Source organism: Lynx rufus, unplaced genomic scaffold (assembly GCF_022079265.1).
Source record: "Lynx rufus isolate CCGP_SWC_20201006 ecotype Redwood Valley unplaced genomic scaffold, mLynRuf1.p SCAF_31, whole genome shotgun sequence".
Taxonomy (NCBI): Eukaryota; Metazoa; Chordata; class Mammalia; order Carnivora; family Felidae; genus Lynx; species Lynx rufus.
Genome location: NW_025814847.1, coordinates 2645732 through 2784657, shown reverse-complemented (window position 1 = coordinate 2784657; position 138926 = coordinate 2645732). Strand labels below are relative to the sequence as shown.

The 138926-nt window shown below is 59.6% G+C and overlaps 1 protein-coding gene across 1 annotated transcript; it reads left to right on the top strand.

Moving 5' to 3' along the window:
• The first annotated feature begins 68640 nt into the window (after positions 1-68640).
• KIRREL1 (kirre like nephrin family adhesion molecule 1) lies at positions 68641-115170 on the top strand. Its single transcript, XM_047092631.1, has 19 exons — positions 68641-68821; positions 71481-71615; positions 72284-72394; positions 72497-72628; positions 73213-73319; positions 100573-100789; positions 102111-102260; positions 106478-106635; positions 108413-108563; positions 109525-109630; positions 109761-109909; positions 110086-110213; positions 110821-110947; positions 111035-111135; positions 112252-112450; positions 113563-113670; positions 113805-113944; positions 114507-114584; positions 114694-115170. Exons 1-19 carry the CDS (start codon positions 68641-68643, stop codon positions 115168-115170), a joined length of 2955 nt encoding a protein of 984 aa, XP_046948587.1.
• Positions 115171-138926: the final 23756 nt, after the last annotated feature.

Genomic DNA, 138926 nt, shown 5'->3' with positions numbered 1-138926 from the left:
TGTCTGAAACTTGTGAAACTCCTGCCGGGTCTCCCCAACCGGCTCATTGCACGCCAGGCCCCGCTCGGAGCGGCGGGCTGGGCCGCGGGCAGCTACCGGGCCGCCGCGCCTCCCGGAAACCGTTGCGGCAGAGAAGACAGGTGTCGCGAGATGAAAATGTAAAGCAAACGGTGTTCCCCGGGTCCGGGGCCAGAGGAGGAACGAGAGCCGTCTGCCCACAAGCTGCGGCTAGAGGAAAGGTGTGACAGCGGAAGCTTTCTCGGTCCGCTTTCCAGCCTCGGGGACGTGGCCCCGGCCTAGGGGACGGCAGACACGTCAGGGGCGACTGGGCCCTGACTGCCGCCCGAGGGGAAGCAGGCAGCTCCGGAGGCCCGAGAACGGGCCAGGAGAGAGTGAGGCCGTGCAGGTGCGGGCCTGCCGACGGGGCTTGCCGTTCGACTGCACCGAAGCGCCTGTTCCCATCGAAGTAACGTTTGCCGCGTCTCGTGTCGAGTGGGTCGGAGGCTGACCTTCTGTTACTCGGCGTCCCCCTTGCCGCGACCCTTCGAGGTGGGTTGTGAGCCGAACCTCCCGGGCGGACGGAACGGGGCTCGAGGAAGGAACAGGCTGACTGATGGGGCTGGGCCAGCACAGTGAGGCCTTCTGAACCCTGCGGCCAGGACTCCACACTTCCAGGCCACAGTGCACCTCACGAGACGCCAGCCAGGTGGTGGTGCTCCCCATCCTTTTGCTGGCTCCGGTGCCAGATCGCAGTCATGTCCCCCTTCGTCTGGTGGACGTCTGGTGTGCCGTGCCGCCTGCGTCCCGAGTGAGAGCAGCTGGCGTGCACTGAGCACCTACTACGTGCCACACACCTGCGGGCACCTGCGCGCTCGGCTTCGTCCCAGCCTCACGACAAGCCTGTGACGAAGACGTGACCCCGCCCCCCCTTATGGCGGAGGAAGCGGGTTTGGGGAGCGCGGTCGGCCCTGCCCAAGGTCACGCGTCTTACAGAGTGTGGAGGTCACGCCCAGGAGGTGCAGTTCAGGAGCCGGAATGCTGAGCTCCGGCGGGTGGGGGGAGGGGGTTCCCACACACAGGAAGCTGTTGCAGGTTTCCATGATGTGACCTCTGTCCTTCCTTCTACCTGAAATACCATCCCCGGGGGACAGGGGGGTTGCTGGGGGGCTCAGTCGGTTAAGCGTCTGATTCTTGGTTTCAGCTCAGGTCATAACCTCGCGGTTTGTAAGATGGAGCCCCGCATCGGGCTCTCTGTCTCTCCCTCTCTCTGCCCCTCCCCTGCTCTCTCTCTCCTTCTCTCTCTCTCTCTCAAAATAAATAAACTAAAATATATATATATATATATATATATATATATATATATATATATATATATACCATTCCCTCCTTTCTTTCCCCAGATAAAAGCCATTTATCTTTCAAGACCTGGTTTAGGACTCTAACCCGAGTCAGGTTAGAGCGTTTCTGTTTCCCTCCAGCGTGTATCCACGGGACCCACGAATGTCTCTATGTCACGACCTCTGCTTGGGTGTCTGTCTCCCCTCCTGGACTTACAGCAGCTTGGGGACAGACGGGGCCGCATCCGTCCTTTTCGTCCAACTCGAAAGAGAGAAGCTGGGCGCTTCCCGTCCGGCTGCCCCTCACTTCTCCTCTCCCCACAGCACGGCTTCTGGACCCGCTGCTTTTAAGGGCGGTCCCCATGCGGGTTCTCGGGCGCTCAGCCTGCTCCGGGGGTGTCCCCGTCACTCCACCAAGAAGGCTCCCATCGAGGTCACCGTCACCCCTGCGCAGAGCCTCAGATCACCTTTCCTCCCTGGACCCTCTCCCTCAGCCCCCAGGACACCGTACCCCCCCCCCCCCCCGGGCTTCTCTCAACTGTCCTTCAGAGCCTCCTCTGCTGGCTCCTTGCCCTCCAAACCGTGCAGTGTCCCCAGCTCCGGTCCTTGGATCTCCTCTCTTTTCTGACCCACGCTCACACACGTCTTAGGTGACCTCATCTAGTCTCCTGGCTTTAAATACCATCTATATGCTAATGACTCCCGAAGTTACGCCTCCTGCTCGGAATACTCTCTCCTGAATTCCAGATTCCATCATCCGAGTCCTCACACTTGGCGTGTCCGAGCCCAAGCTCGTGACCTTCCCCGGTGCCCCCACCCCGGCCCGCCCAGGCCAGCTCCCTCTGCCTCCCTTCCTGCCTCGCGGTCAACGACAGCCCCTCAACCCTCGGTGGGGCCTGACCCTCGGGGTCACCCTGCTGTCTCTGTCGCCCCTCGCACCTAACCCAACAACGAATCGCGGCCGTCCCACCTTCAAAACGAGACCAGAGTCCGTCCCTCCCCGCACACCCCCTGCTCTGCCTGCTTCCCACAGCAGCCAAATGTTCCTGTGCAAACCTGTCAGGCCGTATCATTATCATTCCTCAGCTCAGAACCCTCCACTGGCGACACATCGTGTTGATATTAAAAGCCCTGAGCCTTTGCGATGATCCCTCAGGCCCCAGGGGCCTGACCTCTGCGCCCTACACTCTCCTCCTTGCTGTTCCTCAAACACATTGGACATGTTCCCCCCTTGTAGCCTCTGCACCTGCTGGACCCAAGCAGTCCCTGGATCTCTGTATGTCCAGCTCCCTCCCCTCCTTCCGGCCTTTATTAAATGTCACCTCCTGGGCGGATCTTTCCCTCCTGGCAAACCCACCCCCTCCCTAGCATTTCCCCTCCCCTTTCTGCTTCATCTGTCTCTGTAGGACTTATCATCACCTAATGTGCTATGTATTGTATTTATGCATAACGTTGCCTGTTTTCCTCCCATAAAGGTAGGGTCGTTCTGTCTGCGTCTATCCCTGCTGTTTCTCTAACGCCCGCTGCCATCGTCAGCACATAGTAGGCACTCCATAAGTACTGGCTGCATGAAGGAATGAGTCTCCGGAACCCAGCACCTAGCCGCTCAGTAGTGCGCATTCGCTGAACCCAGCAAATCCTTCCAAGTCGCCACTCCATTCACATGTAAATACAGAAACGTAGCCCCGAGCCAAAGAGAAATTACTTTTGTGTTCTCCCCGCGTGTGGATTGCAACGCCTGGGTCCCATCCGTCACAGAGAACAGCCGGTCCACTGGAATGTGGTTCACCCACAAACAGAAGAAGCGACTTGAAGCCCAGCTACTTGATGAGCAAAGTTCTGGAAAATGCTCTCTTCAGAAGGAGACAGGCAGTTTCTCGCTCACCTGGGAGGAAATTTCTGGTTTATTGTGTTTCTCTCCAAAGTTACGGCTTTCCAATCCTGCCAGCAGCCACCAGGGGAGAACTGCCTTTCAGAGCAGGGTTTCCAATTCTGAAAAAAAATTAATTTTAAATAGAGACACATTACACCTCCCCGCAGAGCACTTTGCGGGAGAGTGCTGCTTAGGCTGAGCTTGGCCGCCAAGTCTGCCCGGGCTGGGGCCCTGCCGGTGGGTCGGTGGCTCCCTGGCCCAGCAGCCGGTCCCCCGAAAGGCCCTGCCTGGCCCCCCTCCCTTCCGGGGTGTCTGCACACAGCCCGGACTTCCCTCGCTCCCCGACAGCCAGGTGCACGGCACAGAGAAGCATCAAATGCCTGGTTTTCACCTTGCACCTTACTGGGTACTGGGAGACGGCCTGTGGACAGAATGAATGTGATGTCACTTCATTCCCTGGACTTGGAGAAGCCAGAGTACAGACTCCCTCAAGGACCACATCTTCGGGACCTTGCATCCCCTGAGGGCAGACACTGAGCCTGGGCTGTGCCCAGGCCAGCACATTATGCGCGCACACACACACACACACACTCAACAGATTGGATACTAAGGAAACGCATTAGTCGCCCGCGAGCCGGGAGGCGCTTTGCTGTGGCTGTGATAACACACCGTCCGGCTTAGGGCCATCGCCGCCTCTTCTGTGCTCCGGGTGACTTCACTTGCTTTCCTCATCTGTAAAACAGGGATGATGACCCCTCTCCTGCCCGCTTCCCAGGCTAGCGTTTGTAAGGACACAGGTGGCATCGTTTAAATGCCCGTTGCCTCTGGTACAGCTGCTGCTGATGGACGCAATCGCTGTTCCGGAAAGGGACAGGCCAGCCTGAGCACTCCCGGAAGGCTTCTTGGAGGAGGTGGACCTTACCTGGAGCCTGGGATATTGTGATCATCTCCTAACTTTGCCCATCTGCAGTCTGACCTTTGCCCACTGTCTGTACCGCAAGTCTGCTGGTTCACGTCTTTGTCGTGACACGGGTCGCTCCCCCGAGTCTCGTGGCGTCTGTGGTCTGGGACACCCTGCCCCACGTCAGCTCCTGCCGAGGCCTTGCTCGAACCCTGCATGCTGGCCGGGCCGACGCCCTCCAGGCTCCCCGCGCTCCCACGTCCTGGCATACACCTGCTGTTCTGTCCCATGAGGCACCGGCAGCCGCTCCATTCACGCATCTCACGTCTAGTCCATCTACAAGGCAGAACTCAAAAACCACCTCCTCCAGGAAGCCTTCCGTCACGCCCAGGCTGACTTTCTTGCTCCTCCTCCGTTATCCCCCTGGGCCCTGCCATGTGCCTCGGCCTCTGGCTCAGCACTCGCCCTGCCCTGTGCCTCCCAATCCCTTCCTCCAGCCTGCAAGCTTCCTGAGGCCCTAGAAAGCGCCTTCTCTCTGTGCCGCCCCGGTGCACATGCACGCAGAAGTCTCTCAAAAAGATACTTGCTAAATGACAATGCACGCAAAGGAAGAGAGCAGACTCAGAGGGAAGAGCTGAAAACCACCTTCCAGGCAGAAATACAGGCACAGGAACCGGGGTGGGGGTGGGGGAGGGGGGCACCGAGCACACCAGCGCCCAGAGCCCCTGCCAGGAGCCGAGCTGAGGTGGGATGGGGGGGCCTGGCGGGGCCTGGCGGGGAGGCTGCGCTCCGGATCTGATCCCACGGGTGTGGATGTGACCGGGGCTGGCCAGGGAGCGGAGCTGGGAGACACTTAGTCCGGGGACAGGGGGGATGGGCCCCGGGGGCCTGGCCTGTGTGCAGAAAGGGGGTCCGGAGGAGAAGCCCGGCGAGTGCTGGGTAAGAGTCAGTTGGGCAGTAATGAGGGCGGGTCAGACACGAACTTGGCGAGCGGGTTTTCTGGATGTAATGAAGGGCCTCGAGCCGTTGGTTTTGAGTTAGTCAAAAGGGAGACTGTCCTGGTGGGATGTTCACTCAGATGAAGCCCCAGAAGGGGGAGCTGGGCCTTTGAGGAAGGAGCAACCAAAGGCAACAGAAAATCTGCTGCCCTCCAAGCCAGCGCCCCTGCTGTGAGCCGCCTGGAGGGCTGGCTTCCAGAGCCAGGGGCCTCAGTCTACCCCACAGAGGGCAGATCCAAGAAGGCCCTCCCCCCAGTGAGCCCAGGCTCCAGACCCGCTGGTCCCTGCCCACCTGCCCCCAGGACCAAAGCCTTCCCGTCTGCCCAGGCTTCTGACCTACAGAGCTGTGAGCAGGTCAGCGTGTGTCACGTACAACTGCTCAGTCCGGGGCACTTTGTCACCCAGCAGTAGATGACTAACACAGAGTGGGAACCAATGGCTCACGAGGGCTACTTCTAAGCACAGCCCCTTTGTCCGGGGGTCCCCGACGTGAGAGGTCTTGAACGGGCAAGGCCGCATCAAACCCCGTGTCTAGTGCGGGTTCTGTGGGTCCTTCTGCATAGACGCCTCCACGGAGCACAGCCACCCCCGGCCCCCGGCAGTTCCAAACCCTCCTGCCTTACCTTGCCCAGGTGTGGGGACACAGCCCAAGGGTCCCTCTCGGAGGGGTTAATAAACGGTGTCACAGCCATGACGGGGTGGCAAGCAGGTGGCCCCTGAGGGCTAAGGTGGAAGAAAGCACGTGAAAACAGTGAATACGCCTGCTGTATAGGAGCGGAGGTGTGTAAACCGGGGTGTTCGTGTGGCCTCGCAGAAGCTGGGGAGAAGCAGCGAGCGCTAATTCATCGGTTCCCTCCGGGGGCGGGGGAGGGGCAGGGTGCACGAAGGTGGTAACAGTGAGGGCCCTCAGTAGGGTCCTGGATACCGTCTTCTGACGGTGTGCCTCCGACAGTCACAGAGAAAGGGGCCTGAGGCCAGGTGGGGTGATTGGACCAAGAGGGTGACATTCGCTGCGAAACCGCGGCCTGCGTGTGACGGGTCCTTCCAAGAGGTCCTGAGTATGTGGGGGGCACGTGAGGGAGGTGTTAGCATGTGTCGTGCAGCTGAGTTTGGGGGGCGTCACAGTGCCTGGTCAAGGGCAACCCTGTTACCTGCGGGATCCAGGGGGCGCGCTGGGCTCCCGGGGAAGGTGCTGTGGGCTGGACTACGACCCCCAAAGGCGCATGTTGGAGCCCTAACCCCAGCACCTCAGAATGTGACTGTAATGGAAATAGGGTCTTTAAGGACGTAATTAGGTTAAAATGAGATTAGGGTGGGGCCTCATCCAATGGGGCTGGTGTTGTTGGTGTTGTTAATGTTTGTTTATTTTTGAGAGACAGAGACAGAGACAGAGAGACAGAGGGCAAGCACGGGAGGGGCAGAGAGAGAGAGGGAGACACAGAACCCAAAGCAGGCTCCAGGCTCCGAGCTGTCAGAACAGAGCCCGACGACGTGGGGCTTGAACTCACGAACCACGAGATCATGACCTGAGCCGAAGTCGGACGCTTAACCGCCGAGGCAGGGGCCCCAGGACTGGTGTTTTTATAAGAGCAGGTTAGGACACACAGGCCCAGGGGGAGACCCCGGGAAGGGAGGGGAGGGGATGGTCACTTGCAAGCCGAGGAGCTGGCCTGGGTAGAAGGCCTTGTGGCTGACACATCGCTGCGGGACTTGTAGCCTCCGGGCCTGCTGGAAAGGCCAGGGCCACCCCGTCCGGGGACCGTTTCCGGCGGCCCTGGCCCACTAACAGGCGAATGGAGCACAGGAGGCCAGCTCTGGGGGGTCCTGGGAGAACTGGAAGACGGAGGGTGCCGGTGGGGAGGGGAGGACGCCTGGGCAGAAGGCAGCAGGTCTCCCCTTTCTCTCTCAAACTCCCGAGTCCCCAGAGCCGTTGGGAGCCCTTTGCTCAATGTCCCTCTGTTCTGCTTGGGGACAGGACTGGGCAGAGCTGTCTCCGCCCCTCCCCACCATCTGATGGCCCATTGTGCCCGAGGGGCTGGTGGGGCACCCTGAGGGGATCCCTCCCCTCCACCCAGGGAGGGGGCACAGCCTGGGAAGGAGGTGCAGACTGGGGAAGGGGTGCCAACCCCGGGGCGGAGGGGGGGAAGCAGAGGGGGGCAGCAGCCTGGGGAGGGGGTGCAGACTGGGGAAGGGGAGCAAACCTAGGGTGCTGGGGGGTGGGGGGCACAGCCTGGGGAGGAGGCCGGCCGTCTCTGACCCCCACCACCCAGCCCCACGGCAGCTGGGCCCGCACCCTCCCAGGCCCCAGGCCTTTGTGGCTCTGGTTTATTTGCCAGTTAATGAACCCGGGGGAGGCGGGGCCACCGCGGCTGCCCAGGGCGAGGCTACAATGCCCAGGGCACCTCCTGCAGGCTGCAGCCTGTGCCCCAGGCTGCCCCAGGTCACACCTGCCCAACCCACCTTCGCAGGTGGGCCTCCCTCGCCTTCCCGCTGCACCCCCCCCAGGACCATGAAGGGGCCTGGTCGTGGCTGGTGCTGGATGGGAGGGCGGGAGGTACCTAATGCCTCTCCCCTCCCCCGCCAGCTGTGTGTCCCCCAGCCAGTCATTCAAACTCTCTGAGCACAAGAGGAGCTTGGGAATCTAGGGTCCCCGCTCTTCCCCCAGAGCAGGAAGGTGAGGAGGGCGACAGGACTTAGATCAGGACAGACAGACAGGACACAAGCCTCTGTGTTTTGTCCGGGCTTGGCAGCCTCCCACCTGTGCAACAGCGGCCAGGTTACCTAGCGTCCCGGGGCTCTCTGTTCCTTCATCTGTAAAAGGGAGGAAACCACAAGTCACTGGGCGGGGAAAGGAGATGAATCACGGAGTTTGGAACACTGCAGACACAGAGGCAACTCCAGCACCGTCCTCGTTCCTCAACAACGTCTTAATACAACACGAATGCTGCACCCAGGGTGAATCCAGTTTTGTGGGGCCCGAAGCCTGTCCTGTTTGGGGGGGTGGGGAGAAGACCCCCTTAAAGGAAAGGAAATACAAACTTACAAATGCAGAACTAGATAAAGAAGTGAAATTGCATTTTAAAAACGAGAAAAAGAGGGACGCCTGGGTGGCTCGGTCGGTTAAGCGGCCGACTTCGGCTCAGGTCACGATCTCGCGGTCCATGAGTTCGAGCCCCGCGTCGGGCTCTGGGCTGATGGCTCAGAGCCTGGAGCCCATTTCAGATTCTGTGCCTCCCTCTCTCTCTGCCCCTCCCTGACTCATGCTCTGTCTCTCTCTGTCTCAAAAAGAAAAAAAACAAAAACAAAAACAAAAAAAATAAATAGAAATAAAAACGAGAAAAAGAATTATACCAAGTTACAAGTTTTTAAAAGTTGGCAAATGAAGAAAAATCCTTGAAAACCCAGAGAAATAACATTATCATTTTTATTACCTGCACAACACACCGTGTCCTATTTTTTCTACTTTTTTAGCTGCATACCCTGATTTAGGAATGTTTCGTTTTTAAGTTTATTTATTTATTTTGAGGCAGAGAGTGAGAGTGGGGAAAGGGCAGAGAGAGAGGGAGAGAGAATCCCAAGCGGGCTGCACATTGTCAGCACAGAGCCCGACGAGGGGCTCCAACTCGCAAATCGTGAGATCATGACCTGAGCTGAAATCAACCGTTGGATGCTTAACCAACGGAGCCACCCTGGTGCCCCGGTTTTGGAAAGTTTTTTATCGAAAGAGCAAGATAATCCCATTTTCCTCTGGTTTGGTTGATCAAAATTTATCTTCTTATTATTGACAGTGTCTAAAAGTGTCTTTCAACTTTAAAATTGCTGTATAGGGGCGCCTGGGTGGCGCAGTCGGTTAAGCGTCCGACTTCAGCCAGGTCACGATCTCACGGTCCGTGGGTTCGAGCCCCGCGTCGGGCTCTGGGCTGATGGCTCAAAGCCTGGAGCCTGCTTCGGATTCTGTGTCTCCCTCTCTCTCTGCCCCTCCCTCGTTCATGCTCTGTCTCGCTCTGTCCCAAAAATAAAAATAAAAAACGTTGAAAAAAAAAATTAAAATTGCTGTATAGATAATACCATATACAATCTTAGGATTATTGTCAAATTTGGGGGGGAAATAGACACTTTTTTCATCATTGAGTTGTGAGATTTCAGGACCGTTCAAGTTCTCTGATGTTATCATGGGTCTTGTTGTGAAGGACACGGGCCACTGTTAACCAGATTGCCCCTTGTCGTCATGGCCTTTTTGCAAATCTCATGCTGTCTCTGTCAAATCACCACGAAACGTACAACTTTTTCCAACGTAATCATGTAAGTTATCCCTCCTTGTTAACTGGATTATTAGAAATCTATCTCTTCCTCTTAATGTAGTATCTCTTTGGAAATACTCTGAGTGTTGCCTTATAATTCACTTTTTAACATCCAAATAATGTCTGCCTAACAATTTCATGCAAGAATACACAGGAGGGGCACCTGGGTGGCTTAGTCGGGTGAGCGTCCGACTCCTGATTTCGGCTCAACTTGTGATCCCAGGGTTGTGAGATCGAGCCCCATGCTGGGCTCCGAGCTGAGCCTGGAGCCTGCTTGAGATTCTTTTCCTCTCTCCGCCCCTCTCCCCAGCTTGTGCTCTCTCACTCTCTCTCTAGAACAAAATAAAACAAAACAAAACACAAAACCAAAAACCCCCAAAAGACAAATACGCAGGAAACATCTTTGTGTGGCGTGTAATTTCTACACTGCGTCATCAGGCGGATCCCTAGCAGAAGAGCTTGTGCTTTGACGAAGCATCAGTGAGGACCAAACCCACCACTTTGTAGCGTTACACGTCTGGCGATTAGAAGAATTTCCCATGGACTAGCTTTTGCCTGTATGTGTTTCAAATACTGCTTCCGGATCCGGGTGGCCTTTGCCACCCTGAGCCTCTGGGTCCGCACCTGCCTGTCCCGGTCTTGCCCGAGTCAGCCTGGCGGCCCCTGGCACAATCTTAAAGGCCGTTCCTGCGCCCGGAGACTTGGCATGATCGTATGTTGCAAGTTCTGTGAGCCACACCACACAAGCCTTTCATCCAACCTATATATATGGACTCTCAACTCCATTTCCACTTGGGCAGAGCCCCTCAGAACGCCCGGGGTTCCTCTACCACCTGCCATGAAGGAAGGTGGGGTGGAGGGGAAGTCAGAATGAAAAGAAACAAGAGACTTCATCACTTGTGGTTGTAATAGCTCACTCTCGCATCGTTTCTGCAGGGCCACGTGGTACATCAGCAGGTGCCACCTGGAGCCTTAGAAGGGCCCCAAACAGGGAACATCATTAATTTCATGGTAAGTCTACTTCTGGCTGTGGACTCTTGGGTTAGGTGTCATTTCAGAAGGTTCTAGAAGGTTCTAGAAGGTCTTTCTATCATACCCCCCCCCCACCGGCTGCCTATCAAGTATAAAGGTGTTTATAATTACACGGTCAGAAATGTGTGCTTTTGGTTAAAGCACGGCCCCAGCACTTGCTCTCTTTGAAAATACACCTGGGGCTGGGGTGGGAGTGGCAGGGGGTAGGATATATAGTCCTTCACGCTTTAGTATAAACTCATTCCCCAGAGGAAGTTTAGAGCAGCAGGAGAGCTCTCGGGATTGTGATATGAAGATTCGAGAGAGAGAGACCGTATCACCGAAGGCTAACTTCCTTCCTTCCTTCAGTCCACGCTGTGCGTGAGGGATGAGTGTACTAGCTTCTGCAGCCAGTTTGGGGGTCACAAGTGACCCGTGGGAGAAGGTGGAAAGGGGGAGATTCCCTACAGCACCGGAGCATCATTTTTACTCAATTTTCAACCCAGAGCAATGATAGGAGAGTTAACAATTATTAGTAATATTAACAGCAATTTTTCAACACCATCACTCTGCTTGGTAGGTATTTTGGATTTTACCCAGCGTTTCAAGCCCCATGCCGGTGACCGAGCTGAGGATGAGCCGGGGAAGACGCAAGATTTTTCTGCTCTGCCTTGGCTCGAGTCTCCCACCGTGACCTGCCCCCCTACTTCCCTCGGGGGGCACGTCTGTTTGCAGGAGACCATGACTCGGGCCCGAGCCCAGCTGAACTGTACCACCACCAGCTACCCCACCCACCTGGGGTAATTTCTACCTCTCACTTGCCCGGAGGTGAGCCTTTGGCGGCTTGTTGGGGACAAGGAGAGTCTCCGTTCACCTTCGCTCCTCTTTCCACTTTGGCTGTAAACAGACGTGGTGGCAAAGTCCCAGAAGAGAATGCAGAGCAGAGGAGGGGAGAAGGGAGCCAGCGCTGTGAGGGCGGGTGGCTGCAGGGTGACTGTCCCTCTCGGTGTCTCCGCGGCCTCTCGTGCAGGTGAGGGCTCAGCCTCCAGAACACAGGCAGGGCCCCGGGCTGCTGCTTTGACAGCAGTGATTCCCGATGACCCAGCACCTGAGCGAGCCACACTGGCTACCTTTGAGGAGGCAGGCCGTCAGCGGGCTGTGTGCACTCTTTCGGGAGAGGCTCCGAGTCCTGGGATAGTAGACAGAAGCCAGGCTGCAGAGCACGCAGCCCAAGGTCTCCGGGAACAGAGCAAACACGGTAGAGTTTTGACATCTTGGTTGAGAATCTTATGGTCGCCTTTACTAGCTGTATGCCTTTGGACATGCTACTGAACCTCTCTGTGCCTCAATTTCCCTACACAGAAGCGAGGGGTGGCGATGCCCTCCTTGTCGTCCCGAGGACCGAACATAATGCCGGTACAGCTTCCAGCTCAGTGTCCAGACACCTTGTAGACGCTCGAGGGGGACCGGGCTCACGGAGGGGACAGACGTGTGGTTGAAAAAGCCTTCTCCAGGGGCGCCTGGCTGGCTCAGTTGCTGAAGTGTCTGACTTCGGCACAGGTCACGATCTCCCCGTTGGTGGGTTCGAGCCCCTGGAGCCTGCTTCAGGTTCTGTGTGTGTGTGTCTCTCTCTGTCAAGAGTAAGTAAACATTAAAAAATATTAAGAAAACAAAAGCAAAAACAAACGAAAGATGAAGAAAAAGCATTCTCTGAGCTTCTCCCCGTGGGAGGTTCTGAGCAGACCCTGAGGGAGAATCTCAGGCTAGTTTGTGGCAGAGCTGAGCCGCGTCTTGTGTGTGCCTGCCTGCGACGGTGAGCGGAGAGCCGGGAGCCGGTGGCGTTGGAAAGAGGACAGCCAGGGACGCGTCATCCCCGGGGCAGGTCAGTGAAACTGCTCCTCTGAGCTGGGCTTCGGAGGAGGAGTTCTGCTTGGAGATTTATGGCAGAAAAGGACACCCCGTGGAGGGGACCAAGGAGCCCGGGCACCGGGGCAGAAACCTGGGGCGCTCTTTGGGGAAGGTCCCAAGACTGGAGATTAGGGACCACGTGGCATATGAATAAGGCTGGAAGTCTGCCCGTGGAGCTCGAAGGTAGGTCGGGACAGGGTGGAGGGGCGCGGGGGTGGGGGGGGGCGGGTTTGCGTATCTTCAGCGCCCGCCTAAGTGCTCAGCGTTCACAAACCTCACAAGCGGGGACCCTCTGCAGTTTTCAAATGCTCGTGTGCACAGAGACCGCTCCATTCTTCAGGGCTGGCGAGCGCCCAGAGCCGCGGCCTGGCCCAGCCTCGCCAGACGCCGAGGACCGTGGTGGCCGCGAGTGGGGGAATGAGGGAGGGCAGGCGGGCAGGAGAGGCACGAGTGAGTTACACCATTATAAATACACTTTAGGGCCCTGTGACTTGGCCGTAAATCTCCGCGCTGTGCTCAGGTGATGTCACCCGATGCTCGACTGTATTTATAGCTTCGTTCGCTGTTCCCCGGGTTGTTGTTGTTGTTTTTTTTTTGCACCTTCGAGGTAGCATGTGTCTCCCCCGCCCCACACTCACCCTGAATGAGAGGAGGTGAACTTTCAGGCCACTCCCAGTGCCTCGGAAGCATGATTTCTCAGAGCCCCTTAAATGCCTCGCTGGCGGGGAAGTTCCTCCTGTGGTCTGATTGCCGGCCCCGCGGCTCTGTAGTCCGCACAATGCAGCCTTTGCACAGTTCAGCAAAGGGACATCTCTCTCTTTGTCTCAGCCCAGGGAGCCCACTCCACGGGAGGCGCTAGGGTCACCGCCATGGATGATACCGGGGCGGCTCTGCCTGCACAGGCCTCCCGAATCAGCAGGGGACAGACACTGAATACCTAATTTCACGTGTGATTGATGCTGCGGTGGAAATCGAGGGTGCTTGAGGGCAAGAACAAGGTGACCCGGCCTGTTGGAGGAATCAGAGGCGTCCCTGGAGAAGTGACATTTAGTGGGAGGGCTGAGGGAGGAGGGGGTGGGGTGGGGGCAGGCCCGGTGGGAAACAGCCCCGTGGGCGGGGGGGCGCAGGGAGGAAGCCCTGGGACCCCTTCCAGGTGCCTTCCAGGTGCCGGAGGGCCCGAGAGGTGCAGAGAGCTGGAAGGTAAGGGGCAGGAGGCCCGGGGGGAAGAGTCTGTGTCCGATCCCACGGGCAGGGGGAGCCACCAGGGAGGCTTGAGTAGAGGAGCGAAGCAGTCAGACTTGAGCTTGAGAAAGAGCACGGACGGGGGCTGTGGAGGACGGCTCCGCTCGAGGAGCCCGGGGCAGACCCCAGGGGCTACTGTGGCGGGGGGGAGACCCTGCACACAGAAGGAAGCGAACCCTGCCCTCCAGGAGCTGGAGACTGAGGCGGGGATACGGACCCGGGGAGGAGCCCTCGAGGGCAGACCAGCGGGGCCGGGGTTTGCACAGGATGGCCGCTGGTGTCTTCCCGGTGATGCTGAGGTGTGACCGACCCACAAGAGGCTGTGCGCATTTAGTGCCTGCCGCCTGGTGAGTTTGGAGACGAGCGTGCATCCACGAAAGCGTCTCCACAGTCGATGCCAGAAACTTACGCATCACCTCCAGGAGTTTCCTCCCGCCCCCTTCGTTTATCATTGTTTCATTTTGTGATAAGGACCCTTGAGCTAAGATGTGCTCTGAGCAAACGCTTACGAAGAGGACACGACACGACACCGTACTGTTAAGTCTGGGCGGGATGCGACACCTGTCCCCGGTCCTCCGGGGCCTCTAGGACTTACCGCTCTTGTGTAAAGGAAACTTCGTACTTTTGACTACTGCGTTCCCTCCCCCTCCCTGGTCCCCCGGCAGCCACCGTCCTCCTGGTGACATCCTTGGAAGGAGGACCCTGAAGGAGGAGCCAGGTTTCTGCTGTTGGTTCTTTTTCATGGGGGGCGGGGGGGGGGCAACATTTTCCTCTGGATTTGTGTTCTCCTAGGGCTCTTCTCAAAGCCTAGACTTGGGCTCTAGATGGAGAGGACTTAGGGATGGGGCTGGACGAAGGTGGGGGTCGGGAGGGAGGGCTGCAGGAGGAGGCAAGCCTGCCGTGGCCCAAAGGGTGGGCACGATCCCAGGGCCCCGCTGTTGGCTGCGTCTTGGAGACTGGAAGAGAGGCACTGGAGGGACATCAAATCGACATCCTCCATCTGTCCATTTAGGAAATGCCACCAAAGCCAGCAGCCAGACCCTGCCTGGGAGGCGCAGCGGGGCCTGGTCCCTGGCCCCGGGCGAAGCTGGGAAGCCACTGGGAACACGCTCAAACAGACCGCACCGCCCGCCCCGAGGGAACCCCTCCAGGGAACGGCCCCCGACTCCTTCTGAAAGGCCAAAGCGCCACAGTGTCACGGGTGTGTCAGCTGGGGCAGGAAACTGAGGCCTGGAGACGAGAAGGGTCTTGGGCCACACCTCTGACTTTGCCTGGGGATTCCCAGCTCTCAACTCCAGGAAACTTGCGGTGCCTCCAAGGCATGTTCCGTCGCTCCCGGTCCGCGCTGGTGAAAACCGGGGGCATTTTTCTCTCTCGGCACCTCCCGCCCGCGCTGTGATGACCTGTCCCTCCTTCCCCCTGAGAGTGGCTCCCGGAGAACAAGGGCGTGAGCCTTCCTCATTTCCGTGACCCAGCATTTAGCCTCCTGCTGGGCACAGAGTCTGCTCGGAACACGTGTTTGTGAGGTCAACAGACGGATGTGTGAATGAGCTCGTCTTGACCCAAACCCTTCGCAAGCGTGTCCAGGGCGTGTGGGGCTGCGGTGGCATGGTTAAGGGTCGTGCTTTAAGTGGACGGCCCCTCTTCCAATAAGGGTACAGTGAGCCTTACCTTTCGATTTCCATTCCTACGGACTCTAAACCAACCACGATGTCCGGTGACCTTATTGCAACTTCGGGCCATGATGCCGGCTGCTGGCATGATCTCCTCTCTAGTTCGGGTGCGGACATAAGCCACCGTCCTCTGTCCCCGTCTTGTGTAAATGGATGTGATGATGTGGGGTTTAAGTCTTTGAAGGAGCCTCGGAGAATGCGAACGGTCCCGGGTCTGTGGGCTTGGGACCAGCATCCCCACCAAGCTAAAACCAAGGGCCCAGGGGAGATGCGGGATCCCCCCCTTCCTCCTCGGGACCACCCACCTTCTGCTCCCTTCATTCCCATTTTGAGATACCGACGGGAGACCAGAGCTGTCTGGACGCTAGGGGTTCCGCTGATGAAGCATCTGGAAAGGTTCTGGGGTGCAGAGGTGGGAGTTAGCAAGACACATGGGGGCGAACCCTGGCCTGGGCTCTGGACCCAGCCCCGCTGGAACCTGCTTGGTGACCTTGACTCAGCATCTCACCAGTCTCCAGCGAGGACCGGACTCCCTGTTGTCTGGGGCCCTCCCGGTTCCGAGGCTGGGTGTTTGCGTCACTGGCTCACGTTACTGTTTCCATTTTTTCCTAATTAGTCTCTTCCCTGCTCTCCCTTCCTCGGCGCCCACACCCCCTCACCCCGCTCAGTGCCCCCGCCCCTGAACCTGAACCTCCTTCTCCTTTCCCCAAGCTGGTCTCAGCTGGGCTGCTCATTTGAAGCGGGGGGGGGGGGGGGGGGGGGTCTTTCGATCCCTGGGGAGTTCAGGCCATGAAATCCTCATTACATCTAACATGAGATGACCGGTCCATTTAGCACAAACTGTCCCCCCACGTTGGAGCTGCAACCTGAGGGACCGGGAAGGGAAGGGCCGAACGGCTGGGAAGGGATGGGGCGCGGGGGCTCGCCCTCGAGGCTGGCGGGCGGGAAACAGCCCCTGGGGGCCTGTCTCTGCCAAGGTCACCCTCTCTGAGCCCCGCCTGGGGGCAGCTCCCAGCCACTCAGACCTGTCCCTCGATACCGTGGACGTTGCTTCTCAGCAGGCAGTCCCTTCTGGGGTCTGGCCTTTCGTCCTGCTTCAAGGGGAGCCCTGCTCCCTCAGGCGCCCGCTGACACCCTAGCCCCACCCGCCAGCCTGACCTCCTTGTCCATCTCCCCCAAGGGTCCCCTGAGGTGGCCCTTCTTCCTGCCCTCACGGTGCAGATCGGAGTCTCTCCCCACGGCCGGCGAGGCTGTCCTCGGGCTCTGCTGTTATTCTTGTACGTCTCAAAGCTCATCCTACGGAGAAAGAGAACAGGAGAAAGTGGGCCTTTGTGTCGGCCGGAACGCCGAACCCCAGGCCTGACACCTGGAAGGGTTTATGCAGCCCACTGGGGCCGGAGGGCAGGAAAGCAGGGAAGGGACCCGGAGAAGCCTCTGTGCTGGGAGCAGTTTTGGAGGAGGAGGGGGGCTGCGCTCGCGGCTCTGGGCTCCAATCTCTGCCAGGGGTGCGGACGTGACGGCCCCTGGCTTTGGGGCCTCAGGTTATCTTCCAGGCTGAAAATCAGGATCTCGGCCCCTCTCTTCTGCGTCTCTGGCAGAAGCAGCAGGAACACCACCCTTCGCCCCTTCTAGGGGGAAAGAGGACAATTTATAGAATTGTTCTGCTGTTCTCAGCCCTCATTGAGACAAAGCATTCATTTCTGTCTCTCAGGGTGGCGTCTCCTGTGGATGGTCATAAATTGCCTTCCTGCTCACTCTTTCTGACCCCCTGAACTTTTTGCTTTTGTGCTCAAAAAATTATTAATATTTCTCTTCACTCCATATATAACCTTGGGCCGCTTCTCTCCTTTTTCTGGGTGAAGGCGCGTCCTCGGGGGTTATTCCCTCCGCCTCCAGGCGGGCACACTTCTGTCCGGGCAGGGCCCTGTGTCTGAGGACAGACACCAATCCAGCAGAAGGAAGGTTCGAAAGTCCCCGCTCTGGGAGCTCCCACAGAGAAAATAGTCACAGCCAGCGTCTCCTTCGCGCCGTGTGCCTAGCGCTAAGAGCTGCACAAATACTGACTCACTTAATCCCTCCAACCCCCTCCGCGGTAAGCGCTCTTATCCCCGTTTTCAGACGAAGAAGCCAAGGACGTGGAGGTTAGGTAAGTAAACTGCTGAGATCACACAGAAAGCGAGGGACAGATCTGGATGAGGACCCCCCCGGGCTGGTTTCCCGGTCCATGCGCTGCCCGTCTGTTGGGGAGAGGGGCTCCCCAGTTCCTTCCTTGCCCTCGGGAAATTGCAGGCTGAGGGGACACGCACAGCCCTTGCCCCCAAGGGGCCCCTGATGCGGGGGGGCGATATGCGGTCCTGGGGAGGTATGTCTAGTCTGATGGAAAAGACACAGGCTTTGCCTTTGGGAACATCCACCTGTTACCGGGGGCTCAGCCCCAGGATGCCCCCAGTTTGATGCGAGTTATGTGATTAGACTCTAGGAGACTCAGTTAATTTAATTAAAATTGTGAACACAGGTGCCAGAGAGAAGAGACTGGAACAAAGGTAGGGGGCCGAAGGGGAGGACGGTGATGGAGGACCGTCAATCAGCGGCGATGCTGGAGGGTAGGGCAGGTGCCCTCGCGGAACGCCGGCTTGCAGAGGGCATTGCTTCTCAACCCTGGCTGCCCGTTGGACTCACCTGGGGAGATGTTTAAAAATACCAGTGCTTTGGGCTTCACCCTAGAACCATCAATCTTTGGAAGTGACGCCAAGGCACTGCTGTGTTTAAAAAGCTTCTCAGGAGATTCTGTCACCGCTCGCGCTGAGGGCCACTGGTGGGAGCTGGGGACTTCAGCACTGGAATCTGGGATGCCGAATGGCTTACGTGGAGGGGATTCTGGAGGAACGTGTTTGCTACAAACTGAGCCGGTCAGGATTTGAGATTGAAGAGACAGGTGGAAGGAGGGTTAAGGGGCTGGGCAAGACAGGTGACGTTACTGCTTTGGCTGGGCGAATTTGGTTCTGCTGCTGCTGGGGTTTCGAGGCGACAAAGAGATAAGTTTTGAAAACTCGGGCCCTCTTCACGCTGAGACTCACCGTCAGACCCGAATAGAAGCCGGGAGAAGGTGGGCAAGAAGCTGAGAATATTCTCTTCCCTCACTTCTGGGCTTTTTCTTCTCAACATTGCCCTAAATAACTATCACCGGGGGCCTCCCTTTCCTGCACCTTTATGCAGACTGAAAAGGAGAAAAGGCAGCCTCACTGATACGCCCAGAATACCTCTACCTCAGGGCCTTTGCATCAGCTGTTACCACCTACCTGCTATTTTTTCCCCCTCAGATGCCTGAATACCCGAATCCCTCAACTTCCTACAGCACAGCAGCTTTTCCTTATTACTGTTGGTCTCCCACAGCATTTACTACAACCTGCTATATTTTGTATTTTTCTACCGCCTCTTCCTCCCCTCCAGAATGGAACGTGATGAGGGAGGGACTGTGTGTGTGTGTGTGTGTGTGTGTGTGTGTATATATATGTCATGGTTGTGTCTCCAAGGCCTGCAATTCCGACTGCAACACAAGCAGGCACAAAAGAAATATCTGTGGAATGCATGATTAATGAGCGAGTAAGTGAAAAGCCCTCATGTGTCTGCACATTGGTGTGTGGCCGTTTGAATGTATTTATGATTATACGCCTATTTCTTTGGGCTGGGTATGGCTTTTATTAACACTGTGGGTTTGCCTGTGCATATGTGCTTTTGCGCACACGAAGGATTCGCTGGGTCTGTGCACAATACGCTTCTGAATATGAGCTCGCGTGTCTCTCTGCCTGAGTATCTGTGCCCTCCAGTTGTGTGCGGATGTGTCTGGACCGTTCAGCCCGGGGTCAGGTTCTTGGAAGAAACCGCCTCGCGCCGGCAGAGGGCACCGGAGAGCCACGCGCCTGCGTTCAGGGGGCCGAAACAGGGAATTCTTGGCGGGTAGTTTTAGGGACCCAGGAGACCGAGAATCTGGTGGAAAGAAGTGGAAAGCTCTCTAGAGCAACAGAGTACTCTAAAGTTGTGCAATTCCTGTGCAACTTCTGTGGCTTCCCCTCAGCTCCTCTCTCAGGACCCAGACGTCCAGGCACCCCCAACGACACTGTGAGCAGAAGCCTCTGTGGTTGGGGTTGGGAAGGGAGCTGGTCGCCAAGCTGGGCTCAAAGGAAAGAGGAGGCGCCTACAGGAGGCCCCCCCCCACCCCCGTTCCTCTCACCAGGAGCTCCCTCCCCTCCCAGTTCCCGCATCTCTCAAGCCCAAGGATCTCCCAGCTCCTCCGTGCTTAGAGATCCTCGCGTGGCTGCCCTCCCCGTGGCCCTTCCCAGCCGTGGAGTTGGCTACTTCTCCCGCTGGACGGTACCACCCAGGATGAACAAAGGCAGGAGGCCCCTGCGCCCCTGCCCGGCTGGCTGCGGGCTGCGACACCGAGGCTGGCCCCACTGTGTGCCGGGGGAGGCCGGGGCAGCGCTCCAGGTGGCCCCGGGAAGCGGCTCGCGGTGCCCGGCCCCGGGTTTTGTAGGTGGGGAGAGGAGCGCTTCGCTCCCCACCCCGGGATTCATTAGCCATTTGAGAATTCCCAATTTGGAGAATCTAGGGCTTAGATTCCGGGTGTGGGATCAACAAGAGAAAAAAAAAAAACCAAAAACCAAAAAAAACCCCAAGGATTTTGTGCTTTTTGACTCCGTGACCCACCACCTGCCCATCGCGTCCCCCCGCCCCCCCCCCCCCCCGAGACACACACATGCACGCACACGGCCTCCCCATCAAAGCCATCCCCCGGCCCACGAGCAGGTCCTCGCCCGGCCGCCCCCTCGGCAGCGGGGAGCCCCTGCCAGTGAGTGTGACGGGCGGGGCGCGGTGGCCGGTCCCGTGTCCCCCCCCCACCCCCACCCCGGGTCCCGCGCCGCGGGCATCTCCGTCCCGGGGAGGGGTGTGCGTGCGCGCCGGGGGCCGGAGGGCTGGGGGAGGGCTGGGGGAGGAGACGTCAGGAGGGGCGGGGAGGGAGGGAGGGGAGGGGAGGGCCCGGAGGAGCGGAGAGCGGAAGAGCCCCGGAGAGCGCGAGCTGGGCGAGCGGCGGCACCGGGCGCGGGAGGGCCGGGGCGAGGGCGGGACCGCGCGGGCCGGAGGGGCCGGGAGGGAGGGGGCCGCGGGCCGGGGAAGTGAGTTGGTGCGCGCGGGGGTGCGCGCGTGCGAGTGTGTGTGCGCGTGTGCACGCGCGTGTGCAGGGCCGGGGGCGGGCTCCGGCCCCGCCGCCTCCTCCCGCCCGCGCCCCGCGCTCCGCCGCCAACTCGGGGCCCCGGCGCGGCGGGCGGCGGGCAGCATGCTCAGCCTCCTCGTCTGGATCCTCACTCTCTCGGACACTTTCTCCCAAGGTAAGCCCCTCCGCCCGCGCTCGGCGACCCGCCGGCCAGGCAGCCCGCCCCCCCGGGGCGCGGGCCCGAGTTTCCCGCGGAGGCGCCCAAGTTGTCCCCGGCCGCGGGCGCGGGGGTCGGGCCGTCGCGGGACCCGAACGCGCACGGCGCCCTCCGGAGCCTCCGGCAGCCTCCGCGCCTCTGCCGGCCGAGGCCCGGAGTCCGCACGCCCGGTTCCTGCGGGGGGATGGGGGGAGGAGGAGGAGGGTGGGATTTCAGATTTGGGGTGGGAGGTGCGTGGAAAGCTGGGGACCCGGCTCCCGAAGATGCGGCGAAGGGAATCCCGACTCCAGATCAGCCCCTGAGTGTGTGTGTGGCGGGGGGGGGGGGGGGGGGGCTCCAGACTGCCTGGGCCGCCCCTTCTGGAGGAGGGGAGGGCTGCCGGAAAGGGGGGGCTCTGCTGGGACCCCTGCCCGCGGAGGCGCCGGCAGGGGAGCGACTTCCAAAGGCAGCTTGGAAATGCCGCGGGGGGGGGGGGTGCACTGGGGGGGTTCACATCCCACTTGGGGTCGGGAAAGTGTTGATGTTGGGGGGGGGGCTTCTTTGGAACTGGCAGGGGAGAGGCTGGGGGAGATGAGAATGGTCGTGTATCCTGAGGCTGGGGGTTGGGGGGACGGCAGGGCCCAGGCTTCAGCCAGCTCCGGGGTCTGTGGGTGTGCACCCTCGCCTCCTGGGTCTCACTCTAAGAGTCAATCCTGCCCGAGCTAGCCGCCCCCTGCCAAAAATAGAGCTGACACCCAGGCACCAAAAACCAGTCATAGACCCGGAGACAGACTGCTCACCTACTGAGACAGATACACCCACAAGCATCTCCCAAGCCGAGACAGACAGACACACAAAGACACTGACACCCTGGGGAACACACATTCCTCCCCCGTGTCGGCTTGCACATTCATGCACCCAAACACATCAAAACTCACCCAGACACGCCGCGTGTGTGCAGGCGGGCATTCACAAGGACATGCCACACACACGCTGAAGCCCTTCTACAGATACCGGCCCTCCAGCAAACAAAGAAACTTGAACAGACGTTCATATAGGCAGACACCTATGGGGATGTACAGACGACATCATGGAGGAGGTGGTCTCTTTTCCGGTGGAGGGGAAGTCAGCTTGGGCAGAATCCCCTCAGGCTTTGCCCTGTTCTCAGTTCCCTTCCGGGGCTGGTGTGTGTGTGTGTGTGTGTGTGTGTGTGTGTGTGTGTGTGTGTGTGTTTAGGGGTGGGATGTGGTGCTGGACCCCTCCTCTCCTTACCAGGCCCCTCCCCAGCTCCCAAGGCAAAGCCTGGCCGACTTAGTGGAGGGCTGGTTTTGATTCATCTTTCCAGTAAGGGCCCCCAAGCCCCCCAACACCAGCCCGAGACCCAGGGAGGGTGTGCATCCTGGGTGTGCGTGGGGTGGGAGGCGGTGCTGGGGAAGGAGGCCTGGCCCTGAGGCTGGCAGGCCCAGCAGCCACTTGGCAGAAAGTTGGGAAGATGACTTAAGTTCTGACTTTGTTGGGCTGGCTGCTAGGGGGGTGGGGGGGGGGCGGAGGGCGGCTGGGTCAGTATCAGCGCGTGTTGGGGGCAAGCGGGCATCTGTCCCCGGTCCCGCAGCCCTGTGGCATGTCAGCAATACGGAACAAAATGAGCTTCAAGGAACAAAAGGTGCGGTTAGCAAACAGGAGAGCCTTGTGGATTGAATCGGGGACTAAACGGTCAGAGACTGAGGGGTGTGCTGTGGGCCTTTCTCCCTCTGGGGAGGGGGAGGGTCGGGCAAGCTGAGCTCCCACCTCCCCGCCTCCGAGCCTCCGACTGGGCTGAAAGCGACTGGGCTGAAAGCGAGACCCGACGGAGTGTGCAAAGTATTTGTGTGGGGGAGGGGTGCCAAAGAAAAGGAAGGGGGAAAATGGACGGAGGGGAGAGGAAGTCACCGCTGGCGGTTCCTGGGGGGAGGGACTGGGGGGCTGGCAGGGAGGGAAGGAGCGAGGACCTGGGGACACGGAGATACTCACAGGGTGGGTGACCTCTCCTTGGCCTCCATCCTTAGAAAGACAGAGGTCCAGGTCAGGGACTAGGGGAGGCGGAGACGGAATGGGGGAGAGGGGTGCAGGGTGGGGGGGAGGCGGGTGGGGAAAAGGGGAGAAGGGAGCAGAAGGCAGTCATATTGAGGGGGGGCAGGGGGGTAGGGAGAGACTCAGCCCAGGCAGAGAAATAAAAATCGTATTTTAAAGAATTTCAATGGGCTTCATCAATCTTCATTTTTCACTAAATAATTTTCTGTATCTTATCTAAATGAAAACCATTATCCTTCCCCCCGTTTCCATCATGTGCCGGCTTCTCAGACTGATTGCGCCGAAAATTGAAATATTTATTCATTTTCTGGGAGATTTTCTCGCTCCCCAGTCTCGGGGAGGAGAAATTGAAAAAGAAAGATTATAGCTAATCAGAGCAATGTGGGCTGACAGGCTGGCTCGGGGCGGGAGCTGCCTCCAGGGGATGGAGGGGGAGGTAGGAGGAAAGTCAGTCCCTCCAGCCCCCAGAGGTCCCCAGGGCCCCCCAGCCACCTTGGCAGGGGGGTGAGGGGCAAAGGGAAGAGTGCCTCAGTACTGCTCCATCCTGGCGAGAACAGGAGTCTGGAAGGACCAGTAGTGGGGAATCCGCTGTCGAGGGGACAGCTGCACGCAGGCTCCAGGATGCCCGCTTCTGCCCGCCCAGCCCAGAGCAGGCCCTGAGGGTGGGGAGACAGGCAGAAATCAGGACGCCAGGCCCCCCTGTGACCTTGATTGGATTCCACCTTCCACTCACTTGGAGCTGAAGGGAGGCTGTGAACCCACTGCTCTGGGCTTGGCATCACCCTGGATTCCAGAGAACCTCGGATCAGAGGAGGAGGCCTGTAGGCCCTCGCTCCCACCTCCTGCTGGTCACCAGGCCACCGACCGGTTGTCCTGCCCGTTGGTTCTCCGGCCGGGTGGGGGCGAGGAAGCCGGCGCCGTCTGCCACACTCCTGTCACCCCTTGTCTTGAGAGCCCAGGGCTCTGATGCGAGCTCCTCTGGCCTGCGTACCCTCGGGGACCAGGTCTTCGTCTCTCCTCCATCTCTCCGTCTCTGACACAGCGCTCCGCCCTCGGTAAGCGCCGTTGAATGTCTGATCAATTGATTGGTCTGATGCACGTGTCAGGGTCCGAAGGACGCAGTAGGAAACGGTGATTACGTCGCGGGCTCGGCCCCTTGGTGGACGCGTCACGTCAGCTTGAACCAGGTATGCGCCTTCTCTGGGCCTCACTCTGCCCGTCGGCACGGCGAGGCCAGAAACCGCGCCTCGCAGGGTCAGGATGGCAGTTAAACGTGCCGTGCGTGCGCGTCAGGGCACGGGCCGGCGTCTGGCCCAGAGGTGCTCGGGAGTGCAGCCGGGCCGGCGTCTGGCCCAGAGGTGCTCGGGAGTGCAGCCGTCAGGGGGACGTCAGTGCCCGGCAGGTGGGCTGTGTGTGCCTTCCTCGGGCTCCTCTTTATGCTTCTCTGTGCTCCCTCCGGCTGCTCGGGCTCCTGTCCTGACCTTCGGCGCCCCCTCGAGGACCTCTCCCGGAGAGGACTGGGCTGTGGCCGACCCAGGAGGGGGACCCGCAGCCTCAGCTGGCCAGAGACCTCGGAAAGCTGTGGGGCTGGGAAGAAAGCAGAGTGCAGCAGGAGCCCGGCCTTCGAGGGAGAAGGATGCAGGGCTCTTGAGGGCAGTGGGGAGTGGACGCTCGGCTGAGGCGGCCGCATTTCTGAGGCTGGAAATACCAGCGATCATTTACGGAGCCCTTGTGCTAACTACCTGCTATGCATTATCTAATTTAATCTGTGCAGCAACCCCTGAGGTCAGCTCTGTAATTATCCCCCCTTCATGGATGAGAAATTGAGGTTTAACAGGTTAAGTGTCTTATTGGTAGTTGCGGGAACCAACTGACCTCAGAGCCTGCACCCTCCGCCCTGCCCCTGCCCCAGTCCAGGGACCCCACGTGGCCGCAGGGACAGAGGCTGGACCGGCACAGGTCTTTCCTGGTTCTGAGTGGAATGGGAACTCGGGAGGAAAGAGAATGAGCATCCCATGAAGGTAAACTCATTCACATTTTAAGAACAATCCTTCATTCGGAAATTCTGTCTTTCCACAATTTTTGCTATTGAGTGGTTTTTCTTGGATGGTACGATGGTGTTTATAAGCGGCCCTTTTAAAAAGGATTTTACTTGGCAGATAAAGAGGGTTGCAGACCTGTGTTTGTTTCTAATATTGAGCACAGCCTTGCAGGTGGGTCTGTGAACTACACTGGGGGGCTCCGTGCAAGGCTGACTCCTGAGAGGTCCAGGGTCATACAGAGGCAAGGGCCGAGCACTGAGTGAGGGCACAGGGTGGGATCCCAGGTAGGCCACTTCCAAGCCAGGCCCTTCCCGGCAGGCACGGAGGCTGGGGTCTGGGGTGGCCTGTTCCCGTCTGCTTCGAGATGCCTGGCCAAGCATGGGTGAAAAGTGCTTGTGGGAGTGGACCCCACACCACAGCATCAAAATTACCTTTTATTGAATTCCTACTGTGTGTTTTGCACATTATCCCTTCTGCCTTTTAACGGCCTTGTGAAGTTAATGTCCGCCCCCCCCCCCCATTTTAGAGATAAAGCAACCGAAGCTGAGTTTAATTAACTTGTTCAAGGCCCTACCTTAGGTGTTAGATCCCAGATTAAAACTCTCTTTGTGTCCCTCTGCCAGGCACCTGCACGCACACACGAGTGCAGGGGGGTCCCTTGGAGCTGGGGCAGCCCAGAGGGACAGGCGGCCTCCTCTCCTCCTGCCCACAGTGGCGGATGGGCTTCTCCTGGTGGCTGGCCTCTGTCCATCTCCCCGCCCCGCTTTGATGGCTCTCCTGTCTTATTCCATGGGGGTCACAGCTGTGCGCACCCTCTATCAGAAGGAGGTTTTCCATCTGTCCTACCTGGAGAGTCTTTAACTGTGGGTTTGTGTCGTGCCTTCCAATTTCAACGTTTTCACATGTGCTATCTCATTTATTTTTTTTTTTTTCAACGTTTATTTATTTTTTTTTTGGGACAGAGAGAGACAGAGCATGAACGGGGGAGGGGCAGAGAGAGAGGGAGACACAGAATCGGAAACAGGCTCCAGGCTCTGAGCCATCAGCCCAGAGCCCGACGCGGGGCTCGAACTCACGGACCGCAAGATCGTGACCTGGCTGAAGTCGGACGCTTAACTGACTGCGCCACCCAGGCGCCCCTGTGCTATCTCATTTAATAGAGATATATGACCAGCCTGTGATGCGGGCAGGGTAGTTATTGTTCCTCCATTTGATAGATGAGAAAACAGACTGAAAACTTAAATGACTTGCTATGAGCAGAGGTTGGGCCGGACGGAAGGATGGGGCAAGTTCTGTCATCTCTCTAATTTCTAGGGGCTCCTTCCAGCTGAGGGTAGGGAGATCCCTCTCCGTTACCCCCTGAGCAGAGAAAGCCTGGCCCTTTCCCGATCTCCCTGCTCCTGCTTGGTTTCTCCCCCAACCTCCAGGCTGTTTTCTTAGGGGCTCTGGAAACGGCTGGGGGTGTGGGGCTGGGTGGTCAGCAGTGGAGGAGAAGGACGCAGCCATGTCGTTGATCCTGAAATGTGAGAGGCCAAGGAAAAGGCAGTCTCGGGGCTCGGGGCTCACCCCAAGTGAGGGAGAAGGCCATTCACCTCTGTGACAGACCCACGTTGTGTTTTGTACAGTGTTAGCACCTAACCTGACACCGACAGTCTGTTAAAGGTGGGAGCTTCGTATCCTCGTGTTATAGACGCACGAAGAAGTTAAGCAGGTTGTCGGAGACGACAGAGCCCGGGCCTCAGCAGGGAAGTTGGGGTGGGGTCGGGAATATTCTCGGAAGAATGGTCCCTGAAGGTCAGCGCTTTGCAAGTCTGGGGACGCAGGCCCGCCTCCACCGTGTGTGCCGGTCCGCACGTGCGCGCACGCACCCCGCCCCCACGTACACGTGTCACGGACCCGTTTCTCGCCCCCAGACGCGTGTGGACACGGTGTGTCCATCCAGCAGAGCGCTGATGTGCGGCGTGGCCACGTTTCTGGGTACCACGCGCGTCCTTGAAGGCACTGCAGCTCGTCCGGCGTGCTCTGTGCTCTGGGTCCCCCGTGATAGACGCCCACGCTCCAAGCAAGGTTAGGCGTGTCAGGACCCCGCGGTTCCGGTTCTGTGGCTCCAGCCCCTCTATCCCGCAGCCCCCAGCTCTGACACCTGCCTGTGCCACCTCTGAGCGCCCAGGGCGAAGGCTGCTCTAGCTCCGGGGCATCGCGATGTCAAGGTTTGCTTCTTCTCCCTCTCGCTCGCCCCCCCCCCCCGCACCCCATGGGCTCCCCAAGCTCCCACTTTCTCCCTCCCTCCACATTTAATTTCTCCACCAACTTTTATTAACCTCTGTAGTCTCCGGGGACTGCCGCCTCATTCCTCTCTGCCCTCCTTGAGCCCATTTAACAAAATTGGGATCATATTGAAATAAATGGGCCTTGCAGCCAGCCGCCCTCCTCGGGATGAAGGGTCTTCAATCCAGGGGTGGAAATCTCTAGCCCTCTCTAGCAAATTCTGTTCGTGCTCAGGCTTCATTCCTGTTGGGGGGAGGTTGGAGGCTGGCTCTGGGACAGTGTGTGTGTGGGTTGGGGTGGGGGGGGAGGTTAGGGTATCTCCCAGAAGGCAGCTGGGCCTGGTTTTGAGACAGAGAAGGGACAGCAGGGTGGGGCTGTCCCAGGAGGCTGTCCCACCCCACGCCAGGTGAGGGATGCAGATTCTTCTGGACTGGGCGTCTGATGCTCTTGTTCCGTGCCCTTTATCTCCTGCAGCAGTGTGGCAGCGCACCCTCGCTGGAAGGCGTGCGTCGGCCCTCCGTCCCTTCACGCAGCAGAAAGGTGTTCTGTGCCCACTGTGGGCCAGACACCGGTGTCACAAACCAGTAAAGCCCTATCCCTGTCCTTAAGGTCTCACATCAGGATTTAAGTGCAGATGGCATAACTTCAGTAGGCCTCAGTTTCCTTTTCCATCAAATGGGGAGGATTAATTTTTTTTTTTTAAATCAACGAATGCTTATTACTATATCCAAAACATACTGGGAGGCATTATGGAAAATTTTTAAAAAGTGACATCATGGGGTGCCCGGGTGGCTCCGTCAAAGTTAAGCGTCTGACTCTTGATTTCAGCTCAGGGCATGATCTCATGGGTCATGAGTTTGAGCCCCCCATCAGGGGAGATCCTGCTTCGGATCCTCTGTCTCCCTCTCTGGCCCTCCCCTGCTCGTGCTCTCTGTCTCTCGCTCAAAAATAAATAAAAGCATGTAAAAAAAAAGTGACACCATGTGGTCTCTCCCCTCCAGGAGGCTAAGATGTGCACACAGCCGGATTCCAGGTGCCGGGAGAGCAGGGTCAGGTCAGAGCTGGAGCGTTCGGGGCAGGGGAGCCGCGTGGGCAGACGAGGCCAGGAAGGGATCCAGGGAGGAGGTGGGTCTGAGGATCGACAGGATGCGGATGTGGCAGGAAGAGGGAGAGCATTACCAGGCCCGCCGAGCTTTGGAGCCAAGGTGTGGCTGCAGAATGCGCGAGGTCTGTTGAGGCTGGTTGCAGCTGGGTGTCTGGGTTGGGGAGAAACAGGCGGGGTGATCCAGAACAGACCAGGACCGGACCCGGAACGTCTTGAAAAGCCTGGCCGGAGACTGTCCTGTAAGAAGCGTGGGGCCAGGGGCTTCTGTCGTCAAGTATGATCCCTACCTCACTCCTCACCAAATCGTCCCCTTCTCTTAGACTCCTCGTCTGCTGGGGCGGCCCCTTCAGTTCAATGAAGAGGTGAAGTAGACAGGTAGTCAGGGTTTGACCAGGCAGAAGGGAGCAGAAGACCCGGGGGAAGTCCCTCTTCTGGCCTGGGAAGTCTCAGATGTGTGAGCTGAGCTGGGGAGCCTCCCAGATGATGAGCAGAGCCCTCAGGTTTAAGACGGAGATGCGTGGGTGCAGAGTTCAGTGGAGGTAACCCAGACCAGCGCCTTGCGGTGTCAGGGGGCCCCCTGTGCCTGTCGGTGGGCCTGTCTCGAGTCTGGGGGACCCTTCTGCTTGCAGCAGAGGGCCAGGTCCAGGCTGTTTCCTCTGGCGGCCTCAGATGTGTGTGTGTGTGTGTGTGTGTGTGTGTGTGTGTGTGTTTGGGAGCTGAGCCTAGAGATTGTCAAACCTCTGGGAGCCCCTGAGCTCCTTTTATCAAATGGAAACCTTTGAAGAAGGTTCCCACCAGCGGGGAGGGAGCCTGTGTGCAGCTAAGCAAAGTGTTGTCTTCATGGCTGGGCCGGGCCTGGCTCTCGACGAGGCACCAGGGTAGAAAGGTAAGTGGAGTGTGGTCCCTGTCCTTGGGGCTCTCCGGTCCCAGGATAAACACAGTGACAATACTATATGACCAAGGTTGTGAGGCAGGAATGTGAAAAATGCTGAGGTCTGAGCGCGGGCTGGCGGCCGGGAGCCTGGCCGGGGGAGGGGACAGCCCGCCTCCACAGATGTGAGGCTCAGGGGCTGCGGCCCCGGAGCTTCGGAGCTTCTGGAATGCAGCGCCCTGGACAATCCCCGATTGTGCCCCCCTGCTCCGGATGGAAGGAGCCGAGGAATCTGAAGGAGGGAGCCGAGGTCCCTCCCAAGGATTATGATTTCCAGGAACAAAGGCTGTTTCTCTAAAGCCCACTTTCCCCAAATCTCCTCACCTCCGGGGTTCAGCTTCCTCCTCCCCACCCCCACCCCACCCAGCGGAGCTCATCTCTAAATTAACTTTGTCCTTGTAATCAGCTTAGCCGAGTTGTTCCCCCTCCTTCCCGAATTCTCCCAGGAACAGCCTGGGGCCCTGCCCGCTCCATTACCCAGCATTGTCAAGCCAGGAGGTGCTTTTAATGGCTCTACCCGTTCGATTCGCTTAACTGGGAGGTTATTATTACTAGGAAAGGAGCTGAGATGGGCAGATGGGGGCAGAGAGAGGGACCTGGGAGTGGGGTGGCCGTGGGGGCGGGGGGAGAGGCATTTTCAAAGGAATGGAAACCCAGGGACGGGCAGGCTGGCAGGGTGAAGCCCCTGAGGGCAGGTTGAGGTTTTCGCCGCCTGGGTGCCCTCATCCTCCAGAAGGACTTTCATCAGGACAGCGGGACTCCTGGGTTTTAATCCCAAACCCTGAGCAGTTGGCTTGCTCTGCGCCTGTGACCCAGCCTCCCTGGGAACCCACCAGCTGCCCTCGGTGGGACGGGACGGGGTGCCCACGCTCCCCGCACAGCTGCTGCTCCAGAAGCTCGCCGCACCCACCCCTCCTCACCCCTGTGGATCCTGGACTCTGGCGCCTATCACCCTGCACGCACCCGGAAAGTCGCCCCTCACCAGGCGGTGGGTGCAGTGGGAATACACGCTCATTTTAATGTCAGTTTGAGCCAAATATAATTAGAAAGGAAAATCTGACTTTGCAAAAAAAAAAAAAAAAAAAAAATCGAACACATTGCAAAGCCAAGTTGAAATGACTTCTGGATTATCTGCACCACCGCCGCTCTCCATTTGTGCAGAAAATTGAGAGCAAGGCTGCAGCGCCTGTATCTAGGGATTTGGTTTGTGCGCCCAGGGTCAGGTCATGGAGACTGGCCCCTTTCAACACAACCCCAGACTTGCGTGACCCCCGGAGTGCCCCGGGGCTTCGGAGGGGGGATGGCCGCCCCAGTGGTCGGGACCGAGGCACTCGGCCGGGAGCCTCAGTTTGCCCCTCCATGCAATGGGTACAGTAGTGCCTACTAACCTCAGAGGGTTGCCGTGAGGAGTGAATGAGGGAACTGTGTATTAAGGGGCAGAACGGGGAACACAAAGGCTATTCGATAAATCAGAGTTATTATTAATATTGCACAGTGCCTGCTTCTCACAGCTCACAAGAGTGAAGAGGACAAGAGTAGTTCAAATACAGAGACGTCCCCGGGTTCTGTGCCGAGGGAGGTGAACCGTGATGCCGGTAATTCCTAAGGTGATGGTCCCTGGGGCGCAGTGCGGTGGGAGCTCTGAGGCAGTGGCAGAGCGTGATGGAAAGCGCCCTGGGTCGGAGTTGTGAGCCTTAGTTTCTGCATCTGTGAAATGGGGCGATGGCCCTACGTGAAGCTTGGAAAAGCACTCCTAACGCGGTGCCCAGGAAGCAAGCCCGTCGTGTTCACCCCCGTCTCTAGCAGGTTTCAACTCAGTGTATTAGAACGGATTCTCAGACTTGGGCGTGCTGGTGGGACACCCGGGGATCTTGATAAGGTGCGGACACGGCACCTTCTGATTTGGAAGGTCTGCGGCAGGTGGAGTTTCTGCCTCGGCACCGAGCTCCCAGATGCTGCTGGTGCTGCCGGTCCTGGGACCGCTTTTGGAGGTGTTGGAAGACGCTTTCCCCTGGAGAAATAGGCCTTCGGTGTTCTACTGAGCGGCAAGGGAAAGTAGAATCCTCCTAAGTGATGAATTCACCTGTTAGCCTGCTTTGTTGTATCGCGGAGCCTGGATGGGTCATTGATTTAGGAGCTCCGATAGGTTTGTTTCAGGGAAGCAGGCTGTGGGGCAGGACAGGGGTGGTGCCCGCCAGGGCTCCCCGAGCTGCCCAGCCCCCTCCCTGCACCTCACCAGTCCCCAGCCCCCCTCCCGTCTGCCCTGGACAGCCGCTGCCAGCTGCAGAGTTGAAAAGCAAGCAGCCAGGGTGTTGTTGGGAAACCCTCCACGCCAGAGTCAGTCGGTCATCTCCACTCCATTTTTTTTTTCTTCTAGAAGAAAGTCCTCATAATCCAGCTCTTGGTTTGGTGGAGATTTGGGGGACACAGTTCGACAGAGATACCAAACGGGACCTTTGGCTTTGGCTCAAACATCGGGTCACGAGCGAGCGGTGTGATTTGGGAAGCAGGGTGGGTCGTGCGTAGGCTTAACTGGGGGCATGTTTGGGGGCCCCTGTCTCTGGGCAGGTCAGTTTCTCAGCAGACCTGGTGGTGGCTGGGCCAACATGGTGAGCTAACTCGCTCTTTCCCGCCTGCCCGTATCCGTGTGCAGAGCCCCAGCTGTCGAGGGAGATCCTCAGGCCGGAGCAGAGAAAACCTGTCTCTGCCTTCAGAGTTCCGATTCCCTGGGTGAAGCTTCGTCCTTATGTCTGGGGAATCCCGGCCACTAGGGGAAGCAGGAATGGGCACTGATTCTCCTTCCTCCTCCCCTCTCCCCAGAACCACACACATTCCGCCGTTACCCGTGCACACAGGGGTGCATGCAGCCTGTATTCCTGGAACAGAGAACTGGGTTGGCAGTGAAAACGGAGAGAAGATTCTTTACGAAAGCGCCAGGTGTTTAGACTCTGTTCAGGTCGGACTCACCTGACTCCACCTGGACCTCAGGGTCCGTACCTGTCGGAGGAGAAAGGAAATGCCGTAGCCTTCTGTGCTCGCTCACTTTCACAGCTAATAGGCCCTGACAAGTGGGAAGTTCCTCTCTGCGTCTAACCCGAAGCCTTCCTGCCCCCGCATGGAAAGCTGTCTCACTGGGGGCTGTAACTGAATAAATGCCCAGCATTCTCTCCGTATGGATGAATGACGTCTTCCCCTGGTAGGTTCATCTCCTCACCTCCGGAGAAGGCTCCTCGTGCTGGAGAAGCAAGCCCAGGGAGGTCACTGGTGAGCCAGACAGGCTGTCTCTTCGGGGGTCAGATTTGCTTTCCGGGGAAACACCAAGGCTGGTCTCCCGGTGTCCCCAATCAGGGCCAGAGCCGCCATGCCCTGACTTGTCTAGTGTCCCCCCTTCTCTGCAGCTCAGAGCAGCTGGGGGCTGGGGGGCTCTGGCGTCCTTCCCACTGTCTCTAGCTGATGGTCTGGGGCCCCCCTCACCTCCACGGGGGGCCAGGCCTCTGCTGCTGCAGTGGGGTGTGGAGGGGAAATGGGGTAACCCCCCCACACCCCCCCCCCCCCGCCGGGGCAGGACCTGTTCTAGCTTCAGAGCGGGAGCGGTTTCCTCTCGGCATCACACGGGGACGTCCTCGGCCCAGCCTAGCCTGGGGGGATCCCTACGAACTCCCTGTGGGTAGAGAAGGAAGGATCGGGATCTGCCTTTGGAGATCTCCCTGGGATACTGGGCCATATCTGACAGGTGTAGACTCTTAGCTCTGAACTTGGACTTGAGGGAGGAGCCGTGGTTTCTGCTACGGGGTAACTAATTACAGTAGGAGACACAGGCTCCCCATCTCCCGGGTCTACACACGTACGAAGATTGTCTAAACGGGGGGGGGGGGGGGTTGAACCCTGTTGTGCGTCTGCCGGGAAGAGGCAGAGATACGGGTGCCGGAGGGTCAGTTAGGAAGGTTCTCTGGCGGGGCGGAGGGAGGGCCGGACTCGGAGGAGCCTGCCAGAGGCTAGCAGGCTGCAGGCTGGGGGGAGCTGGGAGCTGTGGCGTCACCTTGTCAGGTGTGACCCCTGCAGCATTCACACCGGAGGGCCGCTGACACACCCACGGAACAGGCAGCCAGCACCCCAGGAGGGGGCCCTGCTTCCCGGTGGACAGGGCTGCACGGCCCCCAGGGGGAGGAGCCCCTGGGGGGACAGGAACAAGGTGTCCGGGGCACTGGTGCTGGGGCCGCGGCTGCCCTTTTCCGAGGTAGCCAGCCCGGTGTGCCTGGCACGGGCCAGTCTGGTGGCCGGCCTGTGGGTGCCAGCCAGCCGCGGGCTCCTCCCGGCCGGTGCTCCGGCCTCTTCCTCCTGCTGCCCTTCCCCGTCTGCAGGTCTGTCGCTCGGCAGGAGTGAAATGTGCCCTGGTCCTGGAGCAGTTGGCGCTTGATAATTTGTGGATTATAGCTAACTCTCGATAAAGATTCCCCTAATTGCTGGGCTCACCTCAGGTTCTATCATCAAAGCAAAGCCGCGAGGCCCCCTCTCGCCCTCCTTTCCTTTTTATTATCTCTTAATTAATCACTCTGGCTTTCACACTTAGCAGATAATTACAGTCTCCTGGGCACGCAGCTCATTTTCATAACCTCCTGCTCCACGCCGGCAGCAGAGGGGTGGGAGGAAGGGGAGAGACATGCTGAGAGGGGGGGGGGAGCGGGTGGGATGAGGCCTGGGGCACAGGCCTTGAGGAGGCTCCGCCAGGGCAGGGAGGCCATATGCTCCCTGGGGGCGGCCTACCTGGTCCCCGACGCAGCCCCCCTGAACTGCGCATGGCTGGCTCCTTCAGCCTCCCTGGGTGGGGTAGGGTAGGGGTGCGGTGGGTTGGGGTAGGGGTTCAGTGGGGGTAGGGGTGCGGTGGGGGAGGGTTATGTGGTGTGGGGTAGGGGTTCAGTGGGAGCAGGGGTGTTGTGGGGTGGGTAGGGTAGGGGTGCGGTGGGGTAGGGTAGAGTAGGGGTCCAGAGCGGGAGGGGTATGTGGTGTGGGGTAGGGGTTCAATGGGGACAGGGGTGTTGTGGGGTGGGGGAGGGTAGGGGTGCGGAGGGGTGGGGTAGGGGTTCAGTGGGGGCAGGGGTGTTGTGGGTTGGGGTACGTGTGCGATGGGGGAGGGGTACATGGTGTGGTGTTGGAGGTTCAGTGGGGGCAGGGGTGTTGTTGGGTGGGGTCGGGTAGGGGTGCAGTGGTGTAGGGTAGATTAGGGGTCCAGAGTGGGTGGGGTTTGTGGTGTGAGGTAGGGGTCCATTGGGGGCAGGGGTGTTGTGGGTTAGGGTCGGGGTGCAGTGGGGTTGGTTAGGGGTTCAATGGGGACCGGGGTGTTGTGGGATGGGGTAGGGTAGGGGTACAGTGGGGTAGGGTAGAGTAGGGGTGTGGCAGGGTGAGGGTACGTGGTGTGGGGTAGGTGTTCAATGGGGGTAGGAGTGAGGTGGGGTAGGGGTGTTTCGGAATGGGTAGAGGTGCAGCCAGGCAGGGTATGGTGGGGTGGGGTGAGGCTCGGCATGGCAGGATAGGGTAGAGGTGGGGTAAGGGTTCAACTTGGTAGGGGCGAGGAGGCGTTCGGCAGGACACATGCACAGGTTGCTGGGCAGAAAGCGGAGTGAGGAGCACGAGGGCGGCCCAAGTGAGGTTCCTGCCCCGCGGGTGGGATCGAGCGGCCATCGAGCGGCGACTGGGGGCCGATGGCCAAGCACAGTCGCCATCCCAGCAGGACCCAGGTCTCGGGAAGTGTCCGTTTCGAGGTGAGCAGAGACATAGGGCCTGGGGCTTAGCCCAACCCCACGGGGGTGACTCGGCGCTGATGAGCCATCTGGTCGGGTGGGGAGGGAAAGGCCCAGGCCGCGTTCACACCTGTAGCGGGGCTCGCCGCCGTGCGAGGTGTCCACGCTGGGTGCCCACCTCCTTTCCCCGGGCTCCACCCCACAGACAGGCAGAGAGGAGCCGCGTCCGAAGGTGGATTTGAGAGGCTCCAGACACAGAGGAGTTTCCCCTCGGGGACTGGACTCGGAGCTCCGGAATGAACCGAGTCTGCTCTTTGTGCGTCCGGCCGGGACTCCTGCAGGTCTGCAAGGAGGTGACGGAGGACGGGAGCATCTGTCTGTTTTTCCCTCTGTGTTGAGTTTTCCTTTGGGAGCCTGGCACCCTGTGCTTCGTCCTTAGAATGAAACACACCAGGCCGTTCTCCTTTTCTGCCTTCAGCTGGTTGAGAGACCTTGGAGTCGTCCTAGAACCTGGGTCCCGGGTCCTTCTTGGACGAGTGGGCATCTTTGAGAAGCTCACAGGCGGCCTGCGTCAGACCCCGTCCCTGGGATGTGATCGTGCTTGGCAGGTGCCGGTGTTCCCCACCTCTTACCGCCGTAGTACACGACAGCACCTTGCCTGTGGCCGCGGAGCCACGCGAAACATGGCGTTTTGTTTACAGACTGGGGAGAGGGGAGGGGAGGGTCCTTTCCTTCACCTGCAACCCGCTGCTCCTTCTGGGGTGCGTTCTTGAGCAAAGCCTGCTGGCCTGGGCCCGGACGGTTGTCTTTCCACGAATCAGCTGCGTGCTCAGGCTGGGGCCTGCTTCAGCTCAGAGCTTTTGGGGTCCAGCTCCAGGCAGGGCCGATCCACCCCCTGGCAGACCCCTAGGCCTCAGGCGGTCACCGCGCCTGCTGCGGGCAGCACAGCCCTGGTGCCGAAGGGTTAAATGTGGCGCGTCTCAGATGGCTTGTCACTTCTTTTTTAACGGAAAGTCTATCCGCTGGTTTTTTTTTGTTTTTTTTTTTTTTTACTTTATTATTTATTTTGAGCGCCCTGGGCGCCCTTGGCTTGCTACTTCTGACAGTCCTCTGGCTTCCTGGGCCTTATAATAGGAATGTCTGTATGGGAGGGCGGGCGGGGGACAGTATGGAAAGAGCACTGGCTTGCGAGTCTGGCTGTGGATGGTTAGCCCTGTTTGTGACCTTATGCGGTGACCTAGGCCTGCTTTCCTACTGTAAAATCAGAAGGTTAATCTCCCGAGATTCTTTCTGGCTGCATGGTTTTCAACTCTTGGCCATGCTGTGGGAGTCCACAGAAAGGACTGATTGTTCCTGAGTGAAGTCCTGGATCTCCAGTTCGGTTTTGGGGGGTACTGGTTTCAGAAGGCCAGAGCTGGGGTACCCCCAGATAGCCGGCTGGAGCTGGGGGCGGGGGTGGGGCAGGAAGCACACGTTGTCCCCGCGTCGTTGGACCGGGTCTGGACCTGGGGTAGGAAAGCATGGGGTGACCCCACCCCCCACCCCATGCACACACCTAACCCTAACTGTCGTGGGGATGGTCTGTCTGGCTGCTCTGGGAGGGTGGGAGGCCCCGACCAGGGCTGTGGGTGCTCGGGTGTGCGTGTCTGAAGGGCAAGCTCTGGCTTCGCCCTGAACTTCAGCTTTGGTCTATGAAAAGATTTTGCAGAGTCTTGTGGGAACATAAACATTTGGCAGATTTCTTTCCCTGAAAGCTATTTCTTCCCTTTTCTTTTTCTGGGAACTTTCGCCAGCAAGATCAAGGCCCCTCCACCCTTCCCTCCTCCCTCCCCTCTGCCCGAGACACCCCACCCCGCGCTCCCCCCCCCCCCCCACAGTGAAAACAAAGTGGTCTGGTGGGGGCACTGGGAAACCTCCCCGCAAACTGGGCCAGAAGAAAGACGCCAGGCAAACAGCTGTCCCAGGAGGAGAAGTTAGCAGAAGGGAGGGAGGTGGAGGGGAAAAGGCAAACGGCATCAGGCATCAGTGGGGGGGGGGGGGAGTGCGTTCCCGACATTTAAAATTCTTTTGGTTTTAATCATCTCAGCCCTACCGGAGCCCGGCTGTGGGGGAAGGGAGAAATGAAAACCAGCTCCGCGGACTGCAGGACAGCAGCCTCCGCTGGGACCCGCGGCCTCCCCAGCCTCCCCTACTGGGCTGCTCACCTCCCCGCATCCGAGGTTCCGAGGTTCCGAAGGGCGCCCTCCTCCAGGGGCCTTTCCTGACTTACCTCCCCTTTATCTCATTTCACAGGCTCCATTTAAAGCACTGACCTTTCAGTTTTCCGCCAGAGTGCAAGTTCCCCAAGGCCCTGGATTATGTTTTGTTAAAAACAAAACAAAAATAACAAATAACAAACCCCAGCCTCTTTCATAAGTCATGCCTGGGCCTCCTCTGCGGCGAGGGTCAGGGCCCTCAGAGAAGCTTCTGGGCCTGTTTTCCTCCTCTGTGAGCCGATTTGAAGCGATGGGCTGAGCCCCGGAGAGGCTCCAGGGGGGCGGGGAGGCCGGGAGGGCCCCGGGCCTTGTCGGGGTGTGCCCTGTGAGAGGCCTGGGGTCCTGGGCCACCTTCTCACCCCCTCCACCCCCCACCCCCGCCTCCGCCAGCCCAGGCCCCTGATTCTGACTTCTCTATCTTTTTTTCTTTAATTTTTCTTTTAAGGAGGCTCCACATTCATCGAGGGGCTTGAACTCACGGCCCCGGAGATCTGGAGTCACACGCTCCACCCTGAGCCAGCCAAGTGGCTTGAGTTCTCTATTTCTTAACCCATCGGTAGGCAGCTTTCTCCATTCTCCTGACCCCCTGCCGTTTCTTCCCCTTGCCCTCCAATCTCCATCGCTGGGTGTTGGGACTGTGGTTCCCTTATGGGCCCCACTCACTCCCTGTCGCCAGGGAGACGCAAACAGTGGGAGCTCCAGGGTACGTTGGAGCCGGTCTCAGGTGGGGGCCGGGTGACCCGGGGTTTCCGCGTCTCTCTTTCTGGGGTTTATTTGGCTGTAAGACCGGGAGCTGACGCGGTGGCGCCCAAGGCCCCTCGCGGGTCCGAGCCCGGGACCAGCGAGACCCTGTGCCGGGCACCCCACCTGGAGAAGCATGCCCCCGCTTTGTGGGTGTGGCACGCACCGTGTCACAGCCCCGTGTGGACACTTGGCGGGGTATCCGGGACGCTTGAAGCACGCCGTGCGTGGCAGCTCTTACTGTGAAATCGAATCCTCACGTTCTGGGCGTGTAGTCAGGAGACCTGCGTTCAGATTCCGGGGTCCCTCCCGACTTTCTGTGTCACCTCACACACGCCCGTTTCCCTGACTGTAGCCTAGGGCTCCTAAACCCTGTCTGTGAGTACACGCTAATGTGACGTCCTGGGCGGGAAGGGCCCCCTCCGCCTTGGTCTTGCACCCGTACCCCCACCCCGCGCTCGGGAGAGTGCCAGCCGCTGATCCGCAAGGAGGACCCTGAGACTCAGGACCTGTGGTTCCCCCAGTGGCGCTCCCCACCCGCAGGTGCGACAATAACAAAGCGTCTGGATGTCTGCAAGTGTCCCCTGGGCTAAAATCGCCGCCCCTGGGGGGGCGCCTGGGTGGCTCGTCGGTGAAGTGCCGGACTTCGGCTCAGGTCATGATCTCACGGTTCGTGGGTTCGAGCCCCGCGTCGCGCTCTGTGCTGATGGCTCGGAGCCTGGAGCCTGCCTCGGATTCTGTGTCTCCCTCTCTCTGCCCCTCCCCACTCACACTCTATCTCTCTCTTGCTCTCAAAAAAAAATTAAACATAAAAAAAAAATTAAACTCTCTGCACTTGGGAAGCACGGAGCTGGTTGGAGGAAGAGCTGGATAGGATAGACCTGGAGGTCCGGCCTCTCTGCTTGGAGCGTAGCTGGTTCTAAAACGCCAGTCGCCTGCCTTCGCCCAGATGTTTGCCTTTGACCCACAGCCCGGACAGCGAAGAGAGGGGCTGCTGTCTGTCACCCAGGGGGAAGGAAAGTGTTCGGTCCCCCGCCCACCGCAGAGATGATTAGGTGTCCCCCCCCCCCCCCCCAGCCACAGCCTGCCTGTTTATCCAGGACTGGGGCTAGTGAGGGGGCAGCAGGTGACGGGAGAGCCACCCGGGCAGCCCCCTAGCAGGGAGTGGCCGGAGCTCCTGGCTTCCTCCAGAAGCACCGCCGTGTCTCGGCCACGGCCAATGACAGCCCACGGTGCCGGACGGTGGTGCCGGGCGGCAGGACTGACCGGGTCTCAGGTGTCCTGCCACCCCGCTCCCCCTCCCCCACCCCTGTAACTGCTGAGACTTCTCAGGTTTGAAAACCGCAGATTTGAGTTAGCAGTGAAAACCGGGACTCAGGAAGGAAGGTGACCCACTGCCCCGAGCAGACAGGGCAGTGCGGTTCCTGCCCCTGCCCAACGCACGCCTCCCTCTCCACTCCCCGCCCTGCACACACCAGGAGGCCCCCTCTGGGAGGAGGGGTGATGAGATCGGGACCCACTGCTTACGGAGGCCCAGAGAGGACTGGGGACACTTCTCTGGGACTGCTCTCGGATCCCCACGTCCCCAGACACCCTCCAACCTCCACCTGGAGCCCGGGGGTCTGGGGAGGGCTTAGGGAGGAGACAGGTGGAAGGAGGAAATGAGGGAAGAGGTAATGATAAGGAAGCGGCTGGGTGGAGGGCGCAGGGCAGAGGAAGGTGAAGGGGAGGGCGGGGATGAGAGAGAAACCTCATCCATCCAGGAGAGAAAGGGGAGGGAGGAGGGGGAGGGAAGAGAGAGAGAAACCTCAACTTTTATTTAAAATCAGAGAGCGGTTGTACGCCTGGAGTCGTTGCCATGGCAACCGCAAAGAAAAGGAGATAGAGGCCTGGTGAAGCCGAGAAAACCCAATAGGGGTAAATGTTTAAAGCCAGGAACAAAAACCATTCAGAGATAATTAAGTAACAGGCTGCAGGTTCCAGACTCCTGCCCATTGTCGGGGGACTCGCCCGAGACTCCAGCCCGCCCTGCTCTCCCTTCTCCACCCGGTGTCTGTCCTCCCTCGGAGCCTAGTCCTCCCTTACTCCAGGGGCTCTGGGAAGCAGCCGGGAGCACCCCCCCCCCAGCCTCCTCCCCTCTGGCAGGGGGCTGCCCTTCTCGGTCCGGCCCCAGATGAGGCTGGACAGGCTTTCTCGACTGTTAGGAAAGTACAGTCTCGTAGGGGAAACAGGAGGGACTTGGGTCAGATCCACGGAAGAATGTCTGGGTCACTAGATGGATGTGACCCCTAAGGTGTGGACTTTCTTCCCTCTGGTGACCTCGAGGGTAAAGGGTGCAGGCTGACCTCTGTGTTGACCCTCGCCCTCCAGGTCTGAGATGCTGGGGTCCCCCGGGGCTCTTCCTCCAGAAGGGGGGTACGTCCTAGCTGGGAGCTTTGCTGGAGCTGCTGACCTGAATGCTTCTTAGGGCTCCTCCAACAGGACTTAATCTTCCCAGGCCTCAGGATGGCCGAGAGCTGAGCTGGTATTTGGGGGTTAGGTGTGCTCTGTAGCCATTTTTTTTTTTTTTTTAATGACAAAGTACTTTTGTATGTTTTAAGTCGGTTTCACTCAGTCACCTCACCCCCCACCCCAGACGTCACAACAGCTGGCTGGCCCCTTGCCCCACCTCCTTGGGACGATAATCCTCAGTTCTGCCTCCCAAGACATGGTGCCTCTCAGAGCAGGTGGCATTCTCTCCTCCCTCATCCGTAGAAGCCGCTCGGAACTGAAGGCCCAAATAGCTAAGTCGTAAGAGTCCCGTCTCCTGTCTGCAGCCCTCCTTCCCGCTGTTATGACCCACTTCCAGTCCTTACCTCCAGATACCCTAAATTTTATCCTTAGATTGCACCAGACCCTGGGAGAGTGATAAACCGAGATCGAATGGCTCTGGCCTCTCGAAGAATTGCCTTCACTGAGCTGAGCATTTGGCCCCGTGCCACCGGCATGCACTGAAGAATGTTCTAAGGAGTAACCTTGAACATATTGTATTTATGGTAGGGATGTTGCCCAGGTTATGGTTCAACACATCGCAGTATTCGTTATGTGAGGATCCTTGGAGAAAGTTCTGTGGCGGTGCTTTTCCTAAGCCGTCAGATGGTTTTTATTTTATGGATACTGTACGTTGTGTCGCTGATTTTGAATTTTTCCTTTTTGCACTTGCTGCTTGGAAGCTCACGGCTAGCCTTGCAATTGGTCTCTGATGAAGCATGGAAGAGCTTGTGGCATGTATCGACTATATTAACTTTAGCCCCATCTCGATTTACTTCTCCAGTCCTTATTCTCTTTCCCTGCTTGCCCAGTCACCCCCACCTCACCCAATGTCGGCTTTCTTATCAAAATGTATTGTTTTGTTTTAATTTTAACGTTTATTTATTTTTGAGAGAAAGAGAGAGAGAGAGTGGGGGAGGGGAGAGAGAGAGGGAGACACAGAATGGGAAGCAGGCCCCAGGCTCCCAGATGTCAGCACAGAGCCCGACAGGCGGCTTGAACTCACGAACCGCGAGATCATGACCTGAGCTGAAGTCGGATGCTTAACCGACTGAGCCACCCAGGCGCCCCTTGAAATTTATTGTTTTTATCATTGACTAAATGTCCACGTACTTTGCCTCGAATCTTGTATGCGATAAGTAAATCAATTGAGTTAAGATACATAAAACATACAGCATAGTGTCCAGCAAATAATAAGTGAGCAGCTACTAAAACGTCAGCTGCTATTTTAAGTAACAAAACATCCAAATTTTTGGTCATCTTCCTTTTCGAGGTGGAGTCCCCCGGATTAAAGACCTTCTGTAAACATAGTGAACTCCCAGCCGCACCATGGTAACACCCAGCCACTGCTCTTTCTAATCTTTTTTTTTTAATTTTGGAATACATGATGGTGATAATGACAAAGGTAATAATCAGATTTGCCTTGCTCATTACTGCTGACTGGGACTGCTATTTACATGAGGTCTAATTCCCTGCTTGCTCCAAGACTGACAACGAGAACATTCTGGGTGACAGAGGGAGGCAGCCTGCCCGGGATTAAGATTTTTCCATGGATAATCTCTAAAGTGAGAAACCCAAGGGCCAGTAATTGAGAGCTGATTGCCTTTCTTTGGATCGGTTGTGCCTAGCCAGACGGGGCAAGAACTGAGCCCGCGGAAGGCAACAAGGTGAGACCAGAAGCGGTTGACAACACGTGACCTCTGGGAGCCTTGCAGAGCCGTGTCAGGTGAGGTTGGCCCGAGCTCGTTGTTTCTTGTCTGTTTCTTTTCCGACCAACCCTTCATTTGGCCCGGGGGAAAAGAAAAACAACAGGAACCCATGGCAGCCTGTTTTGTTCAGCCCTGCATTTATTGAGCATTTGCTGTATGCTAGGCCCTAATAGACACTGTGCCTGTGCACAGAGGAGGGTTCTTTTTACGGCCTCGGAGCGGGCTTCTGCTTCTTTCTCTTCTAAGTGGGAGAAACTGTTTCGTGGATGTTGCAGCCCCATTGATGCAGACTCGAGTGCTCCCAGTGATGCGCCTGAGTGCTCCCAGCGATGGGCATCCGGAGTGCTCCCAGTGATGCGCCCCCGAGTGCTCCCATTGATGCCCACCCTAGTGCTCCCAGCGATGGGCATCCTGAGTGCTCCCAGTGATGGGCATCCCAAGTATTCCCAGTGATGGGCATCCCTGGTGCTTCCAGTGATGTGTACTGGAGTGCTCCCAGTGATGGGCGTCCGGAGTGCTCCCAGTGATGTGTACCCGAATGCTCCTAGCGATGCACCCCCGACTGCTCCCATTGATGCGCCCCCAAGTGCTCCCAGTGATGGGCATCCCTGGTGCTCCCATTGATGCGCCCCTGAGTGCTCCCAGTGATGGACACCCCGAGTGCTCCCATTGATGCACACCCAAGTGCTCCCAGCGATGGGCATCCCGAGTGCTCCCAGTGATGTGCCCCCAAGTGCTTCCAGTGATGCGCCCCCGAGTCCTCCCAGTGATGGGCATCCCGAGTGCTCCCAGTGATGAGCACCGGAGTGCTCCCACTGATGAGCACCTCAGTGCTCCCAGTGATGGGCATCCCTAGTGCTCCTAGGCAACAAACATCCTGAGTGCTCTGGGGAATGGGCATCTTAAGTGCTCCCAGTGAGTGCTCCGCCTCGCGGGTGCCAAAGTGCTCCCACTGACAGGCGCCTGAACACTCCCCGAGTGCTCCCACTGATGGGCACCCCAAGTGCCCTGTCACACGTCTCCTCACCCCTTCCTGCTTCTGCACTTCTCCCAGCCCCTCTCCTCTCTTTTCCTCAAGGTCTTTCTCTTGTTTTCCCTTAAACTAAATTTTTTAGAAAGAAAATAGCTCCATATTGGTTTTTTCTGTCTTTTATCCTTCAGGTTTTTTTCTTTAAAAAATTTTTCCCCAATTACTGACGGGGAAAAAAAAAAAAAGAAAGCAGCCTTTCCAATCCCTCAGTTCTTTTGCTCAGAAGACAAAAGATCCTTCAGAATTGGGGGTGGGGGGGTGGGGAAGGATTCCAGTTAAAAATCTTCATCAGGGTCAAAAACCTGACAGAAAAAGCTTTGTTTAAAGGGAATGGGAAGGAGGAGGAGGGAACTGGCCACTAGCAACTCTCAACCTCAAAAGGCAAATATCTTGACAGTTGAAGGAAAGCGGGAGAAGGGTGCACATTCCCATGGAAGTGTTGGAATAGCTCTGATTTCCTTTTGAACCAGAGTCGTCTCCTTCTGAGGCTTGTGGGAAATGCCAGGACTGGGGAGGTGCAGGAAGGACTGTTTCAATTTCACCCTGGGTCAGGATTACCAAGAGTCAGAGTCATGGAGATTGCAGAGGAGGCCCAGGCCCTGGGACCTTGGGCCCTGGAGAGCCGTGCCCCTGGGCCTGGGCTCCCCGCTCCCCCACTCTCAGAGAGAGGGCCAAGAGGAGCACGGGGAGGGCGGTGGCAGTTGATGGGAGAATCCTGGGCCGGGCCTGTGGGCAGTGGAGGCCACGTGAGAGTGTTGCCACGGACCCGAGATGGGGAGACACAGAGGGGTGCCCTCCTGGGAACGGCGTGTGTGGGGGAGTGTGTTACGTGCAGAAACGAGGTTCCAGCTTCCAGCCAGGTCCTAACTTGGCAGGATTTGGGGCAGAAAAGATTCAGAAACGTCCACTGAAGAAGAATGAAGCCCAAGGGTAGCATGGGGCATTCGTGAGGGGGTGTCTAGAAGGGGGAAGGGAACACAAAGCCTGGACAAGAGGGAACACTGGACTCGAGAAGGAAGGGGACAGGGGGCAGGAACCCGTCCCTCACTGAGTCCGTGTAAATGCCTGCCTTCCCGGGAGGCCACGCTGAATGCAAGGCCCGGCCGGCGTGAGAACTGTTTGCGGCAAGTGCTTGATTCCCAGGCCGCTCGTGCCCTGGCACCTGGGATTCAGCCATCGATGGATGTGCGATGGGGGAACGTGGGCCGGTTTTAACATGAGCCTGAGCAAAACGTAATCGGGAAGAGAAATTGTCTTCCGCTGTTCTGGCCACTGAAGAAAGAAGCTACGTGAGGGTTCATTCAGGTGACTGGGGAGCACTTTCCCCATCCCGGGCCCCGTGTCTCTGGCCTGAACCAAAGAAGTAGGAGCCCAGACCTTCCATTCTGTGTTCTGGAAGTCCCAGCCACAGACATGCCGCTAGGAGGGAGCCTGCAGACAGGCCTGGGGTTGCAGGATTTTTGACCTCAGTACCCAGGGTTCCTTGTCTCGCCGCTTCGAGGAACGAAGAGACAGAATGAGCAGCAGACAAAACGTTGGAGTCTTAGCAAGTCAGAGGAGTAGGAAAGCTCGCTCTGCAGAGAGGGGGCTTTCGAAGGTGAATGCCCGCGATGGGGGAGGCGCGACGGGAGGCGAGGGTCCTTGTTTTACAAGGTGCTGGTGTCCCTCCCTTCCCTCCCCCCCCCCGGTCCTTCTCAGGTGCCTCCCTTACTGGCCGGATGGCGCTGGGCGCTGGGTGGGCCACTCCTGATTGGCTGGACTCCACTGGGTGAGGACTCAGACTGTGGTCATCCTGTCCCTCGTAGCACATAAATTTTATGGTTTACTTTTTTTAGTTAGGTATTTTGATTGTTGAGGGGGAGTAAGTGGTGTCTTACATTCTTAAGAGGGACCTTCCGCCCGCCGGAGGGGCTTCCAAAGTATGTTTTTCTCCACCCAGACACCTCAGGCCCTAACCTTTCCCTCTCTGCCTGTTTTGTCCCATCTTTTCCTATCATAGTCTCCTCTCCGAACGCACGACTCCTAACTGCCGTTAGGAACGGGGATGACGACCAATTTTTTTTTTTAAATAAATGTTTATTCATTTTTTTTTAAATTTTTTTTTTTCAACGTTTATTTATTTTTGGGACAGAGAGAGACAGAGCATGAACGGGGGAGGGGCAGAGAGAGAGGGAGACACAGAATCGGAAACAGGCTCCAGGCTCTGAGCCATCAGCCCAGAGCCCGACGCGGGGCTCGAACTCCCGGACCGCGAGATCGTGACCTGGCTGAAGTCGGACGCTTAACCGACTGCGCCACCCAGGCGCCCCAATGTTTATTCATTTTTAAGAGAGAGAGAGAGAGTGTGTGTGTGAGCAGGGGAGGGGCGGGGGGGGGGCAGAGGATCCAGAGTGGGCTTTGCGCTGACAGCACTGAGCCGACGTGGGGCTCGAACCCGCAAACCATGAGATCGTGTCCTGAGCTGAAGTCGGACACGTACCGACTTGAGCCACCCAGGCACCCCACGACCCATCTTAATTAACTACTTCCTGCTGAAGGGGGTGATGACGGGAGGAACGGCAGGGCAGGCTCAGAGGTCGATCCGGAGGTCCGATATGGTGGGAGGGTGTTTGGAACAGCTGGGCTAGCAAAATTTTCTTGGATGTCTTATTTTTCTGATATGTGTGATGGCACCTACGGGTGACGTAGAAAAAGCGTATCAGACCAACGAGCATGAATATTCCAAGGGCAATGCCTCTTAGGGAAGAGGTCACACCATGGGCAGGAAAGACACATTGTAATCATCCAAAAAATCCCTGGCATGTCTGGTCATTTTTTTTTTTTTAAAGCAGTTTAACGATAGTTTTTCCTCCCCTGTCCATATTTATTTGGGTAAGCACTTGAACTAGTTTATGGTCCTGAATCCTCAGTTTCTCCTTTGGCCATCCAGTTTCCCTGAGAACAACTCCATGAGGCATATTTAATTTTACCTCGAGCAAAGATTGATCTTGGATATCCAGATCGCTGTAAATTCAGGCAATTGTTTATCCGTCCTGGGGCGAGTGGCCCCGTTGTCCCAAATTCAGTCATTAATGTCCCTTCCTCGCAAGGGCGCGTTGCTCTCTGGCATTATCAGAGAAGAGTGTTGGAAAATCAAGTCTCCCCATATGCACCCCAGGGGCTGAGAGAAAAATTCAATCAGAGGTTTTCCGGAGATGCCTCTGATAGTTACGTGCATTTGGATGGTTGGCCGGGAGTGGGAAGGAGGACAGAAAGGGCGGCTCTGGTTTCAAGAAGGAAATCAACCGGTGTTCCTTCTGTTTCCAGTTACCCGAGGCTCTGGGTTTCCGATAGGTGGTTGGTTTGGGGGGGCCACCTTCAAGAGCCCCGGGCCCACCAGTCCCTCTCAGGGACACTGGTTATCTGAGCCCTCACAGATCGAGGTCCCCGAGGGCATTCAGATCTCCGGTGACTGTCTCCACACAAGGGGCCTGGCTTACAGTAGGGTTTCGACTTTGGTTGTCCTCTCCGAGGACCTTCTTGTTTCCAGAGCTCTGAACGGCCACATAAATGGCACCGGGTGCCAGGACCTCGGGAAGTCCCATCTGACATAGTACGCAAGGCCGCGAGTAAAGCCTCAGATTTTTTCTTAAGCCTCCTTTCCTGTTCTTTATTCTTCTCTTGATCTCGGTTGTAATATACCCGATTGGCAGCTCGTAAGAGCTCCCCCAGGGTCCCTTTCGGGCCAACAGCCAAACTTTTGCAGTCTTCTCTGAATATGTGGGGCCGAGTGAGGGACAAATTTGTCCTTCAGAATCATCTCGGCCTTAGGGGTGTTAGGGGAGATAGCCCTACATTTAATGAGAGCCTCCCTTAACCTTTCCAGGAAGGCGACCAGGCTTCCATCCTGTGTCTGTAAGATAGTGGCTAATTCAGTGTAACTTAAGGGCTTCACCTTACTCCTTTTTAATCCTTCCAAAATACAGGCTTGAAAGTGGCGGTGACACCATTCCCATTGGGATTATCGTAGTCCCAGCTAGGATCTTGGGGCGGAACTGCCTGAGCTCCAGTAGGGAATTGGAAGCTCCCCACAGGACCTCCGGTCCCATGGTAGTTAATGAGTTGCTGGTCCCCATATTTCTCAGCCAGTGCCGGAAGCCCACGTTCCTCTGTCTCGTGAAGAATCTGATTTGGGGCGCCTGGGTGGCGCAGTCGGTTAAGCGTCCGACTTCAGCCAGGTCACGATCTCGCGGTCCGTGAGTTCGAGCCCCGCGTCGGGCTCTGGGCTGATGGCTCAGAGCCTGGAGCGTGTTTCCGATTCTGTGTCTCCCTCTCTCTCTGCCCCTCCCCCGTTCATGCTCCGTCTCTCTCTGTCCCAAAAATAAATAAACGTTGAAAAAAAAATTAAAAAAAAAAAAAAGAATCTGATTCAACAAGGGATGCCTGGGTGGCTCAGCCAGTGAAGCTTCCGACTTCAGCTCAGGTCATGATCTCATGGTTCGTGGGTTCGAGTCCCGCGTCGGGCTCTGTGCTGACGGCTCAGAGCCTGGAGCCTGCTTCAGATTTTCTGTCTGCCCCCCCCCTCTGCCCCTCCCCTACTCTCTCTCTCTCTCTCTCTCTCAAAAGTAAATGAACATTAAAAAAATTTTAAATTAAAAAAAATTTTTTTAATTAAAAAAATGATAAAAAAGAATCTGATTCAACAAAAAGCATTACATCTTTCTGGGTCAACTCAAAAACATACGTAATGTTCTGAAAAGCCTCTGTATACTTATCTGGATCATCAGAAAATTTACATAGATCTCCACTTATCTGTCTTAAATCTCCTAATGAAAAAGGTACTTGGTGGTACCCTCCCTGTGTCCCCCCTTCCTGCACCCTAGGGCCTGGCTAAGGTAGGCCACAGGGAGAAGTGCATGTTTTTGGTTTTGGTTTTGTTTTCAATGTTTATTTATCTTCGAGACAGAGAGAGAGCATGAACGGGGGAAGGTCAGAGAGAGAGGGAGACACAGAATCGGAAACAGGCTCCAGGCTCCGAGCTGTCAGCCCAGAGCCCGACGCGGGGCTCGAACTCACAGACCGCGAGATCGTGACCTGAGCCGAAGTCGGACGCTTAACCGACTGAGCCACCCAGGCGCCCCAGAAGTGCACGTTTTAACGTCTGGATGCACAGATTGAGGACTTGAGGAGGAGGAGGAGACTTCCCTTCCTCCTTCTCTGGGTCTGCCTTGGGTATAGGCAAGGAGCCCTTAATCGTTTCCTCTCCTGACCGCGGGACTTTAGAAAGGGTGGCTGTTAAATCAGGATCCACCTTACGTTGCTTACACATATCTTGATTTTTTCTTAAGGCCCCAAAACATCGAACACAGGGGACTTCTCCCCATCTCCCCTCACGTTGCAAACCAAGTCCAATCGTAGGATGGTATTTTAATTGATATTTCCCTCTGGCGGCCAGGTTTCCCCCTGCAGCTTGTATTGGGGCCAAGCCTCGGTGCAAAAGAAAACGAGTTGCTTTTTCTTCAGGGTTTGTGGATCAAAATCATCCCAAGTTTTCACAAGGCATCCCAAAGGCATGTTGGCCTTGGTTGGGGAACTGCCTACCTGTAGGGAAAAGGAGGAAGAGGCATCCCTTATCTCAGTTTCCTATAGCTGGCCAGGAAAATCCTCATCTCCTGACCCCCGTTGTTGGCCGGCTCTGAGACTGGCAGACGGAAGCCCGGTCAGTCTGGACAGGTGCAGAGAGTAGTCGTTCTTACCCAGGCTTGACCCTACCTCTGAGAGCTGACCTTGTCTTCCCCGATTTCTCCTACCTCTCCGTTTCCCACCTGTGGGACTTTGGGGGGTATCGACTGTGGTCAAGTAAGACTCCCCTGGTGGTAGAAGGATGTGCTAATTTTATTTTTGGCTGGACAGTAGTTTACGTATCAATCATCGGATGTTGGGGGGGCACGGCTAAAAAGGCCAAAGTCGAGGTCTATTCCTCTGCCTTTTCCAGCAATGCCCACATAAATATGTTCCAGCCGTGTGGGTGTCCATTTTAAAGTCACTAGATTGGTGCAAGTCAGCATACGCTGGGCTAAGTGTAGCACAATGGCTCCCGTGTATCCCGGTAAAAGCCCTTCATGTGTCATAGTCATCCACCCCTCATGGCACATCCCTCCATCCATCCATCTGCCTGCAGAAACAACACAAGTGCGGAGCGTTTGGAGGCCGGCAGCAAGGACGTGGCCACCATCTCCCCGGCCTTTTTTTTTTTTAAGTTTATTTATTTTGAGAGAGAGAGAGAGCAGGGGAGGGGCAGAGAGAGAGGGAGAGAGAGAATCCCAAGCAGGCTCCGTGCCATCAGCTCAGAGCTCAGTGTGGGGCTTGAACTCACGAACCATGAAATCGACCTCAGTCGAAACCAAGAGCCAGCCAGATGCTTAACGGACTGAGCCACCCAGGCGCCCCTCTACCCGCAAACTTTTACAATCCATTCATTTTAACCTTAGTCCCTCCTGACCGCACATAAAATTCATTTCCAAAGATTTCCCCTCATGAGCCTTCTACCACATTCCTTTGTACTCAGATTTTGTCCCAAGTCATTTCTCTCCAACAACTAGTCTCATGTAGGACAAAAATTACTTTTTTTTTTTTTTACTTTCGCCAAAAACGTATTTGCATTTCTTATATCTTTCTTACACGTGTGCTTTTCCACATACAAAGCTGCTTTCCTTATTTCCATCAGTCTTAACTACATTTAGCAGAATTTTAACTCTTAGAAAACTCCAGTAAAGACTAAGTAACTGTGAGCCGTTACATCAGAATTCCTTAGATGGCAAACGTATGAATCAATTAAGCATGTTTTCCAACAGGCCCAAATATCCTTAGTTTCTCTGCAAGAAATCAGAAGCACAGACCTGTGTTTAGTAAGTAATGCTTTCAGCATTCCATCGGATTTGGAAAAGGCCTAAGTGTCCAAAAAGTGTCATCCAGCTTATCATCCCAGCAAAACTTTACAGTTCCAGGTCATCAAAGGCCCTGAAAGCGAACTTAACAGTTGCCCGTGAAACCCAGGAGACAAAACGAACCATCATGTTAAGCCATCGTTTTGTGGACAACTCGTAACAGAGATATTCATGGGCTTATTTGGTTGTGTAAACCGAGGTGGGAGAGTTTCATATATTGAATGCTGGTAACTCTGAAGATGTGTCTCAAAATTAAACCCACAGGCTTCAGTGAGTTTAAACACGGACTGTGTTCCACACCTGCGTCCACTTCTAAGTCGATCCCTTGGTTCTCCGTTGGCAACTTTGCCTGGGGCACCAGTGAGGAAACACGAAGCGGGTGGCGTGAGCCTGACGGGGTGCTCTTTGCTCCTCGACAGCGAGGGGAGGAGGAGCCCATGGCTCCAGAGGCCCCCAGGTGACATAGGAGCCAGTCATGCTGGCCACACTGAGGTGGGGTAGAAACAGGAGGAGTTAGGAGAAGGCAGAAGAGGTGAGGTGCAGCCAGGAAGGCCGGAGGCAGACGGAAGCCCAGAGCGCAGAGAACCAGGTCTCCGGGTCCTGAAGCCTGTCAGCTCGGACAGGTGACCAGATGCAGATCCCCCCCCCCCCCCCAACAAGTGGCATTCGGGCAGTCCGTGTCGGGCCAGAGAAGACTGGGAAGTTCTCCGGAACAAAAGGCGTTTCGGCAGCTGCTTGGGAATATTCCTTTACGTCCCCGTCCCGAGGCGGACTAACCAGGCCATCTGCGTCTCGTGGGGAGCCTGCCAGATGTCTTCTCTCCCATCCCCCCGTGGGCATCAAGGGCAGGAGGAGGGTGCTGAGCCCGGAGGGCATCGGAGTAAGTCCGCAGGAGACGTTTGAAAATGAAAATGAGAGTCCAAAAAATGGGAACCTGGGAGGTGAGCCATGCCAGAGGGTTGGAAGTGGAAGCAGGGGGCCACCTTCCACCGTAGTTGGGAAACCTGTGACAAGGGCGCCTCGGAAGTCACCCGCGTCACTCCTAGAAGGGTATCTGAGGGGTCAGTCTGGGGCTTTCCCACTATTTCCCAAAAGGAGAGGCTGGCCAAGACGGAAAGAGGAGAATTCCACCCGACACCCAAGCGGGCGGTCAGGGACCAGGTTCTGCCGACGGCCTTCAGGCGTCCACCAAAGAGTAGCCTCGATCAGGACCCTTCGGTTGCTGACTCCGTGCATCTGGGCGTTATTCTTGAAAGGAAATTGGGGCTCCGCCACACCGACGTCCCCAGCTGTGTTGGGGGACCAGCTGGGAGGACACCCAAGGAGCCTGTCCCCCAAGGCTGGAGAATGGCCGCCACACTCTTCCCTCTTAACTGGCTGACGGGTGCCCACTGTTTGGTCTGAGAGCTTTGTTCAGGATGGAAAGAAAAGAGGGGGTGCCAGCTGCTCTTTCGTTATAGTTAGACAGCGTGGCTATCCTGGGATGAGCCCCCAAAGGCATGTTGCAGGATTTTTGACCTCAGTACCCAGGGTTCCTTGGCTCGCCGCTTCGAGGAACGAAGAGACAGAATGAGCAGCAGACAAAACGTTGGAGTCTTAGCAAAAGAGTAGGAGTAGGAAAGCTCGCTCTGCAGAGAGGGGGCTTTCGAAGGTGAATGCCTGCGATGGGGGAGGCGCGACGGGAGGCGAGGGTCCTTGTTTTACAAGGTGCTGGTGTCCCTCCCTTCCCTCCCCCCCCCCCCCCCCCCCCCCCCCCCCCCGTCCTTCTCAGGTGCCTCCCTTACTGGCCGGATGGCGCTGGGCGCTGGGTGGGCCACTCCTGATTGGCTGGACTCCACTGGGTGAGGACTCAGACTGTGGTCATCCTGTCCCTCGTAGCACATAAATTTTATGGTTTACTTTTTTTAGTTAGGTATTTTGATTGTTGAGGGGGAGTAAGTGGTGTCTTACATTCTTAAGAGGGACCTTCCGCCCGCCGGAGGGGCTTCCAAAGTATGTTTTTCTCCACCCAGACACCTCAGGTCCTAACCTTTCCCTCTCTGCCTGGTTTGTCCTATCTTTTCCTATCATACTGGGACAAGGGCACAGATGAAACAAGTCAGTGCATCCTGAAGAGAGGGAAGGGGGAGAGAGGGGGGAGGAAGAGGCGGGGAGAGAGGGAGAGAGTCAGGGAGAGGAAGAGAGGGAGGAAGAGGGGTGGGGGGAGAGAGAGGGAGAGAGGCAGGGAGGGAAGGGAGGGGAGCCGGGGAGGTAGGGGGGGAAGGAAAGAGGTAGGGCGAAGAGAGGGAAGGGGGAGAGAGAGGAAGACAGAGAGGGGGAGGGGGAGAGAGGGAGAGGAAGAGAGGAGGAAGGGAAGGAGGAGGGAGGCAGGGGGGAGGGGGGTGGGGGAAGAGCGGCAGACCTGAATGGGAAGGAAGAAAGAGCAGAGGCGCCCTGTGGCCCCTGGCTCCTGGGTTGGGAGAAAGGAAAAGAAAGCAAAACAGAGGCACAAAAAGACTAAATGATCCCGAGGCAGACGCAGCTGGGTCTGGTGTGTGTCCCGCATTATTACGGGCTCTGAGAGGGTGGAGGAAAGGGTGTGGCACGTTTTGGCGAGGCCCTGGGTGGCTGGCAGGGGGGGTGAGGGCAGGGTGGCCGAGGGCGGCCCCGTGGGGACAGTCAGGGCCGCGGACCCCTCCCAGGCGCAGCGGAGGGCCCCTCGGAGCCTGGGTGGAGGGAGGCAGGGGTGGAAAGTCCAGGCCTAATTGCCGGGTCCCTCTCCGGCTCGCAGGGAGCGCGGGGCAGGAAATTCCTCGGATTCCAGGCCCGTAGGATCATTGCCGAGCGTAACCGCAGAGCCGGGAGGGAGGCCGAGGGCGGCCTCTCTCCATCTTTTCTGCAGTTTCCACGCCGGCCCACGAGGAGGGCGGGCCTAGGGGCCCCGGGCCCCAGTGCGGGGTCGGAACTTTCCGGGTGCACGGGCTGCGGGTGCGGGGTGAGGCTGGGAGGCCCCGCCGTCTTGGCCGCATAACCGACTGTCCCTCCCCCAAGACCGACCGTACACCCCGAAGACCCCCCGTCCCCGCCAAAACTGCCCCCCCAGACCGACTGTCCCCCCCCAAAACCGACTGTCCCACCCCTAAGACCGCCCGCCCCCGCCAAGACTGTCCCCCGCAAGACCGCCTGTCCTCCCCAAGACCCCCCCGCCCCAGCCAAAACTGTACCCCCAAGACCGACTGCCCCCCCAAAAGCGACTGTCCCTCCCCCAAGACCGTCCGCCCCCGCCAAGACTGTCCCCCGCAAGACCGCCTGTCCTCCCCAAGACCCCCCGCCCCCGCCAAAACTGTCCCCCCAAGACCGACTGCCCCCCAAAATTCCCTCCCCAAGACCACCCGCCCCCGCCAAGACTGTCCCCCCCAAGACCACCTGTCTGCCCCAAGACCGACCGCAGACCCCCAAGACCCTCCCCCCGCCCCCGCCAAAACTGTCCCAAGACCGCCCGCCCCCCGCCAAGACCGCCCCCCCAAGACCGACTGCCCCTCCCCCAAGACCGACCACCCCCCTCCACCTCAAGACCACCCTCCCCCCCTCCCTCCCAGTGCAGGGACCTGGTGGCCCTCCCTCTGCTCCGAGCTGGGCCTGTGGAATGAGGCCTGCCACACCGCGAGCGCACACAAGCGTGCAACACACACACCGACACACAGTAACAAGCGCGTGTGCACAACTGCCCGCGCACCGTTTCTCCCACTCTCTCGCAGACGCGCCCCACCGTCACAGACACGCCCACTCGCAGACACACCTCACGCTCCGAGGGACACACTCACACAGACATGCGTGCTCACACGCACACACGCGTTCTCTCTCTCCCGCAGACGCAGTCACACGCCCCCAGACACGCGCTCACACACAGAGGCGCACACAGTGCTTGCCGAGCGACCGTCCGGGGGAGCTCGGTGGGGTGTGTCCGCCGCGCGGGTCCCGGTGACCAAGGCTTCGTGCCGAGCCCCGTTCCTCTGCCAGCTAACCTAGCCGCTTCTCACACTGGCACTTAATATCTGCTCGGAGAATGCAAACAGGGTTTTAATATTATCTCCGGTAGAACATAATTAGGTGCTGCTAAAAATTCATTATCATGCTTTCTAAAGCCGAAAGAAATGACTCGTGCATCATCCGCCCCACTGCCTTTCCTCGCGGTGCCGAGAGCTGCCGAGGGAGTGTTTTCATCATAACTGGTTGATGGGGGTGATGGGGCCTCCTTGAAGGGCAGGGGGAGGGGGAGGGGGAGGAGGGGTCCCCCCCCTCAGCGCCAACCTAAAAATGGCCAGTGCGGGCTGGCCTCAAGGAGGCATGTCCAAAAACCCCAAAAACTCACAGTCAGAGGCGCCGTGTCTGGATTTGCCCCAGGACTGTTGCACTTTCTTGGGACCGGATTATAAAATCTTTTCAGTTCTTCCTGAGACCTGCGTGTCCCCTTTTGTTACCAGATCTCTTTTCTGGGAGACCAGGACGGGTCTCTTCCTGAACTTTAACGCGGATTCTGCCCCGATAACACAGAATTCGGCTGGCCCCACAACGTTGAGATCACTCCCGGGTCTGGCTAATTCCATCAGCTGGGAAAAGGATGCACGAGGCCTTACCCTCACCTTGGTTTCCTTCCTGAGTGCTAAGTGAGCCGTGTGGCTTGGGACAAGTTGCTTAACCTCTCTGGGCCTCAGTCTCCCCTAATGAGGAAGTCGGGCTAGGTGAAACCAGAGGTTCATTTTGGCTGTAGCTTTGGGTGTTTCTATGTAAAAGGATTACGTTTTTCACCACTGTCCCTTACCTGGGGGACCGAGAGCCGGCCCCTTGAGGTTGTGTGGGTATGGCAGGTGCCGTGGACTTTATGAAAGGGGGCTTTCCTCAGTCCCTTCTGTTCCCTCCTCGGGTTTCAGGGGTAAATTATGCCTGTACTTACTAGGATACGTACATAAGCAGCTGAGGCGTTAGGAAGGGGCAGGAAATAATACGGGGTGTGGTGATAGATGATGCTGGTTTGGCCAGGTTTCCTTAAAGGTGTAAGTTTGGAGCAGGGCTCAGGAGGAGGGGACGTGCGTAGATTGCCAGGGGAGAAAAAAAAGCACCCCGGTGTGTGGGTGGGTGCGGTGGGGAAGGAGGAGGGGCCCCGTGGGAAGCCCTGTGCGCCTGGGTTCGAGGTGCGCCACTCTTACGGGTTCTCGAGAAGTGGTCGATGAAATGAAGTTTAAGAAGCTGCGAGCAGATTGCCGGGCATATGGAAGTGAGGGGACACAAAGCAGGAGGGAGGCCGAAGGGGCCATCGTCCTCCGAATGAGACCGTACGAGCGGCGTGGAAAAAATATCTGGGGAGAAGGATGTCTCAGCACTGGCTCCACTTAGTCATCTCACTTGTGCTAAACCCTCACTGTGTTCTGGGGCATCAGTTCTGGAAGGGTCTATTGCGAGAAGTAGGGACCAGATAGGGGATGGGCCCTGCCCAGTGGCACACAGCTGTTTCCTAACTCTCAGGAGAGCCAAAGACCAGTGCATTCCTTGACCTCAGTTTCCCTGTTAAATTTGCACCTAGTGCCTGAGGACTCCTTTGGGAGCCACCTTCACACACCCCGGGAGCTCTACTGTAGGGGTGCGGCTCTGCCCGCCCCGCCCCCGCCACAATCAGAAGTCAGGACTTGCCCCAGATCCTGTGCCAGCCGCCCAAATCCCCGCCCGAGACTTAACCCCCCCCACGAGGCCTTCCTGCGCAGATTTCACAACAGATGCATCCGAAGGGAGAAGGTGAAAGTGTTCAGGCAAGCGCTGCTCCCCTGGGCTCCTCCCTGGCCTGTCCCCATCGGGACCCCAGTGCTCGAACAGTGGAAATGCACCTGCTGCAGGGCACGGGCCTTGGCCAGCTTGCTGCCTCCCCTGTGGACTCCTACCTGCATGTACCTGGCATGGGTGTGTGAGGGAAGAAGCCTGGGATTTGGTCCAGGAGGGGCCGGGAGGACCCAGGAGCGACCACCCTAGGTGATGTCAGGGTCCACGGGTGTCTTCCAGAGTCCTCCGTGGAGCCTCTGCTCTCTCCTCTCCACGGGCTTGGCCCGTAGCCATGAAGATGGCCAAGGGCGGTGAGTCGGCAGCCTGGGAGGCTGTGCCTGGCCCTCCCTGTCTGGAAGGGTCAAGAAGTGCAAGCCGTGCCCCCAGGGGCAGTGCCTGGTGGGGGCGGGCCCGGGCCCAGGGGGTAGGTAGGGTTCCGCTCTGACCCCGAGCTACAGAAGACCCCCTCACCTTCTAAGCGAGGGTGCAGGCTCGGCAGGATTACCCGGTCAACAGAATGTTCTCCTTTCCGTTAGGTTTAGTTTGGCAAGCACTTACTGGGTGCCAGGCGCTGTTAGGTGCTGGGGAAACGGGAACGCAGTAGGGCTCCCTACGTCCAGGAGCACACAGTTCAGTGACTTTTTTTATTAATTTTTTTTTAATGTTTATTTTTGAGAGAGTGAGACGGAGCGCAAGCGGGGGAGGGAGGGGCAGAGAGAGAGAGAGGGAGACAGAATCCAAAGCAGCTTCAGGCTCCGAGCTGTCAGCACAGAGCCCGATACGGGGCTCGAACCCACGGACCGTGAGATCATGACCTGAGCCGAAGTCGGACGCTCAGCCGACTGAGCCACACAGGCGCCCCGACAGTTCAGTGACTTTTTATCTGAGACCAACAACACCTGTGTCAGACGTGGGAGGAGAGTGAGTACAGGGAAGGATATCTGGCGATCGAGACGGAGTGGCATAGTTTCGGAAATCCCCGGCCACCACACTGGACCATCCGTTCTCCCTACTGGACTGGGGAGGCAGCGGGGACAAGGGAACGGGCACAGGACGAGGAGTCCGGGGACAACAGCATTGCCGATAACATTCCATCTGGGCCAGGCAATGCGTTGAGCGGCTCTGGCTCTGTGTCCTCTAAACTGAAATCATTTCTCTCCATCTTTAAGATAGAATCAATCCGGGAAGGCTTCCTGGAGGAAGTGCAGTGTTCGAAGCACAATAAATTATTGTGCTAGGAGAGGCATCGTGCTGTGCGGTGTCCCCTGGGAGAAACAGAGGCAGGAGTGAGTCGGGGGGAGGGAGGAAGTGGAGACCAAGGGTTTTGAACAGACGCTGTGAACAGCAGCGTAGGAACTGGGGAAGCCGGTGGGGGAGAGCGTGCGGTCTCTGGGCCCAGTGCTAGCAGATGGTGCTACCTGAAGGCATACTGGTTTATAGAGGGAACCACAAATGGACCTGCTGGAGGGAACCAGATGTTTCTGAGGCAGGATCCTCCCTGACCTCAGAACTGGAGGCCACTCGCTGCCAGCTGCAATTTTGGGACAGAGTGGCACGGCAGAGGCCCTCAAAGGTTGGAACTGCTTGCCCTCAGTTAAGGAAACCGGACCAGAAAAGGGTCCTGCCTCAGATTTCCGCAGCCGTGGGCGGCCCGGGTGTGGCTGGCAGACGGCCCGTCCCAGTGGTGGGGACTCGCTGTGGTCCTGAGCACCGCACCAGCGTCCTCCCCCAAGCTACCCATTCCCTCCTCCCACCAGGAAGGGAGGCACAGGCCCCTCAGAGTACAGAGCCTTTCCCTGGATGGAGGCACCAGTTGTGGGGGTGGGGGAGGAGCAGAACCAGCCGGAACAGGTGGGAGGAGGGGAGAGAGAAATGGGGGCTGGGGAGAAAGGGGGAGCAGAAGGAGAGGCGTAGAACAAGAGAGGCAAGAAAATAGGGTCCTGGGGCCAGGGACGGGGGGCTGGGAGGAGCAGGAAGGACAGGTGGCCCGAGAATGAGGTCAGGAGACAAGGAGAGGCCTGGGAGAGCCAAGGGAGGGAAGGCGGGGGAGGGGGGGGAACAGGATGACAGCACAATGCGGAGGGAGGTGCAGAGGGGCCAGAGAAGCAATGGGGGAGTGAGGGAAGCAGGGGATGGGGAGATGGGGGCAGTGTAGCTGGAGGAGAGAGCGGAGACAGCGGGGACCTGGGGGGCCCCACTTCCCTCTCCCCGCTCAGCGGGGAGGGGGAGAAGGGCAGGAGGGGTGCTGACCTGGCAGGATGGCAGACGACGGCAGACGGGGACCCGCCAGCCTCCCGCGCACGGGTGGCATGCAGCCCCGTGGTGCGGGAGGTGTCGGGGGCGCCCCTACCCCCGCCTGGCACTCTGGAGCCGCCGGCCTCCTGGAGAAGCGGCAGAGCCAAAACCGTGGGAGGAGGAGGAAGGAGAGGAAGGAGCTGCCGGCAGGGGTTTCTTCTCCCCAGGCCTTCCCCCCCACCGGCACCCCCGCCCAGCGTCACCTACTCCAAATCTCAAAGGCGCAGGAAGCAAATTCGGGGCAGGCCCAGCATCCTCCTCCTCCTGTGCTGCCGGGTTGACGCGGGTGACGCATCAGCGGAGTCTACTACACGCTCGCCCTGGCCTGACTTGTCGGGGCTCACGCGGTCCAACGGCCTCTAGGGGCTGGGGCGACAGCGGGGGGTGGGGGGGGTGGGAGTGCACCCGTGTCTCTCGAGCGCGTTCTAACCCAGCCCGACTTGTCGCAGACGGGGACAGTCTGGAGAAATGGACAGAGAGTGGGTTTTAAAGTCAGACTACGGGCGCCTGGGGGGCTCAGTCGGTTACACGACCGACCCCGGCTCAGGTCATGATCTCGCGGTCCGCGAGTTCGAGCCCCGCGTCGGGCTCTGTGCGGACGGCTCAGAGCCTGGAGCCTGCTTCGGATTCTGTGTCTCCCTCTCTCTCTGTCCCTTCCCTGCTCATGCTGTGTCTCTCTCTGTCTGAAAAATAAATAAACATTAAAAAAATAAATAAATACGTAAAGTCAGACCTACTTGGTTAGCACCCCAGCTGGGTAGCATATCGGGTGCTGGGCGAGTTTCCGAGCCTCAGTTAGTGGTGTGCCGGCACCTTTCTAAGTGATGGCTGTGCATTTATGCCTGGTTCGTTAATGGCCTTCACAGTGGCACCGGGGGTGAGGTAGGTATTTGGCGTCCCCATTTTACAGAGGGGAACTCTGAGGCACAAAGATGTTAAGCGACTCGTCCAAAGGACAGGGCGTCTGGGGCTGGGTTCAGGTGTCCGGCCTGGAGACCGTGCGGCCGATGACCTCGCTCCAGGTCCTTTCTCTGAAATGGGGATGATGTGACCGAGTATGGGGCCGCGGGGAGGACTAGATCCATGGGGAGCACTCCGCACATAGTAGGTCCTCAGTGTGTTCGTATCATCCCAGAGCAAGGCAGTGGGTGCTAACCTGCCGAGGAGTAGCACAGCCAGGAAGCTCCGAGTGAGGGCAGACCGCCTTTGTCCAGGTGCCCAGCAAGCCTGAGCGTCCGGGAGAAGTGACAGCAGTTCAGTCTTAGACACAGAGCGGGGGCGCCCCGGGGAAGGAATGATCGTCCAGAGACCACGTCAAAGGGGCCAGCACTGCGACCTCCCCGTTACAGCCCTGTGACCTGCGCACTGCACCCCTGTGACCTCCCCAGTGCACCCCCGTGACTTCCCCACCGCACCCCTGTGACCTCCCCACCGCACCCCCATGACCCCCCACTGCACCCCCCATGACCTCCCCACCACACCCCCACGACCCCCACCGCATCTCCATGACTTCCCCACTGCACCCCTGTGACCTCCCCACCGCACCCCCATGACCCCCCACTGCACCCCCCATGACCTCCCCACCACACCCCCACGACCCCCACCGCATCTCCGTGACCTCCCCAGTGCACCCCCGTGACCTCCCCACCGCACCCCTGTGCCAGTCCTACTTCCTGGCACCGGTACTGCTTCTCCTCACTCCTCTGCTCCTCCATCCTGTCCCCCCCAACTCCCTCCAGGTCCCCACCCAACACCTGCTCACTTACTAGTGGCTCAGGCTTGGGACATGCCCCTGTCCTGGGGTGCCTTCTCACCCCACCACCAGCCTTGGACCTTCACCTCACGAAAAGCAGGCTCAGCGCCCCCGCAGGACTGACCCTGGCAGCTTTGTAGCTGCTCAGGTGGTCCCCCGCCCCCCACTCCTCATCTATGCCTGGAACAAACCCTCCCCAATGTGGGGAAACGTGTGAGGCGTGCTGTGATCCATCCAGGATGGCTAGAGGGCTTAGTGGGACATAACGGGATTGGGAGAGAACCTGGGCTTCTTCCCTTCTCTCCAGCTGCTCCCAAAGGTGGGTGCAAAGCGACTTTCCATCGAAGCAGCCGGCTTTTCGCAAGGCTCTCTGGTGCGCCCGGCCCGCTCGCCGGGATGCGCCAGGCCCTCCGCAAGGCCCAGGGGATCAGGTGAAGGAGACTGTTTCCGCTGCTGCGGATGGAAAGCTCGGGAGGCATTCCTGGTAATAAGGTGCCGGATGCTTGGACATCCCAGGCGCTGGCTCGGTTGTTATTTTTTTACTTCTTCTTCCTTTTTCCTGAGCGGCAGATTCATAGTGCTTTTCTGTTCACTAAGCGTTTCTCAGCCCGTTCGCTTGACTGCACCCCCGCCCCGCGAAGGGGCTGTTATCGTCCCCATTGCACCGAGAGGGGACCCTTCTGTTCTGGAGCCGGGTGGCGCCGGGGAGGGCCGAGGACGCAGATCCGCGCCTTGTCCAGGTGGTTGTGCCCGTTCCGCTGCCCAGCGCTGTCCGCTGAAAGTTGCCCTGCCCGGAGGGCTCGCCTCTCTTTAAGTTGGAATAATGGAGTTGTATCTCTGTGGTCATCTGCTGCCACCTTTATTAAGCACATGATTGTGTCTGGCTCGGCGTGGGTGCGGGGTACGAGGTCCGTGCGGCCAGTCCCTGCCCTCCGGGGCCTGCGGTCTCAGCCAAAGCGCAGACGTGGATGAGCCCGTCCAGGGCCGTGTAGACAGCAGAGTGAAAACAACGCCCTAACGTGGGCCGACAGCACAGTCTTTACAAGACTGTGCAAGGCGGGGGTAAGCGCGTTTTCGGGGTGGGGCGGAAGGCCACGGGGGTGCGTTTTCGGCAGCCACCCCGATTCTTGCTCCTCTTGCTATCACAGAGCCCGTGTGCGCATGCGTCCGTGCGTGCGTGCGTGCGCGTGCCCCTTCCGGCCGCCAGCGTGCACTGGACTGGCTGTAAGGCAGGTGGTGACGGGCGTCCTGTGTTCAGGGGGTGATGGGGAAACGTCACCATCCGGCAGTAAGATTCACTGTCCTCCAGCACCCATCAAGTTTCTCTCTTAACGCTGAGCCCTTATGAGATGGAATGAGCACCTGTAATGTCGGGAGAGAGAGAGACAGAAAGAGAGAGAGAAACCCAACAGCAACTTCAAAATCAGAGCGATAGGGGTTTTCATCCTAGACCTGCTAATATTTAGTCACATCCGTGACATCGGGCCACTTATCTGCGCTTTGCCGAGCCTCGGTTTTGTCGTATGCGGTTGGGAGAATTATCTGTAGCTCGCAGGGCTGCGCAGAGAGCGAGGTGAGGCTGTGTGTAAAGCGCTCTGTAACCCGATGATGTCATGTGTCTTTGTGAAGTTTTTTTACATTTTTTATTTTTAGCATGTAACGCACGTGGTACCAAATTTAAAAAAAAATGCAGACGGGTACGTGGTGAAATCTCTCTCCCGTGGCTGTCTCCCAGCCACGTTTTGGGCCTCACAGGATCGCTCTGTGGTCATCCCTGTGTTTCAGGAATGGACACTGAAGGCCGGAGAGGCTGAACGGCTTAGCTGAGGTCACCCAGCCGGAAGCCTGGCTCTCACTTCCCGCTGTAGGCTGTGGTCAGAGTGGACCCCGTTGCTGCGTCCTGTGCTTTGGGGGCTGTAATCTCTCTAGAATCTTATGGAGCGCCATTGATTCCCCTGCCCCCCCCGCCCCCACCCCATGCCATCCAGACCCACGCATAAGATTTCATGTGGCTTCTCCACCACGGGATCCCCAAACTATCCATCCCAGGCCTCTGTGTCCTCTGTGGGGCCCCTCTGGAGAGCCACGGCCCGCACACCATCTGCTCCGTGAGAAGCCCAGGGCTCTGGAGCTGGAAGACTTCCCGTCTCTGCTCCCCGCCACAGTGTATCTCAGCTTCGTGACCTTGGACACGTCCTTGGGGTTCGAGTTTTCTCTCCCCAAAGAGTTGTCAATTAACATTAAGTCATTTTGGGGGCGCCTGGGTGACGTAGTTGGGTAAGCGTCCGACTTCGGCTCAGGTCATGATCTCACGGTCCATGGGTTCAAGCCCCGCGTCGGGCTCTGCGCTGACAGCTCGGAGCCTGGAGCCTGCTTTGGAGTCTGTGTCTCCCTCTCCCTTCCTCTCTCCCTCTGCCCCTCCCCCCCAAAGATAAATAATAAACATTAAAAAAACCCATTAAGTCATTTTACAGCCTCTGAAAGCATAAACAAATCTAAGATCCATTACCCCCCACAAGGCCTGGAGGGAGTGAGAAACGCAGAAGGTAGCTTCATACTTGGAATTTCCCCGCCCCCGGGCCTGGGCCGGAGCCTCTCCTGCCGGGTGGAGGCCATCCGGCCACCCGCCCCTCTCCAATCCCGCACCCAGAATCAAGGCCCCGGTACTGGGTGTGAGCACGACTCACACTGCGTCACGCATCCTGTCACCAGACCTCAGTGCCATCTGCTTGGCCTGGGCCAGGGTGAGCGGCGGTCCCATCGTGAAGACGCGTCTCATTAAGAGGACCGGAAGATAGAGTCCCCAAGCCGCCTGGTGGGACCCGCGCTGCTGCCTGGGCAAGCGTCCCCTCCCCTCCCCCGTTCATTAATGATCACGGGAGGTTTTATTCCCCCCAACAAAAGTGTTAATTAGACATCGTTCAGAACAGGGATATTACACAGATGAATTAAACCCAGACCAATCAACAAGCCCGCTCTGTGCTTCGGGTCCCCCGAACGAGAAGGGAATGAAGGCGGTAATGGGAGGCAGGCGGTAGGATGTCTACCCTAATATGGAATAACAGGGAGGAAGGTTCTCTTGAGTTCCGCACCGCTTCTGTGACGGCAGACACCTTTGTCCTTTCTGCAGCTCTGTCTTCTCACCGCTTTCTCTTTGTCCCTTTCTGCAGCACGCACACGCACGTGCACACACACCATTAGGATCGTGTTGTTTGCTGCTTCCCTGGTGTCTGGGCCTAGGGCTGGGTCGTCAGGGTGGGGATGGAGAGGCCACCCCAGTCAGGTGACTTCAGTTCCAACCCTCCCTGGGCCGTCCCTCGCCACCTCTCACTGCGGGCGAGCCCTCGATCGTTTAGAGCCAACTGTTTGTCTTCTGGTCAGAAGACCGGGTATATCTTGCTTACACGTTCCATGGGTATGCAGTAGGTACTCAATAAATACCTGTTGCGTCCGGATGGCTGGGCGACACCCGGAAGCACTTTGTGACCTGGCAGTGAGTCCCTGGTATTGATCGCCCTCTGTGGGCAGCGTGGGGAGAAGCGGGGGGCAGGGTCCCGCTCCAGGGGGGTGACTAGAGAGGCCCGGAGTCTGTTGACGACGAGCAACGAGGACAAAATGGGCACAGACTGTGAAGCACTTGGCTGGGACGGCGAGCTGGGCAGACCTCAGCGGACGCGCTCACACGGCCCGGAGGGGTGCAGAGGGTGGGTGGACGCTGGGGCGGGTCTGCCGGGTGCCCCGAGGGCAGGCCCGACTCCCCAGCGCCCCACGGTCCGGCCCAGGGTGTGTGCTCCCGTGAGGGTGCGTCAGACCCGATGCGACAGGCTGCTAGGGACGTGGAGCCCCCTCCCGTGGTCTCTGGGGTTGGTGGGGTCAGAGGGCATTGAAGGCGCAAGACTTTCCTGAGGAGGGGGATGGAGAGTGGGACCGGAGGTCTGCTCAAAGCCCCCCCCCCCCCCCCCCGGCCGGTCTGAGAGGAGCCGAGCTGTGGCTGTCCCTTTCTCTAGCATCAGATAGTCAACCCTGGAGCGAGACTCCCCCCTGTCCACAAAGCACCCCTTCGCTGGGCACCCCTCTCTTTACGAAACATCCCCAACCTAGGGCAGGACGTCCGTGCCCCCTTCTGAGAGGGCCGCCGCCCGGCACCCGTGGCACCCTGTGCGGGAGACGTCCCCGCTGTGTTGGTCCCCATCGCTACCCAACTGCACAGATGTTTGAGCCTCGTCTGGAAGCCCGTCGCTGCGGGACGCGGCCACAGACTCTTGTCTGGCTCCCGACACGTGGTCACTGGGGCCCGTGGAGCCAACAGGAGATTCTTCCCCCTCCTTCTCTTTGATTCTGGATGCCTCAGTCGCCCACAGTCTCCTCTCTGACAGTTTCCATCCGGGTTTGTACCCAAGTTCTTGACCTTCTTCGTGTCACTGAAACCCAAGCTCTGATAGGCTCCTGAATGATCCCGTTCAGGTTTCACCTCTGTATCCCTGAAACCCAAGCTCCGATAGGATCCTGAGTGCATCCCAAACAGAAGGTAATTGTCCAGTCTCTGTTACCTGGTCACCTGGACGTTTTACTCTGTGGTGTGTGTGTGCACATGCAGGTAAGCCACAGGCACGGGAGGTTGTGTCCCTCCCTTGTGACCTGCATGTATTAGAAGCCAGGCGGGGTGCAATCAGACTCACAGTGTGCTCTCACCAGCTGTAGGAGCTTGGGGAGCTCGCCGAACCCCTCCGACATTCGGCCTCCTAGCGCTGAGTTTTATGGTTCAGAAATTAAAAGCAAGAGGACGATGATTTCTGAATCATGAAGCTGCTTGTCAGATGTCAGGGGTGATTACTCCTTGCCAGTCCTGTTAGTCCCTTACCAAGGCAGTGGGGGGCGAGGGAAGGAGGTCCTCGTGGAGGATCCACAGTGCCGCAGCCGGTGTGAACATATTCTCAGGTCACGGGGGGCCGCCCAGCCGCTTAACTGCACATCACTCCTTGGTTTCTTATCCCACCGGGTATGGGTGAAAGAAATTGAGGAGCGCTGGGGACAGGAGCGTTTAGATCGCCTCTGCTCGGTGTCTGCTACCCGACCAGCATTTATCTGAACTCTGTGTGAGGGAGGGTGTGTGTGCACCTGCGCCATTGTCTTGTCTGTCCTCCTTACATCCTTTTGTCTTTTGGGAGGAAACCTGTTCAGAGCGGCCCCCTGGGGACTGGGCCCCGGGCAGCGAGTGTCACGGAGAAGGGAGGTCCAGATGCCTGATGCTGGCGCGCACCTGCCCGTGGTGAAGGCCCGAGGCCAGGATTCGGGATCCTGCCCGGTGTGTGGCACCCTCCACGCACCAGAGGTGGGGGGCGGGGGTGGTGGTCCCAGGAGGGACGCAGGAGACCCCGGCCTTCACGCTGGGAGGGCAGAGACAGAGCACGGACGGAAACCAAGGGACAGAATGAGTATGTAGTGGGTCCTACCCCACGCTAGACACTCTGCTAGATATCCTACTTACTGTTGACCCACTTAATTTAATTCTCCTGGAGCCTTGTTAAATAAAATGACGAATTCTCTTTTCTGGAAGAGGTGCGAAGGCCCAGGGAGGTGACGGTCGGTCGAGGTGGGATCAAACCGACCCGTCTGAGCCCTGCTGTGTTCGTCAGTCCTTGTCTCTCTGGCCTCAGGGAACCGCGCTGAGGAGGGAGGGAGGGAGGGAGGCCCGTTCCCGCTCCGCAGCGACTGCCCGGCCATCGGCCGTAGCTGGGCCGTGCGGGTGATGGAGCACCATCTGCATTCCAGCCGGGCCTGTGATTCGGGGGGGACGTCCCCGGAAGAGACTTGCTGCCACCCAAACCGTAGGTGTGGATCCCACAGAGCCCCGCGGAGCCAGGGGTCTGGGGCCGCACAGGTGGGTCTCTGCGCCCAGAGGCTACCGTCCGCCCAGCCCCGCCACCGCAGACACCCCGGTGCGGACGGACGCTTCCCTAAGGGAAGCACCAGAGTCGGGGCTCCTGGATCGCCGGGAGTGCTCCGGGATCGCCGGGATTGCTCCAGGATCGCCGGAACTGCTCCGGGATCGCCGGAAGTGCTCCGGGTTGCTCGTTTTCCTCCCGGGAGGGAGGCTCTGGGGACTTTGAAAGTGGGGGTGTCCATGGTGACAGTGTAGACGGCGCCCCCTGGAGCACAGAGCCGGAAGAGGGGGACTCAGAACATTTACCAATCCATTCGTTTATGAATCACTGTTCCGGACTTACTTTCTGCCTAACTTACTGGGACGGGCACAGGGGTGAACACAGAGCGCGGGCGTGCGCATCAGCCGGTGGCATCCTGGGCAGCCGCGAGGCTGCCGAGGGGGCTCGGGATGTCATGCGCTTCGTGCCCAGGCAGCGGGGCACTCCACTGGGTAACCTGAATTCACACCTGGACCCCTGGTGACGGGCCGTGTTAGTCGCTAGGGCTGTCGTCACAAAGCTGCGCTCACGGGGAGGCACAGGGGTGGCTGCGTGGGTTCAGCATCTGACTTCGGCTCAGGGTATGATCTCACGGGTCGTGGGTTCGAGCCCCGTGTGGGGCTCTGTGCCGACAGCTCGGAGCCTGGAGCCCGCTTGGGATTCTGTGTCTCCTTGTCTCTCTGCCCCTCCCCTGCTGGTACTCTGTCTCTTTCTGTCTCTCTCCCTTAAAAATAAATAAACAGTAAAAACAAATTTAAAAAACCAACCAAAACACCAAAGCCCCACAGATTGGGACGCAAATTCATCTGCTCACGGTTCTGGAAGCTGCAAGTCCAAGATCAAGGTGCCAGCGGACCTGGTGTCTGTGCCGCAGGCAGACGGCTGCCTCCTCCCCGTGAACCCACGTGGTCTGTCTCCTGTGGGCCCACCCCAACACCTCCTCTTCCCACGGGACACCCGTCAGATTGGGCTAGCGCCCTCCCTCATGGCCTCATAGACCTTAATCACCTCTTTAAAGGCCCTCGATGGGTCACACTCTGAGGTACTCGGGTTGGGGCTTCCGCCTGGAGTATGGGGGGCACCTCAGCCCAAGCAAGGGGCACAGAGAACAAGAACAGTTGGAAAGGCTCCTGGGCCCGTCCACATGTGGGCAGGCCCCCCAGGGGCGAGAACGAGTGTGTTTCGGGAGCGGCAGTGGTGCGGACTCTCCCAGATGAGCCACAGCCTGGATGACGGGCCGGGGCCGGTGCGGCCTGGCTCAGCCACTGGGGCGGATGCCCCCCACGTCAAGGGAGGGTGGTGGCTCTCGCGTCTTCCGGTCGAAGCTTGAAGCGGGGGAGCCGGGTGGCTGGAGGGCTCTAGGGGCAGAGCTGTGAGCCCGGAGCAGGGAGGCCGCGGGGAGGGCTCTGAAGGCTGGCAGCCTCGGCAGGTGCCTCTGAGAAGCCGTGGCCGGTCTGCAGTGAGCCTCCGCGGGCTCTGGACTCCGAGGGGGCCTCGGCTACACACAGTCGCAGCTCTGCCGTGGGAGCTGGCTTTCCCACGACGGAAGTCCCAGAAGATGCCATGGCATCCCGGGGGCCACTGGTGCCATGATGCCCGCTGATGTCTGGGGACCCGCTGATACCGTGGCAGCAGCAAGTTCCGACATGGGGTCTTCAACACCTGGGCTCGAGTCCCCGCGTTATAAAACCTTAGCCAAGTTACGTCACATCTGAGCTCCGCTTCTCCATTTACGGAAGGACTCCCTCATATCCCCTTCCCTGGAGTTGTGGGCGTTAAATGAACCGGTGTCCGCAAGAGGTTAGCAGGGTGCCCAGTATGCTCCGGCGTTTAATGAGCGAGCGCTATGTTAAATGGTCAGCTCTCAAGCCCTTTCTCTCGTTCCAAACCCTGTCTGCAGCCCCCTCCTCCAGGAAGCACTCTGTAAGCTCACAGGACTCCTCTACTGAACCTGGGCTCCTAAGGCCCCACTTTGGTTTCCCAGGTAGCTTTGGCTTGTCATCCCGAGCGTTCCAGAAACACGGTCTCCAGAGTCGGGGCCTGTCTCCCGTCCTCCCCACGTCTGTCCCCGGAGTCCAGCACAGATTCCCCCCTGCAGGGCCCACGGCTGAGCCGGCTGCCCCTCACCCCCGTTGCCTCAGCAGGAAACCGTCCGGGCTCTTGTGTCAGCTAGACGCCGGGCAGGACCGGCCTGCCAGCCGCTCAGAAACTCTGGTGGAGTCGTGGCCTGGCTCTGTGCCCACAGACCTTCCCGGGAGGCTCTCTTCTACCGGCCCCCCCATCTGCCTGGCTGGCGGGGGCGGGAGGCCGGCCCTCTCTTCCCGGGGCGGGCGACGGAGCCCAAGGACAGAGGCCTGTGCAGAGGCCATGTGTGAGCCGAGGCTTGTGCCTCAGTCCACGTGGTCGTGAACTCGGCAGATGTTTACGTGTCTCTGCCACGTGCCAGGCGCTGTTCTAGGCCCCAGAGGTGCGCGGTGGGGAGGCGGATGAGGCTGCCCTGGCGTGGCTGGAGGGAGCCGGCTGGACGTGCTGGCAGGAGGTACAGGACGCTAAGCAGACCGACCAGGAACAGGGGCCGTGATGCTGGAAGTAACCAACTTCTGGTCCTTCTGCAGCTTTGCCTCCCTGGGCACTAGGAGAGACCGCGCTCGGCCCTCCGAGATCTCACAAAGGGAAGACTGGACCCAAACGGGGCACCCAGGGTCTGGGGAAGAGGGAGCACCCCGTGTCACATGGAGGAAGCCTTAGACTGGCCCACTAGATAGGAGCACCCCAAGGGACGTGGTGCATTCGCGGCTGTAACTTCGGAATCTCCAACAGCCGTGCGAAGTAGGTCCGGCCGGTGCAGACCGGCTCCAGAGGGCCGGGCGGGGGGCGGGGGGATGGATGTGGACGTCGCAGAAGCGACAGAACTTCTGGACCACCTGAGCGTCCAGCGAACGAGAAGGGCTGCTTCACGAGGCAGCAAGCCCCGTGGCCCAGGAGGCTTCCGGAAGAGCCCGGAGGGCCGTGGGCTGGGCACGCTGGACCGGGGACTTCTGATTGAGGAGCACGTTGGCCAAGGTGACCTCCACCGTCCCTTCCAACACCGGGGCCCTGCCATTCCACGAGCACCGTGCGCGGGCCCAGCCTGCCTGGCCTCGCATCATGAATGCCTGGACTTTGCTGACGGTCACTGTGTCTTGCTTGCAGTAGGGCTGTCCATGACGCGCCCTGACGGATCAGCATTAAGAGGGAAAATCGCTTGGAAACGGGCTTCCCTTTCCTGACCCTGCAGCTCTGTCCCCGTTTTATTTTTCCGTATCTGATGGCCAACACTTAAATTGTTGGACGCCCCTCATTCCCACCAGTTGGCCGGTGGAGAAAACGATTAGCAGCATTGGCCCGAGACGCGAGAGGCGCAAGGGGAGGGGGGTAGGGAGGGTGGGGGTGGCGAGGGGGCCGGGACGAGCGTGCGCTCACGTCCCCACATGCCAGGGACCTCCCAGCCCGTGCCCCACACCAGCTCATCAGGCTGGTTTGCCTCCTGATTGTTCTTGGACACAGGGGCTCGGGGTGGGTTGTGCCTCAGCATTGTTCCCCTCGCCTCCCCCACCCCTTCGTGTCCCCTGACGGGCCCAGGTTGTAGATACAGTCTGGCCAACTCTATCGATTTTCTGTTTCGAGGCCTTCTTGCCGAGCGGCCTGGCGTTACCACCCCTGGTGGTGTGGGTCTCAGAGGCAGGTCCCAGAGGGCGAGGGATGTGTCTGTCTTGTTCTTTGTAGGGAGCCGTGCTTGTCACCTGTGGGTGTTGTTGTTATGTTTCGTGGTTTGTTTTGATGTGTTTGGTGTTTGGTTTTCGGTAACCATGCCGTCTCCTTGAGGGCTGTTGGTTTGCTTATAAAACAGAGCTCCGAAGAGAGCATCCGGTTGATGCTGGGAGCAGGAGGCGGGGTCCCCCAGGTGGGTCTCCTCCGGACAGTCCCTCGTCGCGGCTCACGCCTGGGGAGTGATGTAACCCTCAGTGCCTCCGTTCGCTCACTTGTGTGTCTGTTCGATTAACCATTTATTGGGGACCTTGTAGGAGCCCATTCCTGGGCTTGGCCTCCAGGAACGTGGATCTGAGTAGCCGTACGTGTAACCAGGGGTGTAGACCGACGCGTGCCGTAGACACAGCAAGGAGGCCCCATGACGGAGGTAGGAGGCAGTGGGGTGGAGGAGAAAGACCAGGGACTCCAGCGTCCGACAGACTGGGGTTCGAATCCCGACCCTTGCTTTCACTGGTTCTGTGATCTCCTTGAGCCGTGGTTTGTGGAGAGATTAACGTCTGTCTTCCAACACTGTACTGAGGAGGAATTAAACTAGATCGTGCAGCAGCATCAGTGCCCCATAAATATGGGTCCCCCCTCCCCTGTCTGGGCAAGTGTAACAGGAGTGGCTCATTTTGCCTGGAGGGCTTCACGGGGCGGGGGAGGCCGTTGAGCTCAGAGCAGGGATGGAGGGGATAGTTGCTTCAGCATTTCCTTAACCCAACCCAGTACGGAAAAGACTGGGCCACTTCAGAGAAGGAGGGCTGCTGCGTGCCGGGGGTGGGTGGCCAGAGGCAAGGTGGGGAAGGGGGCGGGGGCCTGGCTGTGAAGGGCCTTGGGTGTCCAGCCAAAGATTTTGAATCGTATCGTGAACGGCAAGGACATAATGGAGTTTAGAAAGCAGTGAGTTATGGACTCGATTTAGTGTTTTGGGATCATAACTCGGGGGGGGGGGGCAACGTGGAAGCCAGAAGGAGGTGTGGAGGAGGGGAGAGACAGCAGGGTGATGACCGACAGTCAGTCAACAAACGCTTATTGAGCAGTTATTATGCGCCAGGCACTCTACAAAGCTGAGTGAGGTAGGATCCCTGAGGGAGAGAATAGAGGACACGCTCTGGAGAGAGGCACGGGTTGGAGGGAGCCTGAGTGGGGACAGCCAGTGAAAGGCTGTGGACAAGGCTGGCATTCCTCCGTGCAGATGTCATTCACACCGACAATTCACGGTGTGGCAGGCGGTCCTGGGACTGAGATTGTCCAGGAGACAGAGTGCCAGTTAGAACCAGGGACGCTCAGGAAAAGTATTTTGGAGTTGGAACTGATCATGGATTTGAGGCAAAGATTGAGGGGAGGAGGAGATCCAGGCCCCCTAGGGAACGGCCCCTCTCGGGGGGGTGACAGCAGGCCGGGGATCTAGCGGGGGGGGGGGGGAGACTGCTGTGGGCCGGGCTGGGAGTCTGGGCTCTCCCCTCCGCTGTCTGGGGCGGGCCTCTCCTCTCGGGAACCCAGGGCCTTCACAGAGGCTCGTAGGACTTGCTGCACTGCCCAGCGCGGCCAGCGCTCGGGAGGTAGTGGGGAGGGCCGGGGACAGGAAGAGAGCTCTTCACAAACCAGAGACCGGAGAGGTGAGGTCCGGGCAAGACGGTGGTGGTAGGGCCTTTCCCCGGGGACAGGTGAGTGAGTGTGTTAAGTCAGATGGTAACTGAACAAGGCTTCCAGGTGAGGGGGGCATCCAGGGTGGGGGGCAGGCAGCCCCCGTGCCCCCCAGCTGCCTCCCATTTCTTGAGGGGGCGGGGCGGGGGGCCGCAAATGTTCTTTAACACGGGCAGCAGGCTGTGTCCTTGGTTGTGTGTGGAGCCCCCTGTAAGCTGGGCCTCGGTCGCCCACGTGCTGCCATAGGGGAGGCGGCCCCTCCCTCCGGGTGCTTTGGGGACAGAAGCCGCTGCCGTGTGCAAGGGGCCACCCACTGGGACAGCGGCCAGCAGCGTTCTCTGGGTGTCCCCCGAGTGCCGGGCCCTGCTCCGGCTGGACCCGTGCACACGGCCTCGCCACAGAGTCACCTCCATCCGAGGTCAGCTCGTGTGCCCCTTCTTCCTGACGGGCTGTGCGCGGGCCTCTTGCCTTACCGCGTGTCCTGTGAAGGACTGACATTCGTCGTGCGGGCAGGCGGATGGTGGGGAGACCGCGAGCTGCGTGCAGATCCACGGGGGGAGAGCGCGTGGAAAGCGCCTTTGAAACAAACACGGGCACAGGCAGGGCACCAGCTGGCACCACTCCTCTCACGGGGGAGGACCGCAAGCGGACTCCGGGCCGCCCATCCTCCTGTTTGCCTCCGCCCTGCCCCGGGCCCCTGCGCACTCCCCTCCCCGCGGCCCCACGGCCTCGCCCCAGCCAGGATCAGATATGGCCTTTGTCTTCATGCCTCGCCGCTCCCTTTCAGGGATAAAGGCCTCCGTGTCTGGGAACACTGACAGTCCAGGGGACCCCAGGGGGCAGGGCTCCCGCCTTTTCTCTGAATCTATTGCCACTCTCCTCTGCCACCTGCCCCGTGCCTGGGCACCTCATCGCGGTGAAATTGCAGGGGCCACCGGGGAGGCTTCTGCCTTCTCGGGTCCCCGCCTTCCGGGGAGGAGAGGAAACAGAGCGGAAAACGTGCCTCCTGGAGAGGCAGTGAGGAGGCCGGGCGGGGGGCCGTGAGCCTCAGGAACAGGGGGAGGCTTCCTGGCCGGCTCCCCCCAGCTGCCACCGAGACCAGCCGCGGGGTGCCACAGGGCGCCGGGGCCCCTGGCAGCCCGTGCCTGGTGGCTGTGGCCACGTGGGCTGCGTGGATCCCCTCCCAGGGGCGGGAAGGTGCCCTGCCAACTAGGGTAAGGCGAACTGCGGGCCTCGGTGTGGACGACAGAGGGCTAGAGCAGCTTCAAGTCACTCCACTAACACCTGCCTCTGACGCAGCGTGCTGGACGGCTAAGCACGCGCCCGCCTCTACCCGCCTGGTCCTGGCAGTTGCGGGTGAAGACATTGAGGCCCCGAGGGGCAGCTCGCCTGTGCACAGCCACGTTGCCGTTGAGGCGGTACAGCCCGGAGGTTAGGAGGACGCCCTTGGACGCCAGAAGACCCAGAACTTAATCCTGTTTTCCCGTCGTAGCGCCATAAGTAAGACGAGGTTGATTGCTTGCTGCGTAATGGGGAGTGTTGAGGATTCCGTGAGACAGTCCATGTACAGTGACACGCGTCCTGTCTGGAACGTTCATTCGTCCGTTCAGCAGGTGTGAATCGGATGCCGCCTTCGTGCGGGCACGGTGCTACCCGCTGGGCCCACAAGAGTGGGTGCGGCGGACGGGGACCTTGTGCTCCTGGAGCGGGGACTGTCTGCACGGCCCGAGGGGCACCCTGTGCACAAAGCATCCTGTGAAAGGCGGCTAGAAAAAAGTGGCAAAGGGGCGCCTGGGTGGCGCAGTCGGTCGAGTGTCCAGCTTCCTTCCGCTCAGGTCGTGATCCCGCGGTTCGTGAGTTCGAGTCCCAGATCAGGTTCACTGCTGTCAACGCAGAGCCTGCTTCGGATCTCTGTCCCCCGTCTCTCTGCCCGTCCCCTGTGTGTTCGCTCTCAAAAATAAGCTTAAACACGAAGGGGCATAGCCGGAGGTGAACCCCCTGCTGTCTGCCTCCAGTGCTGGGTGTGACATTCTCCCTGGAAGAGGAGGAGTTCCTCTGCACCGTCCTGGGGGACCCACGCCAGGCAGCGTCCATACTTTCTGGATACCCGGCTCAATGGGAAGTAGGCCAACTGGACGGTAGTAAAGCTTCTAAAAATCGTAACACTCATTGTTATTCATCTCGTATCCTTAAAGTACCAGGCGCTTTTTCTGGGCGCTGAGGATACAGCAGTGACCAAAATGTGTGTGTGTGTGTGTGTGTGTGTGTGTGTGTGTGTGTGTGTATTTCTACCCTCACAGATCTTATAAGGCTTCGTGTCAGGGAAGGAGACGATAAACAAATTAATACATAAAATAAAAGGTAACTTGGATATTGATATGCGCCATGGGAGTAGTAACACAAGAGAAGGGGCTTCCGGAACGTCGTGGGCAGTTGTGCAATTTTAAGTGAGGTGGTTCGGTAGGAACTCACTCAGAAGGTGGTACTTGACACAAGGTCTGAAGGAGGGAAGGGAACAGACATACCAGGGGGAAGCGTTCCCGCCCGGCAGAAAGAACAGTAAATGCAAAGGTCCTGAGGTTGGAGGGTCCCTGCTGCGTTTGAGGAAATCCAGTATAAATGTACCAAAGTGAGCAAGGGAACGAGTGGTAGAAACAAGGTGTGTGTGTGTGTGTGTGTGTGCACGCGCGTGTGCATATACAACATGCACGTGCACGCAAATCGTGAGGGGCCACACGCACGCCCTGTAGTTCTGATACTAACCATCTAGAGTTAGCTCAGACTCCACGTGTTCAGGGCACAGCCCCAGCCAGGGTGGGATCCCAGGCCACCTCCTGAGCGCCCTTCTGACCGCGGCCCCCTCAGGGGCCAGGAACGACTCTAACTTGGCAAAGTGCCTTCCTTACAGCTCCGCTAGAAAGGACGCAGATCGGGACCAACCCGATGAGGAGAGGAGCCCCCACTGCCCTCCCTGCAGAATCAGGCCATCACCCTCCCGGCACACGGAAGAGTTCACCAGCTGGAAAGTTCCCCTGAGCCTCAGCGTCCAGTGTTTATTGGGGTTTGGTGAGTGAATCACCGGCCCCACGATGGAACCCACTGAACCCTCTTCCTCTCCCGGGTCTCAGCAGGTCAGGCTGGTGTCTGTGGCCCGGAGCCCCAGCCTACCGACCCCGTGGCTGGTCCACCAGCAGTCCCAGCCCCCACCCAGACTCATTTCCTTAGCACAAACCCAGGTGTGGTCCAAGAGCCCAAAGACACCCTTATCACTGGGGAAGTTCCAAGGCTCGAGAGCCTCTGTCCCAGGAACCCAGGACCAGACAAGTGGTTAGGGGACAAGAACCTTGAAGGAATCACAAGGACCCGGGTTTTCACTTCGAATGAGATGGGAAGTCAGTGCTGGGTTCTGAGACCTAATTTCTGTGTTAACAGAGTCACTCCGGCTGCTGTGTTATGAACAGACTGTGTGCGGACAGGGGACCCATCCGGTGGCTCCTGCGGACGGGGCTCGTCTCTGGAATTATTTGAGGATTAGAACCGGCAGGATGCACTGATGGAGGGGAAGCAGTGGGAGAGAGGAAGGGAAGGGCAGAGAACGGAGCTTGTCTTGAGGACCCGGAGGAAGAGGGCGGTCTTTGCTGCGGGGCCCAGGTTTGGGGGAGGAAGATGGGGAGCTCCGTTTTGGAGGGAAGTGGGAGATGCCCGTGGGACACACAAGTGCAGCCGTGAAATAAGTGTCTTGGCCGAAGCGGCCGGAGCTGGGGCGGGGGGCGGTGGGGGAGGTCTGAGCTGGCTGGAGGTGGTGGGTGTGCGCCCGGTGAACTCGGCAGGGAGCGAGGGCAGAGGGGACCACAGCAGGCACAGGACCAGGGTGAGCCCCGGGAGAGCGCCAGGCCGCCAAGCCCCGGGGGCAGCGGCCGGGCGTGCCAGATGCTGCTGGTCTGTGCAGCAAGGTGGGAGCCAAGGTGAGGGTAGATGTTGGATGTAGCCGCTTGGGGGTCCTTGGTGACCTTGACCCCGGAAACCGTGGCGTGGGGCCCCGGGAGGAGAGCCCCGCGTGCAGGAGCTCGTGGTTTGCTGTGAGTGGAGAAGCGGGGCGGGAGCCGGGCCAGGGGAGGACACCCAGCCGGCGTGTGCGCAGGGCCCGTGGGGAGGAAACAGCAGTTTAAGAACGCGGGCTGTCTGGTCACGAGAAGAGGAGACTCTGGGGCACGTCATAACTCTGCTCACATGCTTGAAGCACTGTCATGTGGAGGAGAATTAGATTCATTTTATGTGACTCTAGAGAGAGGAACCAGCCCCGGCGGTTAGAGGCCGCGGACGGGGTGGGGGGGGGGGGCCTGCAGGGCCGCCGAAGGGAGAATTTGTGCACCTGCTCGTTGACTCGCTGAAGACAGCCACGGTGCGTGCCTACTGTGTGCGTGACACTGGCCTGGGCGCCCGGGGTCGAGCCCTGTGGGGGACTCAGCCCCTCGGGCCGGCGGGGAGGGCGACCCCCCCGGGGTCCGCCTGGGGAGGTGGTGCGGAGAGAGGTCAGGCTGTGCGGGGGAGCCGTGAAGTCTCATGGAGGCCGGTCACCTTCCGATGACTGAGAACCTGTTTGGCTTAAATAAATGAGGCTTAAAAAGGTACTTGAACCTCAGTTATCAGGTACATTTTCTGGATGGCTAGGCCGTGTAGTTACAGCCTTAATAACAACGAGGGCTGAGAGCTGGGTGCCGCTTTGTCGTTTACGGAGCACACGTGATCCCGCCCAGATCGCTCTGCTGTCCCTGTTTTCTAGTTGGGTGAACTGAGGCTCAGCGCGGTGAGCCTTGCCTGAGGTCGTAATTGCTACAGAGCCGGGGCCACAACCACGTTCCCGAGTCCCCGGTCCCCTGTGCACGTCCTTCCCGGAGCGGCCAGGGGCTCGGCCACACTGGTTATAACCTGCTCTGACCCGCGCACACAAGTGTTTCAGGGCCAGGGTTCGGGTGTCCTGTGGAATGTTCCATAAGCCGTGCCCCCTCCCCGGTGTGGCTCCCACAAAAATGATCTGCTCTGAGTGAGCTGGCAGGACCCTTCCTCTGCCCAGGACTTTCCTGCGCCTGCCCCGGCCCCGACCCTCCCTTTCTCTTGAGCAAGAGATCTCTGGAGCCCAAGAGCAACCTAGCCCTGGGCTTCCGCGGGCTTCCTCCACCAGCACTCCCGTCCTTGGCTCCTTGGTGTCGATGACACTTATCAGGTCCCCGAGATCAAAAAGGGTGAGGAATCCAAAAATGAGATAAGAAAGATGGAAGGATCAGGCAATCATCATCATCATCATAACAACTAAAACTTGCCTGGGGCTTAGTCTCTGTGAGGAAATACTGATGTCACGTCCGTTTTACAGACGAGGACACTGAGGCACAGAGACGTGAAGCCCGTGGTCCCAGGCTGCACAGCAGAGCTGGCTACTGACCAACTTAGCTCCTAGATGCGCCTGCCTCCCGTGAGAGGAAGAGGGGAGAAGCAGAGACCAGGAATGGTTTCCATCCAGCACGATTTTTCGAGCCTCCGGTGTACGAAGCCAGGAGGGAAGAAACAGATGTAGTTCCTGCCCCCAGTGAACCCACAGTTGCAGACTCACCCAGCATCAAAGCGGGAAGGGATCTCGGAGCTGTCGCCCAAAGTGGGACACAGAAAGGTGCAGAGAAACACCTAGAAGGAAAAGGGAACACACACCTTTGCTCGTGTACAAAAATAACATAAAACACACAAGTCAGCAGTTCAACACAGGCCCTGAACAGCCGTGACCGTGCATCTGTCACAGCCAATACACGTGCGGTGGGGCTGGGGCACAGTCCTCGCCCCGCAGCTGGAGGAGGAATTGCAGGGGTAAGAAATCTTACGACATTGACCACAAGCGCAGGAAGCATTTACTGCCTTTGAGAAAGAACGAGCGGGCTGGTTTGGGAGTGGAGCTCACTCTCGGGAGAGAGGCAACAGAGATGCTAAGCCGTGTGGCACAAGCTCGGGGGTGTGGAGGGGGGGCTATCAGGGAGAGCTTCTTGGAAGAGGGGGCATTTGCGTGGCACAGAAGAAGAAAAACTTGGGTTAGCAAGTGAGGAGGCAGAAGGAATAAAATGTATTTGTAGGGCGAGGTAGGAAGAGAAGATTAACTTTGGGGTTCAGTTCAATTCCACAAGCGTTAGTTGAGCGTCTACGAGGAGATGGGCGTCCTTGCTCAGCACAAGGCTGGATTACAAACAGCGTCTGTCCTGAGGTGCTTGTAGCTCCGTGCTTCTCAGTCCTAGGGCTGTAAGTACCCTGTGAGCTCAGTGCTGTGCGGGCTGGGGATCCGGGAAGGCTCCTGGGGCCCTGAGCCTGAACTGCTCTTGGAGGAGGAAGAGGGGGGGAGCCCGGTGGCAGGGGAGGGGAGCATGCAAGTTGGAGGGCTGAGGCAGGATGGGCACGGAGACCCCTGGCGTGCTGGGGTTTCTGCAAGGCGGAGCGCATGTCCTGGAGAACAGAAGACACTGTGGGAGCAGTGAGGTTGGCCGGGACCTAAGCTAATTTGAGCTTCGTCCGAGGTCACTGGGGAGCCACTGAAGGTTTCACGCGGGGTGGCGATAGATTTGTGTCTTAGGAAGACCATTCTGGCAACTGTGTGGAGAATGGATTTAAGGGGCGCGAGCTGGAGGCGGGGGAACCAGTCAGGGGTGTTGCCATAGTCCAGGGAGAAAAGAGGGGGCTGCAGCGGGGGGAGTAGGTGTCGGGGACAGGGATGACCGAGACCTGTTGAGGAGGCGTGTCCGGTGCTGGCTGGCGCGAGGTAAGCCAGGAGGGGTCCGCGGCGAGTGCCCGGTTTGGGTGCGGGCGGAGAAGTATTGGGGTCAGTGGGCAGAAGGACCAGGAAACCAGGCTGAAGGTGCTCGGGTCACAGCGGCCACTGCCCGCCTGTGACGAGGGCTGGAGGCGCAGTCACAGCCCTCCTGGACTGAGCTGACCTCATGTTCCAGTGAGCGCTCCCCGGGAGCCCCCGCTTGGGGGGGCCGTTGGCCGTTTTTGAGGTTTAAAGCTGAAAATCAGTGTCTGGAGGTGGGGCTCGGGGAGAGGACTGTGTGTGGCTGGAGAGAACATCCAGGGCGTCTGTCCGAGGGTTCCCGGGCCCCAGGGCCTTCGGCACCTGCCACGGGCAGTGCTCCCAGCCTCCTGGTGAGAGTAGAGGCCGAACCCCAAGGCCCTCCGCCCCAGGGTTCTGCAGGGGCCAGGGATGTCAGAGAAGGGGCTCGGAGGCTACCAGAAAGACGGGACGGGATCACTGATTACAGCGGGAGCCACGTGACCTTGGGAGGCCGCTCAGCCCTCAGAGTGCAACACCTTCAGTGTTCCAGGGACCTTTCTGGTGACAGGCTGGGGTAGAGCCTGCACCCGAGGCGCCCAGAGACGCCAGAGCTGTGCTTCTGGCTTTGCTGGTGACCGTCACTGCACCTGTCTGGGCCTCGGGTTCCCCGCCTGTGAAATGAGAGGGTTGGTCTCTTCCGGCCGTGACGTTCCGAGACTTGGGAGTGCGGTCGGACGGCGGCTGTCCAGCTGGCCCGTCCTGCCCTCACCACGTTCGCTTTCCCAAAATTGTACCTTCTCCTGATTCCGTCCTGGCTGCCTCCCCTTCCTCCTGCTTCAGAGATGGACATGTGCTCAGCAGTGCTCAGAGCGGAGGCCTCTCTCCAGCCTTCAGCGCTGGCTGACGGCCCTCGGCTCTTTGATGGTGGCCCTGGGGGGGGGGGGGGCCCGGCGGGGCCGGGGTCCCCCAGACGGCCCGGCGCGGTGGTGAGGTTTGCTCACATTCACATTCTCCTGCGTTTGCAGTCGTCCTGCCTCTGAGCCCCTGCTCGTGCTGGTCCCTCTGCCTGGAAGGGCATCCTCTCCTTCCTGCAACAGGGAAGACACCACACCCCTGACTCTGGCTCCTCCCCCCCCCCCCGCTGCCCCCCCTACGGTCATCCACAGTTGCAAACGACAAGCTGTTCTTATCAGGGTCGGGTCACACCACAGATAACCTATTTTAGGGAGACGAGGAATGGCTGGTATTTTACGGTGTTGAGTGTGTGTGCCCCTCACGTCTGCCTCACAACTGAACACTGCCAATACCCGCCACGTGGCCACTGGGGCACCGACACTGGACTTCCGCTCACCTCCTCTTTGGGGGCCGCACAGACGCGGACTTTCTCTCCTCCCCCCTCCCATCCTCCCCTCCCTGACTCAGCCCCCCTCTTGCCTGCGCTTTCCCTGGGTTGGGTGCACAGCAGCCTTTCTCAAGCCACCCTTGAGGCCCCCCCACCGTCCGGAGGATCAAGTCCACATGCCTCAGAATGACCTTGGATGGCCGCCAGGCCACCCCCACCGCGCCTGCCTCTCCGGGATTCCCAGATCGGGGTCCACTGCCTGGCGACCCACACTGAGGACCATCCCCCTCCGCTTCACGTTCTCCCAACCATTAAATCCTGTTGATTCTGCCTCTCCATGCATTTCAGATCTGTTCCATTTCTCTTTATCCGCTGTCTTAGTTCTGCGTGCTTATAACTTCTCTCCAGGAGCCGAGCCACAGCTCCCCCGGCTGCCGGCGGGGCTCTCCAGGCTTTACCCCTCTCAGCCGCTGTCACCGAATCCCAGGGCTGCCCTCCAGCCGGCAGGTAGAACGACACAGGGCCCGGCCCAGCCTGCTGGTGCTCTCTGTCCCGTCAGAACCGCGTGGAGAGGCCACGGTCCAGCAAAGACCCTGCCTCCCGGCCTTTGCTCACGTACATGCTCTTCCTGGAGGGTCTCCCCCACCCCGCGGTGGGCTTCCCCATCTGCTTGGTGGGCACCCCTGACTTTGCGAATCTTAGTCCCCGTGAAGCCTTCCTGGTGGCCAGCCGACCCCCCAGGCCAAATCCACTCTCTCTCTCAGTCCATTGCACCCCTTCCGTACTTTATCACTGCAGGCGCCTGTCGCCCCGTGTTGCATTCACGTGTGAAGGTCTGTGCTGCCGTGAACATTCCTTGGGAGCAGGAGGCGGGTGGGATTCTGCTGCCTGCCTGCAGCCCCCAGCACAGTGGCTGACGCCTGGGAGGGTCAGGGTGCGTTCAGGGTGGAGGGCGGGGGTGAACGAGTGCATTCAAGACCTGCTACAGCCCGATCCCACTCTACGTGGCCTGTAATGTCCCACAAGCCGTACGAACGTGGAACCTGGTAATTGCCACGCACATGGAACTTGCAAGTCCGTTTAAGGGGATTAGCACTTTTGATCCTGACAGCCCTGCCCTTCGACAAATGCCCAGAGCTCCGGCCACGCCGGACTGGCCCCCACACACACCGCGCACTGCCCGGCCTTTGTCTTCGATGTCCTTTGTGCCCAGGATCGCTTTGTCTCTGTGCCTGCGGGTACGAGGCTTCATCTCGCCCCCTACGCAGTCTCTTCCCCAAATCACTCTCCCCTCCCCAAATCACTCTCTCCTCTTCCCCCACGATCAGGATTAATCATTTCTCTCCTAAACACCAAAGCCGATGACTGGCCTGAACCTTATCTTTAGCAAAAGCTATTTATTATAAATGCCTCAAGAGCAAGGCTGTGCCCCGTTAATCTCCTTATCTCCGTGGTGCTTAGTATAAACTCTGGCACACAGTAGGTCCCCGAGACTTACTGCTGATTCGCGTGGAATAGAATTGAGCGGAATTGTCCAGGCTTCAAAGTTCTTCCAGGTTTGGCCGGAAACAGAGGCAGAAAGCCATCAAGGTGGCAGGAACGGGCTGGAGGACCGAGGGCGGGCTGCCTCGGCTCTACAGGACCCCTTCCGCAGAGGCCGTTGACGAGATTTCTTGCCGACCAGTTGCCTGTGGATGTTTGTGGAAGCGTCATTATCGCTATTATTTAATTTTTGATTCCCCCGGACGGCGTGCTGAGTGCCGTGCCCGTGGCCGAGCTAAGCCTGTGCCGGGAGCTCGTCTTGAGCGGCTCTCAGAGCTGTTCCTGGTCCCCAGAGACTCACTTGTGAAAGGCACAGGCTGGATTGGGGCGCTGGGGGGGGGGGGCAGGGGGGAGACCGCAGAGCGGGAGCCACACCGGTTCCGATTTCCAGCAGGAGTGCTGCTGTCGCTACCGAAACCCGCGCCCGCCAACTCACTGACAGAGTTCCTGGTCGCCCCTCTTCCTCCATTCTGTGCCGTTCACAGCTAACGTATATTTCATCGAGAGGTCCCTGCAGAGAGGCCCGTGCCCGGAGGCTGGGCCTACACTGACGGGGAAGGCAAGGCTCCTGACCGGTTTGCTGCTTCCGGTGTGCGTGGAGGCAGGGGTGATGGATGAGGCCCCCCCGCTTTCCCAGAGTGCCTCCCCGCTCCTTCGTGGGCCCTCTCGATGCCCCCTGTCCCGTGTCCCCCCGCCTGCCCTGGCTCTGAGAGGGGGAGCTCGCCCCTGACTGTGCCACCTGCCCTCCCTTGAGTGCATGGGAAGGGGAAGCCCGGTGGTCGGCCTCAAGAAGGTGGGGGCAAGGGAGGGCTGGGCTCAGGAGCGGAGGGAGACTTCTCCGTTTCCTTCTGCACACCCACAGCTCACGTCCTTGGCTTGGGGGGCTCTAACAGAGCTGGGTTGCAAGGGACGGGCGGCCCGGGGCCCTGAAGGCAGGGGTCTGCTCAGCAGCCAAGGAGAAGCCCCCTCCGCGGGCAGCCACCCCCCGAGGCAGAAGCGGCCGCCCCTCCCCGTGCCCTGGCTGCCCAAGCACCGTCTCGGGAATGCCAGCACGCCGTTCGTCTGTGGGCCTGCAAATACTTTATTGGCATCTCGTGGTGTTGAAAGTCATGTAATTATGAGTAGAATTTATATGTCGCCAGGGTTGCCCGGGCGCCCTCCCTCCCTGCGCCTCCTTCCAGGCACTGCAAATACCGAAGGCTGGCTTAGAAAAGAATCAGACATACCCGCCTTTATGTCTATGCACCCTGTAGATAAGGTTTTAATTGAAAATTGGTTCCTCCGGTCCCTGTGCCTAATTACAAGCTGCCCACCCTGGCCCCGAGCACAGAGACCAGCCCAGCACCTGCAGGCGAGAGCGAGGCGGGTCCCCTCGAGGGGGCGGGTCCGAGAGGGGCTGGGGGTGACTGGCCGCCTCCCTGTCCCCCCCTGTCCACCACCAGCGCCTTCTCGTTTCTTGCCCAAGAGTCAGCGCTGCCCTGGCAGGCAGGGCTCTCCCTCCCCTCCCTCCTTCCTCCCGGTCCCGTGGCTGGCGACCTCGAGTGGGGACAGGACCCAGCTCGCAGCTGGCTTCCTCCTCCCTCTGCCTGGGCTGGGCCCGCCTGGAGGCCTCCCAGCCCACCCGGGACCCAGGGCCTCGTCTTCCCCAACCTGCTCTGGACCCTCTTCTCCCTGCAGATGGGCTTCCCTGCAGCAGCGACCTTCCGGATCTCCTGCCCCCGTGTCCATCCTGTGGTGCAGGGGAGCGGGGGGAGGGGCTCGGTCACGGGCGCCGTCAGCCTTCTGTGCTGGGGGCTCCTGGAAGCCCATCACCATGGGGTGGGAGAGGCAGGGGCCAGCTTGCTGCCCGGGTGGGCGCCCCTGGCCTCCGCCCCCACCCACCCTCTCAGCCGTGGTCACACGTCACTGCTGTCACATGTGGCTCTAACAATAACTCCCCGCCCGAGAGCAGGAGGAAAGATTCACTTCCCGGCTCCAGCGGGCGGCTGTGAAATATGATTTCTGAAGTGTTAATAATGCATCACGTTTGGATAGCACTTTACATCTTGCCGAGCGGCTGGCTGGGCTGCGGGGCCCGCTGCTGGCTTTGCTGCAGGCCTTCTCCTCGGCAACATGGGCCCGTGCCCTGCTGCCTCAGTTTCTCTTTCTGCCGCAGCGAAGGAAGCCTTCGGTCTTGGCCTTCTGCGGGAATCTGGGGGGGCCTCCCCTTGCCCTTTCCTTCTCCCGCGAAGCCCCCAGCACTGTCCCCTTCACTCGTGAAACCCTCATCAAGTGCCTGTTTTGTGCAGCACTACCACCTTGGACCTGGGGGGTTGGTTGGGATGGAGATGTGCGTCCCTGCCCCCCACCCCCGCCCCGGCTTTCTTGTGCGTGGGGGTGTTGGCAGGCTGCCGGGGCTCCCGGGGGGTCCCAGCCTGCTCACTTCTGTGGACCTGGAGGGGGAGCCCTGCCCTGTCTTTGGGCTGCTCAGAGCCACTAAGCCTTTAATGCCCCTGACCTCCCAAGGGCTGGAACTTTCAGCCTGCCCGCTGCAGCCTCTGCCTTTCACACGTGCGTATGATAAGGACCCCGTCTCTTCGTAGCTTCCCAGGGCTTCTCACAGACCTAGAATATTCCGCCCTGTCCGTGTCACTGAGGCCTTTTCCACCTGTCATTCCAAAGGCTTGGGAAATCTCTCCCATTTCCCGGCCCGCGTTCACAGCCGCCACTCCCGGGAAGCCCTACAGGAGTGATCCGAGGGAGAGAGAAGACTGGTAATGTTTTGCTGGCTTACGCCACGTTCCGCCACCGCTCCCACCCCTGACCTGCTGGAGAGCCCGTGACCGCCGGCTGTGCAGCATCCGCCCCTGAAAAGTATATGGAAATTCTATTTTTGTGAACTTACACTCATTTTTGGGAGATCTGGATTTCGGGTTTCTAGGGACCCTGCTCCACCACCACCGTCTGTCTGTGCAACATCTTTGGACCTCGGTGTCCTCGTCTGAAAACGAGGCTGTCGGAAGGGTGGTCACCAGCGCTTTCTGTAACACTCTCTGATGACACTCCTACTTCAAACGATTCCCTGGTGAATTATTAGGTAAAGAGAAGAAGCCCTTTGATAAGCATGTAGTTGCCTTCCAGCTGACTGAGCCATCGAGCAAGTCGGGGGCTGTGTTTTCCGGGGCGGGGGGCTGGCCCGTGCTGTGATGTCCTCACAGATTTTGCTCCTGTCTTGGGCTGAGTCTGTGGTCTGTGGGTCGGGCCCGGAGTGGAAGCTCCCGGAGGGGCCGGGCCCGGGGCTCCGTTAATTCTGTTTGCACTTTGTCCTGCACCCTGGGTGCTGACTGAGAGCTTGGAGGGGCTGGGGGGGAGGCGGGCGCTTCCCTGCCCTCGGCCCTCCTGACTCCCCTCACTTCTCGCTTCCTGGGGAGACAGTTCCTCGCAAAGTTTTCCCAATGGGTTGTGCCTGCTGCTGCTGCTGAGCTGACACCGTAGCTGACGAGTTATTAAAAATCCTTCATCATTATTCTGCACCGTCTCTCTCCCTCCTCCCTCCCTGCCCTGCCCCAGGCTTGCGAGGCCCTCGGCTGTCACTGAGAGATGCCTGGAGGCCCCTAGCCAGGCGGAGGCAGCCTTTTCCAGCCCCGTCCCCCGACCCCCCCCGCAGAAGTGGCGGCTGGCCAGAGGTTTGCAGCTGGGTTGCTGATCCCCTCGAGGCAGGGCTTGGGGAGCCGGTGCGGGCGTGTGGGTGCTCGGGGGTCCTTATGCCAAGGAATGGCTGGAGAGGGATCTGCGCTCTGGAGACACCTCCGAGGTGGGCACGTTCCAGATGCCACACGGGACCTGATGCTTCATCCCGGGGAGAAGGAGTGACAGGGCAGCTCCATCATCCCACTGCCTGAGCTGGGGGTCCAAACCGAGCTCATCCATCACATGTCCCAGTAATCAGATTTGGTTGCAGCGAGAACAGAACATAATACTCAGCTCCTGTCCCAGCCTCAGTGATGGGTCCTCGGAGGAGAGCAGGAGGAGGAAGTAAAGGAGGAGGAAGTAAAGGAGGAGGAGGGGGAGGAGGAGGGGGAGGGGAAGGAGGGGGAGGAGGAGAAGCAGAAGGAGGTGAAGAAGGAGGAGGAGGAGGGGGAGGAGGAGGAGGAGGAGGAGGAGGAGCAGAAGGAGTAGGAGAAGGAGGTGAAGAAGGAGGAGGAGGGGGAGGAGGAGGAGGGGGAGGAGGAGGTGAAGGAGGAGGGGGAGGAGGGGCAGCAGGGGAAGGAGGAGGGGGAGGAGGAGGAGGAGGAGGAGGGGGAGGAGGAGAAGCAGAAGGAGTAGGAGAAGGAGGTGAAGAAGGAGGAGGAGGAGGGGGAGGGGGAGGAGGAGGTGAAGGAGGAGGGGGAGGAGGGGCAGCAGGGGAAGGAGGAGGGGGAGGAGGAGGAGGAGGAGGAGGAGGAGGAGAAGCAGAAGGAGTAGGAGAAGGATGTGAAGAAGGAGGAGGAGGAGGAGGAGGGGGAGGAGGAGGGGGAGGAGGGGAGAGGGGGAGGAGGAGGTGAAGGAGGAGGGGGAGGAGGGGCAGCAGGGGGAGAAGGAGGAGGGGGAGGAGGAGGAGGAGGGGGAGGAGGAGGAGGAGGGGCCTGGAGGGAGAGGCCCTGCTCCAGAGTCAGGTGACAGATAGGCAGGGTCTCCAGAGCAGCTCAGCGCCTCCACGGCCCCCTCCCCACCACGGCACCCCACCCCTACCCCCCCACCGCCATGGGCACCCACGAAGGGCTCCTACGGCCTGGGTCCGGGCCAGGGATCGGGGGTCAGCGTGGCGTGGGAAGGTGCTCGGGCTCTGCCTCCTGAACCCCACTCGCTTCCTCGCTCTGGATTTCGGTCTGCTCAAGCTGGCGTCTTCACATCTGGCTCACTCCTCCTGGGGTCTCGGGGTCGGGGTCCCTTGGTCCCGAGCCTCAGCCTTGTTCAGCCCCACTTCCTAGGGCAGAAGGCTCTGGGCAGCTGGCTTGGAGACAAGAGGAAGGAAGCACCCGTAATTAGCCTGGGAGCTCGGGCCGGCACCCCCACCTTGACTTGGTCCCCAGGTCGAACTGTAACCATCCAGCCGGAGGGGTGGGGCAGGAACGAGCTGAGATCCGTCAGGAAGTGGCGCTGCCTTAGGGACGGTGACTCTTAGGACCGAGGTGGCCGCCGGCCAGAGCTGGGGCCGGGGTTTGCCCGGCACCCAGCACGGGCATTGGCGTCGGCAGGGGGGTCAGGCCTGAGCGCGCTACACTTAAGGGTGGGGGTCGAGGTGTGGTTTGCGTGCTCCTTTATTCGATCGGCATCTGTCAATCACTTCCGCCGAGCAGGCGCTGAGGGAGTTTGCGGTGCTGGCCGCCTTGAAGCTCGGCTGAGTTGGGACTCGGGGTTGAATGACCGTTAGGATTAGGTTCCGGTGGGAATTCGCGTTGGCGTGGAGGTGGGCTGGGGTGTGGGGTTGCCGTGGAAATGGGAACACAGGCTGGCATGAGGCTTCTCCTCCCCCCCCCCCCCCGCCCCGGGCTCTGCTCCTTGACCGCCCCTCCCCTGGCGTCCCTGGGCTCGGCTCTGCCCCCCTGACTTACTGGAATCCGTTTAGTGACAGCAGCCATCTGCTGGTCCTCCCGGTATCAGCCCTGCTCCTTCCCTCTTCCTCCTCCGTCCGCCCTCCCTGCATCCCTGCCACAGCTGAGCCGTCCCGCAGCTCAGTCCTGGAGCCTCCGACCCTTGCGCCCCGCTTCTCCGTCTCCCTGTCCTGGGCAGGACAGGTGAGCCGTCTCCCACCCACCCTGCCCCGCACTTCTGCACCCCTGCCCCAGGCTCGCTCCCATCTTCTGTGTCCTGCACCTTCCCGTCTCCCGTGTAGCCAGGGCTCTAAGTGACGTGACCGTATCTCTCCTTCCCTCCTCCTTTGGTCCATTTCCCAAGGCCCACCCGTCTGCCCTTCCTCCGCTGACTGCCTTCAGAGAACCTTCTGCCCCGTCCCTCCAACTCACCTCACCACCTCTCGCTCCCCTCATCAGTCCCGTGGGGCAGATGCCTCATAGGACACCTGTCCCTTCCAGCGGCCCAGCTAGGAGCTGGTGATTTTGTTGAGAAAAGTCATTTCCGCGGGAGACGAGGTGTCGGGGATGCTGGAGTCAGGGCGCTGAGTAGAGAGTGTCTCCCCCTCCCTGTTTCATTCCTGGGTGAAGCAGTGAGGCCCCAGGTCATCCCTCCCCTCCCCCGACTAGCCCCATGCTGAGACATCAGGGGGCGGCTGGATGAGGTGCCAGGATCTCAGAAGAGGCTTGGGAAGGAAGGTCTAGAATGATCTGAGCAATCTGAGTACAGCAGACCGTACTCACCGCCACCTTCCGTTTCGGAGAACCTGCACACACACCTGCTGAGGGCCCGGGTTTCCAGAGGCTTCTCTGTTCCCCACTGTCCTCCCTGCCCCCCTCCTCTTCCTTTCCCTGGCTCTCGGAGCCCCCCTGTGCTCCTGTGAGGACCTCCTCCCACCTCACCGCATCCATCCTTGGGAGGACGGTGAGCTTGATCGACTCTGATAACCAGGGGAGGCGTAAGCTGCTCTTTGGAATGCACGGCGCCCCGTCCCCCTCGCAGGGAGATAATCGAGGGGGGAATATTGGCTCATCCGGGAAATGAGGTGCTAAATTTGTTGTGAGATCCGTGTCACAAGCAATCAAAGGGAAGTTCTCTCCATCGAGGGCTGGGCAGCGAAATGAGCAATCATTAGGTTGTTGCAGAGACTGGGGACAGCGGAGGTGGAAGAAGGAAACCCCCCCCGCCATTCCCCTGGTGGGGGGCACACAGGACCTCAAATAGCGAAGGAGAGAATCAGATGCAGGGAGGGTAGGAAGGAAGAGGCAGGCTGCCTTCTCCAACGTTCCCCCGCACCTGGACGTCTGACCCTCTTTGCCACAGACCCCCAAGCCCCTCTTCATGCAACCTTAGTGAGCACCTCCGTCAGCCACCTGCTCCTGGCTTCTCTGGTGTCTGGGTGGCCCCGAGGCTGACACGGAACACGGGGTGGGGGGACAAGCGAGCAGGGCTGGGCGTCCCCAGATCAGTGAAGATATCGGTGAACAGAAGAGTTGAAAAGGGCGCGTGCGGGAAGCTGATGGGGGCTCAGACCAGAGCGGCCGGCTTGGGTGGCACCGGGAGGCCTGCCTGGAGGAGGGGGATCTGAAGGTTGCGAGGCCGTGGCAGGGTGACTGGCACGTACACGGGCGAGTTGCTCTTCCCCTTCTGTTCACCACCGGCCCCCGTCAGAGCTGCCCTGGCTTTTGCAAGCGTCCGGGTCCCAGGAAGAGTCGTCAGCGTGCACAGGCTTGACGAGAAGGTGTCTCCATGGACCCTGGTCGTGCGTCCGCCGCCGATGTCCTGCAGACCCCCGGCCGTGGTTCGCGGAGTGGTTTCCACGTCCCCGGGCCTCCCCTGTTCTTGGGGGGTCGGGCCTCGGGCTCCCTGGGCTCCTGCAGCAGATTAACGTTCCACGCCCCTTGCACGCGCAGGATGAACCGAGTCAGACGGATCGATTCGGCAGCCGGTCGGAGCTGCTTTACTTTATGGAGGATTGATCCAGATGACCCCAACTCGGGGCCTCCAGAAATGCCTCTGGGGGAAATCTTTTTAATGGAGATTAATTGGAAAAGCCTAGAATGTCCTAGCTATGGTGGCTACGTCCCAACACTCGTGTACGGATGCCCAGTAACAAGCTCACGAGTGGCGTGAACGCAAACAAGGACACACGCACGCCCCCCACACGCACACACGCACCAAGTAGCCGCCTTTCTGCTTCCCGCTCGCCCGGCGGGGCCCACACGTTGCAGCTCTCCCTGCCCCTTGGATCAGCCACCTGGCCTCCGCTTTGGTCTTTCTGAATCTACACCTCTGTCTTGGTCTGTGTCCAGTGTCTCTCAACAGCACAGAAGTTTCTGGAAGGTGGAGACTGAGGAATATGCCCACAGGGGGAAAGGGTTTATTTTTAATTTTACTTTTTATTTATTTATTTTGTTCTGAGAGAGAGAGAGAGAGTGTGAGTGTGTGAGTGGGAGAGGGGCAGAAGGAGAGGGAGAGAGAGGGAGAGACAGAGAGAGAGAGAGAGAGAGGGAGAATCCCAAGCTGGCTCCATGGCCAATACATAGCCCGACGTGGGGCTCGATCCCACGACCCCGGGATCACGACCTGAGCCGAAATCAAGAGTTGGATGCTCAACCGACTGAGCCACGCAGGCGCCCCCACAGCGTTTAATTTTTAAAGAGCTATGACCTTAGTTCCAATTTCTTTCTGCGCCTGGTTTCCAGTGACTTCCAACTGCTCACTGGTCCTTTATGTCTCCATGGCTTGGCTCATGCTGTTCCCTTTGTCTGGAATGCCCTCCTCCCGCTCTCTGGCTGTTGAAATCCTGCTTGTCGTCAGGCCTCAATGCACTTCTCATCAGTAAGTGTGTATTTATTGAATATCTACTGTGTGCCAAGCAAGGCCCCCAGTGTCCAGCCTGTACGAGTGGAGGAGGCCAGAACTAGCAAAGGCCAGCAAGATCCGCGTCTCAGGCCAGGGGAAGACCAGTATGGAAGTCAGACGTACGGAAAAATGCAGCGTTTTCACTCATCTAAGGTACTTTCTCCTCCGTTGCTCCTACGCCATGGCACTCGTCGTGCTGTGCCGCCCGGATCGTTGGCTGTGTCTCCTAGACTGAGCTCTGGGAGGCGGGACCAGCCCAGCGCCCAGACAGTGTTTGCTCTGCATTCGGCACCAACAGCGTATTTATCGCATGAGTGGATAAATATTGAAGGGAGCTGACTTTCTCTGGGTTCAGTTGCTTTATCCATAAATTAATTCAAATAGTCCAACAGCAAGCATTTGTTGAGCACCTACTGTGCGCAAAGCACTGTTGCCCTCGTCGCTTTGGAAAATGCACCTGTATGATTACATCTGCTGTCTCAAAGAGTTTACGAGTCTTGTGGAAAAGGAGCCCTAATGAAACACGGTATTGCTACAGACCAAGCCTTGGGTCTAAATTGACACGATTCTATGCTTGGGCCCCATCGCTGACGTGTTGAGTTTCATGATTAATTGCCCGGAGACAAAAGCTTTCCTTATATCTCTGCCTTCTGTCCTAGCCCGGTTTTTGACCTGTTCTTTTTCTCTGCCCCTGGGCTCTGTTCAGAATTTCTTCCTTTAAACCTTGGTCCCGCAAACCATTTCAGTCCACCTCGATCGAACTGTTACAGACCGATTATTTGATAGGCGCGTGTCTAAGTAAGAAGAAAGTATAGGAGGTGTGTAAATAGCATCATAAAGCACCAGAACTGAAAGAAAGAGACCTTAAATATGACCCCGAGCCCTCTGGCGCATTGTGGACAGGCGACCGTCCACCCTTATCTGAACACCTCTAGGGCTGGGGGGTGCGCTCCCTTGTGCTACTGGAAAGTTCTTATCTGGGTAAAAACCAGCCTGGTCCCTTCGGGGCCACGGTCACGGATGTCTGGCGTGGAGGCTTGTAATGGAGGCCAAGTGATGGAGTCTGGGGATGCCCCGGTGCCGTGGGCTTGCGGTGTGTCTGCGAAGTCGGCCTTTCTCAGAGACACTGCTGGGGAGTCGGTGCTGGGCTAGAGCCCCCCACCCCCACCCCCGTGCCTCCCTGTGTGAGTTGCTCACCTGGCTCATAAAGTCTGTTAGCTCCATCTGGAAGTTCTAGAGAAATCTTTGAGGTCATCTGTGGCGAAGGGTTCCCGGCCCCAGAAGGAGATAAAGTCTAACACCTAGATCTCCTGGGCTTTTTCTTTTTCTTTTTTTTAATTTTGAGGGGAGGGGGGGCAGGGGGCAGGAGGGGGTGCAGAAATACAATAAAGCTCATTCAACTCAGAAACGGACAGGTGTCCTTAAGAGCCACTGCTTGGCAGGAGAAGACCCGAGTCTCCTGACTCTTTTTTTTTTTTGGAGAAAGAGAGAGAGACAGAGCGCGAGCAGGGGAGGGGCAGAGAGAGAGGAAGACACAGATTCCGAAGCAGGCTCCAGGCTCCGAGCCGTCAGCACAGAGCCCGACACGGGGCTCGAACCCACCAACCTCAGCATCATGACCTGAGCTGAAGTCAGATGCTTAACCCACTCAACCACCCCGGCACCCTCCCCCCGCCCCCAAGGCTCTTGGTTTCAGGGTGAAGGCGGGAGAACGCATCCTTACTCCTGCCCGCCTCCGTCTTCTGGATTTCTGAGTTGATGCTATTCATTCTGGAGACCATTCCTAAAGGTGCCAGGAAACCAATCCCGAGAAGGTCTGGGAAGCAGCCTGCATTTCTTCCTGGCCTTGCAGCCTGCGGCAGGGGAGACTCAGGGGTCCCATTCTGGCCGCTGCCAGACCGTACACGGAAGCCACATCCCTAACGGGATAACTGAGAAAAGGTTTCCTTGAGCTGAGAACTCGCCGGAGGCCCCGGGAGGAGGGAATGGGGCTGGGCCCCGGGCCGGGCAGGCGGGGTAGCAGGTGAGGCTGGTGCATGGACCCCTCTGGAAGGCCTCCCCCAGGACGCCTGTGGAGGGACCCGGCCAGATGGGCCATCTGCTCTGTGGGGGGGAGACCAGGCCTGGAGTTTCCTCAGACGCTGCCCCACCTCACTCTCTCCTCCTGGCCCTGCCTGGCTAATCCTTTCTGAAATCCCTTCCATTTCTCAAGGATTTCACTCCTTTCCCTTGACCTAAATGCTCATGGCCTGGCCAGAAGGTGGCCTCAGATCCCTGCCCCCCCGCCTGCACCGCCCCGGGCCTCCTTCTCTCTGTCCCGCTTTGTCCATCTTCCCGGCCTTCTTTTCTGTAGCCTCCCTCTCGCTGTCCCTTCCCCTCCCTCCTTTTGGAGAAGGAGGGTTTCCGGGTAAGGACTCGTCCTCTCCTCTCTTGCCGCCTGTGCAGGATGGGCAGGGCTTGGGCGGCCTGCCGACGGGGCGTCCGCGGTGGGGAGGCAGGCCTGCCCCGAATACGTCTCTCCTTTACCGACCCTCAGTTTCTTCGCATAAAGGTGTTGCATTAGTGATGAAGGCCCTGTGCCGCTCTGACCTTCAGACTCTCTTTCTAATTGAATTTTCTTGTTTCCCTTTCCTGTCTTGTTTCCTTCTCTTTCAGCACCTCAGCCAAGGGCACCTCGGCTCCTTCCTTCCTTCCTTCTTCCTTCCCTTCCCTTCCTCTTTCTCTGCTCCTTTTCCCCGCCGCTCTGCGGGCGTGGGGACGGCTGGGGGGCAGCAGGTACAGGGTCGGGCGGCGGCAGAGGGCCCGCTTCCTTTGCCGCCCCTCCCCGCCCCCCACACCATTCCCAGCACCTGGCCCCATCTCCCGGGCCTCTGGCTTTGTGACAGTCCTGGCCCCGGCCGCCCCCCTCCTCCCCTCTGTGTCCCCTGTCCGCACTAAGTCCTTGCCAGCCACCTGCCTCCTCTCCCGCGCTGCCCTTCCCTTCCCACGGAAGCCAGATTGAAATTCGGTTTTTCAGCAAAACTGTCCACCATTCCTGCCACTCCCCTTCCTGCTCCCGCTGTCATACCTGCTACGGCCAACCCCACTTGGGCTCACGGTGCCCTTGTCCTTCCCAGAGAACATTCTCAGGGTCCCCTGCCAGGGCACATTTGCATAGAGTTGTCAGATCAGGTCTGGCCCGGGTGTCATTGGGCTGGCAGGGCGGAGGGGGCTGGAGGTCCAAACGGGAGCCGCGGTGGGGGAGGGGTGCATGTGTCTAGCTGCACCTGCCAGTGTCTTTTAGTTCGGGAGCTCAAAGTCCTTGTGAGTGGGCCTGGGCTGACAGGTCACCTCCGAGACCGGGACTGCCCGCCCTCTGCCCCCCCTTCTCCCATCCTGAGCCTAGCGCAGGGGATGCGGGGAGGACTGGTGGGGAGTGCCTTGCAGGGGAAGCAAAGAGTGGCCTTCCTTCCTGTGCTGGGGCCCCATCTGGGTCTTCTGCACCACGGTCCTAGTGTCACAAAGCCACAGACTGCCCTCTACACCCTGTGGGGAGGCTGCCAGACTGGCCCGGCTGCAGGTGCACCGGCCCTCTCCCTCACAGTCCAAGAGGGACGGGCACAGAGCTGAGTCCTTGGAGCGTCAGCAAGGCCTGGCTGAGGCCCCGGGACAGCAGACGACGCTGCAGAATCTTAGAACATCACAGCGGGAAGGCCCTTGGGGTCCAAGCGTTCAGCTCCCTCTCTTTATAGTTTAAGGAAGCTGAGACCCAGACAAGTGAAGTGACCTCCCCAAAGTCACCCCGTTGGGTGGGGGCAGCGCCGGGACCAGACAAGCCCACATCTCCTGACTTCCGGCCCGCAGCGCGTCTGTCCCTCCCTGGCAGGGGCTGGGCTAGGTGCCCTTGTCTCTTTCAAGTTTCTGTCCTGCTTCTCCGTGACTAATCCACTGGCCCAGACCAATAAGCCCATGCTCCCCATCGCTGGGAGTACCAGCCGGGGCCCTGGGGCCAGCCTCTGCAGCCGGCCTCTGTGGTCTGCTCAAATGCAAGGAAACCAGGCCAGATTGTGGCCACTTGTAAAATCCCATCTGGTCCCTGGAAAGATTCCCCTTCGGCTGTCCCTACCATACCCCGGCCTTGGAGATGGCATCAGGCTGGCTTGGCCAGGCAGACTGGGGGGAGGGAGGAGAGACGGGTTCTTCTGCCTGTGACTTGGCGTGGGGGTGGGAGGGTGGGAGGGTGGGGGAGGTTGGTGGGGAGGTTGAGTCAAGGCACCGAGGCCCCTGCTGCCCAGGGTGACTTTTTCAGGTCAGACCGTGAAACGAAGGCTGGCAGACAGCAGGCTGGGGGCGCTGATAGTCTGAATGTTTGCAGACTTGTCTGGGGGCTCACCCGGAGGTCCGTTCTCAGCCACACTTGAAGTTACCTGCTGGGAGCCTCCTGACCCCTGGTTCATCACCTGTCAGGGCCTCTCGAAAAAGCCACGTCACATCTGGACGTTTCTGATTGTGGGCTGGACTCTGTGTCCTCCAAATCGGCAGAGCCACGGCCCTCGTGCCCCGGGAGCGGGGAGCTCCTGGCCCCAGGGTCCCGAGCCCCCTTCTGTCTGCATCCGCGTGTCTCTGCTCCCCGCGTCCTCGCTCTCTCCGCCCCATCCGGCACCCCTCCCGCCCTCCCCTTCTCCCTCCCTCCCTTCGGCTGCCTTCTCTCCTCTATCAAAGGTGCAAATCTGCCTTTCTCCTCTCCTTTCCCCTTGGCTGGCCCGGCCCCGGAGAATCATGATCCTCTTTTCTCCGTGAGATGAGAAGAGCCAACGGGAGGGCCCCCCCCCCCCCAGGCTGTTGTATTTTTCATGGAGCAGGAAGGGAACGGCTGGGGTTGGGGAGAGGGCCTGGGGGGGACGGTGGGCGAGCGAAGATGTGAGAGCAGGCACCGGGGCCAGCGGGGCTGGAGGAGGAGTGCAGTGTGGAGAGATTTAGTTCCATCTGAAAGCTGTCGGTGCGAATCAAAGGCTTCCCTTTGAACCAGCAGCAATCTGGAGTGCAGAGCTCGGGGACGGCTCCGCCCAGGGGGCTCATTACTGCATGTTTGATAAATCCGGGGAGACAGGGCCCGGCCTCCGCCAGCCCCTCTCCTGCAGCCCAGCTTCCTCGGCCTCTCGTGTGCGTGGCCCCACTCCCTCTCTGGTTCCTGGCTGGCCCGGCAGGCAGGGCTCTGGGAACACGTGTGCCGAGGCACGGGCGCGGACAGGGGCCCGTGGGGTGCAGAAGCATGTGCCTGCATGCGGTTGTGCGAGAGGGCTGTGTGTGCACCGTGAACATGTGTGCAAGACGGTGCGTGTGTACCGTGAACATGTGTGCAAGACGGGCTGTGTGTGCACTGTGAACACGTGTGTGAGACAGGTGTGTGCATGCCAGTGAACGCGTGTGCGAGGCGGGCGTGTGTGCACCAGCGAACACATGTGCGAGAGGGCTGTGTGTGCACCGTGAACATGTGTGCAAGATGGGTGTGTGTTCGCCATGAACATGTGTGGAAGACAGGTGTGTGTGCACCAGCGAACACGTGCAAGAGGGCTATGTGTGCACTGTGAAGACGTGTGTGAGACGGCTGTGTGCACACCAGTGAACATGTGTGCGAGCACGCTATGTGTGCACCATGAACACGTGTGCAAGGTGGGTGTGCACCGTGAACACGCGTGTAAGAGGGCTGTGTGTGCACCATAAACATGTGTGCAAGATGGGTGTGTGTGTGCACCATAAACGTGTGCAAGACGGGTGTGTGTGTGTGCACCGTGAACATGTGTGCAAGATGGGTGTGTGCGCGCGCCATGAACACGTGTGCAAGACGGGTGTGTGTGCACTGGCTAACACGTGTGCGAGAGGGCTGTGTGTGCACCGTGAACACGTGTGCAAGACGGGTGTGTGTGTGTACCGTGAACACATGTGCAAGACGGGTGTGTGTGCACCGGCGAACACGTGTGCGAGAGGGCTGTGTGTGCACTGTGAACACGTGTGTGGGACGGGTGTGTGCGCACCGGCGACTGCATGTGTGAGGTGGGTGTGTGTGCACCAGCAAACACGTGTGCACACGTGCTCCACACGGGACACACGTGCCCACAAGGAGCACGTGGTGTGTGTCTGAGAATCTGTACGCTAGAGGTCACTTCCTAGCTCTGAGTCAGAAATGGGACTCCACCTCTGTCCTCACCAGGCCCAACGGGAACGGGAGGGGACTCCGGGGCAGGTGGCCTCTCCTGGCATAACTACCTCTGGGGAAGGCAGTGTCGCCTGGGAACGTGAGGGCTGAGGAGGGGTGGGGGAGGAGAGGGTCTCCCAGGGGGCGGCATCAGTGGGGAGGTGCAGAGGCACCAGGGCCCCCTTGCACGATGGCCTGTCTGTGCCGGGAGGTGCCAGCGGTGGTGAGAGTAGGGAAGACAGCAGTGGCCGGGTGGGCATGGTGACAGTCCGGGAGCCAGGTGTCCTGGCCCTTTGCTCTGCTCACTGGCGCCGCTACTCACCAGCTGTGTGGCTGCCGGGAAGTTGCTCTTCTCTGAGCCTCAGATCCTTACTGGGGAGAATATTGGCGCCCGCCTCATGGGGCGCTTTTGTACGGGAAGTGAGCTGGCCCCGGGGAGGTGCGCGGTCCCGGGACTGGCACTCACAGGCAGGGGCTGTTTGTTATGACGGCTGCTGGTGGACGTTGGGGGCTCAACACTTAGCGTTTTGCAAATCGCTGAAGCCTCTCTGCGTGCTGCTGATGTCCTTCCAGCCTTGGGAACCGCTGCGTCCTCCGCGTAGGGGTATGCACGCCAAGCTTCTCCCGTGGCTGGTGACAGCGCGCGGACCAAGGCCCCTGTGGCTGCAGGGTGCTGGCCAGCCCCGCGTCGAGGAGCACGGCCCTCCCCGGAGGCGCACGGGATGATGCTGGAAGTCTGAGGCGAAACGTGGGGATCCGGAGTCGTGGACGGGCGCAGAGGGCCTCCGGGGCGGGGGGCCGTGAGTCACGTGCATCCAGGAAATGCTTCTTGCGTATTCCTGTGGCGTGGCACGGTGCCAGCGGCAGGGGCCGTGCATCTGAGAAGGCCGAGATCCTTCTCGTCTCTGCCACCAGGCAATGTCTGGGCCATAAGCGCCCTGAGCCTCATTTCCCTTTCCTCGAAGAGGGAGAGAGCAGCCACCACCGTGCAGTGGATTATCAGGCGGGAAATGTCTGTGAGGCACCTGCCTCGGTGCCTGGTGCCTAGCTGGCATCTCCTAATTGGGAGTTATCGTTATGAAGGGACATTGCTGGGACTGAAGGGACAAGGGAGGCCAATCAAAGCGTCTCTTCTCCAGGGGCTCCCAGGAGAGTGGGAGAGACCGAAACGCACACACCAGTAACCGGTGATGCAAGGCAGGCCGTGAGAAGCGTTGTAGCCAGAAGCCCAAACAATGCGGGGGCAGAATGGGGGAGGGGCTTGGAGTGGGGGGCAGCGAGAGGTGGGTGGGCAGTCGGGGGGGGGGGTGCCCAGGGAACCTGAAAGGAAGGAGGCCTGGGAGAGAGGGGGGCGGGGAGGTGGAGGGATAGGGGTGCGTGCAGCTCTGAGCCGTCCTCAGCTCGGGTGAGAAGCACAAGCCCCTTCCCCCCCACCCCTTGTGCTCGGCGTGTCTCCCCAGCTGTTCACCTGCCTGCAGACGCCGGGGGGGGGGGGTCCCCTGTCCCGGGTCGGGGCACCTGCCCAGCCTCTCGGCACACACACGTCTAAGGGGAAGAAGTGTGCAGAACACGAGAGGCCCTCTGCCTCTCCCCTCCGTCTCCGGGACGCTCCCCTGCCTTGGCCTGGCTCCGTGACTCTTGAGGTCTCTGTCACTGGGTCCCGTCTGCTGCCTTTCCCTGCAGACCCCGCCTCGGGCCTGTCTTTTCCTCTTCTGGCCTCCTGCTCACCAGGACCAAGTCTGCCCCTCGTTCCCTCGGCCTCCTCCGTGTGGGTGTCCTTGCCGGCCTCCCCCCAGTCCGTGTGGCCCCACGCTGTCCCCTCCCGTCCCCTGCCCTGTCTCTGCCTCCGCAGGAGCCTGACCGGGACAGGCATACTCTGCCTCCCTTTCCTTGATGGGGTCAGGGGGTGGGGCGCGGGGCGAAGAGTGCTTACTTCTTCGGAACACCTGCTGTGGGCCTGGCAGCCAGGCCACTGTGCTGGGACAGCACGGCAGGGGGCTCTGAGGGACACAGTCCAGCCTCCAGGAGCCCCCAGGGCTCAGGCGCAGGGGTGGGCAGCACAGTGGGAACCACACGATAGCAGAGGTAAGAAGTGAGCAAGAAGGGTTCCAAGGGCGAGCGGGGAGCCATGGAAGAGAAGACTTCACAGGAGGTGAGTGGGAGAGCAGGGTTCCCTGCCCCCGACCAGGCAGGGTGACAGAAGCCTGGAGAGGGCGCAGGAGCTGATGAGGGCAGCGTGCAGCCAGGTCAGGACAACCCGCGGGATCCGGCCTCTGTCTCAGACGCTGTCTTGACTGCAGGGGCTGCTTTGGGGCAGGAAAACGTGCGTGCGTGTGCTTTTCACAGGTTCAGGACCCAGGCTGCCCTCCCATTGAGTGAGATTCCCGAGACCTCTTCATCTTCCCTCCCCTCTGACTCTTCAGGGTCATTGCCTCCATCCCTCTGTCTCCCGGCTGAGTTGCTTCAAGTAGGCCTAAAGCAAAGCAGGTTCCACTCTTAGATCCCCGAATCGATGGGTGTCGCCTTCTCTGTCATGTCCCCGCTCCGGTCTCCGGGGTGCCTCTATCCGGCTGCCAAGGGGCGGGGAGGGCCGTAGCCGCAGTGAGTGGGCCCACGCAGGGGGAGGTACCGGGCCTGCCTTATGCCTCACCCACGAGCCTTCACAGAAGCCCGGAGGCAGGCGTTATCACGCCTCGGTTTACCAGTGAGGACGGGAGGCTCGGAGAGTGACTTGGCCAAGGTCGCAGTTAGGAAGTGTGGTGCAGGCACTGTGCAAACCTGCCTGTGCTCCTATGACCCCTGTGCTCCTAAGAGGGACCCTGCAGTCTGTGCCCAGACTTGTCGTTGTGCAGGCCAGCTGGGCTGGGGGGTGGGGGGGGCATGCCCAAGCCACCGGCCCCTCCCTCCGACAAGGTCCCCATCTCTGCACACGGCTTCACACTCCATCCTGCCGCAGCGTCAGCTTCTTAGTGTTTCCTGTGTGTCCGGTCACACAAGAAGGCTGTGAGTACGAGTCCCATCTCTGAGGCACGGTGACTTGGGCTCCGGGGCCAGGGCCTTGGGAAGGAGAATCGTGCGTGGGGGAGGGGGGGGGGCTCGCAGCGGGTAGCAGCACTAGGGAATGCGCAAAGATATGAATAAATTTGAATAATAATGAGGGCAATGCCTGAATTAATAATGCTCGCTGCTCACCTGACCCACCCCCTCCCCCAGGATCTCAGCACCTGCCGCTGGAATCCCTGGAAATGCGGGATGGATGGCAGGTCGGCAGAGTCGGGGGCTGCCCATGGAGTGTGCAGAGGGGCGCCGGTTCTAAGTTCCCAGCCCCTGCGGACCCCAGGAGCTGAATTTGTACGCTAAACCGAGAGCAGAGGCTGCCTCGTTCTGTTAAATCATACGCTGGCCATCACTCCCAGCCCTGCCCCCCCCCCCTCTCTCTCTCTCTCTCTCTCTCTCTCTCTCTCGGTCCCCTTTGTGTACCGCAAACAATGTGGGTGTCAGATGTCCAGGGAGACTCAGAGGGAGGAGATGGCACGGCCCTTGGCTTTGGAGGAGAGGTTTCCTTTCTGGTAGAATCAGTAGGTCATATGCCCCCACCCACCAGCTGCCTTCTTCCCCATGACAAAAACATGGGCATAGACTCTTACAGTTTGGGACAGGAACGTCACGGACAGAGCTGTGACAGCAGGGCTGGGCGATGAGACAAGCTGTGTTTGTCCAAGGAGCTACGGGATCAATCCAGGAGGGCTTCCTGGAAGAAGAGAATGTGGGGCCAGTTTGGAGAGAAGGGGAGAAATGGAGCTGGAGGCGGAAACAGAAGGGAGGGGATGAAACCTGGCGGGGTGGGGGGGTGGGCCTGTCTCTGGTGGCTTCGGGGGAGGTCTCAGAATGAGGAGGGACAGGTTCCCTCTGCTTACACAGAGGAGTGGAGAAGAGAGAAATTTTGGAAAGGGTTGGATGCGGGGACCGTGGTCTCTGCGGAGACCTGGGAGCTGGGGAGGGAAAGGAGAGGGAGGAGTCCCCTGAGCTCTGGACCAAGCTGACAGATTGGGGACGAGGCTCGGAGGCCCCAGACCTCAGCCTCTGCCATCTCCCCTCTCCGCACGGCCCCGGCGGCCGGAGCGAGGTGCCCGGGCCTGCCCCGCCGGCGGGACCAGCGCTGGCTCACGGGGGTGGGAGCCGGTGGGGGGATGGGGGGGGAGCAGCCGCAGTCCAATTCCCTGCTCCATTTGGGCTCCACAATTAAAGGCAATTACGCAGCAGCTTCTCTAATCAAACGCTCCCGGCCGGGCGGCCATGTGTGGCTCGGTAGCCGGAGGGAGAGCGGGACAGTCACACGCGCGCTCGGCTCCCCCACGGCGGGCGGCTCGGCACGGGGCGCCGCGTCCGCGTGTCCGCACCCGTGCCCCGGAGCTGGGGGGGGGGCAGGGGGCAGCCACACGGGGTGGGGCAGGCGAGCGTGCTGAGAACTGGGCTCCGAGGCTCGTCGCGGGCCCCCGGAGACCCAGGCAGCCTGTGGCCGGACCCGCCCTCGCGCGCCCACTGCGTGCGTCCTCGGGGACGGTCCTGCGTGGCTGCGCACATGTGCTACCTCACTGTGCCTCCTATGACACGTGCAAGGGTACTGTGGCACATCCACACCCCGGGATTGAGGGGGGGGTGGTATGACCCCGTCGTGGACGCGGCACGCGTCGAGGGGGGGTGGAGGGAGGCAGCAGGTGGCGGGCCAGTCCCGGGAGCTGGAGGGCCGAGCCTCGGGGTCGAGGCTGCACTCTGCGGCTCGCTTCCCGCCACCCCCCGCCCCCACCGGCACCCTTGGGTAATTTCCTCGCCCCTCGGACCTCAGTGTCCTGCCTGCAGCACGAGAGGGTTGGCCCGGCCCCGTGTCAGGCCCTTCTGTAACACCGTGCCCCTCCCTCTGGCAGCTGAGCCTCGGCTCCTGAAACCCGGTCCGGTCCCGTGGGCCGGGGAGGGGGTGGGGGGAGGAGGGAATCCGGGGCGAGCGTGTGCATCTTGGAGGCAAGGGCTGGGCTGCAGTGGGGCAGGGGCTGCAGGGTGGCCGCTTGCTGGAACCCCTTCCCTGCCGCGTGGCCTTACCCCGTGCCCGTTTATCTCCGCCAGGGACCCAGACCCGCTTCAGCCAGGAGCCGGCCGACCAGACCGTGGTGGCAGGACAGCGGGCCGTGCTCCCCTGTGTGCTGCTCAACTACTCGGGCATCGTGCAATGGACCAAGGACGGGCTGGCGCTGGGCATGGGCCAGGGCCTCAAAGGTGAGTGGGCTGCTCCCCCCCCCCCGACAGCATCCAGCCTCTCCTGTCCTTGTGCCCCGTCCCCAGCACACGCTCCTGGGCGGCCACCCTTCTCTAGCTCCTCTCCGAGTCCCCTCTCCTGCCTCTGCCCGGGCGACGTCTGCTCAGAGGCCGAAAAGCCATTCTGGTGTCAGCCTGGGCACTCACTTCCCTACGCATTCCGGAAGACGCAGCCGGTGCTAAAGCATACGTGACGATTCAGGAAAACACAGCCAACAGCCTCCTGTATGACGGAGCAAGGGAAGGCGCTTTGGGGAAGGCCTCCCGCCAGCGGATGAGCAGAAAGACACCTCGGTTCTTCTGCCTCTGCCGCCTGTGAGCCGGGCGGCCTTAGGAAAGCCGCTTCCCCTCTCTGGGCCTCAGTTTGCTGCTGTGCAAAACTAGGCGTCATAGTCACGGGCTTATGAGTGGCGTTTGTGACTTGTGAACCAGATGAGAGAAGATGCTTCGTGAAGAGTCACTGGTCGCCGTAAGGCAGCGTCACGACACCGGCACAGGAGGGGCCGTGCATTTCTGTTCTCTTTGTCGCGTCCGGGGGCTGAGGTTGTTGGCGGTGGGTTTTGCACATTAGTACAGGGAGGGGGGTTTGTCCTGCAGAGAGAGGGGTGGGCTGGTGGGTCTACTGGTGACAGAAAAGGAGAGAAACTGGGAGAGAGAGATCAATAGATATGGACTGAGAAGGATCAACGTTCCCTGGACAGAGGGAGATAACGGGAGGGAGCCGCTGGGGAGTCCGGGAGAAGGGTGCCCGGGAGGGGGTGGGAGCCTGCAGGGGAGGGGTCCGGAGGCTCAGGGGCCCACCTGCCACAGGGACCGTGTGGGTTAGGGGCTCCTTCAGGGCGCCGGAGGACCCTGCCTCGTCCGCCCCTCGCATCACGAGTAAGGGTGCGGCCTTGGCTCCCCCGGCCCCAGGGAGCCCCATCTGTGCTGCGATGCCCTGTATTTCCAGCACCCACATGCCCTCCCCCTCTCCCTCCCCTTTCCTCTCTGCTTTTTTCCCCCTCTTTTCTTCCTATTATTATGAGAGACGTTTGTCCGCCAACAGCTCTGGAGATTTCTTCTCATCTCCCCCTTCCGGTGTCCCTGTCGCTCCTGCCCCAGGGGTGACATCACAGTGTCCCACGTGGGACCTCATCCATCTTATCCGCTGTGGCGAGTTCCCAGGCCAGGGTGGGGGGGAGGAGGACCGGTCTGGGCCCTCGTGGGCCCGGGTGGTCCAGGCTGGTTCCCAGGCCGGCACGGGGTGGGGGGCTCACCTCGCTCGCCCTGTGTGTCCCTGCAGCCTGGCCGCGGTACCGGGTCATGGGCTCTGCAGAAGCTGGGCAGTACAACCTGGAGATCACGGACGCCGAGCTATCTGACGACGCCTCCTACGAGTGCCAGGCCACGGAGGCCGCCCTGCGCTCACGACGGGCCAAGCTCACCGTGCTCAGTAATGCCCCGGCCCCCCCTTCCTCGGGGGCTCTTTCCCCCGTGTCCCCTGGACTCCTCACTTCCCGGCCTCATGCCTGTCCTGCCCCCCCCCCCGCCCCGCCCCCAGATCCTTCTCTAAACTTCTCCCAAAGCCCAGTCCGGCAGAGGAGAGCAAAGCAGGCACGTGGGCCTCCCCTGGCGGGACTGTGGGTGCGTGAGGCCTGGTGCCCGGTGTGCCCGGCCGGACCGGGCTCTGCCTGCTGAACATAAGGCCCTGTCAGGGCAGAGCCAGGGGGGTGGAGACAAATCCCCTCCTGGCCCAGGCGTGTCGGTGCTCCCGTCCTCCCCCTGCTGCCTCCGGCCCCGGCAACTGCCCCTTGGGCCCCTCCTCCTCCTCACTCAGCCCCTACCCTGCTGCACCACACCGTCTCCTTTCCTCCCTGGGCACTGAGAAGCCCCTGGAGGCCCCTCGGGAGCCCCAGGGAGCAGGACCGGAAGGAATGAGCCCCGAGGGCTGAGACCCGGGGTCGGGGGGCTGGGTCCTGCTGGAGCGGAGCAGATGTCCCTCTGTGGGCCTCCCCGCTGGGGCCCTTTGCACAACGGGCTCCCTCCAGCCTGGTGCGGCCCAGACCCTCCCTCTTCCCTTTTGCCCTCCGTGCTGCCCCTTCCCCGTTTCCTACTGAAATCGCTGAGATGGGGGAACAAACCCCCGGGGAGGGAGGAGCTGAGACCCTGAGCTTGGACACGAGGAGGGTTTTACTTGGGGTTTGGGGAGGTCATGAGAAGTCTTCCTTCTGTCAGGGAAAGGCTGGGCTAGGAGTCGGGACGCCTGGGCCATTTTGGCACTGTGACCCAAAGAGGTCACGACCCCTGGGGATCAGTCTGCCCGTCGCTAATGCGTCACGGGGCCACCAGCCTCTCCTTAGCAACTTCTGCTTTGCCGCTCCTGCCCCGGGGAGCTGTGAACCGGGAGGGCCTGGGCAGTGAGGTGACAGGGTGTCAGGGCCCCGCAGGGCGAGGACTCAGGGCTGCAGGGGGGCTCACTCATCCTGTTGGATGAGCAAAGCATGGCACTGATGTTGGGGAGACTTAGGGTGGCTCCAGGGATGGGCGTGGGGTGCCATCATGGCGTCTCCTGTCCCTCGCTGGGGTGTGTGTGAGCCCCGTGCCAGCCCGGGACACCTAAGGGACGTGGAATTCTTGGAAGTCCTTGTCTCTTCTTTTTTCCCTCCCTAACGGCCTGTGTTTGGGGCCCCGGAGGACCCCATCCTAACGAGGAGGCTCTGATACTCTCTTCCCTCTCCCACCCGGACCCCCAGAGACAGAGAAATAAAAGACAAAAGGCCAGCCAAGCTTCTCGGCATCGCAGGAACGGGGCTTATAATGGCGTCCAGTGTCTTGGGTCACTCAAGGAAGGCTTCCTGGAAGAGGAGGATATCAACGGGGACCCTAGATGGAGGAGTACCTTGTTAAAAAGCTTGCAGGAGACTGAGGCGGAGCGCACAGTGGGGCTGTTGGGTGGCCAGTTTGGAGGGCACGGTCCGTGTGTGGGCCTTCCCAGCCTATCTGGGTGATTTGGGGGGCACGAGCGGGGGGCAGGACGAGGCCCCAGGAGGAAGAGAGGTGAGAGGTTAGTGCGGATCTCCTTGCCCTTGTTCATCTCTCTCTCGACCCCCCCTGCAGCCGCGTGCAGGCTAGGGAGGCAGGATATCTCTTGCGCGCTCCCTGCTCACCTGCTCCCGTCCAGCTTTGCTCGTGGCACCGGGGACTGGAGACTGGGCAGGGCGGGGTCCAGCGTGGGTTGCGTCCAGTGCCTGATAGATACCCCCCCCCCCATCTGCAGCCTTGCTCCGAGGTGGCCTCCCCGCCCCCTGCCTCAGGCCAGGCCAGCCTGCGGACTGAGACACAGACACGGGATAGACTTGCAGGCCTGTGGCCCCCCATCATCAGCAGCCACAGCTGTACCCCAGCCACCGCGGGGACGGGCTTGGCTCCAGGGTCAGTGGGCCCGGTCCCTGCCCTGGCCCCGCTGCTTAGCTCACTCTCCTGCCTCTGGGCACATTTCTGCACCTCTCTGAGCCCCAGGACCTTGTCTGCAAATTGGGGTTACTGGTATTTACCGCAGAAGCGCTAACGCAGGACGCCCGCGGTGAGGGCTGCCCGCAGCCCGCACGCGGCCCGTTGCCACGTCGGTCGGCGCTCCACGAACGGCGGAAATGTTGCCGATCACACCACAGTTTACAGCTGGCTTCACATCCACGATCTCATTCCGACGTCACAGGGTGTCAGTGTTATTTTCTAGAATTTTACACACACTCACACGTGCGTGTTGATGGACAGATTTGTCACAGTGTGTTCGTAAACAGGCCTGCACACGGACACGTGCCCTCTAACTGATGGCCGAGCAGACACTTCAACAGCTCTATTTGCCTTTGCCCCAGAAACGGAGAGAAAGATTAGTGACAGAGGGATGGTCTTTCCCTGAACGAGGGGAAAGTTGCCAGCGTTCTGGGGAAGGGAGGGCCCATGGGAGGAGAAGCCTTCCCTCCGGGGGGCTCCTGCGTCCGGACACGGTGGCCCGTGTCGGCGTGCAGGGCCTCTGCTCGTCCAGGACCTTCTTCCTGGGCGAGACGGCAGGCGTGACCTTGCAGGGGTCCACGCAGACCAGCAGACCGCGAGCGGTGGCTCTTGATCCGTTTCCCTCCACCTTTAACTCCTTGCCGTCCCGCTTGCAAACGTGCACCCGTCTGGCCCCAGCCCCGGGTTCTGCAGCTAGCAAAGGGGAGGAGCCAGGGCCCCGGCGGGCCGGGAGCTGGCCGTCGTCCGAGCAGCCGAGTGAACACGTGTCACGTGTCACTCGGGCCCCGCACACTACAGGCCAGACCCGGCACCCCAGGTGACCTTCACGAGGGCCCCTGGCGAAGAGACTGAGACTCTCAGCCAAGATCCCACAGCAGGTAAACAGACGTGCTGGGGCTGGAGACCGGGGCCTCCTGCTTGGAGACCCCACCACTCTGCGTGCACGATGCGGACGGGCTGCAGGCGGTTGCCAGGCTCGGGACCTGCATTTCCTACCCTCCAGGATGGCCCTGCCCGCCGCCGGGCTCCACGGGCCTCCAGGGCCCGCGCTCGAGGGCTGTCTCCCAAGAGCCCCCTGGCCTTGGGTCTTGGTGGTCGTTCCCAGCACAAGGCAAACACAGGCCTTTTGCGCCGCTGGCCCGATGAACGCGGTGCAGCGGGAAGATCATAATCGAGATTCTGCCTCGATCTCTTCGGTCCCTTCCTCATCCATTCAGCTAACATCCCCGAGGGCCTGCCGTCCACCGAGCTGTGCCGGACCTCGGGCTTTCGGAGAGAGAGGCCGTCCTACCTTCGAGGAACATGTGATTGGATCGCTTGAGCGTTTAGGAGCCTGTGGGGACGGGGCACAGAGAGACCCCCTCTTTCTTGGCGTCGGGAATCCGGTCCATTCGATCCCTTAAGTTGTTAGCGAGAGCCTACTGTGGCCACTCTTAGGTGCTGGAGACAGGAGAAATGCCAGTGAGACTGGAAGGGGTGGTCCCTGCTGCTCTGGCGTGACAGCTTAGGCTGGGAGGAGGGCCCGGACCGTCCTCCCAAGTGACCCAAACACCAGGCAGGTCAGGAACTCAGAGCCCCTGCCTGGGAACTGCCCAGAGTCTGGCTGGCGGGTTGTGGCGGGGGAACGGACAGCAGGGGCGAGGACGAGGAGGCAGGAGGGTGCAGGGCTGGCTGGAGGAACGCCGACCGGCAGGCAGGCTGAGATGCCGGTGACGGTGCCCGCGGCAGTTGGCGGCCATCGGAGGTGTCTGCTCAGGGAAGTCGCACGGTCTTAGCAGCGCCGGAGAAAATAACCTGCCAGGGGTGATGGATGTCGACGGCCGGGGGACTGGAGGCAGGGGGCCCACTCGGGAGGCTGCTGTGATAGAGCCGGCTTGTCAGGCCACCCCCGGGCACAGGGCACCCGGGACGGCACAGACTGAGGAGCCCCTCCCGTGCCAGGCTTCCCCGGGTGTGCCCAGCTCTTCCCTGGTTGAGGCCACCCCCCCTCATCCACCACAAGGGCTGGGAAAGAACGGGTGGCCGGTGGCCTGGGGCGCAGCCCCCCCCCCCCCGGGAACAGCAGCGCCCTGCCACGGGGTGGTCATGCAGAGGGAGGGACGCCTCCAGGGGTGGGGGCTGGCCGCGCCCTGACCGGCTGCTGCGCTCGTCCCGCAGTCCCCCCAGAGGACACCAGGATTGACGGCGGCCCCGTGATCCTGCTGCAAGCGGGCACGCCACACAACCTCACGTGCCGAGCCTTCAACGCCAAGCCCGCCGCCACCATCATCTGGTTCCGGGACGGGACTCAGCAGGAGGGCGCGGTGGCCAGCACGGTGAGACGCTGCCTGCCCCCTCCCGGGCCCCTCGGCCCCGCCTCAGGGCGCCTTCCGTTCCCACGTGGGCCCGACCCAGGCTCGGGGGCCACAGACGTGAGAGGAGACCTTGGAGGCCGTTCTGGTCCAGCCCTCTCACCACGTAGTGGGGGAGGCTGAGAGCCACGGAGCGGGCGGGAGCTGCCAGGTTCGGGGTGCAGTCAGTGGCTAGTGGAGCCTGAGTGCCGGTAACACCAGCTGCACGGATTAAGCACCTACTGCATGCAGGCACGGTGCACGCCGAGCTCCTCGTGGACAGTCCCTCCTAAGCCCCCGCAGCTTCGTAAGGCAGGTGTCCTTTCCTACTCACCACGGTGGTCAGAGAGGTCGCTGCCTTGCCCGAGGTCACACGGCCAGCAGGCAGCACGGCTGGCCGTGCTCTCCCCTGGGCACCTCCACCTTCAGCCTGTAGTGGGCGCGTGCGCCCAGGTGGCACAGGTGAGGCGTTGACGTGGCAGCGCTCGCCTGTGCGTCGCGTAGCGAGGAAGCTGCGACCGAGAAGCCACCCAGGGACCTCCTGGGAGGAGCTGGAATCAGGATCCACGCCCCCTGTGTGGGGTCCCTTCGGCCAGCTGTGGGCAAACACACAGCTTAGCCCTTTGCTGGGTCCTGGGGGACACCTGCCCGCCTGTGTGCGGCGCAGGGAGGCCCCGGGGGCGGAGCCGGGTTAGCTCTGCCCTCGACGGGCTGTGTGACCTCGGACAGGTCTCCGCTCTCTGGCCTTGGCTTCGCCACTTGACCGAGGAGAATTCGGCCTCCCAGGTGTTTAGCTTTCTACCACCAAGACACCTGCTATTTTTCTCCTTGAGGGCTACCTATTTGGAGATAGTTTGGCGACCGAACAAGCCGATTTGTTAACGGCCACTTGGGGTCCAGCTCTCCTCTTACGTTTACTAGAGGCAGCGGATCCCTGGGAAGCAGCAGCAGCGGCCAGTGCTAGCGAACCACACTGGTGCTGCTCCTGCCCGGGAAAGGCGTGCGTGTGGCTGTCAAAGCGCAGGGCCCGGTGCCGGCAGGCAGTCCGGTTTCCCTTAGACAGCTGCAATGTGGAAAACAGCCCTAGGGGTCCTGTGACCACATTCAGGGGCCTCAGGTTGGCCACCACGGAGCCAGTGGGACCGCCAGTGAGCCCTCCCTGCCCTCCAGGGGCCTGCGGTCTAGCCGGAGAGCACCGGAGCATAGTACCTACGAGGCCAGGATCCGTGAGCCCGGAGCAGAGCCGGACAGACCGACTGGGAGGGTCCTGAGGGCCGGGATGGCCACGGAGACTTTGCAGAGAGGAGGAACTTGCCCTGCGCTCCACAAATCCCAGGAATGGGGCTCAGAACCACGGGGCGCAGGAGGACGCACACAGTGGGCTCCGATGGCAACCGTGGCCTTCCGTCAGGAGGGATGCAGGGCCGCGGGTTCATCAGCTTACGCCTGCAGTGTCCTCGTGTATCACGTTCGTCAGGGCAAGCTGTGGGGTCTGGGGGCAGGGCCTTTGGGGACTCACCGCATTTGCTCTTCGGTTCTATAAACTTAAAACGTCTCCAAAAAATGGAGTCTGTCGATTGAGAACCAAACCAAAGCCAACCTGGGGGAGAGCTTGGGGCCGGGGGTTTGAAGGCTGCTTCTGGTAAAAGTTGACATGCCTCTCCAGCGCAAGCCCGTCTCTGGGCCGGGCCACCCTGACCACAGTGTTCGGGGGCGGGGGGGTGCTTTGGCTTGACCCGGCCTCCCGCCTGTCCCGCCCCAGGAGCTGCTGAAGGATGGGAAGAGGGAGACCACCATCAGCCAGCTGCTCGTTAACCCCACAGACCTGGACATCGGGCGTGTGTTCACCTGCCGCAGCGTGAACGAGGCCGTCCCGAGCGGCAAGGAGACTTCCATCGAGCTGGATGTGCACCGTGAGCAGGGGTCCCACAGCGGAGCTGGGGGCAGGGGTGCGGGGAGGGGGCCTCGGGTGCCCGTCGGGAATCCTCTGGGGGATCCCAGGACAGATGCTTGCTGTCACCACCCCACGGATCCCCTGGCGGGAGCACCCAGCGGCCGTGGGCACCGAGGGTCGGGAGGGGCATCGGCTGCGAGCCAGGCCGCTCCTGGGTCTCAGCCAGCGTGTGACTTGGGCTGTGCTTTAATCTCTGCGAGCCTCAGTTTCCAATTCTGTGTGCTTGGAAGAAAATCGAATACGGACCTCCAGTCGCTTCTCTGAAATTCCAAATTAGAAGCAATTTCCTGGCAAGACGTGAACTGAGGCTCTTCATAGTTTACTTGTCTATCCCCTATGTCACTGTGGGGTGTTGCCCAGACCCTGCGGGATCCTACATAGTCCGTGGTCTGTGCGTGCCAGTCCCTTTCCGGACTGTGGGGGATGCCGAATTCTGAAACACATCCCAACCCATGGGCTTCAGAGAAGGGACTTTGGACCCGTTCCTGCCTCTTGGGGCTGGGGGGGGGGGGGGCGCTTAAATGATAGTGTCAGATTATCCCCAAATGCAGGCTGCTACTCAGGGGATGCTAAGCGCAGGGTCCCTCCGCCCACAGGAGGGAGGGAGCTGGGCAGGGATTGGAGGCGCCCCTCCCCCACCCCTTTCAGGGAGCCACGCGGGGCCACCCTGACGCCTCGTGGCCACGATGCACCATTACATCCCAATTGTCCCTTCAGCGGCAGCCTGGGTCCCGCACCCTGGCCGGCCCCCTGGAGGCTCCACGGGGTAAAGGTGAGGGAGGTGGCTTATTTATTGGAGCTGATGCGACGTGACCTCCGACCCCCAGGTCTCCGCACAGTGGGGAAGCCTGGGTGTGTGTGTTAGAGAGAGAAAGAAGCTTGAGGGACAGAAAAGCCCCTTCCCGTCCCCTGCTTTGCAGACCCTCCCACGGTGACCCTGTCCATCGAGCCACAGACGGTACAGGAGGGTGAGCGCGTCGTCTTCACGTGCCAGGCCACAGCCAACCCCGAGATCCTGGGCTACAGGTGCAAGGCGTGGGGGCTGGGGGCACCCTGGGCCTGGAGTGGGGGTGGTGCCGGGGGTTGGGGTAGTGCCGCTGGGCGTGGCGGACCGGGACCCGAGCCCTGATCCCCGCCCTGTTTGCCATCTCCCCAGGTGGGCCAAGGGGGGCTTCTTGATTGAAGATGCGCACGAGAGTCGCTATCAGACGAACGTCGACTACTCCTTCTTCACGGAGCCTGTGTCCTGTGAGGTTCACAATAAAGTGGGAAGCACCAACGTCAGCACCTTAGTAAACGTCCACTGTGAGCAGCCGCAAGGGCGGGGCTGGATCGAGGGCCTTTAAAGGGTCCGGGTGGGGGTGGGGGTGGGGAGTGGGAACGGGCATGGGGAGGTGGGAGGGCAGCAGAAGGGAGACAGGATCGGTTAGAGCTGACCCCCGATGAGACTGAGACCCTCACTAGTGTTCCCTTGTACGCAGTTGCCCCCCGGATCGTGGTTGACCCCAAGCCCACGACCACAGATATTGGCTCTGATGTGACCCTCACCTGTGTCTGGGTGGGGAATCCGCCCCTCACCCTCACCTGGACCAAAAAGGATTCCAACATGGTAAGACGCCTGCTGCCTGTCTTGAGTGCTGGGGTTGGCTGGCGGGGGAAGGACTCTGGCTCTGGCGGGGGAGCGGGGTTGGGGCAAGGGAAGGGCAACAGTGCTTTTCGAGTCGAAGCCAGAGTGCTTCTAGGGTCCTGGGATTTGGGGGAGGAGGAGGCCAGTGCTTGAGATCAAGACCCACTTCTCCCTGCAGAACAGCTGGCCGGTTCGGTGGCCGTGGGAGGGACACACGGACCTGTGCTGGGGGGGAGATCTGGTGGCTGGACCTACACAGGAGGGTGGGGAGGTTGAACCCTGCAGCTCTACGGACACCTGCGTTAGATAGTTCGGGCCAGGATCGCAGAACAGGGGTTCCAGGGTGAAACCTCCTACCTTGTTTGGCGGGAAAAGCCCTAGAACAGACCACCCGAGAGGCTGCGTCCTCTATAAAACCACCGCAGCCCGCGAGGCCCCGTTGAGAGTCAGGGGACGCACGCTTTTCCCTTCTGGGAATTCACTTGTGGCCCTTCCCGCTTTCTTTCCAATGCCTCCAATGCGGGGCCCCACCCGGACCCAGGGGCCCAGGCCCCACGGCTCCCCACCCGAGGCTGCTCTCTCTGCCCAGGTCCTGAGTAACAGCAACCAGCTGCTGTTGAAGTCCGTGACCCAGGCCGATGCCGGCACCTACACCTGCCGGGCCATCGTGCCTCGGATCGGAGTGGCCGAGAGGGAGGTGCCCCTCTACGTGAACGGTGAGCGGCCCTCGGGGCTGGGGCTGGGCCTGGGCGGGCAGGTGCCGCCGTGTTCGGCCGGCCCTGACCGCGTCTCCCTGCTCGCAGGGCCCCCCATTATCTCCAGCGAGGCGGTGCAGTATGCCGTCAGGGGTGACGGCGGCAAAGTGGAGTGTTTCATCGGGAGTACGCCACCCCCCGACCGCATTGTGAGTGCCGGGTCCGCGGACAGCCAGCCACCTGCTTCGCTGCCAGCTCCCCACGCAGCTCCGTCCCTCTGCCCCCCGTCCTCCCTCGGATGCCACCTCCTCTCTCACTTGTTGCGGGACCCCGAGCCACGTGCTTGGCGTTTCCGACCTCAGGTTCCTCATCCTCAAAACGGGGGCGGTGTCCTCGCCTGATAGGGTGGCTGTGAGGTGACTGTAGCAACAGGTGTGAAAGGTCGGGGCGCCGGCTGCTCTCTGTCCCTCGTCCCCTTCCCTTTCCTGGGCCTCTCCCATCTTTTTTTCCCTGCTCCCTCTTCCCCTCCCTGCCCTGCCTGGCCCCTGCCCCTCCGCCCCCTGCTTCTGCCTTCTCCTCCCAGCTCCCCTCCACCCTCCTTTCTCTTCCCCACACCATGAGCCATTAATTCCTTCCATGCCCATTAACCGTCAAACCCCTCATCACATTTAATGACCATTTGGCTAACTCCAGGGCTGCCCAGGGACACTTCATTACCACGGCCGCCTGGGCAGCCGGCGGCTCTGCTCCCGGGGGCTTTCCTCGCAGAGCTGGGAGGATTGATCCCTGGAAAGGAGCCAGTGCTCAGTGGTTCCCCTTCCCTCGGGCTCCATTCAGGGAGGGGACCTGGGGCGGGGGGGGTGGGGTGCCCCGAGCTGGGAGGTCAGGGAGGGAGGAGCCTGGGGATACCCCCTCCTGGGCGAGGGATCCTCCCCATTATAAGGGTCTGGGCAAAAGAGCGGCTCATTGGCCCAGCCGCACCTGCGTCCGTGGGATGGTTATGAAGATAGAGACTCCTGGATCTCTCCCTTGGAGATTTATAGTTAGGAGTTAAGCCCCAAGAATCTGCACTTTAAAGAACGTCCCTGGGCATGTCCGAATGTTCCCGGCATACATCTCCATCATGTCCAGAGCCACTTTCCTCCTAGGCTGGAGGTTCCAGGCCACGGTTCCAGGCAACAGGGTGAACTTGCGTTTGTTGCAGGGCGAGAGCTGGGCTGGGCCTAGGGACGCACAGGGCTCACGGGGCGAGGGTGCCTGGAGCCCGGGTCGGGTGTTTCTGCCACCTGCCCCTTCCTTCTCACCGCCTGCCCTCCCCACCCCAGGCCTGGGCATGGAAGGAGAACTTCCTGGAGGTGGGGACGCTGGAGCGCTACACGGTGGAGAGGACCAACTCGGGCAGCGGAGTGCTGTCCACACTCACCATCAACAACGTCATGGAGGCCGACTTTCAGACACACTACAACTGCACGGCCTGGAACAGCTTCGGGCCGGGCACGGCCATCATCCAACTGGAGGAGCGAGGTGACTGTGGCCGGGGCGCAGGACGGCCGGGGCCGGGGGCGGGGGGGGGGGGGCTCCGTCTACTCTCCCCCAGTGGGTCTCGTGGAGAGACAGCTCTCCCGGGCCCGCCCTCCGCTCAGCTGGGGACAGCCACTCCCTTTTATAAACATTCATTGAGCATCCACGCTGCGCCCAGCCCTGTCCTAAGGGCTACAGGGATGCATGTGACAAGACACGGGCCCTGCCCTCTCGGAGCTTTTGGTCCCATGGAGCAGTGCTCAGAGTAGAAGGATTTTTCGGGAGGGCAATCAAATGCTTTGTGAAAGGGCATAATACCACCGACCTCACTGGGTCGTCCTTAGGATTAAATGACACGTGTGTATAAAACACTGGGCACGTAGGAGGAGCCCAGTAGTAGGGTGTGGTTCCCCACCTCTTCGAGAATCCTTCCGCCTTTAAGACACTCTGCATGTCAAAGGAGGCACTGCCTTTGACTTTTCCAGAAGCTCTGAAGTCTGAGGAGGAAAAGCTGGGCCTCCCATCAGGTGTGTCTCAGCTGAGGGTGCCGGCAAGGGGTCAGTGGGGAAGAACGGAGCAGCGGGAGGAAGGCGGGGCCCACCCATCGAGGAGGGGAAGAGCTCCCTGCAGATCTGATACATCCAGGACCCCCGGGCAGGGAGAGAAAGCCCGAAGGGGGCTCCCCGGATCCTCAGCTCTGGGGAGCGGGGGAACCAAGGAGAACCGTGGGAGCCCTGGGAGGGTGGGTGCCCATGCCACCCTGACAATGGTGGGGGGGGGAGGCGGTGACAGATCAGAGGCGACAGCTGGCCTCAAGAGCAGCCCAGCCCAGGAAGCAGAGGCCAAACCTCACAGGCGCACGGGCTGCAGGGCAGGGACCGACCGCCAGGGCCAGGGTCACGTTGTGCCACACCGCGGGGATGACACATGGCTGTGCCCCCAACTCACCAAGCCGGAGCTCGGGCCTGAACCCGGACACGACGCAGACCTTCCTCTCAAACTCCCGAGCACACAGTGTGCCGTCGCTGTCCCTGGATGCGGGCGGAGTTCGTGGTGCCTGGCCTCAGGTACCCGCGAGCTGCCAGCCTCACCCTCGCCTGTCTTTCCCTCCGAAGAGGTGCTGCCCGTGGGCATCATCGCCGGGGCCACCATCGGAGCGGGCATCCTGCTGACCTTCTCCTTCATCGCCTTGGCGTTCTTCCTCTATCGCCGCCGCAAAGGCAGTGAGTAGGGGCCTCCCACCGCCCAGAGCTCCCCGCCTCCCCGCCTCCGGCGCAGGCAGACCCGAGGCGCGGCCAGCGGGTTGGCCTGGGGGGGCTGGCGGAACGTGTCCAGGGCCGCCCCTCCCTGTCCCCAGGTCGCAAGGACGTGACCCTGAGGAAGCTGGACATCAAGGTGGAGACGGTGAACCGCGAGCCACTCACGATGCATTCCGACCGGGAGGACGATACCGCCAGCGTGTCCACTGCGACTCGGGTCATGAAGGCCATCTATTCGGTGAGGGTCCCGCTCCTCCTGGCCCACTCCCCTGTTCACGTTCTCGGGACCTCCATCCCCGCCCCCAGCTCTACTAACCACCTCCCCTCTGTCCCCCCTTTGTCAGCCTGCCTTGGTCCTGCCACACACACACACACACACACACACACACGCTCACGCGAATACACAGGCGCACAAACGCTCATGCGTGTACCCACGAACCTGCGCGCGCACGTGCTCTGCCCCGCGGGTCTCCCTCCAGCGCAGCACAGGCGGGGGCGGCCCTCCGTGGGTGCGCGCTTCGCCGCACCCTTCCCGCACAGGGCTGGAAACCCCTGGAAGTTTTCCCGTCCAACTCGCCCCCCTGCTCAGATGAGGAGACAGTCTTGAGAGGGGCCGCCACACTCCCAAGGTCACTGTGCGTCAGCGACAAGGACCAGGGCCCCGCGCCCTCTCCTGGCCTTCCGACCCCAGACCCTGCCAGCCACCGGGGGTGGGGGGGGGGGGGCCCTGGGCCTGGGGCGGGCTCCGCAGGGGGGGCGACGCCGGCCCAGCGCTGACGCCCACCCCTGCCGCTCCGCAGTCCTTCAAGGACGACGTGGACCTGAAGCAGGACCTGCGCTGCGACACCATGGACACGCGGGAGGAGTACGAGATGAAGGTGCGCGCGCGGGGCAGGCACGGGCAGGCGTGGGAGGAGGGGCGCGGGCTCCCCGCGGGACCCAGCAGGTGCGCCAGGGCCGCGCCTCCACCCCGCCCCTCGCCCCCAGGACCCCACCAACGGCTACTACAACGTGCGCGCCCACGAGGACCGGCCGGCGTCGCGGGCCGTGCTCTACGCCGACTACCGCGCCCCCGGGCCCGCGCGCTTCGACGGGCGCCCGGCCTCGCGCCTCTCGCACTCGAGCGGCTACGCGCAGCTCAGCTCCTACGGCCGCGCCCCCGCGTCCGACTTCGGCCCCGAGCCCGCGGCCCCCGGGCCCGCCGCCCCCGCCGGCGCCGACTCGGCCGGCCCGCTGTCCTTCGAGAACTACGACAAGTTCAACCCCCACCCCTTCCCCGCGGCGGCCGGCTACCCCACCTACCGACTGGGCTACCCGCAGGCGCCGCCGTCGGGCCTGGAGCGGACCGCGTACGAGCCTTACGACCCCATCGGCAAGTACGCCACGGCCACGCGCTTCTCCTACACGTCCCAGCACGCGGACTACGGCCAGCGGTTCCAGCAGCGCATGCAGACTCACGTGTAGGCCCGGAGCGCCACCGAGCGGGGGCGCCTCTGCGGGGCAGAGGACGAGGCTCCCCCGGCCGTTCCCTGATATTCAGGGGCGTTGCGCGTCGCTGCGGGGGCTGCGGGGCCCGGGCCGGCCTGCCGCCGCCCGGGGCAGGTGGGGAGCAGGTCTCCCGGAAACACCCCCTCCCGAGGATGGTGCTCTGTGCATGCCCCAGCCTCCTGGGCCTGCCCTTCCCTCTTCTTCGGGAGGACGTGTGTCTTCTGACCTGTGCTCTCGCCTGACCCCGGCACGGGGCGGGCCAGGGAAGCGAAGGTCGTGGAGAGCCGAGGGGGGCACTTTTTAGCATTCCCATTCTGTCCCCACCCCCCCCCCCCCTCTCTCGGCTCCCCTGAGTGGACAGGGCCGTGTGAGGATGAGCAGGCCTGGGCCGAGGGGACACGCGGCGTGGGGTGGGGTGGGGTGGCTCTGGCCCAGATGAGTGGGAAGGGGACAGCCTGGCGGGCCCCTCTGCTCTCTGCACTCGTACCCTGGCAGCGTCCCTCCTTCCGGGGGACTGCGGAAGGCTTTGGTGGGTTTCTTGCGGCTGTGCACACCACAGCCCTGGCGCGGAGTTCAGACCCAGCCCTCATTCGGCTGAGCCGAACGCAAGTGCCAGCCTTCCGGCTGCTCCCCGTGGACACCTGTGTGTCAGCCTTCGCAGGACCCACGTTTCTCCAGTAGCGCCCTCCTCCTTGCCCCTCCGTGCAGAGCCAGCCAGAGAGGTCAGGGTCGTGGTGGAGACAAGAACGGTGGGGACCCGTGTCCTGTTTGACCAGCAAGAAGGCTGTGTGCTACAGAGCAGTTTCCAGAGTCCCCTCCAGAGGGGCCCCTTCCCTCCCCAGCGGGCCCTGCGTCCTGGCTTGAACTCTTGAGCCTGGTGCCATGAGGGTGGGATGCTATAGGCTGTTTTTCAAAGACAACAACAACAACGACGGCAGAAACAATAAAAACCTCATGTGGGGAGGAAAAAATAAAAGCTGTAGGGATTCCCCCACCCCAAGTCCCAATGGGAAGGAAAGGGGGCACCTGCTCACCAGATTCCTAACACCGTCCATTACTCTCGATTTCCAAGCACTTTGAATCCATTTTTAAACATTCAGGTGGTAAGACCTGTCGCCAGCGGGCTCTGACAGGTTTAGGGAGGGGGCCTGGCTCTCAGACTCGCTGTCCTGCCCACCAGCTAGCTGGTCAGAGAGGCCACCCTCTGGGGGCACCGAACTGTCGACAGGTTTTGGCTTGTTAAGTGTCTTTTTTTTTTTTTTTCCCTTGGACCAATCAGATTCCTTCTTCCACTTTCAGTGCCTTGAGTGTCCAGCTTTGGTTGACCAGCCCTGTGTGGGTGGCCACAGGGGACAGGTACTGCGAGCCCCAGAGACACTGTCAGGTGTTGCAGAACGTGGGGAGGGGGGCGGCGGGTGAGGGACCTGGAGAGGAAGGAAGGGCTGACCCAGTAAGGTAGCACAGGGAGGGCACTGCAGGCTGTCATGCCCATGCTGTTCCCACACACACATTCCACATGGCCATTCACAGCCACCACCTTCTGACCAAAGAGAACTGTGCCCCCGCCCCCGGCCTCCCCTTCTCCCGACGGGCGGGGCCTCTGGGGCGATCCCCAGAATGCGCTTTGCCCTTTCTCGCGGTCACCGCTCATTAGTCATGTTTGTTTTAATGAGTTACATGCTCATCAGCCACGGGCCATCGCCACCTTTGCGGATGGGTCTGTGGGGTGACATTCCTCACCGTCCCTGCTGGTGGGGACCAGCTAACTCCCAGGAAGAAAGTGGCTCAGTTCCTGCGTAGTAGGCTGCTTCCGTGTCCCCCTCGGCTGCAGCAGGGGCAAATCCTGGGTGGCTCTTTGCCGGCTGGGGGCCTTGTCCAGGCTCCAGCTGTATTCTGTCCCCTCCCCGTGGGGTCTAACACCTCCCCACAGAGTCCTACGTGAGCCACGCGAGAAGATCTGTTAAGGATGCAGGTTCCTGTGCAGATGATTTCGCACGTATTTTGATTCTCTTTGCAGAAACACAAGCCATTCATGATGCAAAGTCTAAAGATGGCAATGGCTTTTTAAACTTTAGGGATATTCCAAGAAATGCTGCGTTGTGTTTGGGGTTTGGCCACATTCTGTTTCCTCCTTTTTGGTTTTAGTGCTGGGCCCATTCTGTTGAAACGATGGAGAGGAGGGGCCCAAGGTCACTAGCTAACTCAGCTGACGCTACAGGGACCATTAGTTTTCAGAAGCTTGTTCACAGCCACTCACCGTTCTCTGTTCTTTAACACGTGAACCAGGGCCTCCCGGGTGTTGAGTTTGCACAGTGCAAGGCACAGAGAGACACCAGCAACCCAGGCCCTCTCCGCCTCTGCAACTTGCACGCTGGTCTGATCACAATCTGAATTGGGCCTTCCTGTTGGGCTTAATGGGATTGCTTTTCTGGGGAGCTGAAGGTGCCCTTCCTTGAACATGGAGCTTTGCTGTCTGAGGCGGGGGCCCTCCAGCAGGGTGCCTGAGTACTTGACGTGGTCACCTTGGCGATCCTGATCCCCTTTCACATTCTCGCTTTGGTGGGAGAGCACCGCACTAGGGGTCAGGACACCTGGGACCCTGTTCTGAAGCTGCCATTGACTGAGTGACCTTGGCCTAACCTCTTTACATTTATTGCCCCCGATTTTCTGGCCTTAAAAGTAGGGGGGCGGATTGCACAACGCTAGAATTATTCTCTTCTTGCTGTATTTGTTTGGTGAGGTGAAGGGCCCAGCCACCCCTTGTAAGGAGCTGGAAAAAGTAAGTGAGCCGGGGAGGGATGGGGAGTAGAAGATTCTCTCTTGAAAAAAAGCTTGTACTGTGGGCCTCTTGTTGGAAGTGTCGTGAACGAGTTTCCATCAGGGTCCCCTGGATCTCAAATGGCAGCAAAGCGTACCCTAAGCCTCGGTGACATTGGTGTGGGGGGTATCCTCTGACCGTCGGGAACGGCCGCTCATGGTTGGGGACCCACTCGGAATGCTGCCGGTTTGGCAAAGCCACCTGCCGGTCTAGGGCAGGGCATGGGGACTTTCTTTCCTTGGTGCCCTGGTTCCAGGCAGCTTTGACTCGGGGAGAGTGAGAGCAGCCGCCCCCGACCCCGTCCTTGGGAGCCAGGGATGCTGCCTCGTTCTCGCTGAGCGGGGTGAAACCTCTGGGCCCAGGTATCTTGAGCTGCAGGGTGAGGCGTGAGCTCGGCCAGCCCGTCTGTGAAGCGGCGGGTAGGAGGTCAGCCAATAGAGGCAGGTAGAGCAGCTTTAACGTAAACTCTGGAGCTCGAAGAGGTTCTTGTGATTCTGGCTGAGCCGCGGTCTCTTTCCTCATGGGGGGGGGCCCAGCCTGCACCCCAAATCCCGGATCCGTCTAAGCCCAGCCCCAGAGTCCTCGGGAGGTCAGGAAGGAGAGCCACAGGGGACGGAGTGGTGTTCCCCGGAACGCCAGCCCTGGGATGGAAAAGGTCGTCTTGACCCCTGTCCTGGAGCCCCTCTTGCCCCCACGCTCGGTCAGGAGCCACAGGTCCTAGGCTCCTTAGCGAGGAATCCGGTGGTCGGCCAGGTGGTAAGAAAACCACATCAAAGCCCAGCCCCCAGCGGGACTGAACTGGCTCAGTCACTGCCTCGCTCCTTGCTGTGTGGACGCTTCCGTCCGTGGACACTGCACTCCTCGGCCGCCCCAGCCCCGGAAACCCTGGCTTCTCTGCCACCGTAGCTCAGGTCTGTCCTGAGAGGGTCACCGCCCTGCGCCCCTACAGGCCCTCGTGAGGGAGGCCCCTGGAAGGTGTCCGTGTAGCTCCTGACTCAGCATGACCAGCAGGGAGATGGCCGTGGGACACTGATGCGCACAGACCAAGGGGCACAACTGGAAAGACATTTATTTTTGTGAAGAGGCTGTAAAACTAGCATTTAAATACCCCACTTCCTTGTCCCTGCCTCCCCTACCTCCCGCCATCCCCCATAGTCTCTGTCCTCTCCCGGAGGCCAGCCTCGTTGGCCTGCTCTCCCGCCTCGGGCTCCTCCTCGTGGCAAGGGCGGAGATGTGTGTGGCCCCCTGGGAGGGTCCAGAGAGTGGGGGGTGGGGGAGGGCAGGTTCCCATTTTCTTGCATCACTGTGAGGGAGCTCCAGGCCCCGTCCCTGGAGAAATCATTGCTGCGCAGAAGCCACAGGCCATATGGGCGGTTCTGGTACAAGCCTGCCCTTAGAAATAATAACGGTGAAAATAATAATAATGAATAATAATAGTCCATTTGCATAGAACTATCACATTCCCGCCAGCCTCCTGCCCCTGCTCCTGGCTTTTCGCTGGCCGTGACCACTGGCCTTTTCGAGGGTCGGTGGGCCATGGGGCCGCCTACGTGCTTCTGGAGATCAGATGCTGCCCCCCCCCCCACCCAGAATACCCCTCCCTGGGGAGAGAGCAGCCAAGCTGCCGTTTCGGTCACGCTCGACACCACCTTGTAGCAGCCGTGACCCCGGAGGCCTGGCTGTTCCGTGTTGGCCCAGAGGCGCCTGGGGCCCCGGTGGTCGGGTTGTGCACCCTGTCCACCCTTGGGGTCCCAGCCTGCGTTTCTGGCTCGAGTTGAGTTTTCTGCTCCCAGACCCCGATAATAAATGGGTCCATGATGACAAGACAAGAGGAAAAAAAAAATATTATTTTTGTTAGGACAGACCATCGTAGGTTTTTAGCAATGTGTCTGTGTGTCCTCACGCCTTTTCCTATTCTGCCTGTTTTCATTTTCCTTTTTTTTAAATATTATGTACTATATTTTTAGTCTCAAACACACTATATATTATATATATTTAATTTTTTTATATATATAAATATAAATGTTTTAAAAAGTACCGTGTTTTGTGTTATTCAGTGCACGAGCAGCTTTAGCTACCTAAGAGCTTGCCAGATTTGGGGTGAAATGGTCAGATTCGGGGAAAAGGTGAGAGACTTTGGGTTGAGACTGTGGAGCCGAGGCATTTGTGTCGTCTGCGAGCCGTCATTTAAGTCCGTGGCTGTAGCGGGACCCTGAGACCTGGTAAGGTGGGCAGTTTGCGGGGGGCGTGCAGACAGCTGGGGGGCCGGGCCATGGGAACACCGCACCTGAAAGTCTGGTGCTAAGTCCGATCGCGGTGCAGGAAAGGGGGTGACTGGACCTGGGGTCCAGATCCCGAAGGAACTGGCAGGGGGTAGGAGCCGGGTTGGTTCTCCTTTTACTAAGATGCAGAGCTTTGGGTAAAGAGCGAAGTTACCGGGCCTGCGGCCTCTGGCTGGGCGTGAGGAGGTGTGAGCAGGTGCCTGCAGGCCCACACGCGGCCATCCCACTGGGAAATTCACAATACTGCTGTCTAGTGGCCTTCGTGAGGGTTTCACTCTGCACGCTTCCCTGGAGCCTTTGAAGATCACAGGGAGAAAAAAGGTCGCTTTCAGATAATGTGGGTTTTCTTTTAAAGTTTATTTATTTTGAGAGCGAGAGGGTGGGGGAAGGGCACAGAGAGAGAGGGAGGGAGAGGATCCCAAGCAGGCTCCACGCTGCCAGCACAGAGCCCAGTGCGGGGCTTGAACTCACGAACCGTGAGATCACGACCCGAGCCGAAACCAAGAGTCTGACGCGTAACTGACCGAGCCACCCAGGCGCCCCCAGATAATGCTTTCTGGAAGCTATAAATCACCAGAAAAACACAAGGGTTTATTGTTTGCATCATCCACGTGCCAGCCAGGCAAACTAAAGCTGGTCCACAGCAGCCGTTCTGTGGCACAAGGGACACAGGACACAGTCGGGGACGGAGGGAGGCATGGGGAGGTTGGAGGTCACGGCCCAGAGCCCCGAGAGGGAGAGGCTGTGTCCAGGACCAGGAGCCTGCAGGTAGCCTGAGGCGGGTGCCACCTGGGCGGGACCAAGAGGCCCAGGGGCAGGGGGACCTGGAGGCGGCAGCCGGGTAGGTTGAACTGGTGCAGGTAAAACATGGCGTGATAGTTGGGGTCCAGAAGCCAACAGCACAGACCGAGAAGAACAACAGAGGCGAAGAGGCACGTGTGTGCAGACAGGGAGACCCAGGTGAATTCCCTTAGGCCCAGGAGCGTTCGGTGGCCGCTTGCCGTGCTGTGGGTCCGCGTGGGGTGCACTGTCTTCCTCTCCGCATCCCCAGAGCCCAGCTCGGGGCCGGTGGGCCTTTGGGCACCAGCTTGTGAGCTATAGACGGCATCACTCTGCTCCGGGCACAAGACAGGCCAGGCCTCTTCCGGTGGTGACGGGGGCCCAGCCCTCCCTTAAGTCATCCCCAGCCTGAGGACAAGTCATAATCGCCAAGCTCTGCGGCTTTAAAAGCCACTCCCTCCTTGTGAGGTCTTCTGCCTCCGGCCTGAGGCTCTGCCCTCCCTCGCGCCAAGTTCAGGGTCCCCACTGATCTCCATCGAGACCATCTCCCCAGAGGATGCACCTGTTCAGCCCTTCCTCCCTCCCTCTCACGTCCTGGTAGCTGGAGGGCTGTCCTGGGGCCCCGCCCTGCACACCCTGCCTCTGGGCTCAGGTCCCAGGTCTCCTCGGCCCAGTTGGTACACGTCCTTGCCTCCTCATTTCCAGGTTTTACTCATCTTTAGGGCCCAGCTCAAAGGCCCCCTCCTCCAGGAAGCCTTGCCTGACTCATTACTTATCCACCTTCTCTCCCTCCTGGGAAGTCTCAGGCCTGGGAGCTCTAGCTGGCTGGTCTCATTTGCACCCGTGTGCTCCGACGGCAGGATTACATGTGGGACACATCGGCACCTTCCTCTTAAAGTAAGGGCACTTGGGGGCCCCTGGGTGGCTCAGTCGGCTGAGCGTCCAACTTCGACTCGGGTCATGATCTCGCGGCTCGTGGGTTCGAGCCCCGCGTCGGGCTCTGTGCTGACAGCTGGGAGCCCGGAGCCTGCTTCGGATTCTGTGTCTCCTTCTCTCTCTGCCCCTTCCCTGCTCATGCTCTGTCTCTGTCTCAAAAATAAAGAAACATCAAAAAAAAATTTTTTTTTAATCAGGGCACTTGAAACCCGAGATCACGTATCATTGATTTCACTATCCTCACCACCCAACAGAGCATGGGGAGCAGGAGAGGAACATGAGCAGCCCTGTGAACCCCGAGGGGACCTCACCCACGACAGCATGGCGGCCCCCAGCACGGGCTGTCGCCTCAGCCGGCCGTGCGGACGGATGCCGCCAACACTAACGTTGAGTCTCTCCGAGACCCCGGGCCGCTGGACAAGGCCAGCCTGACCTGTCCGGGCCAGTGTGTGATAAACCAAGTGACCTGTGGCTTCCAGACCGAAGCACTTCATTGCTAGTGTGAGACCCTCAGGCTTTCCCTCCACCCTTCCTGGCCAACAGGAGCTCGTTTATTCCAGACGGGCCGGTCGGTGCTGCTGGGTCCCTCTCTGCCCAGGCCCCCCGGCGGCTACTCAGAGCCGAGCCCCTCCGCCAACCCAATGTAGCTCGAGGGAGAGAGGAACCTTTGTTTCGTTAAGATGACGAGATTGTGGAATTGCCTGTCACCGTGCCGTCGCAGGGCACGCACGTCCTGATGGATGTGGGACCTCACTGCCTGCCCCCTCGCACCTCGGGGAGTCACTGTGCCTCTCTACATCTCACTTTTCCCCTGTGGGAGCTGAACTGACGGCTCCTGTCCCCATCTCCGAGCTTAACAGAGTTCCTAGCGCAGGACCACTCGGTAAATGTCAGCTTCCGTCGGCCTGGCGAAAGGGAAGCGGGGGGCACCCGCCCCTGTCCTCAGAGACATCGTGAGCAGTGGACAGTCGCCCCCCCTCCCCCCAGCACTGCCTCGCACCTCCACAACTCCCGGCAGGTCAGCACGCTTTTCTGAGCTACCTTTTCTTGGCCTGTAAAACATCGTGAGTCCTCCGTGCAATGGGATACACAAAACCCCTCGCAAATTGCTCAGTGCTATTCCAACGCGAGTTGATTACCTCGGTCCACTGCCCCCGCGGCATCCCACCCCCGCTCTACAGCATCCCGCCATACAGCTGACCGCCACCAACGTCCCCCGGCCCCACACACGCACGCCGTGTACTGACAGCTCGGGCAGCGACCTGATGCCAGGGGATGTGCCTCATGGAGCCTGTCCGGCCGGCCCCCAGGGCTCTTTGCAAAGCAGAAACCTGGGGGAGGAGAAAGATGGCTTCCTCACTTTTCCATTTCCTTTACTCACTGCAATTAGCTGCACAGAGGCAGCCTCCCGGGGAGAGCAGAACCATTAGCTCCCAGGATTGGACGGGGAGTTTTGTCTTTTTGTTCCTCTCCACATAATACTGCTCTCTTGGTGGTCGCTCTGCAAACACATCCTGCATTCATTTGCAAACTGGGGGATATTTCATATTCTGAGGCTCAGATGCACCGTCCGGGTCCCCAGAAGAGACGCTAGTCGGGACTTTTTTTCAGGCAGAGTCATGCCCACACTCCTGGTCCGGCACCCCCCCCCCTTCATGGGGACCTGGGAGATGACCAACACTGTTCTCCTCAGAGCCTCCTGACGGGATCATACACTCAAGAGTCGAGGGCATCTCTGGGGCACCTGCTCCAACGACATAGCCAAAGCAGGAGCCCCTTTTCGGTCTCAGAGACAGATAGGCTCTCCATCCAGACCCTCTGGCCCAGAAAGCAGGGAATCTAATGCTGGGGCTTCTCCGGGCACCAGCTCCGTGCCTCTGGGAAAACCATGGGACCCTTCCAGGCCTCAGTCTCCTCATTCACGCCAAAAATATGTACTGAACGTTTACCGTGTGTCTGGTCCCGTTCTGAACCTTGGGGATACAGCGGGGCAACACAGAGTGCCCTGCCTTCATGGCCCTCACAGGACAGTGAAGGGGGTCAGAGGATAGACCGATGTCAGCGGCAGGTAGGAGGGGGAGACAAAGCAGGTGAAGGGGGTGGGCAGCAGGGCTGGTAGGAGGAGGGGGCCGTACAATAAGATGAGAGCAAGGGTAGGCTTGGGAAAAGAATATTCCAGGCAGAGAGGACGGCAACTGCCAAGGCCCTGAGGCAGGAAGGAGTTTAGAGGGTTCAAGGCCCAGCAATGGGTCTGCTGTGGGCGTCCCGAGAAGTGGTAACAAATCCTACTGGAAAAGCCAGTGGAACAGATCTTGGGAGGATTTTCAGGCCATTAAAAGGACTTTGGGAATTATTCTGAGAGATGCGAAAATGTAGTAAGTCAAGCCGTATGGAATTGCTGTTTTTCTAGGTCAGAAATGGTTGAACATCAGCAATTTTACATGGTTCAACCTAATAGATGTAAACGTGCAGTGTTGCTAATTTATTATCACCACTTTAAAAACCAGCCTTTTCTATTATTTTGACAGCATTAATTGGAAGACATTTCTTCCTTGTATTGGGTGTGATTCTGCCTCCTTGCAGTTTTCACCCAGTGGCTGTAATTCAGCCTTCAGGGCATTGCTGTCTGGGGCGCCAGCCCCCCCTTCCCCGCGCGGCCTCTTTGATATTGAACCGTGGTGGTTGCCATGACGTCATGTCTCTTCTGAGACTCCTCTTTTCTGAGTTAAATATTTCGGGTTCTGCAAACCTCTCTCTTGCAAACCCTCTTGCGACGTGGTTCCCTGACTCTCCTCTCCCGCACCGCCCCCTCTCCGGCCTTCTGAGTGCGTTCGCAACCATGGGTAGGAAGGCAGTGTTCCTGCTGCACCCCACTAATCAGGGAGAGCTCCACACCTCCACCAGTGTCTCTTTGCCTCCTCCCCTTCAGTAAATACAGTGTCTTCTGGCTCTTCCCCAGGAGGGACTGGTGGCCCCCTACCCTCCCTCTGGCCTTGAGAGCCATCCTGTCCACCTCAGTGGGAGAATGTGCCAGATTCTCAGACAGAAATCCCTAGGAGATGCTATAAGAGGACTGACTGGCCCCCGCAGCTCGGCCATGGCAACCCCAGTCCTCCCGGGTGTCCTGAGACCTGCAGTGTTCTGTGCGGTCAGCCTACTTGGAACTTTTTTTAAAGTTTATTTATTTATTTTGAGAGAGAGAGTGAGAGTGTGAGAGCAGAGGAGGGGCAGAGAGAGAGAGAGACAGAGAGAGAGAGAAAATCCCAAGCAGGCTCTGTGCTGACAGCACAGAGCCCAATGTGGGGCTCGAACTCACCGACTGTGAGATCATGAACTGAGCCGAAACCAAGAGTCAGATGCCCAAATGACTAAGCCGCCCAGGCCCCCCCCACTTGGGGCTTTTTAATGGGATGACTGACATCACAATGGCCCAGATCTGCCTGTGGGGTCCGTTTGCTCCCTGGTTTGAGCGTCAGGAGGTAAGGACTCTTGTCCACGCTCCATTTTTAGCCACGTGACTTCAGACGAGTTCCTGAAATGTTCCGAGTGTAAATTTTTGTGCCTGTAAAACGAGAATAATGATGCTGCTTCCTTAGCTGGACAGAGAGCTAGCACAGCTGGGTATTAAATGAGCATGCGTCCCAATCCCACTGCTCCTTCCGGGCGGCCTCCAGCACCATCACTTAGTCCAGCAGCCCCTCAGCACTGCCCTGACTCCTGCAGTGGCTACGTCATCTCCCCAGTTCCATATTTTGTGCCCCAGAGTCTGTCTCCCACAGCAGGATGCCAACAGTGGCTCCCTAAGGGCTACTTACCCCCTTAGGAAAAAGAACCTGGTCTTCATTCCTCCATCAATGCTGGAAAACTAGGCTTTCCCTAAAATAGCACAGCCTCCGTCACTTCCCACTGTGGCCTCACTGACCTCCTTGCTCTCTGGGATGATCTGTCCTGGAATGAAATGCTAGACCCCTTCCTTCAGGGAAACCACCTGAGGTTTTGGGGGTGCTTCTGGTAGGGGAGAAGCGGCCATATATTAAGTAAGTGCATCAGGCCTTTCATACAAGTGATCACGTGCAACGTTCAGAGGAGTGCGCCCCTGAAGCTAGACCTTAAAGAGAACAGCCCCTCCTCCATGCAGCACCCGCTGGGCCTGCTCAGAGAAGAGCTCAGCACGTGAGCCCCGGAAGCTTCCGGCCTCAAAGCCCCCAGGGCTCCGGTTCTCCTTCTAATAACCTAAAGGCTATTAACAGTCTCTTCAGTTATTAAAACAATTTTCTGATGCCTGTCCCTTTGGTCCTGGCCACATGCCATGAAAAGAAGCTGGAATCCCAGATCCCTCTTTGAAAGGGCGGCCCTTCACCAGGGTACGAAAGGAGACACAGACCTCAGTGCTCAGGCATTGCCCTTTCTTTCTCATGGGAGGACACGGACCTCGGTGCCGGGCACAGGTGCCTCTCAGATTTAAAATCTCCTTAGGGGTAAAAAAAACGAAAAAGAAAAAGAAAAAAAAAAAAAACCTCAAGGCAAGCATAGAAACCCTGGCTCTCTGGTAGATGGCAGAGAAAAGCCTCGGATCTGGGTTCAGGTGTGTCGGCTGATTGCATGGGTCTGATTCAGGGATTGGAGGCCCATCAATAGGGCTGACCCGCCCTGAGGACTGGGAGACACCCTCACACTTTTGGTTGGGCACAAATCAGGGAACAGATGTGAGCAGAATGGGATTTGAAAAAGGCAGGGTGTTGAGTCACTGATCCCTGAGTCTCCTTCTAGGCACTAACATCTAGGGGTGTGAGATCCTGAGGTCCCTCGGGGATGCCAAAATGGCGGTCACTGAGCAACCTGGGTTTTCAGGAGCAGACACCTTCAACGCTCTGCACCAGCTCTCCATTCAGAACATGTGGCTTCTGTATCTGTAATGGTCACGGCAGATCAGTGGCAAGAGCCAGGATCTGGGGTTTGTGACCTGAAGGCCTTCCCAGCAGATCAGTGGCAAGAGCCAGGATCTGGGGTTTGTGACCTGAAGGCCTTCCCGGCAGATCAGTGGCAAGAGCCAGGATCTGGGGTTTGTGACCTGAAGGCCTTCCCACCACAGCTTGTTTCCCTCACCCTTGGCGTTGACTCAGGGAAGCACCTCAGATTCCTTCCAGGCCTCCAATATCACAGAAAAAAAGACTTACCTGACTCTTATTTAAAGTCTCAAATGAGGGGCCACCTCCTCCAGGAAGTCCTCCACTCACCGTGCCAAATTAAGTGCCCCTCCTTGGAGGTCTCACAGCGTCCCCTCCCACCCCTTCATTTGTGGCATTGCTTTTATACCCAGCACAACTTGCCAAGGTACAGACAGTTGGAAGAGGAATGTCCTTCTTTCCGGAGTAGGGTGCCCCCCTCCCCCCGCCACCACCGATCTCGCCCCCTCCGGTCACACCCAAGCATACTGCAATCTACCGTCTGCTCTTGGCCAAACCTTCCAAACACACCGTGCTTTTCACAGTGGTCACTTTTCAGTTACTCTGTTACAGGATTCTTTTTTAAACCCACGTTAAGTCATGACTTCCCTACAAATATAAAGTGAACATGTGTCAAAAATTGTGTTTAACCCATTAATTAATGAGAGATCCGGTAAGATGTTACAACTGGTTCAAAGAAAAATCCCAAAGGCCTCACTTAAACACGGGGCAGCCAGGAATTCTGAGATGAATTTACAAATAGACGCAAACCTGGCTTGTGCACAAAGCGCTAACCCACCGGGCACGGCTCGCCTGCATTTGCACGGATGGGACCTCTGCATCATCAGTGCTCTAGAATTTCCGGGACCACAGAAGAGCCGAGAGACGACGAAAGGCAGAGATAACTTTGATGGGCAAGGCAGGACATCCAGTGATCCTTTTTGTCCTTTTAGGAGTTTGTCGGGACACTTCATTGACCTGTGTGCAGCAGTGAGCACGGTCAGCATCACTCCTGAAACCCCCTCTTTCTCTCACTGGGTGGCGTCGCCTCGGATTTGCCCCGTCTCTCCTACCACTCTCCTGAAAAGGGCTCCTCTTTTTCTACCTCTTTTTCTCTCTCTTAACTGTAGGCCTTCTCCAGGGTTCTGTCCTGGACCTCTTCCCCCTCATCCCACACCACAGAGGGAAATCTCATCTAATCTCTTGCCTTTAAGCCCCCCAGGTTAGGCTGGTGACTCACAGACCTGTCTCCAGCCGGCTTCCTTCAGAGCTGCTAACCTCCATGTTTCCATATCCTCCCCAGCACCGAAATACAACAGTCTCGTTCCGTAGTTTCGTGACTACGGAACCCACCTTCTTCCTCCTTGAATGGCGTCACCTTTCACCCAGGGGCCTCCGCTACCACCTTGGGGGCCCGGCTTGTCTCTCTCCCCTTCCACACCCTCCCGGATTCACCACCCAGACCTGCCAATTCTGCCCTCCTTACCCGCCCTCCAGCCTGGCTTCCCCTCTCCGCTTCCATCCCACCACGTTGGTTTTTGGCTTCCTTCACTCCTGTCTGTGTTAATGTGACCCGGTCCTACCTTCCCGTCTCCAGCCTGACCCGGTCTCAGCCATACTTGACTCTGCTGCTGGAATAATCCTTCTAAAATGCAAATCTGCTGTGATACTCTCATCCCCGAAATCTTCCCATGGCTCCCTGTCAAGGTCGGGACAGAATGAAGCCCATTAGCAACTTGGTTGGGGGCCTCCATGACCTACCCGACCCCTCTGTCTCCAGCCTCACGTCTTGCTGAGTCCCTTCGTGGGGTTTAAGGAAACACCTGTGAGTCCACTTTCGGTTCCTGGGGGTGATGGGCATGCCATTTCTTGCCTCCTTGGAACGGGTGGTTCTTTCTTTGAAACACGCGTCCGTCCCCCTGTATCTTTTCCTAACTAACTCCTGGTCATCCTGCAAAACCCACGCTGGGCTTTGCTCCTCCCTGGTGATCTTGTCGCCCCTCCCTGCTCCTGTCTAGTTATGGGCTCTGCCCACGTGCTCCTTCCCTGTGCTTCCAGCCCTGCGCTCACGGTCACAGACACACTTGTGACTGTCGCCTCTTGGCAGGAAAAGCTGATGGCTCCTTGCTTTTCTCTGTGACCTTGGTGTTGTTCATTTGCCTGGCTTCCTCGTGAGCCTGGGAGCCCCTTTCAGGCAGGGACTGGTCTCAGTGTGTCCCCCTTGCCCCCTCAGTGTCCTCTCCCTGCACATTTCCTCAGGATGGCTAGCCCCCAGTGGGTAGCCCCTGCATGCAGCGCCCCCCACCCAGGTAGACTCTCAGGGGGAACAGGAGGTGCCCGAAGCCGGCAGGGAGTGGAGGAGAAGGACGCGTGACAGGCTGGTGACCCGGGCCTCTGGTCTCATCTTTTAAACCTACTCAGCCCTTCAGCGAGGGACTCTGTGCCCAGTTCCCGGGGTGTGGAGACACCTGCACGATGGTCTCTGTCCTTCGGAAACACGCCGGCTGAGAGCGGAGATACACCTGTGTGCAGACCCACGCACTTTCGAGGTAACCTGCAGACCCTGCACACGCTCACACGGGGAATCTGAACGCAGCGCGGCTTTAGCAGGAAGAGAAAGCCATCGCTTGTCACTGCTGAGGGTTCAGAGTGAGGGCAGTGCAACCTCTGAGCAGGGACCTGAAGGCTGAGAAAGGCAGCCTCCTTGTCTCCCTGGGGAAAGAAGTCACCACGGGCAAGGCTCCCAGCACCTGCTGTGGTTTTCCGGGAAACGCCTCGGTCGCCCACTTGCGTGTGGCCTGGGTGCGGGGTGGGGACGAGCAGCTTGGTGCTCCACGGGCGAAGAGAGCCCCCTGCCCCACCCCCTCGGGCCCCAGGACTGCTCGTCTCCACGCCTGGTTTATTATGCACGAGGCAGGCAATTTGCTTCCCGCCCCGGGGACCCATCCCGGAGACAAGAAGGTAGTTTGTTCCCTGTAATGGCTGGTATTGGACTGTGCCTGGCGCGGCGGGAGGGCTGGGGGCTGGGGCCTCGAGGCTCGCTCTTTCCTCTTCAGTGGCTTCTTTCCTTCCCCCACTGCCCCCATCCTTCTGCTTTGCGTTCTTGAGCCTAGTGGTTCCTTCTCCCCATCACCTTCTTCTTTGTGCGGGGATGGGGTGAGCGAGGAGGGGCGTAGGGATGACAGCAACCGTCCCTTCCCTGCGAGGACTCAGCTGCTGGGGACTGGCTCCCCCCACCCCTCCCTAGGCCATCTCTGTCCCTCCTTCGCCCTCCGGCTCCCTCATCATCTGTTCTTAGCTGACTCTAACCTTGATCCCTGTGCCCACAGGAAGATACCCTAGTACCCTCCGGTCGTTTCCAGGTGATGGAAATTCCCGATGGATCCCAAGGGTGGGCACCTGCTTGCCCACGGCCTTCCCATTCACCAGTGCTTCCCTCATGAAGTTCAGAGTCTACCAGGAAAGAGACAGACGGACAGACAGGATTATCCAGAGATTGCCAGGCTGGGGTCCCCTTGGGGTGGGGGGTGTCAGATCTACCAGTGACCGTGGCCGGGCCGGGGGGTTTCTGCACGCACTCAGAAGGAAGCTGGGCGGCGTCCCTGCGGTCCCCACGCAGAACTCTCCCCAGCTCTGACCCCTGCCCTGCCCTGGGCCCTCGGCACCATGAGGCCAGGCTGCGGGACTTGTGTCCAGGGTGGTGTCCGCACGGCCCGGCCGAGCGTGAGTGCGGACGAGCAGGTGCACGTGGTCCGCAGTCTGCCGTGTGAGCTGCGTGCGGGCGATGCCTCGTCTCTGAGCCTTCGTTCTCCCCTCCGCAAAGGAAGGGGGCTGCCTTGCATGGACTCTGAGGCCCTGCGGACTGTTTCCATGTGAGGGTAGAGGCTATCCCAGAACATCGCAGGCAGGGGAGCGTCCTCTGTGCTCACGGATTCAGGAGGACTCCCGGTACAAGGCAGCCCATGAGGAGCAGAGCAGAACGAGGAGTGGCTGGGGAGGGCGGGATGGGGGGGTGGGGGGCAAGAGGGATTTGGGGCCCGTGTGTGATGGAAACAGGGCAGACGCTGAGCTGGGACACAAATACAGCTGAAGCAGAGTGGGGGGATGGGGTGGTTAGAATCAGGGGGCGCAGAAATCCTCAGGTGATGTCCTCGGGGAGCAAAGGGTGCAGGAGAGGAGTCAGAAGGGCAGCTGGGAGGAGAGCAAGAGAAGCGTCCGGGCCAGGACCTGGCCAGGGCTCAGCGGCCCAGGAGCCTGGAGGCCACTTGCTGGGAGCGTTGTGGGGACCCGGGCCTCCCTGAATCTCTCCTGAGCCTCGTCGTCTGAGAGCCTGTCCCCTGCGGTTTGCTGAACTTCCCAATAATGTGGGGGCACCTCCTCTGAAGAACTTGGGGGTTTATGGTCAAGGGAGCCCCACTTCTCAGGAAAGGAAGGGTGGCTGGCCGCCGAAAGGCTGGAGCCCCTGGGGCCCGTGTCGGTGCGGGGCGGTGTGCGTGGCGAGGCCTGTGCCGCGGGTGGGGATGTGTCCGGGCGGGAAGGTACGCACCGGGGCGGCTGAGGGGCTGAGGGGGCCTTGCGTGCACCTGCCGGGGCTCGGCCACTGCTGGGGAAAAGACGGAGGAGGCGAGGGGAGGCAGAGAGCCCCGGGGGAGGTGAGGGATACCCAGGGAGCTGGCCAGGCAGGAGGCAGGACGAATGGGCCGACAGGGAGGAGGAACCTATCCTGGGCTGCAGATCTCAGGAAAGAGAACAAAGGAGCGGGCCCGAGGCAGAGGCAGAGAGAAGGGTGAGCAGGAGTCAGACGGAGGAGGAAGGTGGGGGGTGGGGGGAGGGCAGGAGGATGGCAGAGCTGGAGGAGGCCAGTTCCCTGGGTGTGGCCGGGCACCTGCTCCGAGCCACCGCGGGCCGGCCCAGCCCGGGAGCAGACAGAACCTCCCGTCCTTTCTCCGCCTGGTGGCTCCTGCTCGGGGAGCGATGCTAATCCCGCCGGGTCAGGGAGGCCCAGGGAAGGACCCGCAAGAGGCTGCGGTACAGCTCAGAGCGTTCGAGGGGCCCAAGACGGCCCCGCTGGTGGCAGAAGCCCCCTCACGGCAGCTCCCCACACCCCTCCATGGAGGAGGGGGATCCCTCCTGCCTTGGCGGGCCCCCAGAGGACCCTGCATCGTCTGCTCCGCAGGGAGGATACGGGCCACACCAGGTCACAGCCGGTGCCAGACGTGTGCTGAGTGGACGCTGACGTGTCACACGGTGCTGACGTGGGTGCTGACGTGTCACACGGGTGCTGAGTGGACGCTGCAGGGACAACTCCCTTCCGCGTGCAACGGTGTGCCTTGCGCCCAGCAGGACCCCCCGGGAAGATCATATTTTCCCATCGTATTGATGGGCGAGTCAAGGCTCTCCTCCTTCAGCTCTGGGAGCGCTTAAAACTGAAGTCGTAGCATCCGTAGGCTTGAGCAGTCTGTTTTTCTCTTTAAAAAAACCCCAAAACCACGCTTAATATGTTTATAGGTTTGATTTATTTTTATTAGCTTCCTTGCTGGTCAACATAACATAATTATAAATTCAAGATTACAGTGAAAATCACTACCATTTTAATTTTAAAAAACAGCGTAGGAGGTTCGTAGGCTATATATACTGTCTCCCGTATTTCTCCTGGGAACATTAAAAAAAAAAAATCCTGTCACGTAATAGAAAAGGTTTTAATAGGAAAAAGAAGGAAACAGGCGAGGTGGTGGGAGTGGGGAGCACGAGGCAGGAACCTGGGAGGGAAGAGAGCCTCCCCCCTCCACCTCCTGCCGCCCTGGGAGGGACTGAGATTCCCGTCAGCTCCCGGAGCCGAGCCCGGCTCCCTCTGGGGCCCCTCCAGGCTCTGGGGGTGCAGCAGAGAACCCCGAGTCTGTGGCCCACAGCCCCGGGGTCTGGCTTCCCACAAAGCAACCAGGTTTGGGCCCGCACAGGAAGGCCCCTGTCCCTGTGTCTCACCTTGTAGGAGACCAGTCCTCAGTCAGGGCCCCATTGTCCCCCCGCCCCCGGCACGTAGGTGAGTAAGGGGCCACGGGCCAGGCCTCCTGCCCCCCATGCTCCCCAGCCGCACCCCTCCTGGCACGCACAGGGGGAGAAGGGTAAGGCAGCCACATTTGCCTTGGCGCAATTATCTGTCAGGTACAGAGGGGATGCCTCAGCCACCACGCGGGCCCGGCTGGACACTGACCGGCCCCCTCCAGCCTGGGGTCCTCGCCGGGCAGGGCAGGAGCTCCATTTGGCCTTTAGATGTGATGGATGCCAAGAAAGAAAGCAAACAAAATTCCGGGCCGTTTCTGATGACAGCAGTTGCAGGTGGGAGGGAGGCCTTAGGACTGGCCCGCCATTCCCGAAACGGACAGGAGTGTATGTCCTGATGCCGTGTGCTGGGCCCCTGTCTGTGACAGTGAGGACGGCCACGTTTTAGGATCTAGCCCACGTCTAGGACCACGTGAGGCCCTTCACACACATACTTCCCTCGATCCCCACGACGAGGCCTCGCGGACCGTGGACTCAGGCTCTCGGAGGAGGGACTGGCCCATCACACGGCTGGTGGGGTCCCGCCAGGGCCCAGCTCGCCACGTGCCGGGACGGGGCTCCGCGGAGGGACCGGGAGGCCACACAGAGGAGCAGAGGGTTAACACTGCTTGTGTGAGCTTTTGCGTGTGTCCCTCTTTAAAGTACGCACAGTCTATCCCGCTTCTCCGATTCCTTGTGGGGATGTAATGATCAAGTTTGGCACATGTAGGTGCTCAGGAAAGAGGCACCTCACCCTTCAGCCTCACGCCATGAGTCCCTCTGCACACAGGGAGCTCCGAGCCAGGAGCCTGGCTGGACACAGACGCCCTGGAGGACCGTTTGGGGTCAGGGGTCCCAAACTTTTCTGTGCCCAGGACCCTTTGGGGCATCTGCTGAATCCTATGGACTCCTCCGCACTGTTGGAGAGCAAGCATTCCTGTCCCCTTCGAGGTCCTTCTGCCGGACAAAGAGTCCAATTGGCATGAGACGGATTCACAGGGGGAAATCATATTTAATAGCGTTTATATGGGGACTCCACGCAGACACGGAAATTCCGAAGACAGTCGGGCAAAATGAGGTCAGTATGTCACCCTGAACTAAGGAGAAGGGGGCAGGGGTCTGGGACTTCCGAGGGGAGGCAAGTAGTTCACAGGGCGACACGGAGAACAGATGTTTGGTAATTAGATGTTTGCCCTGCCATACAGATGGGTCACTCAGATCGAATTTATCTCTGCTCATAACCCTTATTCTGGGAAGGACCCCAATTTAGACTCTTCTGTGTGGTTAAGGGAGGGGCAAAAGTTTCTGAATAGCCCTTATGCCAAAGTGGCCCATTTGGGGGCGGCCTGCCCTTGACTCCTACATGGCAATGTTCCCAGATGCAGGAACTGAAACGTGTAGGGTTGCAAAGGAAGCCGATTTTACTGAGATACCGTTACTGAAAGAATCAAAACAAACAAACACATTTATGACACGGTAATCTGCCACCTTCTTCAATAATGCATTCAACAGCCAGGTCTAGCGGCGGACCTAATAACTGTCATAATTTCCAAGGTGGGATGAGCGTGGATGGCATTCCAGGGGGCCTGCGGCCACGGGTAGAATGTGAATGCACCTTGGTCTCTATGAGAGACGGAAGCCCAGGTATTGCTAACACCAGTGGGGGTGGTAGGAGAGAAATCCTTGATTCCCTTAGAGTCAGGGAAAATGGGTTTCCCTCACCCAAGTCCCCAGAACTCCCCCCAAAGCCTGTCCCTGCATCTCAGGTTGAGAGTAGAAGCGACAGGCTAAAACGCACGTTAACATGAATGAACAGCAACTTAGGGGTAGACCACTGGGGAGGCCAGCACGCGCGCCTTCCTTCTGCGTGGCTCTACCCAGGAGGGCTTTCTGGAACATACAGGTGGTTTTATGAGCGAGGCAGCCGAAGACCTGGAGGTGGAATGAGCCACCTGAGCCCCCGAAGGAGTGGGCGGCAGAGGCAGGGCTCACACTCCTCGGGGCCCCTGCCCGTGATCCCAGCTGACCTCTGCCTCACCGTGCCCCCCTTGCCCCCTGCCCTCCTCTCCTGAGAAGAGCACAGCGGCCTCTGTCCAGCCTGCTGTCCCCACCCCTCCACACTGCATGCGGACGTGGCTCCGCGTGGTTCCCCGTGGCTCCACGTGGCTCTGTGTGGCTCACGGCTGCACATGACTCTGCTTGTTAGGACTCGGGCCGGATGGCAGGAAGGAACGGGCTCAGAGGAGTGGCAGTGGCTCCTTCGAGTTGAAGAGAAAGGTTGGCTTGCCATTCAGGCGGGACATGGGAAGGCCACTGGCACTGATTGGGGATGAGGGAGTTGGGGCCAGACGCCCTTGGCTCTGGATGGATCAAAGGAGCCACCCACGTAATTCCCTGGGAGTCGAGGGCCACGCAGTCTTTGGGGGGCACACAGAGCAAAGAATGGCAGCCCCAGACTCCACGATCTGCCTGTGCCCTGACTTGCTGTGGCACCTCGGGCCGTGCGTCCCCACTTGGAGCCTGTTTTCTCCGCTGAGAGAGCACGAGCCCCTCCCTCTCTGTTCTCGGGGGCGACCCGTGAGCGCTAAGGTGCTGTGCACCTGTTTGTTATCATTAACAGGAAAACACAGGGTTTCCCGGGTCACGTGTGTGTGGTTGTCCTCTGGAGCCGTCTTGTTTGGACGGAGCTTTAAATCCACAAGGTCTGTGGAGACGGGCGGTAATGTAACATTGAACTCCTTGTTACGTGCAAGAAAACTGGCTGGAACTCTTCACAGGTGTTTCCCTTATCCTCAATGTATCGTCCCTGTTGCTGAGTCGGCTGCCCTTACTCGTGGCTGGGAAATGTCACAGCTCCTAAAGCAGTGGCTTCAGGGAGACGCTGAAGTGACTTCTCGGTCCAGAGAAGCTCCAAGAGCTCATTTTGTGTCCTGAGCCCTCTCTGCCGGGGCCCCGAGGTGATGCTGCCCTCAGGTGGCGAGAGATGTGAGCTACAGGCGCACAGACCCCTGAGGGTCTCACCTGTGTCCCCAGCAGGCGTCTGACGCTCAGCACTCCAATCTAGTAGGGTTGTCATTCGTCGCACAGTGACCTTGCCCGAAGGGCCCGCCCCGGGCACAGAGAGGGACTTTGTGCTGGCCGACTTGGCTGGCAGCAGCTCAGCACCTTCCCACCCCACAAAGCTTCATCTCCAGCCCCCCAGCCCCTGGCTGTCCAAGCCCCCAGCCAGCCAAGGGCAGCCCTGCGGGGATACTGGAGAGGGCACCGGCTCGAGAAACCCAACGCCTGTTCCTAACGCAGTTGCTAAGTAACCACGGTGCTTGGAGCAGGCCTTCTACGTCCTACTTGAGGTGTCAGACCACCCCGCCAGATGCGTCATGCCCATTTTGCAGAGGAGGAAACGGAGGCATGGTTTAAATCAGCGGTTCTTAAACCTTGTAGTTTCATGATCCCTTTACACTCTTACAAATTGAGGCGGACCCCCAAGGAGCTTTTGCTGACAGGGGTTCTCTGTATCCACACCTGCTGTATTACAAATGGCAATCAAAAAACAAAAAAATACTTACCAATGCATATAAAAATAATAATTGGGGCCCCTGGGTGGCTCAGTTGGTTAAGCGTCCGCCTTCGGCTCAGGTCATGATCTCAGGGTTGGTGAGTCCGAGCCCCGCGTCGGGCTCTGTGCTGACAGCTCAGAGCCTGGAGCCTGTTTCGGATTGTGTCTCCCTCTTTCTCTGCTTCTCCCCTGCTTGTGCTCTGTCTCTCTCTCTCTAAATAAATGTAAAGCTTTCAAAAAAATAAAAAATAACAATAATAAACTTATTACATGCTAACACAAAAAGCACGCTGAGGGAAGAATGGTACAAGTTTTGTAAATCTCTTCAACACTTGGCCTTCTGGACTCAGGTCACACCGCCGCTCAAACACTCCCCTGGGCGCTCATGAGAGGACGGTAGTGAGAAAGGAACGAATAAGGGGTGCCTGGCTGGTTCCCTCAGTGGAGTCTGCGGCTCCTGGTCTCGGGGTCATGAGTTCGGGCCCCACGTTGCCAGTAGAGATTGCTTTCGAAATAAAGTAAAAGGAAAGTAACATCGTAATGTTTGTATGGAAGTAGTTTCAGCCTCGTGGACGCCCCGAAAGGGCCTTGGGGAGCCCCCAGGAACCCCAGGGCGGTACTTTGAGAGTCACTGTCTTAACTAAGGTGCCCCTGGCTGCACAGCGGGTGAGAGCTGGTGGAGCTAGGTTGGTGCCCCGGGTGGCCCCTCTGGGCATCAGGGGCTTCTCTGTAACATGTGGGTGGACTTCTCCACGGCCCAAGGCCGTCTGGTTCTGCCGCTCCCGACCCAGCTCTGGGCAGCTCTGCGTTCGGGACCGCGGCCCGCACAGGGGTGTCTTCGTGTCACTGGGCCGGGACTGACACCTACAGGAGCGGAGAGAGACCAGCGGGGCCTCCTTCTCCACCTCCTCTGGGGAAGACAGCTCTGAGTCCTACACCTTTCCAGAAGAGGTGTCCCTCCCACCCGAACCAGTGGAACCACCGGGTTCAGCCCGCACTCAGCCTCCAGCCCTCAGGGCCGGGGCGGGGCCGGTCCAGGGGCGGGGCCGAGGGTGGGGGGCGGAGGCCGTGCCGGGGGTGGGGCCGGTCCAGGGGCGGGGGGCGGATGCAGGGCCGGGGGGCGGGGCCGGTCCAGGGGCGGGGCCGAGGACCGCGGGGCGGGGGGGAGGGGCAGGGGTGGAGGCAGAGTCAGGGGCGGGGCCGAGGGCCGCGGGGCGGGGGTGGAGGCAGTGCCAGGGGCGGGGCCGAGGGCTGGGGTGGTGGAGGCAGTGCCGGGGGCGGGACTGGGTCCTGGGGCGGGAAGTGAGCTGGAAGAGGGCCGGGGGCAGGTCCGAGGCGGGCTGGGGGCCCGGGGCGGGGCCGGGACGAAGGTCCCCATTGCTGTGACCTGCTTTCAGAAGCAGAGAAGGACCAGGACCTGGAGAGTTCAGTGTTCCGCGGACATTTCAACTAGCCTTTTACGCAGTCTCTCCTTGCTCCTCTCGCCTGTGCCTCGAGTAGGCCAGGTGATTCGGACTGCTGACTTCCCTGTCACTCCCGTCCTGGAGAACCTTCCTTGGTCCCTCGGTTGAAATCGAACACCCTAGTCTGGCATTCAAGGCCTTTACCGCTGCTGATACTCTCTTCTCAACCTGACTTCCCACTGTCCCCTACATGTATCCTGTGGCTGGCTCACTGTCCCTTGTCCCTTTGTCATGCGTGTCACGTGCTTCCTTCTGATTCCTCAACCCTGTCTGGTATCCTAATGTGTCACCTGCTTCAGAAAGCCCTCCCTGATTGATCCAGCCCACAGAGGGCCCTCTGGGTTCAGAATGCCTACAGCATTCCATTAGCACCCATGCTTGGCCTTTCTCTGAAGTCACCCAGGGTTGTTACCGCTTCAAGGGAGGTCCTCAGCCAAACTGAGCTGGCAGCTCCCTGGAGGAGGGAGCAGCATCTTCCCCCTTCACTGCCTCCTCTCTCGGGTCCCCATTACCCTCTGGATGCTTTATGGTGATCGGTACCTGCAGGCCTGGAGCAGCAGAGACCGCTCTGACGGTGGGAGAGGCAGAGGAAGACGCAGGGCGCCCCAGTCACAAGAGAACCACACACACTCGTGCTGGTGACACCTTAGGAGAGGAACTTCTGATAGGGAAGGAGGGCTGTCTCCAAGCAGAGGCTGTCTTATTCTCCGAGGAGCTCCAGGGAAGCATGGGAGAGGGGCGATAAGCTGGCTCTGCTGTGAGACTTGGGCAGGTGGCAGCCTCTCTGGGATTCGGAGCCTCATCTTCCTGCCTGTAGGAGGGACAGTGTCCTTTCCACAGGGCACGGAGGCAGAACGGATATACCGTTATGTTGAGAGTCAGCATATAATTGATGCTCATTACACAGTATGT

Bases quoted from the DNA above. Each gene is read 5' to 3' on its own strand.
- KIRREL1 (XM_047092631.1), top strand. From the start codon at position 68,641: ATGGATGTGGACGTCGCAGAAGCGACAGAACTTCTGGACCACCTGAGC. The intron at 73,320-100,572 runs GTAGGCCAACTG...CAGGGGCTGCAG, and splicing joins GATACCCGGCTCAATGGGAA to GGTGGCCGCTTGCTGGAACC. The intron at 114,585-114,693 runs GTGCGCGCGCGG...CCTCGCCCCCAG, and splicing joins GGGAGGAGTACGAGATGAAG to GACCCCACCAACGGCTACTA.